Genomic DNA, 143,805 nt, shown 5'->3' on the forward strand with positions numbered 1-143,805 from the left:
AGGAGTTGAGGCGAAAGTGCAAAACCTTATTTATATGGGTGCATACGCTTTGTATATGTGCATAGTATGTACTTATCATTCATGGCATGTTTATCCTTCTTCTGTTTTACCTGCTTCACTGTGGATATTTTAATTTTATATTTGAAACATTTTGGGTGAGGTCAATCTTGATTTTTTTTTCCTTTTTACACTTGACCCCTACATGGTTTATCTTGTGAATCATTTTTCTTTCTTTTGGAATGCTTCGAAGAATCCATGGCAGCCTGCCTTTTTTAGGTTTTTACAGTGAGCTCAACATATCTTGATTACTTGCAGAAAGTATTTTATCCGTGTATTATGCACCAATGCAAGTATTAGTGCTGAATTCTGCCATATTTGATGGGTCAAGTTGCTTATACAAGGTAACTCTAGCTTTGACCCTTAATTGGGAATTGAAGTAACCAAGTTTGAAAATAAGTACCTCAGTACCAGACAACAAATTGTATTGGAAATCGGTCTTCCACATATTTATTTTGTGGCTTTGTGCAGTCACAAAATAGTGTGTGTCCTGCAAGAATGTTCGTACCAGCAACTAACTCTTTGGGATTCTTTGTCCACTCTGACTTATACGATGACGATGTCAAGTACTCAAATGTCCATCACACAATGTTTACTCCTGCAAGAATGTTTGATCAATGACGATGTCAAGTACTCAAGTGTCCATCACACAAAATGTCACAAGTTGAATGCATTTTCAAACTTGCATGTTTCTTTCCGAAGGTGTCTTGAAAATGTGTCACTTGTGTGTGAAATTCCTGAATTTCAGAACTTCAGAAAGACTCAAAAGATGAGACCAAACTGGTGACCCTGTTCATTTGACTAGATTAATTACAACAGATTGATTAACTATTAAAATATCTTCATATCTCACATTCAACACATTACCACAAATATCTTGCAAAATAAACTGCTATATGGTGAACTATGCTTTTATTTGTTCTACAATTTGAAAGAAAATTTGTTGTACAAAATTTCTAACTCAAGCTTCACAAAGGATTTAATAAACAAAAATAAAAATTAATCAAACCAAGTACCAAAAATGACTTGCAGTGTTCGTGTAATGCTGAGTTCTGGAAGATCTGATGGTAACGGAATAGCAATTACAAGAATGTCACGGACCAGCAATGCATTTTCTTTCTATGAACATGATAAAAAACAGGTGTTTAGCTATGATTTCAGCCTATACAGCATCAACTGAAGCAACTGATCTCATTGAATTGGACTTGGATGAACCCTCCTTTTCAAGAGAATATGAGATTAAATCCTTTACAACCTGTTGGTACTTTCTTCTGTAGGTTGGAATCATAGATATATTCCTTGTCATTCCTGTTAACCTGCCAGTGCATCAAACTTCAGCAAATAAGGGGAAAACTGAAATCCTAGATAAACTGCATACAAGGAGGTAGAAAAAGGCAGATTGTCTAAATATTGACCAACTAAAGTACTAAACTGATAAAGTTATGTAGAATATTCTTTTCCTTCAAAATGATTAATGGGTGCAATCGTTAGAGGTGGTCTGTACCTTCTGCTGATGCCTTGCATTTGAGCTGCCCTGATAGGATCCTGAGGAACCTCACAGCCGTTGTCCCAAGCCTCCATGCGTTTGGTATCACTACCACAGAGAACGACCTTCTCCAAGAACCTCATTTCACTTTCTCCCAGATTTATGGCCTTGATCTGCTCTTTTAGAACCATAATTGGTTGGAAGAACCAATCCAACAAACGGTCTTGAGGACGGTTTAAATGGTTGACTTCAACGCCATCGAACAGCAAGAACCCATCCGAACCAGCCCTAATGGAGTGAAAAAGTGTCCGCAAAAATGAATAAGCTGGCAGACCAATACCTATAATGGTAGTTTCACTGTTTCTCTTTTCCCTGGACCACTCGATGAGGTCCGCTGGCAATATCACTTTTGCATCCATCAAAAGCCTGCCCCTCATTTCGCATGATTTCATCATATGCTCCCACATCTGTTGATTTTTTTTAAGAGACATACAATTCTTAAAGTTGTTTTCAAGAGCAGAGGATGTGTTTTAAAACACAGAGTGGTTAACTAATATGAGCACCAATTCTTGATAGTGTTATCATTTCATATATGGGAAACACCTTCAAAGAAGTACTCTGCAATAGCTTCTTTGTAATAAGAGCCTTGTCGAACCAAAGTGGAACTGTTTCGGACTACCGGGGCTGTATGGAACTCCTGAACTCTGATGATATGTGAGAGATGGAAATCTACCTATGGATATTCTGGTGCATGCTACGCAGCAGTACTCCAGTGCATTTGACATGCTAGATTAAATATTATGTTACAATTCAATAACTGGAGAAGAGTAAGAGCTACTGGAGAAAGAAAGATGAAGAAACAAAACCGGAAAAGCTAATCAAGTGAGACAAAAATTGACATTGGTAGAAGGGATACTTTTCACACTTTCCTTAAACACATAAGAATCAACTGACTGAATAAACACCAGAAAGAAACTCCACCACTTTAATACGAACTCTGTTATATATAGGTGATAAATTTCCCTCTTAGCATTTTATCTCAATTCTCCTTTATTATGAAATGTAATTATTCCAACCCAAGCATAAACAGATACCTAAATATCCTTGTCAGAAAATTTAATCAGCTGCCTCATTTATCCTTGTACTTTAAAAAATGAGTTAAATTACAGAAGTTGCCTCAATGTTTGGATGTGCATTTGTTTTACTGAAACACCACATCCACACCAGAAGAGAGATCTCCGGAAGAATCTGCTATTGCAGGAGGAGCTCTCGCTCATCCGGCCAGGCCGACTCAGAGGCAGGACCTGGTACGGCCATAGGATTTCCTATATATGCGCGTATAGAAAGTGGAACCTTTCCAAAGCAGTGTAGCAGAGGAAGCCCTGCGAGTTTTGTAGGGCTTATTTTTGGAGTGGCATACCAGGAAGGATTGACTTTTGGGCAGAGGGAAATGCTCCTAAGATCCATTTATTCACCAAGCTTGGACCATGTCTCCTGAACAATCTAAGTACAAACGGCATAAGACGATTGCACATATCGAGGTCAGAATGGGATCAACCTCTAGTTTATAAGACCAATGAATATTCACTCAGCACCTACCCTTTCAATTAGGGGTCGCGGTATTGACACCCCACTTTATGGGATTGGCACCCCTTTGACCAATTCCAAAGTATTGGCACCCCTCCATTAATCACTTAAAAAACTACTCACAGCAAGAAGTTGCCGCGAGATCGCACAATCCACGGCATCGGGTTGCAGATTTATGGGAAGGTTGCTGTCGTGGGTCTTTTTTTGTTTTAAATTTTTTTTAATAGCCACCGTAAAAAAAATTAGTTGCTGCGAGATGGTTGTGTTCATTAAAATGGAGTCTTTGCTTGTGTTAATTATCAAAACTCTTCTTTATTAATTTGATCACAAGTTTTTCTTATAGCATATGAAAATATTTGCCGCGAGATAGCAAAATTATGCCTCGATTGTACATTTTTTTTTCATGGTTTTGGTGTTGTTCTTAGAGTATATAAAGAAGCTCTAAAGAAGAAAATGAGGTATCCATATGTTGTGCGTGTTCAATACACAAAATTTGAAGTGAAAAAAAAAAACAAAAAACACAAAAAAAAATCTTCCATGGCAACTCCCTGCCGTGCAATATGGGATTTCGCAACAACCCGATGCCATGGATTGTGCGATCTTGCGGCAACTGCCGACCGTGGAATATGGGATCTCGCGGCAACCCGATGCCGTAAAACTATAGGGCATATGGGGTGTAAAAGGACATATAAGGAATAACCATTATTGTTCTACTTTTTGCCAAAGGGATGCCAATCCCATAAAGTGGGGTGTCATACCGCGCCCCTTCAATTATAAACAAGATTGGTAAGCTAGGTTAAGTGTTGATGATGAATAACTCCCATGCCACCCAATAGTCTAACCAAGACTATCTTGACACAGACATGAATCTCCATGTTGTTCTCACCTAGTCATACTAATATATTCAGAAAGATATGTTCAAGATACCCATCATACTGGGGAAACTGAACAATGTTTTTTTTATGTAAACCAGTTAGAGGGCGAGCTTAAGCCGTCGATCTTCACAGCGTTTTCATCATTGTGATTGTTACTGTATTGAACGTTTCTGGTTTTATTTTTAACAATTCTCCCCTATCTAAGCAAGGAATTACTTGATAGGACTGAAAAAAAGAACAAGGTACGGCACTATAAGAGAAAATAGGGTTACAAATGAAAAAGGACAATGCAAAATCTTAGGAATGTAATATCCTAAGATTCTATACCCCACAAGACTCCTTACGTCAAGTTTTAATAGAATCAGCAATAGCCTTATATAGTTGCTCCCTTCTGTATATCCATGATTTCTGGTTTTTCTTCTAAAATACTAGTAAAGCAGATTTTTATCTTCTCCACAGCATCTAAGCATTAACTACTCCATGGTAAAGAGCAGTCCACAATTGTGATTTTGTGACTTCCCAGTGATCATTAGTGGAAAATACCCAAAAAAAAATGTTCTATATAATTATAGAAGCTTGTGCAGTATAAAACTTGTGCGGTGCAAAATTAAGATCCTCGTGAGCTAAAAGTTGAAACCAACCTGAACCACTTTAACTTCTTGTATCACCTCCCTAACAGATCTTGAAGGGGCTAATGCTGGCATAAGCATTGCAGGTGCTTCTGTAGAAGCAGCATTGAGCTTGCTCCCTGTAGAACGACTTCTTCTTACCGAAAACTCCATCGAATGAGAGAACATTTTCTTTCTGTAGCGGGGCCTGGCTGTGAGCAATTGGATTGGTACTGTTACAATGGAGGATCAAGAAAGAAAAAGCAACCACTTGATCTGACTACTTCAAAAATGAAAAGAAGGAATACTTTAAAAGAAAATTACTTTGGTAGTATAGACCCTTCTCTCAGATATAGCCAGTCATTCGTGTACTCATCAAATTCTGCAACCATGGCAACGACATAAGCTGCACCTCTTCGGAAAGATCTTTCCTGCAAGAAGAGTAAGAGACTAAACATAAGTTGGCAGCCAAGAAGATTCAAGTCTTAATGTAGGAAAGAAAGGTGAACTGGACCTGATATACAACAACTGCTCCATACAGCGCAACAAAGATGCTTGAGAAGATAGCAAATAAGATGCTTCCAACCACAACAAGTGGCCACAGAAGGATTGTTAAACCCGCAATTGGGATACAAGCTGTTTCAAGAAACGGGCCTTCACGGCTTATGAGATCATGTAGCAATCTGTACCATCCTATGAAAAGCAGGTATGGACTCTTCACTATGGCAATTATGGTGTAAAGTGGAATCTCTACAAGGAGTCCTATCAGCCCCACGGCAATACATGCAGGTATGTGCACAAACCTACAAAAAAAGAAACAAGGTCATGGTATAAAGTATAAACAACTCTTTGATTTTAATGCGCACAAGATATTCTTCACCATTCCTGGCACTGATATATAGTATCATTAAGAAAAATGGTGCTCAAGCAATTCATGGATTAGCTTCAAATGAAAAACCAACCAAAACAGAACACTTCGTTAATTGGAATTTTGCACCAGAACTCCAGATGTAAGACCAAGAGAAAACAATCCCTCTTAAAAACCTTGAAAATAAGGGCTTGAGCCCATCGATAAACTTCATTAATCACGAAATGGAGCTTGTTTGACTTATGAATTTCAGTACAGAAATGATAAAGCATACCTAAGAGTTCGAGTTTCATCTGAATCTTTGCGTAAGTCCTTTAAATAGAGTGGATAAGAATGGTTGCAGAAATCTGCGAAATCTCGAACTACAGTACAGCTTGTTTTGACTGTATCCCATGTCCCATCCTACCAATTTTTATAAAATAGTAAGAGACCCCAAGTTAGTTTTATGAACCTCAATTACGGAGCCAGTAATGAAAAGAATGACACAAATGAGAATTCGAACTGTACCACAATGCAGTGCCAAAACTTTCCTGATTCAGTGTCCTGTCTGAAGGCCTCAAATGTTGACACCCAAGGCGTGAAGAACCCGTATCCAGCACCTAAAAGAACACTACAGGCGATGCCGAGGCCCAACCATATGCCAAAAAACACTGGCAAAGCCAATAGGAGAGTGATTTTAAGTGGCACATCGAACCGATTAGTCCTACATGACAGAAACAATTAGCTGATCAGTATCAAGTAAGAAAAGAGATTGGAAGAATGTGTGGGTCGAATCAGATTCAGTGGCAGCGGTTTCGGCATTTGGGTCAGGCAAACTTCCATGGCAGATTAAGGATAGATGGAACAAATGTAAATCTGCAATGCACCAGCTCATGATCACATCAACTTGGAGGGAAGCGAACTTCTCGGCAGATCAAGCGGCAAAAAAAGCAACAACTATGTCTTATGAGTCCCATTTTCTGTATCATGGCAAGCCTCCATGGTTATATAAATGGGAGGCTTGTACAAGTACTTACTTTAGATTCGACTGAATGGGTGAGGTGCTTGAAGAAGTGTTGTATTGGAGGCCTACCTAGTAGGGTTGCAATTCACTCCCTCAAGTACTGCGATTCTGGTTTTCTTTTTTTCTTTTACACTTTCACTTTCTGTAATTTCCCTCCCCTTTTTCCTATACTTAATACAATTCTCAGCTCACTTAGCCAAAAAAAAAAAAAAAGAAATGATTATTACACCCAAACAATACAATTCAGATATGAAGTTCCATGGAAAATAGCTTAAAGACATTCAATTTGAAGGAAACAAAGGTTGAGGAATTTACATACTTGACAAGGGTATAAACAGTCCAAGCAACATGATAAGGAAAAAGGCCCAAAATCACTCCAACATTCCCAATTATGAGTACTAGAGCTGCAATAGGACCAAATATTACACCTGCAAATCCAAAACCCCGTCATCAAACAAACAGCTTTATAGTATGACAGAAGAAGAAAAACAGTCTCCACCATCATAAAATATCAGAAATAGCAGATACAAGTTGGGAGTAAGAAGAGAAGAAGTACCTTTGAGAGCACCAAGAAGAAGAGCAGAGATAAAGGCAAAGACCACATACAAGCAGTTTAGTGAACCTTTGATAGAGTTCAACATCTTGTTACCATGAACATCAACAAAACAGGTATCTTCTAAATGAACAGGTAGCTGGAGGAGAGAGAGAGTTGGATTATTTTAGTCCAAAGAAAGAAATACTAACGGTCAAAACTATCAAAGGTAGGAGAGAGAAAGAAAACTTGATAAGCAAGAAGTTGATGGAAGCCTGAAAAGAGTAATTTAAGGTCAACTCTAAACACATGATTATTAGCACAAGGCTGCTAGTATTATAAGGTACAAAACCAGAGAAAGAGTGATCAAAATCTTTCCTGTGGAGTCGTGAGGATTTGCTTTATTGAATTAATTTTTATTTATTAGCAATCATAGAGGATTTGTCATATATGAGTTGTATACGTAATTACATATGCCCGCTGTCCATGTGCTTGTGTGGCGCCCAGCCAAAACCAAATTCGTATGGTAGAATACTGGAGTACGTATCAGTGCCCCACTGCCAACATCATTTATCAATATGCTTGTCCTTATTTGATTAGCAATTAGCAAGTCAAAGAAGACTATCTTTACCTAAAAAAAAACCTAGCAAGTCAAAGAAGACTTATTTATGAAGTCGGGGATAGCCAGCCTCATGCCCCATTGTCATTTGTCATTGAATGTACTAGTATTAACTATTAAGAGCCTGCTACCTCTAGTCAGGGACGGATCACGGACCCAGTCATCCAGAAATCTAAATTTCAAACAAAAGGAACCATGGACTTAAAATCTTCTCCCATAAATTTGGAAGCCAACATATATTATATATATATATATATATATATATTAATGTTCTTCCATTCAGTTGGGAGTTTCATTCTTCCTTACCACGTTATGTAGGGAATAATTTAAGCTTTTAGAACTCCATTGCTGCCACGAAAACGTTTGTTTGCGTACTTCAACGAGATTTGTAGATCAACTGGAGAGCCTGTTATGTTATCAGCAATGGTGGCTAAAGAAATTACATTATAGACGAATATGCCAAAGTTTGTGTGGTACTGTGGTACGGGCAGAAAATTTCTTCCTGATGTTACAATATGTTTTTTTTTTTTTTGCGTGCAATTTTAGTTGTTTGGTGAACATCATCGTATAAAACTTGCTACTTGCTACTTGCTACACAGGAACGACAAGAATTAACTATGATTTTCATATGTAATTGACAATTTCACACTACCCCATTGGCCATTTGGTTAATGGCACTCGGTTGAAAAGTCAATAATTATGATGGTCATAATTGAAAAAAAAAAAACATTTCCAAATAAAGATGTTTTTCCATTCATTTGAACAGAAACTCGTATACAGGAGTGACTCTAGAGGACAAATCGGCTGAAAGAAAAACTCTAGAGGACATATTATTTTTGTAATCACTCACAAGGACCCGGTGGATGAAAGTTCAAGTTTACTCTTGTCGCGAAATAAGAACAACTCGGGTAGATGAAAGATCAAGTATACCCCTGAAGAAAAAAAATAAATGGCCCGACCCAACTGAAACAACCCGGTTATGAACATTGATTGTTCATACATATCCATGTATGAACAATAGCTATACATATCCATGTATGAACAATAGCTATGAACATTGATTGTTCATACCCCCAATTATAAACATTAGATATGAACAATGAGTGTTCATACCTATTTGAACTATGAACAAACATTGCTCATACTTATCCATGTATGAATATTGATCCAGTTATGAACATTGATTGTTCATACCCACAATAGGTATGAACATTGATTGTTCATACCTACCCATGTTGAACATCAGCTATGAACATTGATTGTAGCTATGAAAATATGAACCCAAAACAGATATGAACAATAATTGTTCATACCCCAAATTATGAACATTAACTATGAACAATAAGTATGAACAAAACAGATATAAACAATAAATGTTCACACCCAAAACAGATATGAACATTGATTGTTCATACCTTATCTGTGTTCATACCTAAAAAAAACATGAACCCAAAACAAATATGAACATTGATTGTTCATACCCAAAATATATATGAATAATAAATGTTCATACCCAAAACATATATGAACATTGATTGTTCATACCTACTTAAAAAAAACATGAACCAAAAACAGATATGAACATTGATTGTTCATACCCAAAACATATATGAAAAATATGTATTCATACCAACAAAAAAACATGAACCCAAAGCATATATGATCAATAAATGTTTATACCCAAAACAGATATAAACAATACGTGTTCATACTTAAAGTAGGTATGAACAATACGTGTTCAACAGTAAAAATGAACAATCATTGTTTGATTAACATTAAAATTTTAGAGGATCTTGGTGGAATCGAACCACCATCATCACCTTTGGATATCTCCAAAGTGCTCGCCTATTTGAGCTAAAGATCCACCAGGGTTTAAAAAAAATAATAAAAAATAAAAAATAAAATGATAATGGTGTGATACTTCATCTTCAATGTCTTTGATTTTTTGGATAATGGTTGTCATCTTTGTTCAACTTCTTTAAAATAACTAAAGTTTCGCACAACTTCGTCTATTTCTCGATTTTGGATTTAGGTTTTTTCTCTCGTAATTTCGTTTGATTAAAATAGGAAAGAGGTTTTGGGTTTTCTCTCTCGTAATTTTGTTTGATTAAAACAGATAAGGAATTCGATTTGTAGTTTGATGAGGTGCGTCATGAATCAAAAAGTCAGGTCAGTTGCAGAAGAAAGGGATTTTGGATTTTTTCACTCGTAATTTTGCTTATTAACAGGAAAGGATAAAAATGGTATTTAAGAAATATAAAATAAATCGGGCCAACTTATTTTGTCTTTAAAGGTTATTAAAATCAAAAAATTGGGTCCGTGAGTTATTTCATTGATGAAAATGGTTTTGTGAGTCATTATCACAAAACACTGTACTCGACAGTTGTTTTGAAATAGATGCTGTCCCCGCATATTCTTTTGGAATAGATGCTGAAACACTTTCAAGCACTTTTTTTCGTTTTTTTAGTAATAAATGTTTATCCACAATAAATAAATAAGATCCAAACACTCTTTTAATTTTTTAAATTTTTTTAACAAAGTTAAATGGAGAACGATAAATTTCAACCGTGGATATCATTTGTTTAGTTGTCAGTCCATGACGGCTTTACCAAATATATATAATTACTAAAATTGCTTTCACAAAGTCGGGCGGCTCCACCATACCACCAGCATAGTGAGACAGATGTGTATAAAATAAAACTATAAACTACTCTTGATAACGATTTTTTAACGCCTGCCTCAACTCACTAGGGTTTGTGATTCCTCATATTATATGAACTCCTTATAGCGACTCCAAAATGACTTTACCACTAAATACAAAATTAAAGCTAATATGGTTATATGAACTCCATATATCGATTCCAAAATATAATGAATTAACGAAAAACGACTACAAAGGGTATTAAACTTTAACACTTTTGACAGTTTGGGGACTAAATTTTTTTTCTTGATAGTGTGGGGACCAAACTGTTTGATTTTTGCAATTTAGAAATTTCTGTCAAATTTCTCTAACACTATTTTTAATTTGTATTAATTTTTTTTTCAAAAAATAAAAAACACTTCTCATGTGATAACAATAGGTCTCTCCAAATTAGAGTTTCGGTAATCGAAAAAACACCCTTTTTCAATTGGAATCGTGGGTATGAGCCTCGAAAATTTCAATCAAAAGAGATATCGGCTTAGACCATGAATGTTGAAGGAAGTGCAAGTGTAGCAACATTCGATGCATCATGGGTGATCTCCATAAGAATGAGACTCGAAAAGCAATCTCATCCTGCGCCTTGGAACAGTTGGAATAGAGTGCCTCCCTCCATTTATAGAGTCCCTAATGTCATTCACCAAGTCGATGTAGATGCGTATGAGCCAAAGGTACTGTCTATAGGTCCACTACATCGTGGCAACCCAAAGTTAGCAGCAATGGAAAAACACAAATGGAGATATCTTCATGATCTCCTCTCTTCAAATCCAGAATTTAGTTTGGAAAAGTGCTAGGTGGAGATGAAGCCCTGGGAAGAGGTGGCACGAAGTTTCTATTCATAAACTATAGAGCTTGATAGCAATGAATTTGTGGAAATGATGTTGCTTGATGGATGCTTCATTGTCGAATTTCTGATCAAGTTGAGGGAATCCTCACTCGAGTTCATTTTCACATCGAAGGAAGTGGAAGAGCCAATGTTCAACACAATTTGGATCTTAACCCCTACAGTGCATGACATCCTTTTACTTGAAAACCAACTTCCATTTTTCGTCCTTCAACGTTTATTTGATCTTGCTTTCATGTTAAATAGACAGAGGTTTGTGAATCATTCGCTCATGGAACTCACATTCTTTATGAAAAAGGGTGTTTTTTTCACCAAAACTTTAATTATCACGTCAGCATGTTTTTTAATTTTCGAAAAAAAATAATAATAATACAAATTAGAAACAGTGTTAGAGAAATTTGACAGAAGTTCCTAAATTGCAAAAATCAAACAGTTTGGTCCCCATCCCCAGTTTGTTAAGAAAAAAAGTTTGGTCCCCAAACTGTAACAGAAGGTGTAAAGTTTGATACCTTTTTAGTCGTTTTTCGATGAATTAAAAGCTGATTTTTTATAGAGATGTTCTCCATACAATAGAGATTATCCTCACAAAAAATCACTTCATTTGAAAATGTACAATCTCATAAAAAAATTGCTTAGAATGTTATAAAATTATCTAACGGTCTAGTTTTTTTTTAATTTCATAATAATTTTTGACAAGATTAAACATATTCAATTGAGCTAATTTTTTGTGAGGGTGTTTTTCATCATGTGATGTATATCTCCACAAAAAATTAGTCTTCATTCATCTTGTAAATCCACTTTTAGAAATGAAGTAATTTTGGAGTCATTATAAAATAGAGTTCATATAACCATCCCCATCAGTTAGATAAACGTTTCAATAATAAAAATTCACTCAGTAGCCGATTAGGTTCAAAATTTATGCAATACATTTCAATTCTCTAGATGTCAGCATACTGACTATAGTGACAGTCTAGTCGTAAATCCTCAAAGCCTAGTAACAGGCTGAACTAGGATGACGTAAATACAAAAAACAAGGAAGAAGAGGAAGTTTAGAACAAACTAGTTCAGCATTTTGGTCAGCAATGAGCTTAAAGTATTGGGGTTTGACTTCAGAACAATGATCACCTACTTGATAGTTGATATATCTCATCGAACTGTAGGATATAGTTTAGACTTTAGACAGCAAAAACACAGAAACTCAACATGATACCAACAAGCCCGTGTAATAAAAATAATGAGAAAGAAACAAATAAAATTTCAATAAATAAATCTAAGACTTTCTCTACATGGAGGGAAACCTATGACAAGACCACACGGACATCATCCCAGACCTTCTCTCCTCCAAAGCAAAATTTAGAATGGTTACATTTAAATAAAAATCAAGATTTACTAACACAATAAATTATAACCTAACCCATTAGCTAGCCTCTGAAGACTTTCGACAAAACATTCAGAAGGCCACAATATAACCATTACAGGGTACTCTTCCGTCTTTTGGCAACGAGCAGCAGCCATTACTCCATCTAATTGATGAACTCTTAAATGTCACTTTTTCTTCTATATAATGATGGTTGGGATAAATATCCTAACTACAAACCTATGCTTGTCTGTAGAAGAGAACATAGGCTTGGTCATGCAACACCTTGTTTACACCCACAGCAGTCACAGATGCATCATCATACCGCAGCCACTGGCCATCAGCATGGAAGCAATCTGCAGTATAATGCCCCTTTGAAGGTTCTCTCCCATGGTGAGTAACTGTTGCAACAAGCTCGTACTTACGACTCTGTGCAGCAAATCATGAGCAGTAGTTAGAAACAGGTCAAGCAACTGATCAAATTGTCAACATTTCCTTTGATGATTTAACGCATGAAATCGGTAACTAAAATCATGGAGGAGTTAATTAAAAGAGAACTAGCATAGGTGCACACGCAGTGCATGTGTGTTCCCCTAACAATGGTAGAATTCTTTGATAGACCCGAAGAAAGGTAGAAATTCTCAACCCGAATTTGCATTATCGAAAAAAAAAAAAAAAAAAAAAAAAAAAAAAAAAAACTTGACCTCCCTGTGAAAAAGGAAACAATTGATGAAACTATGACCTCAGATTAGGATATCCATCATTCTAAGTTTAATATAAACTTTCATTTGATGAAGACCTATAGCTAAAAAATATCATAATAATGGTAGCTCCATCTCCACAATTCCAATACTACAGGTTTGCTTAATTTTGCATATTATGTGATTGATCTAATTTACTGATGCATTTAAACTCTAACTAGGACAAAACTACGTACTGTGGGAACAGAGAGAATACAACTGTAAAAATGTGAGGAAGGAAGAGAATGGATAGAGCTTATTCGAAAAGACGACTGAACCAAGTTTTGCAGAGAGAGAACGATAGAAACATCAATGTATTGAGAGAGAGAGAGGAGGACGGTTATTCTATATATCTTTGCTTATTAGGTTCAAAACTGCTAAAGTAGCCTTCAAAAACAGTTTTGTTGGTAGCTTGGCAACATAAAACAAAAAATAGAGGGTGTGAAATAGCATTGCTGTTGGCAAGATTGTGGCTGGGAGCTATTTTTCTGGTTGAGGACCTGACAAAAGAGTGCGACTCATTCCATTAATTGCGTGAATGCAAGTGGCTTTTACTTTTTCTAGGCTGTGATCTTAAGGGGTCTGGGGAGTGATTTTAAGGAGTAATTTTCATAGTAGGAAAAATAGCAATTGAAAGAACTGATCTGCAGTCTTTACAAGAAGAGAGATGAGCAAAACTAACTCAATTTTTTGGATTTAGCCAGCCCGCGGGGCATAGGAGTAGTCTTAGTGGGCATTAAGTGGCCCATAACACTTGGAAAAAAATTCGTTAAGGAAAACATGCCAACAAATAAAAGGAATTTGAGTTACAGATTTAAGGCAACAACTAATCAATGAAAAAATAATTGTAGCTATAATCAACAATTAACGAGTATAACGTACAAATGTATGGATCACAGCAAAGACTCACCTCAGTAGAAGGAGAGACGAGTAACTCACGACCCAGAGTTAGTTCAAGAGGAAACCAAACTGATTTATGCAATTTTGTGCTCCCCTGGCTTCCATAGCCAAAACGCATCAAGTGCAATATCATTACCTTGGAAAGTGTCTGTATCTTGACAGACTTGCTAGCACTCACCACCCCAGCCTGAAAAGTAACCAGATTCAGATCATTGGCGTTTCACGTCTTGCAACAAATAAGAACATGGTATCACAAGTGATAAAATAGCTATAGATATTTGTAGAATGTAGACTTGCGTAATATTCAAGTACCAGATTATCTTTCTAGAACTTCCACACAATCCAAAGTCATATGAAACCTTATGATGTCCTCTATGCCCTTGTCATTTCTAGGCACCCTTAAGCCTTTCTAAGTGTCGATAACCCGTACTCTTGTCCATGTAAATTGAGTTGTCTAGTATTGGCATTTTGTAATATGATTCCACAAACATACTTTCAGACCAGTGTCGACAGATGCAAATTTTCCACATGGAAAATTAATGTGCCAATAAAATTCCAACAAAATAAACATCGACCCAAAATATTTTAATGTTTATAACAAGTATTTAAATGTCAATCCTGAAAATTAGTAGATATTAAAATATATCGCAATGTTTTACAGCATTTTTCTTTGTGTGGCACTACAAAAGACAGAATTGGTCATCACTTCCAAATGCAATTCATAGGTCTAGGCCCGCCTAATTTAGAGATAAATTGGCTTGAATGAGGTTCACCACTCTCAACTCCAAGGTTTTTATTGTTTTGGGTTCCACTGAAAGGAGTGAAAGGGTTTCCAACTTATCCATCAAGAAGCAACCAAAATAAAATACACAAAATACGAAAAATGTTCTACAAAAGCCAGATTACAAGTGCGAAGAAATACCTTCCCAGCTGCTGATGCTCGATACCCTTCAAGTGTTTCGGGGGCAGAAAACAGACGAAGTGCGTCTTCAATAGTACAGACAGCATCTGGAAAAATATCAAGGTGGAGCAAGAGGAAGGGCTGGACAGTCGCAGAAGCCTTGTTACCTGCATATAACAGAATAAGTGACTTGTAAACCCAATAAGTAAAAAATATCCTCACTTCTCAGCAAATCCACTGATATGCAATTTAAATTGTTAAAACAAACCAAAAAGTATTTCATAGCTTCATGTCATCATGTAGAAAAGTATAGTAGTTTGTTGTTTTTAATGATCAACACTCAACAAGTCATCTAAAATTCGAATTTTTTCACATCAAGACATTTTACAACAGTGAAATACGAATTTCACCAAGTTGCAGAGCTTCCGATACCATCATCGACATCAAGATTCTCCTGATACAGGGCAATCTAAAATTCGGACAATTGAAGTGAAATCCTCTGCATTGAAATTGTACGTAGTTTTGTTTGACAGTGCAGCTTGCACTAATGAAAATTGGCCAATCTTTACAATTTATATTATATACAAAAAAATTAATTTCCTTGAAAAGCCAAATAGAGTTGACTAGTATCTAGGATTATTATTATTTTTTTCTTATTATTACAATTTAAATAGTAAAGCCGATGCTTCGAATTGATTCCATCTTAACTTCAATTAGATCTTGAGATTCACGAGGCAAGAGGAGGCCGCCTACGACGCAACTGTGCACTTACAAAGGCGAAAGTCAAAATAAAATAAAAGCAATAAAATATGTGCAAGTATGCTGGGGAAATCTTTACTCTGAATTTTAACGTTAAGTTCTTGACTACTGCTATTATGTGCAAATATGCTGTCAACTTGATGATAAAATTTCAAAGTAGGCTATCCAATGCACCAACTAATTACCCAACCAATCAAATTGTAGAGAAGTCATATGCTACAAACGAAGTAATGGAAGCAGGAAATACAAAAACCTAATAATAGTGAAAAAAATAACCAAAAATAAATAATAGGGCAAATAAATGCAACCTTTGCCACCACACCATTGTGTCTTCACATGTCACAACTGAACTGGGGCAGTTACATAAAGTTCATAAGTTGGCCTACCTCTTGCCTTCACAACACTTCTCAATTGACCTCCAAATATCGCACTCAACTCTGATGGAACAAAGCTCTGTGTCCTTGTAACGGCAGATTTATTCTTTGGACCCACAATTTCCCACCCGTCATCTTCTGAAGAAGAAAGCAAGGATACATTGCTCCCACCTTTTGATAATTGGCCCTGAAGCTTGAGTAATTCATCATGCATTTGATCCATAACAAAACTCAGAAACTCCTGAGCATCTTCTTGGCTACATAATGAAGAGGAATGTTCAGAAGCCAAAATTTGCAAATGTAAGCAATAGGACATGTTCATTTTGATATTAACTAAGGAACAATCCTCCATTTGCAATATCTTCCTCTTCAACTTGAGCAATGCATAATTAGCTTTGAAGGAACAAACTTACACTTGTGAAGGCCAAAATTACACACGCAAGTATCTAGCATAATTACTAGTACAACTTTAATAAATGGTTTTCCTTTTTTACTTGGTGCAGCAGACTCTTAATATTCAGCCACAAAAAAATACTTTAGAAGGAATATGTAGCAGCTGATAAAATAACAAAATCATTGGCATTTTAACAGTTCATTCACATGGCAGGTCATTTTTCACAAGATGATTTGAAATGATAGATGGAGAAGAGAGGAGATAAACTAGTACAAAACATTAATATTAAATCACAAACCTTGGTCTGCCTGATATGCTGTTTGGCACGTCTGGAGTAAAGTGTTTAAGAATTGATTCAAACATAGCAGGCTTGAAAGGCCTCCCAGTCAGAAGGTTTGCCATTTCATTCTTCTTTAAGCTTGAGTCGGCAGGCATTTCAAAGTCGGATATAAATTCAACAAATGCATAGAGCGTAGGATAGCCAATCTAAAATGAAAACAAAATTTGTAATGAAGATCACACTCATAAAAGAGAAGATATCATTCACAAAGTTCCCTATGCAGTATACAACGGACTACATTTTTTTCTTGCACATTACATTTACCAAGATCATCAAGATCACATTGGTTATGCCTAATATCAGAAAAAAGTCTCAGGGTCAAACCTTTGGAATATTACGAATTCTCAATTCCTGCAAGAGCTGCACAAATGGTGAACAAGAGAGAAGAGCTTGCAATGTAGAATTGAGAAAGCATAGATTCCCTGAGTTGATTAATCCTCGTGGCAGTAGATTCTTAACAGCTCCAGCTAGCCCATTCAGTGCCTTTTGTTTATCCTCTTTGCAATCGATAACTCCAGATGAATTAGCAGCTATTTCACTAGGCAGGGAGTGGTTGATGGTTGGAACATTGTTATCAATTGATCTTCCACTCTCAAGCCCATTAGGTTTTGAGCTAACTAGCAGCTCCGGAGGAGAAGCTTTAGTTTTATATACAGGTGAAGCTGAGTTCACAATTGTTCCTTCATGTTCCCTACCCTCCTTATTGAGGGAAAGGAAATCTAGGGAAGTATGAGTACTTCCATTTTCTTTAACACCTTCAGACGCAACATGCAAAACATCATTTTGTGCCGCTGCATTCTTGAGTTCCTTGCCCTTTTTGTCCACCTCAGAAGGTTGGATACTTTTTGATCCTTCTAAAGAATCAACCTGTCCAGGTCTGACATTAAGATCACTTAAGGATTTTACAGTTGCAAAATCCACAGTACCAAACTGCAAGTCTTTCTTTTCCAAAGTCTTTCTTTCAACGGCTTTCCTAGGTGAGGGACTTTGTAGTGATTTGAGTTCATCTTCAGTGAATGACCCAAATAATAGTAACTGGATAAAACAAAAAAACCGATATAAGTAAGCAAAGCATCAGAACTGGATAAATCAAAGAAACCAATATAAATAATAAGTATGGCATCAAAACTGGTGTCATATGACAAATAGTTTCTGCAAAGTAATAAGATGCACTAATGACATAACCCCAAAGATAAAATCCGATTTAATATTTCCGCAAATGAATGGCACATCTGGACCTCGACTGCCGTCTTTATAAAAGCAAGTATTGGGTAAGGCGTAAGAGATCCATGACTGACTTATTATATTGAATTCATTAGAAAACCATAACAGTAAAACCATTTGACCTTGATTTACTTGAAGATGGTTCAGATGTAAATAATGGTTAAGTCTGATTTCCCCCTAATTGTTTCCTAAGACAACCGCAGATAAACCAAGCAGTGGTTCATCTTCCTGAGCCTACTAACGTTTTGTGGCTCTGAAATTCAGGTCCGCAAGAGATAGACCAACTAAGCATTGAATCAATCAGATATTGTCCACAGAGCAAGCTACAACGGAGCTCAAACTGGACCATGCCTTATGAGATTAAGCATAACATCTACACAATTTACAATTGGACAACATGAAAATCAACCCTAGGCAAAAAAAAACAACTGACGGGCTATCACAAAAGCCTACTTGGTTAAATTAAAGTAACAGACAAAGATGCACAGCTGTACTATGTGGCCTGATCATTACAAGATTCACTATTTCAGCTAATCATCCTTGTACTAATTTTATCTTAACTAAATTTTCAACTAAATTAAGCTATGGTTCACTACACAACCGCAATTTCAACTAATAAAACACACAAAAAACGATAACATAATGCAAAAAGATTGAATTTTTAACAAAATTTGTACCTTGTTGTCAGCACCGTTTTGAGACATGGGAACTTTTGTTGAAGTATTTGTTCCAAGTTATAACATTACTCGATAATAACTACTCCTCATTGCTAATGACATAAAACAAAAAAGTTTAATTTAGAATCAAATAATGCAAAATTCAGAAATTGGGAAACCCTAATTATAACAATAAATAAATAAAATATATGTACCTGGAAACGAAAGAGAAAAAGAAGAGGAGTGAAAATTTTAAAAAAAAAATAAAAAAAAAAAAAGTTTGATTATTTTTATATTATTTTGGTATTTATAGGTGGTGAAGAGAGAGAGAGGAAAAACTTAATAGACCCGTAACAACTAACAGCAACCAATAAAACGGGAGAGAGAGAGCACCTACTAGTCTCTGTGCCAAAATAAGAAAGGGGCGGGCTATGGATGTGAATGTACTAAACTACCCATAACCTCAATGTTTGGGTCCAACAATAGAGAAAATCTAGTGTGCGTAGGAGAGAGACCAAGGGCCTAAATTCATGCCTGAGCAGGAGTACTCTAGAACTATTACCAACAATTTTTTTTTTTATTGGCAAGCCTATTTTAAATGAAATCAGTAACTCTTTGATGCTGGCATCTAGTATTAGCATCCAAAAGTTTTACCAACTTTGCTAATCAGCACCTGCTGCTACCAACAATATACCTGTTGTGGATGGCTATTTTGCTATATAAAATGGAGTGCTACTACACTGACACAAAAAATTAACACATTTATGTGATACAGTGATATGGACGATGATACATGTCTTGCATTATCGTGCTATATTACTGTATCAGATAAAGGATTCGGCTTTCCAGTAACCGGTTATTGGGATCAAATCCCAACAACCGTTACAAGTCACCGTTGATTTAGATCCGAGATTTGTCTGTGTGTGCCGAGATCCGTAACTGAGACAATCCAACCGCAATTTGTAATGGTTGCTGGAATTTGATCCCAGTAACTGGTTACTGTGTAGCCGGACTATAAGATAAATATATCTTCTGCCACATCACTATATCAGATAAATGTGTCAATTTTCTGGGTCAAGACTGTCACTGTAGAATTATTGATATAGAATGAGTGGGTCCGTAAATGGCGACTAGTGTGCATTTGTGCCTTAAAAAACAGGGTTACGGTCCGCACTCCAACGTAAATTCCCGTTCCAGAAATTTGAATTTTGAGAATACATTTATAGATTACCGAGGTGTCAAACTTATACACACTACTACGATGATGGGTTTTAAACGGTCGACTTCCTCAAAACCCTTTCAACTTCTCAAAAACAGACACATACGCACTGATCAAAGCTCAAAACTTATTCTGTGTTCAAAAATGGCAAAAGAAGACAGCATCAGTAGTATTGATGTTTCTTCGTTGACTGATCTCATTCACTTTTCTCAGACGCCCAAGGTGCCTATTTTCATCTTCTTGTTGTATATTACTTCATTTTGCTTTTTGGTTGTGTTAGCGCAAATCTGCTTATAGACTCAACTATAACTTGTTTTATTTTGGTACTAAAACATTTTAACATCGGTTGTCTCTGCGCCTTATGCGCGAGCCCCATGTATCCCTGCATAATTAAACATAGTCTCAAAGAGTCCCAAGAGTTTCTCGCATAAGAATGTTTGTGTTTAACGCTACTTTTTTGGCTGAATAACTCGTTTTCCAATAGGTAGATGCTGATCAAACCAAAGAGATTATAAGGTCAGTTCATGTCTTGGCATCACCTTTTGTTCAGTACCACACTTTTATTTTGCATGAACCTAGCACAGTCTAAGTTGTGTTATCCGTATTCCGTAGGCACAAGAGGAAGCAACCTGAGAACAGTGTTAATGAAATCCGATCAAGTGCTCTGAAACGAGCGCAAGAAGTTCAAGTCAATCTAGATCCTCAGTTCCCTAACTTTGTGAAGAATATGCTCCATTCACATGTTTCTAGTTGCTTCTGGCTGGTAAGTGCGGAGAGAAACTATACTGAAAATTGTAGTCTTATTTGATTTCAAGACTATGTTCCAACTTGCTGAATGCTGATTGTTTTGACAGGGGATTCCTCTGAAGTTCTGCAAATCATACCTTCCACAGGAGGACGAGACGATTACTTTGGTAGCTGAGAATGGAGAACAGTACCCAGTCAAATTTCTTGCTAGAAAAACCGGGCTCAGTGGTGGATGGAGAGGTTTCTCATTGTTACACAATTTAGTTGAGGGAGATGTGTTGGTTTTCCAGTTAATAATGGCCACTAAATTCAAGGTGAATGTCAAAATTTTAGACCACTTAGATGCTATTTTTGTGGGAGGAAATCATCGTTTCTGAAATGATGGGAGTTCACGTTGGTACATTCTTTCTCGAATAGAGATCAATGCACATTTTCACTGATGAATGGCCATATCCATAATGTGTTATGACTATCATGCGTGAAGTTTCTCTTATGACTATATACCTGTCTGAGCTGCATTTTTGGTGAACATAAAGAATGGTAGTGCTTAAGAATCTTACTATATCCGTTCAGAGTTCTACGAATAGTTGCAAACATGAAACCGTAGTCATATTTTATCCTTCATCAGTACGTATCTTTTTCGGATTCGTGTTAGTCACTGCTATCAATCTTAGTTCTTCTAATCGTAAATGGTATTGTAATCAAATTATAATAAGATGATGGTTCCTACTTTCCTACTTGAATTTGACAGGTATACATAATCAGGGCCCATGACTTTGCTGACGTTGATGGCGCACTCGTCTTTCTAGATTTGGATGCTCGTGCAAAACAGAGCGATCTAGGTTTAACACTTCTTCTTCTTTTTCCCCTCTTTGGCTTCTATATGTTGTGTTCCATTATTTTCTTTCAAATGAGATTCTAGAAGGACCTTGCTTAGTGCTTCGAGATGGAAATGCAGGTAAGGACCCTGTCACTAGTAAGACATTTTCAAGAAAGCCCCCAAGATGTGTTCCATTGCCTATATGTAATAAAGGTAGTTCCAGAAGCTCCAGTCCTTCAGCGACTTGTTTGGATCTTGCCTTGCCCACAGATCAGACTGGAAATGTCAGTGAAGAGGTGGACTCAGGAGTCGGGGAACCCATCAAGTTGCTAGAATCCATTGTTGAACTCAAAGAATTAAAACATCTAGACAGTTTCACTATTGTCGTGAATGGTTTAGTTATGGATTCGGACATCAATAAGTACATTAAGGCTAAGTACTATGAGCTATGCTGCAGTCAGAATGCTTTTCTTCACGACCATCTCCCCAAGGTTATCGGCAGTAAGCTAGTTGCAGGAATCATTTCTGAAACTGTCAATATTGCAGATGCCATTGCAGCTGGCAAGCTTACCACTCCACACGAGGAGTTCTCCATATGGGATAGGAGTTTGATGGCATTTGAGCAGTTAGGCATGAATGTTGGCTTCCTACGTTCTCGTTTGCAGCGACTTGTCAGGCTTGCTTATGAATCAAAACAGGCAATTGATGCCAAGAGGTGTGACCAAGCTTTAATACGACAAACTCAACAACAAAGTCCAATATTTAATAGTTAAAGTGAAATATTACAAGGTTTTGGACGTATAGGGAAACTCTGAAGGTAAAGGCCAAGAGTTGTGAAGTGAAGTTTCACGTTGAAGCTATAGCAAACTGGTGGTTTTCTTGGCATGGTATGATGGTAACATGAGTTTTACAGTTTTTGCAAGCTTGACTGGAAGTGTATATGCTTTATAGTATGTCAAGTGCAGGAGACACTCCTAATATGGAGTCTTTCCCTTTTGTATGTAAACCTCTCACACACGAAGCGTAAGTGTAATATTGATAGGTAGTTGTCAGTGGGCTCTTTATCTTTGTTCATGTTCTCGGCTAAATCCTTCTTGCCTCTGTAATACATCAACCAGTTTGACTTGTTGTGAATATTCCATAACCCCATTAGCCTATTAGAGTCCATTTTTCCAGTTATGGTCTGAAGGTGGAAATCGAGTCAGTGCTGGGGAAAATGCCATGCAATGATAATTTCATGACCTTAGCCTCCAGTGGTTTTTAAAACGCGTCCTTTGATGCTTCAAGAATCCCAGTGAGTCAATCATCGGAGTGTATTTTAATTATACAAGTGTACAACCAGCCGAGACTCTCGAATGCAGCAAAGAAAGTCGCCTCTGTGTGGGTAGAACTCGCATATGTAGTGATAGACTGTCAGACGGACATAACACACCTTTTAGGCACACGAAGCAAAATTGAGGCAAGCACCAGGATTCATTAGAATTGGGTCAACCGTATTTCACACTTGCGCACACGGCACACGACATATTAAGATACCAGATTGTCTGGTATGGTATTCCACCTTTTCAATTATAGACATAAATATTGTTTGCGTCAAATATTCTTTTCATAAATACCATTTATAACAATTTTCGTAAATTTACACTGAATCATCATACATGAAAATTTTCATTATTGACGACCAAGTGGCTTATTACAAAAAACAGCTTCTTTGAACTTGTTATTTTTACTGCAAGAAATGTCAAAATGCAGTTCTTCGATATACTTAAAATCCTATAGTCATATTTTTGACATCTGGTGATTGAAGGTTGGATCAATGCAAACAACCACCTGCAAGAGTTTTAAACGGTTGGTAAGTTACTAGGGGCAAGCAAGGGTGCAAATGTAGAAATAACCTAACGTTGCAAAGGATCATGATGAGTATAAGAGAAAAACCTAAAAGTTCCTGTCCAGCAGGAGGAAAAAGTAAAAGAAAACAACAATTCGTACCTTGCCAACACTTTTACCAGAATGAAGATACTCAACCGCATCTGCAACGGACCCAAGACCAACAAATTTCTTTGGGTCCACATTAACCTATCACAAGGGCAGAAAAAAGTATGAAAGTGACTTGCAGGAAAAGTAAAAACTGTGTATAATTTTCATTCAATAGAATACGACTTGTTTTCCCTTATTTTTTCCTCCATTTTGTTGTGTTTTCCGCGACGTCCATGACGGGGGTTTAGGCAAGCCCCTACCTTTTATATGGGTAATAGCATACACCTCAAATCCCAGATTGGTTTTTGTTTATTTTTTTCTTCTTTGGTGGGAGGGGAGTTTTGGGTGTGGGTGTGGGACAACACATATGAAGCCTATTCCTCAAAAAGGTCTATAACAATGCCAAGAGCAAACGTTCTAAACCCTATTTCATGACATGACATGCATAACACTTTTTAAAAAAATTTATAAGAGCTTATCATGCTCATCCCAAGGTTTCTAATCCACGTATAGCAACAAAAGTCCGCAGGCCACAAAAGTAACGTATATCCAATATCAGTGTACTCGCCCATAATTAGGATATTCCTCTAATAGGTTCGTTATCTTGCACACAAAGGCTGGCAATGTCGTATACTATTTGATATAGACCTACATATTCTGCCAATATGCGTGGTCAGAACCTTCTTGACAATTGATTTACTTTTTATTGGCCTTCCTGTCACCCTATAAGAAGCATTCACTCACCTCAATGCAGTCACAGTTTCCGCCACTTAATTCTGTCAATTGCAATGTATTTTGTTTCATAACAATAGAAAATAGTGAACAAATAACACATATAGAGATACGTAAAGTACATGCTTTTAAGTCTCACATGTTACCTTGAGCTTTTTAGAGGAGTACAGCTGAAATAGCCTGTCCAAATGTTGTTGCCACAAGTAACTGTACTGGACCAGGAAAAAACCAGCCTGAATATAGCAAGATGTTCTTAGAACAGTTTATACACAAAGATAACCAAGATTGTTGTAAGATATGTTACATGCCTTCTAACAAACTAACATAATACACATGTATATACTAAAATAAAACTGGTGTACTGCATTCCTAAGCCTTATTTTATAAGGTGGAAGGGGTGGATGCCCTATACTGATTTTTTAGGCCTATTTGCCCTTTTGGAAGGGCTTAGAATGGGTTATTGAGTTGGACCAAGGTCCACATCAAAATGATTCTATCGGATTATCCAACTAAATCCTGATAATTCTTTCCGAAACCACATCAGAACCTATGGAATTCAAAACCAAGGTATTTCAAGAAAATAAAATATAGCAAATGATGTAAAAAACCAAGTGTAGATTCCATCTTGAAAAGCAATAAAATGATAATAATTCTTCGAGTCCACTGGCCTATACATACCACAGTTTGGCTTTTTGCTAAAATCTTTTCACACAGTCCAGTATAATTCAAAGGCTTCCATCCATGCTCTCCTTGATACTGTACCCAGACTGCAATAAATCAGTGCTAGGAATATGCAACTTGTTCCATAAATATTAAGGAGATCACATAATAAAAAAGGATGGTAACAAACATATTTAGATGCTTCCAGTTCCATGTAGATGTAATTAAGTGAAGTAAATAGGACAAACTATCACAAATCTCACTATTGAGTGCCCAGTAAGCACAAAATAGCTCAAGGTATGTTCAAATGCAACATGTAACAGAGGACCTTTTATTAAACAACATTGGGAGTGAGAGATGCAAACATTGTCTCCATTTTCAAGTTTCAACCAAATCTAGCAAAATTGGTTCACAAATTCACTTGAATCTTTACAACCATTCCAACCATTCAAAAGGCATAGATACTTCAAACATGTCTAGAAATTTCGAAAGCAGTGATACTTGAGACATTCTTTTAAACCTATGCAATATGTAAACACTGATTTGCACCAATGCTACCAGTGAAAAGTTGGGGATTTTTTTTTTTAATCATTATATCCGAATAAGAAATTCGCACAAACTATTAACACGATTGGACAAATAAAAATTACCTGAGAAATCATTCCAATTACAACGAAGCGCCCATAGACCGCTAGTGCATTGAAGCACAAATCAAACATCTCACCACCAACAGATTCATATACAATATCAACACCTTTAGGAAATTCCTTTCTTAGAACCTGGAAAAAATGAAAGACGTAAATAAACAAGATTGTGATATATCTACATTGTAAATAATTACAGACATGGGCATATATCTCTACTGTTATTCTTCATTTAATTTCTTCAATGGATTTCAAGAATAATATAGCTACAAGATTTCCTCAGCCTAAGTCAATGGTAGAGTGCAAGTCTGATTGAGTTTCTGCTCAGCACCAATGAATTCTGTATCTGACAGACTTACCAAGCTTAACTACCAAAAAAAGAAATAAATTTAAGATAGACTTACAGATTTAATATTTTCAGCTTTATAATCTATGACACGATCAACTCCCAGATCTTTCAGTAGTGAAGCCTTCTCCTCACCTCCACATGTTGCAACCACTTTATTTCCAGCTAACTTAGCAAGCTGTACAAGCAACAGCTTGGAGTTACAAACATTTCATCATAACGCTAACAAACAAAACTATTTGGCCCTCTAGACATCATCAGGAAATGTCTCGTAAATAAATAACTCTCACAAAGTAAGAGAAGAGCGAAAACTGTCTTTCACCATATATATAGTTTAAAAAAATAAGGGCAGTCTCCATCAAGATGACCAAGAGTGATAGCAAACGGCACTTTTGTCCTTCAGATCCCAGCAAGAGACCCTAGTTTTTGAGGTGCAATTAGTGCGGGATTTTCAATGTTCAGACAAATTTTCCCATGCCATTTGATGCTACCTTGCGATTTAGATCGACTGCCCTGCTATTCTATTCAATGCAATTCAAATCGTACAATTTTTCAACACTGTCAACCTAATTTTTTTCTTGCAATATGTTAAATTATAACCACTTCCAAATGAAATTGGGAGAGATGTAAGAGGAGAATTTGACCAACCCGCAAAAAACTACATACTCAGTGACATACCTGGACAGCAAATTGCCCAGTTCCCCCTGCAGCAGCAGTAACTAGAACTACCTTCCCAGATTGCATATGTGCTGCCTACAAGTTCAATAAGTAAATCTACATGATCAAAAGAATGTGATACTTAAAATAAAATGTGTTACCAGAAAGAGAGGAGGATGAAAAGAGACGAACTAGGAACGATAGGATACCACTCTGTATCCATGTCTAGGTGCAAACTTTTACTTTTAAAGAAGTTTTTGAAGGATGCTAAGGTTACAAACCTCTTCCAATGCGATTGACGCTGTAAGTCCTGAAGTAAGCATGGCCACTACCTCTGGTTCTGGTTTAGGGACAGGTAGAACATATTTTGAAGGAACCTAAAAAAAAACGTACAAGATGTTATATGAAAATGTATAATTCTACAAAATTGACACCAACTCGAAATTAGAAGCTATTAGATGGTAAACTACAACACAGCAGCTAAAGTGATTTATTCGTTAATTTTTCTAAAAACAAGTATGATATCCTTTTCATTGACCAGAAAAAAAAAGGGTGTACCATCATGAATTCGGAATAACTTCCAAAAGTCATAATCGCGGCAGGGATTCCTACTTTCAAGTCAGTAACTGAATCACCTAATGCAGCAATCAGTCCCACAGCCTGCAAAATGCATCATTTCAACTCATCAACTGAAGCACCTATTAAAACTAACAGAAGTGTGTAATACTCTAAAAAAAAACTTTCCTGAGTGTGTAATACTGAATGCAAAACCCTCAAGCTGTATATACAATGTTTTTTTTTTTTTTATAAGATAAATAAACAGAGTATGCACTTGAAGTTCTTGATTGCTTTCGTGGTTGTATTTGAGAACCAAGCTCACCAGTTCCATAAGACTAACCATTGGGTATCTAATATTATTGCTTTAGCTAGAAATACATGGTTTTAACACTATACAACACCTCAAAACCAGCATCAAATGGTAGACGCGAGGACAGTTCTTGGTCACTGCCACCAAAATAACGACCGGAGCTGAAATTTACCTACACATATTTATGTTAATAAGAAAAAGAATCATTTTAGAAGCCAAATACCTTAGAACGAAAACAAAAATTAAAATCATGGGCCAATGTCAATAAAGAATAATATGTACCATGAGGTAGGAATCAAGAAACTTACATCACTAGCATTTACACCAGCATAAATGACTTTGACAAGGACATGATGTGGTTCGATCGGTAATTTTAACGAAGTGCGCACAATGCTAGTTGCACTTCGAAAATTGTGGCTCAGAGTGTGAACAACCCTAACCAGCAAAACCAAAATAAGTCAACAATCAACCTTGCCGTAAATGGACTGAAGCCAAAAGTTGAAACGAAATATCAGTGGCATGAAGCAGATTCTAGACTAAAGTGCCATGCTTAACTAACCGATCATAATTAAGCCTCTACGGATAGTATGTCGCGAACAATATGATGAGACTTTAGAAAGAGAAAAGATAAAGTTGGACAAAGCAAACAAGGTTCAGTGGTTTTACTTACGTCTTCTCATAACTCTGAGGGATTTGAATATAAGATTTTTCTATGTTTGAGTATACTTTTCTTGCATTTGGCTGTTTAGTTCGGTACTTGGCTTCTTCTGTTGGTGTAGGCCAATACTCCATGCCTCTGCGGTTCGTGATCCATAAACATGCACCAGCTCTACGCTCATCTTGTATAAGCTCAAAAGCACCTAGACAAATTAGGAGCAAACGTATCCACAAATCCAGTTATCACCAATTCAACTCTTTTATAGAGATAGGGATGAAAATATTAAAATGGGTAATTAATATCGAACTCTGCACATGAGCATCACCCAGAAATTCTTTATGCAACTGTACTTTTTCCCAAATATAAGTAACACCAATTGTTAGATAGGAGGGTAACAGCCTGGTTAAGACCAACAGCGCTACATCTGCCTATGGTATCTGAGATTCTTCTCTTCTTTTTCCTCAGAATACCATGAATTACAGAAATACAAGCATCACCAAAATGTCAAGAGACCAAAGAAAAATGATTACAAACAGTACTCTCTGGAAACACATTTGGCTACTACCAGAGACAACAATGAAATGACTATAAAGGTCCTGAAAGAGCAGTTACAAGTCACGTCAGGAGCATGGATAAGATAAATAAGACGCCATTATGCGTCTGGTTTTATATTACACGGTATTAGGTACTATTGAGAAGATTTAATACTGAGTGAAGGTTGTCAGCTTATGCGTAGGAGAACTTCCACATAAAAAGGAAAAACCATACAAAAGCAACAGTAATGGAAAAGGTGTCAGTCTTAGTCCCACTGCACTGAGATATAACCATATAGCTGTTTGGAGCAATTTTTTGGATGAACAAAAATCAAATTAGTAGGACCACTCTGAAAAACATAGCTGTTTGGAGCAATTTAAGGATGAACAAAAATAAAATTAGTAGGACCACTCTGAAAGATTTTAATTAGTTATAGACTGTCATTTTTATACTCTGAAAAAAGAACTGTGCATACGACTAGGACTTTGGGTAGCAAATTCAGGTTAGACCAAAGTGAATTTACCTCCTTGATTGTCAATTAACTCTAGTTATTCAACTCTATGTGTTTATTGTACCACACAGCAGGAAAGCCCCTGTTCGAAGCCACCTGTTTGCAGCCACACACAAACTGATACCTTTATACAATGAATGAAAAATGCTTTCATAAAGACTGGCAGATTCAAACTAAAAACAATCTCGGATTAGCAGGGCTAGTATAACTATTCAATACCACCTCAATATAATAAGAAAGTCCCAGGTCAAATAGTTGGATATCTACCCAGCTTTTTTGCAGTAGTATGACATTCTTTTTGGATTCACTAACTAATGATCGGTAAACGGATGCTTTCTATCCACAATAGAGACGGATTACTGGGTAAGTATATAAGAAGTGGATACAACTGAAAGTTTCGTATACGCGTCTACCTTCTTTTCAAAATAGTAACTGCAAGCTAGTTAGTGTCGACACCTAGAATCAGTGAAAGGGCAATGACTTGGAGCAGATCACTTCAAAATGACTAAATTAGTTGGTGGAAAGAAATGTATTTCATGAGTTCAAAAAAAATCTTCCGAAGAACAAGACAGGAATATACTTTGAAAGATATTGAAAATTATGTTGAAGTGCATATATGTAATAGTACATACCATTAACAACCATTTCCATAGATATGTAGCCACCCATCATGTTGATAAATTTAGGATCCACCTTTTCTGCTAGGTCAGTCTGAACAAACTGCATTTTCCAATGGAAAATTAGTTTAGATCATTTATTATTCAACTTATAAAGATGATTTGGGAGGAGAAGGGGGATCAAAGTAGGGTAATAATTAATGCCTATCAAGACAAATGTGTAGCATAGCTCTAGTATGTAAAATCTGTTTGGTATGTATTTGAAAAGTAGATGAAAAAAATGAGAGCACATGCCACAACAATGTCATTATAGCATATGTAAACAATTGAAGTACGCATCTTGAGTTTCAGAAAAAGGTCATATGTAAACATTTCTGGTATCCAACAAAGAAAGATAACGACAGATGGAGTAATTAGATTGTGTGAAACTCAAACAATTACAAAACAGAGGCTCATTGCTAGCAACAGATAAGAAGCAGAAGAGATACTATTATTTACACAATAGCTTGCTGATTATACTGAACCAGAATTCAATTCCTATAAGTTGAATACAAATTTAAAATGAAAAGTGAAGGAGTTGACCAGAAACTGATTTCACTCGTAAAAAGGCATTTCTTAAGAACAAACATAACATCCTTTTCTCACTTTAAAATGTCAAAGGTTTTAGCATTTCTTTTACCTCAGGACAGAGCACATTGATACGGATTCCTTGACGTTTGTACAGAAGAAGTGATCTAGTAAATAACACCACACCACCTATGGTATTACCATACCAAGGAACAACGCATCAGGCAGCAGAAAAAGTACAAGTATGCATTCATAAGTGAATAGCAACTAAGCAAAATAAAAGAAAACACACCTTTGGAGCCAGAGTATATAGGGTCTGGAAGCATCGGATAAAGTCCCGAAGCAGACGCCATGTTTATAATCACACCCTGCTTCTTCCCCCCTAGCATGGCTTGTATCTGCACATGGAACAAAAATCGGAAAATGGCTTATATAATGTCTAATACATTGATAAATTTGTAATAAGAAAAACGGGACGCATACCGCACGCTGAGTGCAGTCAATAACAGCAACCAAGTTAACATTAACAGCATGTCTCCAAGAACTAGTACCATCAGTTTTATCATCATAAAATGATATAGGAGTACTTATACCAGCACAATTAATACATATATCCAATCCTCCATACGTTTCCAAATGCTTCTCAAAAGCAGCCGCCACTTCTCCTGTACCATTACCAATTATTACCTCATCTTATAATAAGTATAAATAAATTAAATAAACATTCTCTTACTTGTATTAGTGACGTCACATTTGACGAAAATAGCTGGTGGATGAAAATTTAAGTTGGTATTATGATGAAACTTGGCAATCTCTGAAGCAACTTCTTTCCCTCTCTCTTCGGAGAAATCCACGATTGTTATATATATTCCTTTTTTCGCTAGTGCTAAACTAATTGCTTTACCGATTCCTGATGCAGCACCAGTGATGAGTGCTGATAGTCCTGCTTTAAGTTCCATTTTTTTTTTTTTTTGATTGCCAAAAAGAAAATGTTTTTTTGAGTCCTGGTTGTTAGTGCTATATTTGTATCTGTGTGTCTACGGAAGAAAAGACTAACGCCGAATGCGGCATATTACACGTGTCATCCTTTTTGTTGAAATTGTCGATATCAAATCTCGGCATGTCATCCGGCCCTCAAACCCTTATCCCGCCCGCCCCGACCCGGCCCATGAGCCGAAAAAGCCCTCAAAATGAGGCCTTCATACATTCGTGGGCTGGGCCGACCCGGCCCTCAAGCCTTTGAGGGGAGGGTAAGGGCCTAGACTTCGAAACTTAAGCCCTCCCTTAAGCCCGGCCCTCATTAGGCCCTCAACATTTATTACATATATTTTAATAAAAAATTTTACAATATATTTCATTTAAACATTAATATGCTAAAAATCACTTAAAAAAATGTTTATCTATTAAGTTTGCCAACCTTATAATTTTATTATAATATTTTATGAAATGAATTTAATTGATCTTAATTGACTAATACAACTTTAACAAATTTTTTTTAGTAGTTTGAAGGTTTAATTGTGCAAGATTCGATTTTATCATTTTTAACTAATGTTTTAAATTTATTTTGTAAATCAAATGTATAACATAAGTATCCGCCCTCACGTTTGGCCCTCAAGCCCGCCTTTCAAGCCCCTCTCGAGAGAGTTGAGGGCGGGTAAAGGCTTAAAGATTTAAGCATTGGCCGGACCGACCCGGACCTCGAAGTAAATGAGGGTAGGTGGATGACCCTCAAAGCATGAGGGCTTCATTGTTTGAGGGCCGGGCCAGCCCGGCCCAGCCCATTTATTCCTACCTATATTAATATCCGTTTCTCCCAGGAGGCTCATAATGAGCCACATCAGCATAGTTTTTAAAATAGTCCCTATTTAAAAAATAATTACTTGACTTCTTACCAAACTAACCCTGAATTTGGCCTGCTCTCTAATTTAATATAAATTAAATTTGTCTTTTCATGTGTTATGTTAAAACAAAAAACAAAGCTACGCATTATTTCATTATTTCAAATGTACGCATGGGATGAAAAAAAAACAATAGATTAGTTAATTGATATGTATTAATTATCCTATATTAATATCCGTTTCTCCCAGTAGGCTCATAATGAGCCACATCAGCATAGTTTTTAAAATAGTCCATATTTAAAAAATAATTACTTGACTTCTTACCAAACTAACCCTGAATTTGGCCTGCTCTCTAATTTAATATAAATTAAAATTGTCTTTTCATGTGTTATGTTAAAACAAAAAACAAAGCTACGCATTATTTCATTATTTCAAATGTACGCATGGGATGAAAAAAAAACAAATTCTAAAAAACAATAGATTAGTTAATTGATATGTATTAATTATTGGATATGGATATATATTAGTTAATAGATATGGATATAGATTAGTTAATGGATCATGATATGTATTAGTTATTGGATATGGATATGTTAAAACAAAAAACAAAGCTACCCATTGAAAAAAAAACAAATTCTTCAAAACAATGGATAATAGTAAGCCTGGCCATAGGACTATCATCATAAAATGATATAGGAGTACTTATACCAGCACAATTAATACATATATCCAATCCTCCATACGTTTCCAAATGCTTCTCAAAAGCAGCCGCCACTTCTCCTGTACCATTACCAATTATTACCTCATCTTATAATAAGCATAAATAAATGAAATAAACATTCTCTTACTTGTATTAGTGACGTCACATTTGACGAAAATAGCTGGTGGATGAAAATTTAAGTTGGTATTATGATGAAACTTGGCAATCTCTGAAGCAACTTCTTTCCCTCTCTCTTCGGAGAAATCCACGATTGTTATATATATTCCTTTTTTCGCTAGTGCTAAACTAATTGCTTTACCGATTCACGATGCGGCACCGGTGATGAGTGCCGATAGTCCCGCTTTTAAGTTCCATTTTTTTTTTTTGATTGCCAAAAAGAAAATGTTTTTTTGAGTCCTCGTTGTTAGTGCTATATTTGTATCTGTGTGTCGACGTGTGTCGTTATCCGGAAGAAAAGACTAACGCCGAATGCGGCATATTACACGTGTCATCCTTTTTGTTGAAATTGTCGATATCAAATCTCGGCATGTCATCCTACCTATATTAATATCCGTTTCTCCCAGGAGGCTCATAATGAGCCACATCAGCATAGTTTTTAAAATAGTCCATATTTAAAAAATAATTACTTGACTTCTTACCAAACTAACCCTGAATTTGGCCTGCTCTCTAATTTAATATAAATTAAAATTGTTTTTTCATGTGTTATGTTAAAACAAAAAACAAAGCTACGCATTATTTCATTATTTCAAAATGTGCATGGGATGAAAAAAAAACAAATTCTAAAAAACAATAGATTAGTTAATTGATATGTATTAGTTATTGGATATGGATATATATTAGTTAATAGATATGGATATGGATTAGTTAATGGATCATGATATGTATTAGTTATTGGATATGGATATGTTAAAACAAAAAACAAAGCTACCCATTGAAAAAAAAAACAAATTCTTCAAAACAATGGATAATAGTAAGCCTGGCCATAGGACTATCATCATAAAATGATATAGGAGTACTTATACCAACACAATTAATACATATATCCAATCCTCCATACGTTTCCAAATGCTTCTCAAAAGCAGCCGCCACTTCTCTTGTACCATTACCAATTATTACCTCATCTTATAATAAGCATAAATAAATGAAATAAACATTCTCTTACTTGTATTAGTGACGTCACATTTGACGAAAATAGCTGGTGGATGAAAATTTAAGTTGGTATTATGATGAAACTTGGCAATCTCTGAAGCAACTTCTTTCCCTCTCTCTTCGGAGAAATCCACGATTGTTATATATATTCCTTTTTTCGCTAGTGCTAAACTAATTGCTTTACCGATTCTCGATGCAAAGACCGGTGATGAGTGCTGATAGTCCTGCTTTAAGTTCCATTTTTTTTTTTTTTGATTGCCAAAAAGAAAATGTTTTTTTGAGTCCTCGTTGTTAGTGCTATATTTGTATCTGTGTGTCGACGTGTGTCGTTATCCGGAAGAAAAGACTAACGCTTAATCGCGCATATTATTACCGCGTGTCATCCTTTTTGTTGAAATTGTCGATATCAAATCTCGGCATGTCATCCTACCTATATTAATATCCGTTTCTCCCAGGAGGCTCATAATGAGCCACATCAGCATAGTTTTTAAAATAGTCCATATTTAAAAAATAATTACTTGACTTCTTACCAAACTAACCCTGAATTTGGCCTGCTCTCTAATTTAATATAAATTAAAATTGTTTTTTCATGTGTTATGTTAAAACAAAAAACAAAGCTACGCATTATTTCATTATTTCAAATGTACGCATGGGATGAAAAAAAAACAAATTCTAAAAAACAATAGATTAGTTAATTGATATGTATTAGTTATTGGATATGGATATATATTAGTTAATAGATATGGATATGGATTAGTTAATGGATCATGATATGTATTAGTTATTGGATATGGATATGTTAAAACAAAAAACAAAGCTACCCATTGAAAAAAAAAAACAAATTCTTCAAAACAATGGATAATAGTAAGCCTGGCCATAGGACTATCATCATAAAATGATATAGGAGTACTTATACCAGCACAATTAATACATATATCCAATCCTCCATACGTTTCCAAATGCTTCTCAAAAGCAGCCGCCACTTCTCCTGTACCATTACCAATTATTACCTCATCTTATAATAAGCATAAATAAATGAAATAAACATTCTCTTACTTGTATTAGTGACGTCACATTTGACGAAAATAGCTAGTGGATGAAAATTTAAGTTGGTATTATGATGAAACTTGGCAATCTCTGAAGCAACTTCTTTCCCTCTCTCTTCGGAGAAATCCACGATTGTTATATATATTCCTTTTTTTGCTAGTGCTAAACTAATTGCTTTACCGATTCACGATGCGGCACCGGTGATGAGTGCTGATAGTCCTGCTTTAAGTTCCATTTTTTTTTTTTTTTTTTTTTGATTGCCAAAAAGAAAATGTTTTTTTGAGTCCTCGTTGTTAGTGCTATATTTGTATCTGTGTGTCGACGTGTGTCGTTATCCGGAAGAAAAGACTAACGCCGAATGCGGCATATTACACGTGTCATCCTTTTTGTTGAAATTGTCGATATCAAATCTCGGCATGTCATCCTACCTATATTAATATCCGTTTCTCCCAGGAGGCTCATAATGAGCCACATCAGCATAGTTTTTAAAATAGTCCCTATTTAAAAAATAATTCCTTGACTTCTTACCAAACTAACCCTGAATTTGGCCTGCTCTCTAATTTAATATAAATTAAAATTGTCTTTTCATGTGTTATGTTAAAACAAAAAACAAAGCTACGCATTATTTCATTATTTCAAATGTACGCATGGGATGAAAAAAAAACAAATTCTAAAAAACAATAGATTAGTTAATTGATATGTATTAATTATTGGATATGGATATATATTAGTTAATAGATATGGATATGGATTAGTTAATGGATCATGATATGTATTAGTTATTGGATATGGATATGTTAAAACAAAAAACAAAGCTACCCATTGAAAAAAAAACAAATTCTTCAAAACAATGGATAATAGTAAGCCTGGCCATAGGACTATCATCATAAAATGATATAGGAGTACTTATACCAACACAATTAATACATATATCCAATCCTCCATACGTTTCCAAATGCTTCTCAAAAGCACCCGCCACTTCTCTTGTACCATTACCAATTATTACCTCATCTTATAATAAGCATAAATAAATGAAATAAACATTCTCTTACTTGTATTAGTGACTTCACATTTGACGAAAATAGCTGGTGGATGAAAATTTAAGTTGGTATTATGATGAAACTTGGCAATCTCTGAAGCAACTTCTTTCCCTCTCTCTTGGAGAAATCCACGATTGTTATATATATTCCTTTTTTAAGCTAGTGCTAAACTAATTGCTTTACCGATTCACGATGCAAAGACACCGGTGATGAGTGCTGATAGTCCTGCTTTAAGTTCCATTTTTTTTTTTTTTTTTTGATTGCCAAAAAGAAAATGTTTTTTTGAGTCCTCGTTGTTAGTGCTATATTTGTATCTGTGTGTCGACGTGTGTCGTTATCCGGAAGAAAAGACTAATGCCGAATGCGGCATATTACACGTGTCATCCTTTTTGTTGAAATTGTCGACATCAAATCTCGGCATGTCATAAGCTATTCATACTTGACACTCAAGCTCGAAAATTTGGATGATCAGAAGACTAAAAATGGTAAAAGAAAAACAATGCAGAACTATTGGTAACTTTTACATACATACTATTAATTCTGTGAGATGGAAACTACTTTTCTTCATTTTCTAAAAGTATTATAATATCAGATTAGCAATAATTCAACTATAAATGTATAGAGGTTCCAACTAACTAATAACTTCATCTTCAAGTCCTATCTCCTCAAATATAATCTGAGGACTCTTTTGAGCCTATGGACAAGCAAGATGAGAGAGATGATATGGCTCTAGAAGAAGACTTATCATCTACCATAACATCACCCTCATCTTCTCCTTCTCGTGAATTTTCATTCACAATTTCTCTCCATCCATCATCGACAGGACCAAACATAACCAACTCTTTCGCAATTGATTTGTCCCCAGCCGACGAAATTTTCTTCCATGGACACCTCCTCCCACTCCATCTCATTTCTCCAAATAAACCTGTGTCTCCTCGTTTAGACAGTTTCAATCTTCTTATTAGAGATGTATCCCAAGATTGTAAAAACGAAGACGACATCAGTGCTAGTACGACTACCAACGACATCCATAGTAACGCGACAAAGGGAAGAATCAAAATGAAGTATATACCCTCTTTATGGTTTACAAAATGGCGGAAAGGATCTGAAGTGGGTGGAAGGAGAGAGGAGAAGAAGAACAGAGTGAGACTTGAATTATGTCAAACTCTTAAGAGGTATCTAAGGAAGATTCGACCAAAGTTGTTCTACGGAGAGAAGAGGGAAAATCACCAATTACGCAGCCGGTCGTGTTCATTCATAGATAATGCACGTTTCAAAGAGAAGCAACAATGCTTAGGAAGAAGAGGGGGGTTATCAGCACCTGCAACTATGCAGACTTCTCCAGCAAATACTGAATTTCTTACTATTGACAGTTTTATGACCTGTCAGACAAGTGAGAGTTCCATGGAAGAGTTGCAAACTGCAATCCAAGCTGCTATTGCACATTGCAAAAACTCTAGTGCTATTGAAAATGAGATACTCGGTAGCTAAGATTAGAATGAGGTGTTGGTGCGTGGATCAGAATTGGAAAATTTCTTCTTCTTATTAATGTTACTGTTAGGTCTACACTCTGTAGTCTATACTTGCTTATGTTTTCTGTTTATGGAACTACATACAGTGTTTAGCATGTAGAGCAAGAACAGATCACCTATACTAGGGAGGAGATATTTGGAACAGTCCTCCTCTATTTGTCGGTCACCCCATTTGAAATGTATTTGGGAGCCACCAATTAATTGTACAGGCCAGCGGCATGTATTTCATTGCACGAGGAGGGTCCAAACGCTTTACCCAGCAGGATCTGGTTCCCAACATGTATGTGAAGCTCCGTGAAGTTGAAATCGGGTTTGGCATGGCATGTAGTTTGATTTATCTACTTGTTTTCACATGAAGATGTGGGTTTGTATTTATTTCACAATTGTAATCTTTTCTACATTACAAACTTTTTGGAGCCTACAGAAAAATTCTGTCAGTTGTAGGGGCCTGCAGTTATGTTTGGAGATGTGCATAAATCAAAGAGAAATTAACAAAAATGTAAGCCAATAAGACCATATGGGCAATGGCAAAAAACAAACAGGTAATAACACAGCCAACGAAATTTTGTTGGCATACGCATAAACGTATCTGATTTCAATTGGTTTTGCCTTATGCACATCATATATACTTTTTTCCTCTAACAGAAACATCAAACTGAGGGATCAAAATGATACACAACAAATAACAATATATGATCTTACGTAAAACAATTCCACATCTGGTTATTAGAATGTGGAAAATAAGCGAGAATGATTCTATATGGCTATATCATTCCCTTTTTAAACAAGCAAATATCATTAAAGCCATTACTTTGATAGAGTGATAGTGATGCCATAGTTTGTCGAGAAAAAAAGGGATAGTGATGCCATATATACCTATAGCTATCTAGGCCCCGTGGGGGTCTAACCAGAAGTGTAGTCACCACTCGCCGCCACATCAGTGTTTTGTTATTGCAGTTTAGAAGAGACATTTAGTTTACCGATGGGCATGTCTATGTCGCCATCTAACTGTGTGCTGAGTGCTGACGTGTTTATTTACTATAAAGTGTGTTGGATCAAACCACATTTCACATTTGTATTCCCCGTGTCTGCTTAAAATCCAGAGCATTACCTAAATTGCATCAATAATTAACAAAGACTATCTTTACCAAAAAAAAAAAAAACTACCCTCTAGGGGTCCACGCCATCACATTCTTCCCTAGTTTAATTTTGAAATAGTACCGAAAAATAGAACTTATTAACCGGCCTTAAATTGCTCAAGTGAAACAGATTGCCTAAAAGCCTAAAACAAAGTAAATGACATACAATCACTAGTGAAAAGGTGATACAGAAAAAAGAGGCAAGAAATTCTATGTGGTAGTGAGTGCATGACTTTTACACAAAAGAAGGAATATGATATGATTCTATATGGTGGGTTTCATTATGTACCAAGTAGTCAAGTACTAACTCCACTAATAAAGTGTTAGGATATGGAATGAACTTCTTTGGGTATAGTTTGATATCTTAACAACTTGAATCATTAAGTTGCATGAATAAAGAGATGGTAATGATAGATTGGTGGAATGAGTAGCTCGTCACCCTCTTCAAAGGGAAAATCAAATTTAATTTATTGTTAGTTCTCTTAATCACAATTTCAAATAGGAATAAAACACTCCACAACAGAGAAGCATGACAGTGCCAGCTTCTCCAGTGTAAGATTATGTACTATGTGATGATGAGGCCGTGCACAACTTAGGTTTTAAGAAAGGTCCCCCGTTCAAACTACTTTAAATTCCCACACGTGGAAAGGTAGTTAGTGAAATAGTGAGTGAAGAATCAGTTGTCAGCTTCTTTACAGAAACAGTTAAAAAAAAAAATGATTCAATTTTATTGAACATCCATTTTCCTGAAGTACCTTTTTTTTTTGGTCATATCTTAATTCTCTCGTTGATCAGCAACAAAGTCCATTTCCTAATTGGGGCCAGAGTCCATCTACTAAATGGGGCTGAAGTCCATTTTTGGAATGGGCCCTCTGCGGCGGAGGCTACAACCTGTCAAACATTTTCTAGGTCTAGTGCGCAAAGTGAAATCCAAGTGCAAAAATGAGTCCAGCTGATTTATAATAGGCCCAAGAAGCCCAGCTGGTCAAACGGGTAAATCCCTAACCGTGGGGTCTTCTAAGAGCTGGGCCTTGGACTATTGGTTAAGAGATTTTGCCTCCTTTAGAGTTCAAACAATCAGACTTCAGAGTATTACTGTCACGGACCTAATAGACGACCTTGGGGAAGTAATGAAACATCACCTTAGATTTATCTTCAGGCGTTCAAGCTTATTTCTAGTACAACTACTAACAATGGAGACTTGACACAACTATGGCGGTCTTAAATTAACAATGAAGTGCACAAATAACCAATACAAAAAACAAGGAGCATTTTCACTAACACTGTGCAATGAACAGAAAATGAGAGTAACAGTAATCAGAATGTTTCAAATAGATAGGTACCTAGAGATCCCTCACTGAAAAGTGAAAGCAAGCCGGGCATTTTTCTTTTGTACATAAAACACTCATACTGTCAAACACTTTGGATTTTTTAAAAAAGGGTCAGATGAAATTAAACACCTACAGAAAAGATGGAATCAAAGTTAAACCTGAACCACAACAGAACATATCCTATCTATTCTCTCCTAAACGTTTATCCAAAATTAACACAAATTTACCCCAGATCCCCCAACAAAAATGGTAGTCTCTCTACAAATCCTTCATCATCAGCATTGTCTTTTATATCCCTTCTTCTGTTAACATTTCCTGCATAAAAAAAATCACTTAGACTAATTTTATGAAGCACTAAAAAAAAGTAATTAAATATGATGAAACTTATTACTTATCCATACCTGTGAACTCTTGCTCGTATGTGCTTCTTCTTCATGAACCATAGATCTCTTATCAGCTTTCTTAGACACAATGTGGTTGTTTCTCTTCAACCCCAAAAGCTCCTTCCATCTACTTGGACCCTTAGGTGGCTTCCCTGAAGATGACGAAGATGATGCCATTCGATCTTCTTCTTCATCATGAAGTAGTTCTTCTCTTAAAGTCATCTTTGGTTGGAACTGGTTAGTGCAATTATCTTTAAAAGGTAACAGCCTTCCTTTTGAAAAAAGTTCATCAGCAGCCATCATGTTGTAGTTAGAAACAGAGAACTCGAAGTCTGAAGAAGTGGAAGTGGTAGGGGTGCGTTTTTCATGGTTAATGATTTGTTGTTGGGTATCAGCAAAATCATTGGAGAAGGAGATTCTTGGAGCCAATCTTCCATTCTGATGCTCATTGTTGAACATGTCTAAACATGCCATGAGCAGTCCAAAACGCACATAATAATAATAAAATTCGAACCCTAAAGGCCTAAAATAGCCAAACTTATCTACTCTCCTATCTCCCTGTTACAACCCACATGTTTCTATTTATATATGCGAAGCTGTGTGGAAGCTTGTCTTTTTGTGTTAAAGAAGATTTAATAGTTAAGGAGTCTGTGATGTATCATGTATGTATATAGTATATACCCTTCCCCCTTCGTGACCTTGCTTTTATACCGCTATTATATCTCATGATCTCGTTCAACGCCAAAGGTCCAAGTGCTCGTAAAAGGCACTAACTGTAATGTTGTAAAGTTTGTAACTGACTAACTGTAAAACTAGTACGAGTTAGCTGTTGTGTCTTGAGCATGTAATGTATGCTGTGTGAAAATGATGTTCTTTTATTTTAACAAATGTCACCAATAGACTAATGAAGTAACAGTTCTCTACAATATTTTTGCTTAAAATATTTTCATAAATCAGTCCATAATTAAGTTGGGGATATACACTCGAATAGTTGACCAAGCAAGTACACGATCGATGTACGTACTAGTATGTCTTTCTGGTTCATCCACAAAGCCACTGTACTTAGGTGGGGTCTTAATCTATTGGGTAGTAACCGGCCAATTACGCTGGAATCATCATTAGCGAGTGGTGGTAGATATTGCTATTCTTATGCACACCCGTACTATTGCTCTTACATAGGAAAATGTGGGGGAAGATGATGTGGTGGTGGGGTGCCATCTTTATATTGCTGGCATGGAAAGCAACTGGAGTGCAAACATATTAAATGGTCGATGGTCATCTTGGTTTGAATATCTATTGTGAGCCCAAAGTTTGACCAGAGTAAAAAATGGCCCCAAAGCACAGTTTGACTATATTTTGTTTGTTTTATGCAAAGTGGGAGATGGATGAGAGATTCAAAGACAGGACAGTGTGGAAGAAGAGCAGTAAAGGAGAATGCAGAACACCTGGTTGACTGAGCTTTGACCTTTTTAATTACTAGTGTGATTAGCAGTGAATGAGCTGGCGATGCCGATAGATCAAAGGGGCCACGTGATGTGTCTTTCACCATCCTCATTCCTCACTTTCTTAATCTTTGTTAGCGTACCGGAGATCACACTAGTTATCTAAATTCTTGGAATCTCCACTACTTTTTCACAGTACTGAATCTGTAGTGATGTTGGCAAATGGCAAGTGCATGAAAAAAGGAGACAAACTATGAACTTTCGGTAATTAAAATTTTAACGTACCAGCACATGACTTCCAACTGTTCCAAGGTCCTCGTATGAATGATTCCCATGAAACTTTGGAGCCTTGACTAAGCCTAATATGACAAAAACTACAAGTCTACAAGAATTTCAATCCTCTCTGGTTTTGGAGAAATGGAGGGAAATTTTGGATATTTTTCACTGTGGGAGTGCTTGGAGAAAAGAGGCAATATATTTTATGTCGAAAATGTACGTGGAAGGTTGCTGTCTCTAAATCGGTCTCCTACACTGTTAGCAAGCTTATGTTCTTTCACTAAACTAACAACATCTGCAGCCGGCGTTCATTTTCTTTTCTATTCATGTCTCGTTCTTCAATGTTAGATCGCAAGAAAGAAACTAATTTTTTTCCCGTTAGCCTTGGCTAGTCTTACCCGCCTTTTTATGAACATTTTGTATTTGGCATCTTAAATCTGGACTGCGCGCATGCCATATCCCATAGTGCGTATTTCAAGTCAACTACAGATTGCTCCGTACGGATTCATTTGCAATGATCAGTCACCTTACCCCAATTCGAATGTTTTTATTTATCAGTTGTTATTTTCACGAGAACAAGTGGCATTTTTGTGGATTAATTATAGTTGCAATTTGGGTGGTTTAGAAGTTCCTTGCGAAGTTTATGAGGTCCTCTAATCATTCTTTTGGTCACCAGTCCGAAGAAAAATCGGCCGTTCGCTGTGGATATGTAGGCCTTGGCAGTTGGCACGTCTTAACTTCTCGTTTAACGAGCTACTAGAGTACTACTAGTACAAAGTTCATTAAGGATTGTAGGGGAGCGATATCCTCATAGGGCATCGCACTCGCGAGGAGCATAAGCGAACTGAAGATATCGACCTCCAAAGACGGACCGAGAAATTCTAGCTGATTACACTGTTGCGAAAGATAGATGAATCCAAGGCGACCTCAAGACCGACCTGAAAGCAAATTTCGGTAGGTGGTGCGAACGAAGATATCTCGATTTAACACTTCGCCAAATCTGAGCGGCGGATAGAAACCGTCCCATTGGGGTAATGATTGCCAAAATCTTAGTGGTAATCTCAACAGGAAATGGGGACTACCGTGATCTACCCCCAATCATAATGTGATCCAATTCAACACTCATCCGCGATCTCCACCCTACATTTGTACAAAGAATACCGCGTGTCGGAAGGATCTCCTCTCAAAACTCTATAAATACCACCCTCTTTTGGAACTTCGTCCGGACGATTCTTCTCTCCCGGAAAAAGGAAAAGCGAGAGAAGATACGTGATTAAGCTCCACCGGCGACCTCGGTCACATCAAATTCCAAACCCTTCCCGTTCTTCCTTATTGTAATTAGGAGAAACCAAAACGCCCTTTACATTGGCGCCCGTCGTGGTTTCGACATCGGAGAGCCACTTGAGATCATCTCTAATTCTCCGACCCACGAAGCATGGTTAGCATAGAAGCTCGAGTTGAACCTTGCTCACCGGTTAGGAGTAACGAATGAGAGCATTTCCTTGCTTTCGGGGAGGAAAATGCTACCTACGTGCTTTCGGTGGATAGTTACCATAACAAACAAGTTGGCAACGGAGCCGAACACAACATCAATGGCGTTAATCGGAAACTTAACGAGTTGTCCCAAAGGATTGGCGGACCTCTGCTGCGAAGAAGGACTCGACACGCATTGTACACAAGATGCTTAAGGCGTATCGGCGCATCTCCGTTCACCGCATGAGAGGTCCTCGGCAAATCCTCTCCACCGCGACTTTATCAAGCCACGCTTTCCATGTATGCGACGGCGAAGACTGCATCGGTCGAAGACGTATGTGGCTCGCTATATTCAAAGTCGGCACTTTACATTTCACCCGAAGTTCGATTATCTCCAGCTGGCAGATTATTTCAAAAAAATTTCCGAGGATGGCTCTCGATGGTTCTTTTCAATCGAGTCCGATTCTATCAACACCTCTCGAGCGACTTCATCGATTTGTTCGCCCGGCCGATGCCCAACTGGCGGTGAGGAAGAAGGCGGATCTTGATTTCTGTTTCAATTATCATTCAAGGAGGGCGAAACTATTCGAGAATTCCTAGGGCCGGTTCAAGGGCGAAGCTGGCGTGCATGGAAAGTGGCTTGAAAGAATCTTTTCGCCACAGCGGCCTTTTCTAATGCTTGCCGAGTCTGCGAAACGGTGACCTACCAGCTAGCTAGGTCGATGAAGGAACGCCAGAGACAACTTGTCAGAGCTCTCTTCGGCGTCGACAAATACATCAAGTTGCGAGGAAACCTTAAAACTCCATGGTTTAGCGAGAGCCACGAGGTCGCCGAAGTCTCGGATCGTTCCCGGGGGAAAGCAAAGCGCGCGCCGGTCGCTTGCACCGGCGGCTTCGTGCCGATCGGATAACAATAAGAGAGTTTTCTCGCTCGCTCCCCGATCACATCTTGGATAAGATCAAAAGCGGCTCATTTTTCGACCAAACATCGGTTGATCGACTGGCAAACCTTTTGTGCATTTCATAAAGCAAAGTGCCATGAAACCGATGCATCTTTGGGGGCTCAAGCATTATCTCAAGACTGGTGGAAGCTGGTTATATCAAACATTACACTAGCATTCGATGGCGACTGCGTCACAAGTTGATGGGCTCGTCGTTAATGCGTGAGTCGATCTCCACCTCCCCGTCACCACCCGAGTACGGGCTTTCGTCCTCCCGCGGTAGAGGGCGGCTCGTGATCGTTCTTCGTCACGAGAGAGAAGGCAACTTCGTCCGATCGTGACAATGCTCGCACTATTCATGTGATTACCTTTCGGACGATTTCGTGACCTCTTCCCGAGAAAAGGCGTCGGGTTGGGCTCTTCGGAAGTCTATCATTTTTTACTTCAAGGCAGACTCCGCCCGCGGTTCAGTCGCGGCCTTGGCGATATCACTTTCCGCGAGGCCGACTTAAGTAAAGTCCGCCTTCCTCATAATGACGCATTGGTCGTTCATGTCAAAATCGCGGCCCCGGGCCGATCAATGGCGTCTGATCGACCACTGGCGGTTCTGTGACATCTTATTTTACCACACCATGCAAGAGATGAACCTCCCCAAGTCCGTTTCGTTGATTAATCGCCCCCCTTTACGGGTTCAATGGCTCGAGGCCGACCCCATTGGTGACATTATCTTACCCGGTATCGGTGGGATCTCGAGAGGATAAGATTACTGTAATACTTTCGGTTCTGCGTTTGACAAAGTCGCCATACAATGCCATCCTCGGACATTGGATTCATCGGATCGCAGGCCGTACCATCTACTTTACATCAAGTTCTCCGTTTCCCGGGACCTCGAGGCATGATGGAGCTTGAAGCAATCAACTTGAAGGCGTACCAAGTCAAATCAAAATCGACCGCTCGTGAATTGCTTCCCACCATCTGGGATCCCTCGGCTACCACAATGGCACGTGACTTAGTCGCGAAGTCAACCCGAACGCCAAAGCGAGCGGCGGGGGCTCTTACAAGCGAAGTTCTCTCGATGCCGATACACCGCGCTCCCAGGAGTCCCCGATGTCCCGGAGACCTCGGACCTCCAGCATCGAACCAACGTCAGTACCTTTGTCAGTTAAAGTTTCAGAGATCGTCCCAGCTCATATCAAGCCGCCACAATTGTCCGCCGCAGCCGCTCCATCAATGTGCTTGCAGCCAGGGCCCCCTCCCCAGGTCGTGGAGACCCCTGGCAGCGTTGCCGAGAAGGTCGCTCCACATTCAGCGACCGGTCAGGTCGTCCCACCAGGTGTTCGGATCTCCTCCGATAGCGAGTCGCTAAGCGATTTTCGCCATCAATTTATCAAAAGCCTCCGGTGGCAGAAAAAAAGAGTGAATCTTGGCACCGAGAAGCGACCCCAAGTTTGTGTATGTAGGGGCTAACCTCGACCCTTTTCGGATCACAACTTGTAAATTTCTTATCTATGAATAAAGATGTTTTGCTTGGTGGTATATCGATGTGCCGGAATCGATTCTAACCTCGCTTGCCACAAATTAAATGTGAACCCCAATGCTAGACCCGGTCCGATAGCGACCCTCGTCGACTATCCCTGGCTTTCAAAAGCCATCAATGGCGAGGTCGAAAAACTCAAGCAAGTCGGTTTCATCGGAAAGGTAGACTACCCCGAGTGGATTGCCAATATTGTCGCCGTCCCAAAAAGAATGGTACGCGGTTAAACTTCGTCGATTTCACAAATGTCAACTGCGGGCCGCCCTAAAGATAGCTTTCCTTTGCCTCGAATTGACCGGTGGTCGAATAAACCTGTGGTCATGAACTCCTCTCCTTTATGGATGCGTCACGATTGGGTACAACCAAATCCCACTCGCCGAGGAAGATCAAGAGAAGACTTCGTTCATCACGGAACAAAGGGATCTATTGTTACAATGTCCTCCCGTTCGGTCGAAGAAGATTTGGAGACATACATACCAACGGTCAGTCGCGGACATGTTCCAAGACATGTTAGGCGACACCATGGAGGTCTACATTGGCGACATGGTGGTCAAAAGCAAAAGCGGTGATCACCTCACCCACCTCGAACAAAAGCGTTCTCGACTTCTCGCCCAGATGCGGGCATGAAGTGAACCAGAAAAATGCCTCTTTGGCGCCCTCCGCAAGTTTTAGGGTATCGGTGTCGCGGCGAGGGATCGAGGCAAATCGACCGGATCCGAAGCGTTCTTAGATATGCCCGATCCACGCACAAAGAAACAAATACAAAATTTGGGGAATGGTCTTTTTTCAACCGATTCATATCAAAGGGCCTCGGATAAGTGTAGACCCGTTCCTACTGACTCCTCAAAAAGGCGAGCCGTTCTCATGGAAGCGATCAATGTCATCATGCATTAAGCTACTCAAAAAGAGTATCTCACCACGCCTCCCGTCTTAGCCAAACCAGTACATGGAGAGACACTGGGGCTTTATCTGGCCGTATCCGATTTCGCCATCAGCTCAGTTCTCTTTAAAGAGGAGAACAATTCAGAGAAGCCGATCTACTTCACGAGTAAGACACTCACGCCAGCCGAAAAGAATTACTCCTTCCTGGAACGAGCCGTACTCGCTTTGTTGTATTCCGCACGGAAATTCAGACCGTACTTTCAAGCACATCAAATCAAAGTTCTCACCGACCTTCCATTGAAGAAAGTCCTTCATAAAGAAAACAAGACTACTCGAATGGCAGTTTGGGCCGAAGAACTCGGAGAACACCACATAGAGTTCGTCCCCGCACTTCGGAAAGGTCGGTCGTCATTGATTTCCTCATGATTTCGGTCGAGGACCTTAACTGGGAACAAGAAACCGAGCTCCCAAACACGCAAACGCGAGTCAAATCGCCCTGGTCTCTCTTTGTGGATGGTTCGAGTAACCTCGGTGGAAGCGGTATCGGAGTCGTCTTAGTTTCCCCCGACGGAAGTATGATTGAAAAGTCAGTCCGCATTGACTTTGCCACTTCCAACAATGAAGCGGAGTACGAAGCACTAATTAGGGGACTAAGGATGGTATTTGCGGCTTCGGTTGTCGAAGAGCTCCAAGTCTTTAGTGACTCGCAACTGGTCGTTCGCCAGGTTGCAAAAGAGTACACTACCCACGAAGGTAATCTTTCCAAGTATCTTCAGGTCGTTCATCAGTTATTGCCTTCCTTTAAGCAGGTACATATACATCATTTCTTGCGTGAGGAGAACCGCCACGCAGATAGTTTAGCTTATTTGGCTACCCGGACCCGAAGCTGCGTTCCCGACAAGTTCTCATTGAGGTAGTCGATCGACACGCATACCAAGTCGACCACACCTTGATGGTAAGCGACCTATTTCCTCTCTCCACCGGTCGGTTAGAGCCAAACATGGATGCAACCCATCATCGATTATATCCAGCACGGAACACTCCCTGAGGAGCGTACCAAGGCCCGGCAGGTCTCTTATCAAGCTCGGCGTTATTGTTTAGTCCAAAACAAGTTATTCAGGAAATCCGCTGGTGGCCCACACCTACGATGCATTACCCCAGAACAGGGTCAATTAATTTTTGCAGAAATCCACGAAGGAGAATGTGGAAATCACGCCGGGCGTGACGCTCGTTAGCTTCACAAGGCCATCTACCGAGGATATTTCGCCCCGGATGCGGTCGATGCTAAAGCATCGCCCTCAAATGTCTCAAATGCCAAGCGTTCGGCCCATGATATCATCCAACTCGCATGCGAACCGGACAAGATAGCGAGCGGTGGCCATTTCACATGTGGGGCATGGACATTATGGGACCATTCATCCCGAGGAAGAGTCGCGGCTTCCGCTTTGTCCTAGGCGCCACCGACTACTTCACCAAGTGGGTCGAGGCCATTTTCCTCAAGACACGTCAAAGAGTCCCATGTCCGCAACTTCATCTGGACTCACATTATCACCAGATTTGGGTTACCACATACACTGGTAATGGACAATGGGCCTCAATTCAAAGGCCGAACAGTCAAAGAGTTCCTAGCCAAGTGGAAGATCATTCATGCGTTCTCTACTCCAGCGATGATTTCGAGTAATGGTCAGCGAAGCCCGATAACAAAGCAATCTTGGAAAATTTGAAGAAAAGATTGAAAAGAATAAGAGCCAATGGCCAAATCGGTTGGAAAACATTCTATGGGCTCGCGCCAACAAATTTCGCTCGATACCGGCGAAGTCGCCATTCTCCTTATGTTATGGCGCGGAAGCCGTAATTCCCACCGAGCTGACCGTCACTACAACTCGATCAGAACTTGTCGAGTCGAAGGGCATAACGACTCCGTGTTATCACGAGACGTCGACCTGCTAGAAGAAAAGCGGGGCTTAGCTGCCGTCAGAGTCGCCTCTTATCAGCAAACTCTGAAGAACTCCTACAACAAGCGAGTTCATCCTAGGTCTTTTCAACCTGGCGACCTAGTGCTCAAAAAGACGCAGGACGACTCCAAGTTAGCACCCACATGGGAAGGCCCCTACATCGTAGAACGCGTCGTCGGCAATGGAGCATACTGGATACGAACCCAAGAGGGCAAGATGTTGCCTCGACCTTGGAATACTTATCTACTGAAATTTTTACCAATAGCGTCCTCCATGTTGTATACATTTTGGTTCACATTAATGTCAAACACGTTTCATGTGATATTTATTACAAGTTACTATCTTTATTTGTATTGGCAAGTCATCCCGTTTACACCGCATCGCCGCTCAACATGTTTTACTTGGCTCGCCACCCTCGGTCGGTGACATACTCGCGTCGCTGCTATAGCGGCTCTAAAGCGAGCACCGGCGACTCTACGGAGCTCAGGGCTACATAGCCTCTCCAATTCTTGTTACGTCGAGGACCTATATTTCTAGGATCGACTACGAGACGCTCTCGCTCTACCAGTGAGAGCACACCGGGCTAGCCTCTCCGATTCTCTACGGAGCTCAGGATGGCTACATAGCCTCTCCAATTCTTGTTACGTCGAGGACCTATATTTCTAGGATCGACTACACGAGAACGTTCTCAGTGAGCACACAGCTCTCCGGAGCTCACAGGCTACATAGCCTCTCCAATTCTTGTTACGTCGAGGACCTATATTTCTAGGATCGACTACACGCGAGAACGGCTCTCCAGCACACAGCGGCTCTCTCGGAGCTCAGCGGCTACATAGCCTCTCAATTCTTGTTACGTCGAGGACCTATATTTCTAGGATCGACTACACGAGAATATGGAAAGCACCACCACTCTGGAGCTCGGCTACATAGCCTCTCCAATTCTTGTTACGTCGAGGGACTATATTTCTAGGATCGACTACACGAGAACATTTCTCATGAGCACCGCGACTCTACGGAGCTCATGGCTACATAGCCTTTCCAAGTCTTGTTACGTCGCGTCCTACATTTTTAGGATCGACCCACACGAGCGCGCTCTCATCGGCAAGAGCGGCTCTCCGGCTCCACAGTAACCCGTAACCCATCCAGTTCCTGTCACATCAACGACCTATATTTCTAGGGTTGACTACTTAACAGGACGCATATTTATAAGATCAAGATGCTAGTTACACACAAATACACAGTAGCATGCATACACATCCAAAACAACGTTACATGACAGTACGTCATCACAACTACGCCCACCCGATCTCTTTGGGATTACCAGAAATCCGGATCGATGATCATTACAAAAATTCACCAAGTCTTGAGCGCCACTTTTCGTGGAAACCGGTTCGCCCGAATGAAGATGTCGAATCGCTTTCGGGCAGCCCGAAAACCGCCTCTATTGTTTTGCTCGTATAAGAGAGAGAAATGTAAAATACCCTCACAACTTCAACTTTAACAGAGTCCGGGGACGATCACCTTATCAATTTCGATAATGGCGTGCTTGTCTTCCGGGGCTGCGCTAGTCGAGGCGGTATGCCGAGTGACCTCGACATCACGCATATCGGGCTTCTCTTCCGGCCCGCAATCGTTCGTTCTCCTCGGTAGCGTCATACTTTTCGTCCAGGGTATGCATAGGCGATCTGAGGCTTCGATTATCGCCTTCTATGCCTTTTCGCCACCTTCTGACATTTCTTCGCATAAGCAGTCACAGCAGACAATTCCTTTTCCACCTCCGTCATATCCGTCACGAGTACAGCGTTCTCAGCAGTTACGTTCTGGTACTTGGTGGACATATCATCCAGTTTCTTCTTGTCCACCCCCCACGCAGCTCGCATCAACCCCAGCTCCACGTGCGGGTTACCACTAGTCTCAGAACGCTGCACAGCATCTTTCAGCTTATCATACCCTGCGAGAAACTGCATGAACATAGTTAGAACACCAGACTCCCCTGGAAGTCGGTACAACAGCTTAAGCTATCAAGAACTCACCAAACAAGCGGCCATATCCATCGTCCCCAGTAGTGTCCCCATGTCCTCGTCCTCAACTTCTGCTTTATCTCCATCTAGCACAATCCCCTTCAGAACGCTGGTCGCTATGGGGGCCGAGTGAAAGCTACAGTCCGAGCGTTTCACCATCCGCTTCTTCCCCGTCTTTCCCAGGTAGTAGAATTCGCTCCCCACATCCTTACATGGTGGGGCCGAACTCTCACTGGGCGACCTTGCCCCACTTCGTTATTTCGATCGGCGACCGATCATTTCGCCAGCTTGGGGCGACTACGAATACAATGCAACCGGGGCTATATCTCCTCGATTAAACTTATGACCCTTCGGTCCTCCATCAGCAACCTTTCTCTTCCCCCGATCGCCATGAACATGAGGCTCAAACTCCATTTCCTCCATTGATAGAGGGGACGTTTCTCTCACAAACGCACGGCATCTAGCCATACTACCCTAGCAGCAAAGTTACCACAGCAAAGTTAACGCTTATTCTAGGTATTTCTCAAACTGAATAACACACGTAGAGAAGAAGCCACATACCTGATGAACAAGCGTGGCACAGAAAAGCCGCGGTCTGAAGCGGAACAAAGATGAGGAAGGAAAGCTTAGGCAAAACAATGATGAGAACCTCTTGATGATATGTGAAGCGGTTTATATTCCTTAGGAAAGCGTCTTTTCCTAAGTGCCTCATTATCACCTTGAGGCGCTTAAGCGCCATCGCCCGCCATCATTATGTCCCATGAACCGCTTTCGTCTCCCTACCGTGTCGCTTACATAGCGGAACAACTGCGGTTGGCGGCGAATGAATACAGAGCAATTCGACGCATCTCGAGGCGGACTCGGTGATCGATGCTCCGCGTCGCGTCGTCGCGACCGCCAATCTAAAGCACTCCAACAACAGGACGCTCCCCTCATTTTACCAATCATAAGTAAGGAGGTCGTCACCACAATGGGCCTACCACGTTCCATCCTAAGTTGCATCATCCTACATAACTATGGTGAGCAACCGACTTCGGATATATACACACACAACACAACTATCTATCATCGCATGTAAACAAAGGAAGATCTGGTGTAATAGCTTTATCATACAGCTCAATGTTGAGCCAAGTTGCTGAGATTACTCAGGAAATCCAACCCGGCCCCACACGAGTTCGTCACATTCGGCTACCCCGAATCAGCAGGAGACACCCACTTGTTCCGGATTACGATTACACAAACATAAAAGGCGAACCGCCGGGTTACCCTGTGAAACCGGTTTATTGTATCACAAATATATAAGGCGATAAAAAGGCAAAGAACAAATTTTACAACTCGTCATCTCAAACCACATTAACTTCTCCTCCACGCCAAACGCTTCATCGACCTCGGCATCTCTCCCGGTCCACAATGATCGCTATGCCATCCAACTCTAAGCTCAAATCGGTGCAAAACCCATTTCGAGCCACCGCTGCTTCGCAGCTCCTCCGAGGTAATCGCCCTATGCCACGGCACCCCCTTGAACCTCCTCCACCGGGGGGGCCGGACGACCGGTGGGCGTGTTCCTCCTTCAAGCCATTGTAGTCGACCTCCGGTTCAACGAAGTCTGCGTCCGGCGTGTCATAGGCGATTAAGCGTCCCCGAGCAACCTTCTTGCGATTGCAAAGGCATAATCGTTGACCTCCGATTTCCACGGTAGGCTGCTTTCGACATTATCTTGACTTCTTCTAGCTTTTGCCTCGCTCTCTTCCGCTTCCAGTATCTTTCAACATCTTGGCGGATTCAACGCTTCACGAAGCTCTCTTCAAATCTTCCGGTTCCTCGCTCCATCTCATGGGGCGTCCCCGACATTTTTCAGCTCCTGAGAAGACCATTTCCCTATCGATTCTCAAGGAACCGGGCGATCTCTTTCAACTTCGGAATCCACTCACCGTTTGACGAACGAACATACGGGGTTAGCCACAACAACAATTTGCATAAGCAAGCAAGTACCTCGGATGTAGTTATAGACATACCAAGCGTTTGCGAATTTCCATTCGTCTCAAGTTGTTGACTAACCCCTTCTCATCTAGCTCTCTGCGGTTGCCATCGAGCTATTTGTTCTAGCAAACAACCCGCTTATCTTCTTTGGATCTGAAAATGCTAGCCGCCGTTTCCAAGTCAGGCCGCGCCCGCGCCATTCGTCCGGATAGACAAAATGTCCTTCGGATCGTCCCGCAGCCCGCCGCTTTTTCGGTCGCCTTACGTGGAGCCTTTGGCCTTTCTTCGGATGGGATCGCTGGCCCCGATTGACCCCAGCTCAAAGTGGCCAAGTCCATGACACCTTTCGGTCGGCCCCACTCACTGGCGAGATCCGTGGCCCCGGCCGCACCACCATCGATCCGCCCCGTGCTAGCACCATCTTTCACGAGCATGTCGAGCTACTTTTCGCAGCTTCGTCCGGTCTTCTCGCTTTCGGAGACATCGCGTGGCCTCCTCTCCGACCGCCCCAAGCACGCGCAATCAAAACCATCGGCTCCAACTCTACAGAGCCTCGATCGAACCCCATTCAGCCGACCGCGATCGATCCTCCGGCTCTGCGGTTCCCCCTAAACGGGCCGCTTTGCTCCCCCGCACCAGCTGCCTCTCCCTCTCGTGTTATCCGGATCACTTGTATGCGGCTTCTCCATCACCCTTCGGCCGTTCGACTTAGAGCCCGGCTCCTTTTGCACCTTCCTCTTCTCCCGGATCGCGGCCCCTCCCTTTTCCTCAAAGAAATGAGCAACCTCGGCAAACCGGCTTGTTTTTCAAAGACGAGTCGGTAGGCGAATCTTTCTATCTCCCCCGATCGGTTCGCGGCTTCCACGTAAAACTCTGCGGACCAAAGCAAAACAAAGACTGTTAGAAGCGGCTATCAAACGTTACGAAAAATAACAACGGAAAAGTGTTCCTACCCACCCGGATATGTTACAAATCCTAGTTCGCAAAGATACACCCGCTCACCACGCAGTAATTGCCAACTAGCAACAACGGTCTCTTAGTCGGGCCTCATTGCTTACTCCATCGATCGCGGCGTAACGCTGGCGTCGTCATGGTTTGCAAGCTAAAGTTCATGTTCCCCGATCGACGTATCACATAGTGCTCCACTATATCCGATACCCCCTATGTCATATTCCCACTTTCGCGTCAGCAGAAGGTCGAACACCTTAAATAATCGCGTGTGTGTTAATTTAACCGGCGGGGAGACTTCCAACAAAGCGCCAAGAAGTCGCATACCCGGTTCGAACGGTATGTGCATCTGCATCTCACGGCCCTCACAGATTATAACTCCACCGTTGGTACGGGTTATACTCCTCACTCTGAACATTTTCTTTCGATTCGTGGCTCATTATATCTCCGTGTCGGGGACATTAATCCCCGGCGCCCTCATTTCGGGGAAAGAGTTAGCGAAGACGACGGTTCACATTCAGGGGCACAAATTGATGCCGACCTCTCCCCTCGATGATCGGCCACGTCATCTCTCGACCGAGATCGGGCATTACCCCCGCCTATCCTATCTTCTTCTTCTAACTCAACCCCCGCGCCCGCCGCTTTCTTATCGATTCTTCATCCTCATTTTCTCCATAACTCAAAGATATCTCGGACCTCCTCCGGCCGAGTATCATCGAATCGGAACATTATAACAACCCTTTTCTATCAAATATTCAGTTCTAAACCCTATAGCCTTACAATAACCTACTTACTTAAAATAACGAGCGGATGAGAGAGGAAAGCAAATGGAAATGGGAAAGATAATAAAGAATAGAGCACTCACCGGGAAACCCTAGTCGGGCGTTTTTGGAAGAAGAAGAAAACACGAAATAACTTTTTCATTATTCCAAATCTGATTTTGTATAAACCGCCTGTTCGGTTACCAAGGAGTAATCATTACGACTTTACACGTATTATAGCCCGCTGCGTGTTCCAAGGCATCGTCTTTCATAGTTCCGCGATAACGCGGCGACCGTTTTCGCTTCAATCGCTACGATTAAATCGCGTGCACGTAAGATAAAACTACATTTTTCCGCCAATTCGGGCCACATCATTCAAAAGTGGGCTCTACCCGTCGGTTCATCCCTCTTTGTTCGCTTCACGCCCACTACGCCGTCGTCCGACTCTTTCTGAAGGTTTTCCACACCAACGCCCTCTCGAGAGGGTCGCGGTAGGGGAGCGATATCCTCATAGGGCATCGTGACTTTCGCGAGGAGCATAAGTTTAACCGAAGATATCGACCTCCAAGACGGACACGAAGCGGCCTTTAGCAGGACACGTGTCGCAGCGGCATAGATGAATCAAAGGCGACCTCAAGACCGACTGCGAAGATTTCGGTAGGTGGTGCGAACGAAGATATCTCAAGCATTGAACACTTCGCCAAATCTGAACGCCCGGATAGAAACCGCCCCCTGGGGTAATGATTGCCAAAATCTTAGTGGTAATCTCAACAGGAAATGGGGACTACCGCATCTACCCCAATCATAGCGGATCCAATTCAACACTCATCCGCGATCTCCACCCTACATTTGTACAAAAGAATACGTGTCGGAAGGATCTCCTCTCTCAAAAACTCTATAAATACCACCTTGGAACTACGTCGGACTGATTCTTCTCTCCCCAGAAAAAGGAAAAACGAGAGAAGATACGTAGGCAGTTCGCTCACAGCGACCTCGGTCACATCCAAATTCCAAACCCTTCCCGTTCTTCCTTATTGTAATTAGGAGAAAACCAAAACGCCCCTTTACAAGGATAGCTTCAAACCTTCGATTAGAGGACAATACCTGTGGTTTGCAAAATCATTGGATTCTCAGTGGTAATGTGGTATCCATAGTTTCTCACTATGCATGGTCGTCAGTCTTTGTTTCAAGTCCAATTACTATTTGTCTTTCGATTTTGACCATTATTTTGGCTTGAAATCGAATTTAATTTGTTTCACCTCACCCGTGAATATATTCGTGATGCTAAGAGAGACAAGATGAGACATGTGATGTGTTTTCCTGATTACTGATAGAATTAGTTTTTGGTGGTTCTTGAGGACAAGATCTCGGATCTTATCTGCTCCTGGATTTCATTTGGAGCATTGCGGGTACACTGCACTAGTGTGCCTTTTGAGCTTTTCTTCATGTCCCAACTCACAACGTCACTCACTGCTACACTGGGCACTGTACTTGAGTTGAGGTAGAAACGAATGTAAAACGTTGTCACTGCGAGTCTGGGTACGAATAAATCCCCAGAATTATGTATATTTTGCTTAACTTTTGGATTTTACGGATCATGTTGCCACTCGTGAGTAGAGGCTAACTCTTTTGAATGGAATTCATTTCTCTATATAAAAGATTGGTTTTGCAAGGTGGCTTTGCTAGGCGAGTATATTCACCTTGCTGCCAAAAGTAAAATAAAAATGCTTCCCAATACTAAGGAGAGTCTAGCATTCCAGATTGTTGCAGACTGCTTCTGTGGCATCTGTGCTTCTGTAACGTGAATACGTGATAATGAAATGAACGAGTGTTGAGTGTTGACTAGTTGGTCATGGCACTCATGGGATTATGAGATCAAGTCGTGGTGGTGGCTTAAAAAAAACAACGAACAAAAAAACAAAGGAATAAGGATGGCGTCACTCGTCACAGTTTTAATATGTCTGGGCGGCTGGCTCCGGCTTCATTTTTTCAATCGAAGAGTAATCCAACTTTTGGATCTCGGCCCAGATAATAACCCAATTATGATTTATGAACGTGAAGTCGGGCCAGGTCTAATCTTCTTGCACATCACAGTATCACACACAAGGGGCGGGGTCACACGTTTTTCGTTGGGCCGGGTAAAGGCATTTAAGAACAATTAGGCCTCGGCAATAGCCATAACATTTTCAAAAGCTTATTTGGGCTTTTTAACCGGGGTTAGCCCTCTCCTACGGCCACCCAACTATGGCGTGCGTCTTGTTAATTTTTGACGTTTTCGTTAGGTTGTAATAGGGGGGTGCATGGTACCCAATTATCCGAATCCGAACCAAAATTGAAACCGTTTATAGTGGTTCTGGTCCTAAAATGTTAGACCCATTTAAAGTGGATATTTTAGAACCGAACCGATAAAGATTCGAAACCGTTAAAATCAAATAGTAAAAAATCGATAGGTGCCCGAATCGAAATCGGAATCGATTAGTATGATTTTGATATATAAAATTTAGTATTATATTACACTAAATAAAGGCAAACCCAAATATTATTATTATATATAGTCTATATTTGTTAGGTGTAAAATTATACTAAATATATATTACATTTAATATAATAGTAAATGTGTGTTATTAAATACATATTTTATAATATTACATTAAATATGTGTATTATAAATGTTAATAATAATGTCTACGTGTCTACGTCTACACGTATACTATGAATTAACTAATGCATTGTCTATATTAATGAATGTATGAACGTGTACGTGTTTGATATATTCCATGTGTATATATAAGATAACAAATACAACGAATACGTGCAATGCTAACTAAGTAACTAACAATTGTGGTACATGTGTAAATATTCTATATATGACGCATTACGTATAATATAATGTATACATATTCGATTTAAAATATATACATACGTGTATAATGTATGAGAATGTATTTAAAGTTTTTAGATAACTTTCAAATACTATTATTGAATTTATGACTATTATTTCTTATGAGAGGACACAAATATTAATGACAAGTGTTATAGTTGCCGTAAACCAACTTTTATATCGGTTATATAATTAAAAAATAATAATTTTAGTAATAAAAATATATAACCCGAGAAAAAACCGAAACCCGAACGAAACCGACTTAATTAATGGGTATGAGTCTGGGTTTTAAATATAAGAAAAAAATCGAAAAAACCAAACCCGATAGGAACCGCTAAAAATAGACCCAAAACTGAAATCAGTAAAAACTGACCCGGAACCGACCCATGAACACCCCTAGGTTGTATGAAAATGATCTTGGACTTGGTTGGAGACTTGCATTGGCTCCACAAGCACTAAGGGCATTTCCAATAGAGGGTGTGAAATTACACCTCCACAAAGACTCCATCTAGGTGTCATTAAGATTTTACAACTCCAATTGTATACTATTGTTGTATGGCCTATAAATATCCACACTCTATAGTTCTCAATGGAGAAGTATAAAAGAAAATTTGGATTTTAAACTCATATGCATGTCACTTAAAGTGATGCATCTCTTTAATTTAAACTAGTAACGTCCAAGTTAAAAAATTACAAATTATGACTTTAAAACTAGAAAGAGACATGACTTAAAGTGATGTCCCAAAAAAATTAACCAATCAAAAAAAAAAAATATCCACATTTTTTTTGTTCAGACGTTGGTTAAAGTGTCGTCCGAACTATTTATCAACTAATAGTGAGATGAGAAATTCTCCACCTAATCTATCAACTAATAGTCTATTACTTATGGTATAGTGGTATACCACTCTCCATTGGAAAGAGTTTTTTGATATTTGGAGTGTAAGTTTTTTGATATTTGGAGTGTAAACTTTACATTTTATACGGTTTACATTCTCATTAGAGATTAGGGGTGCAAATGGATAGGTTCGGCCGTTCGGATACAGATAAGGCTATATCCGAATCCGAAAATTTATACCGATATTCGAATCGGATATCGGATAATATAACACCCCGTGTTTTTCTTTTACTTTTCATATTACCATAATAATAATAATACTAATACTAATAATAGATAAAACAAAATATATGATATATATTAGTAAGGATAGGAAACCCAGTAGGGTTAAGAGATAAACTTCCATTCCTTGTTTTTAGGGGAGTTTGAAAACACATGAGTTTATATGAAGAGTTTTAAACAGGGGGAGAGAGAGAGAGTTTTACACATAGTGGAAAAATGAGATAATGACAAAAGTTATTATGATTGTTTTATGACGATTGTTACGTGGCGTTTTTCGTTCTTAAGTTTTTATTTCTTCATGTCGCTCGTAAACACAACATAGGTGAGTAGTAATATTTTTAAATCTATTTCACCGAAACTATGGTTACTGTCAGAACTTTGTTCCCGTTCAATATATTTATGTTATGCTTACTGTCGATACCTTTTCATCCTGTCGAATTTGTTAAATGAGTTAGAGGTCATTTATATTAATTTGCTTAATTAGTAAAAACTCTGGAAGTTTATTTGTGAAACTGTTGGAACTGTTCGACCTTTGGAGGTTGTTAATGGCGGCTAAAGCCCCAAAGGAAAGAATCGTCCTATAAATTATGTTTGAACTTGTATATATATAGTTTTGATTTGGTTGATGTCGGGGCTGTTGGAGCTTTGGAAGGGCGTTAATGGCAGCCAGAGAAATCGCCCAGTAACTTAGATTATTTGAACTTTGTTGTTGTGGTTTTGGTTGAGTACGAGAATGGATTGTTGGTGATGGGGTAGTGTAGTGTGTGTGTGAGGGTTGTTAATGGTGATGTTGAAACTTGAATGTCCATTAATGGCATCAAAACGCGATTTTGGAGGAGTGATAAAATTTAAATTGGATGGTATCGGCATACTGGGTTTTTAGAGAGGAGTCAAACCGCTGGGATGTGGGGCGGTATAGAGGAGTTGGTGGTGACCGGAATTTGCGGAGGAGAGCTGCTGATGTGCGTGAGGAAGAAGAAGAGATCATGTTCCTCTTAGGTGGGCTTGGGCCGAAAACCATAGGTCTATTTTGTTAGGGCCATAATTAACTTAGAATGTTTGGGTTGGGCCAATTCTCTTTTTCTTGTGTTGGGCCGAAACCTATTAGTTTTTGGGCTTGAGATCTTACTTTTCTTTAGGCCGAATCATTTAATTGTTTTGGGCTAGGTCATTTTCTTTTGCTGTTGGGCCGAATCTATTTAGTTCTTTGGGCCGAAACTAAGTTGTGATTTCTTTTGCCAGTTTCTAATATTGTTTTGGGCCAATCCATATGACTTAAGAATATATCCAAATTTTAAATATTTAGACTTTTGGACTTTGGTTTGGACCTTGATTGTGAACTATTGACTGTTTAATTGTACTGCGTTTATGTTGTAAATTGTATGGACAAATCAAATGCTAAAATGTTGCGGAAGCATGTATAATTGGTTTGTCATTTTCTAAAAGAGATTTGACGTTGATATTATCAAATTTTAGACACGTAACGAGATTTAAATTTTAAGAGACATAGACATAAAGACCTTTGACTTGGCTATGATTAGGTCTATTGGGATAGGTCTAGTGCTATAAGCGTGCTTGGCTTTGGGCTAAGACTTTATATATATGTACGTGTGTACGTGTATTAACTACTATGTGATATTTTAGTCTTTTATGATATACGACGCTATGACACTTAGACATCGATATATTAATAACACGTAAACAATAATACAATAAACAAGATACTCTTCCGTTCTTTGAAATAATATATACAATAAAGTTCAAGAGTGTTCTCAACAATTTACCACACCCTTTTTGAATCTCTCTACGCCTCAAGTTTTGGAAATGAGATTTTATGACTTAATATGTCATGTGATAGGTGGGCATTTATTGAATGTGCCATAAATGACCCGTTAACGTTATAACTGGGTATTCATTGAATGTGGCGGGAATGATCTGAAGTACATAGGTACTAAAGGGTGAGTGTATAAGAAAAGTAATTAATTAATTAATAAGAGAAATTGATTTGATGGTGCAAGTGTGCTTGGACTTGCATTTGAATACTTACAGGATATCTACACATGTTATATAAAATTTATAGCTTTCGTTTGCAGGAGGATAGAACTTAATAATATTTTGTGCAGGGACGTGGTCCTATCCTTATACAGAAGTGGATATCGGTAAGTTTTAATTCAATTATTTAGTTATTAAAACGAGTTATTATAATGAGTTAATATAATGGAAGTTTTGCTTGGGAAGAAACTATGCCGGTTGAAATGATGGAACTACCTGTCTTCCAAGCTGAGAATGATTCAGTTATGATATATTTAAAGTGTTAGTTTGATAAGTAAATACTGAAAATGTTTATATGTTGTTAGTCTACTCATACCAGCAAATTCCATTTTGCTGACCCATATTTGCTTTGTTTTGGCAACGTGAATGTGTTCTTGGAAACATAGGTGGAAGACAGTGGAACCACGGCGTTTGATTTGGATTTGTTTCTGGAGCAGTCCGGGAGTTTATGTTATTAAGTATGATCTTTTTGGAAGTATGTAATAATGTAGTTTCATATTCATATGACACGAGAATACGATGTTGAGGACCTATTAATCTTAGAGTTTTATATTGATGATTTTTTTTACGGAAGATAGTCTTTTAATAAAGTGATGGTTGAGAAATTCTGAAGATATTTTGTTGTTAAGTTGATTATTTTATGATGTGGGTTTTCGATTTTGGCATGAGTTGTATCCACCCCGTCATAGTCTGGGTTTTTAGACAATTGGACATAGTGATGTTTGAGATATTTATATTTCAAATATTCACTTTGTAATTGTTTAGAAATTCGGGCTGTGACAGATAATATCCGATCCGATCCGAAAATTAAAATTGATTAAAAATTTATTTGTTTTAAATAATTCATTTTCCCACTATAAAAACTAGTATATATATATTTATATCATTCATTATTATTATTTTGTTATTGTATAATTTTATATTATTAGTTTATGATTTTATATAATATTTTATACAATAAAAAATAAATAAATTATATATAATAACTATTAATTTTTTTAAATCGGATCGGATATTATCGGATGCGGATATGGCAATATCCGAATCTGTATCCGAAACCAATCCGAATCCAGTTCGGACATAAAAAAAATAGGCCGGATCTTCTCTCCCGGGTGGAAAAGGCTGACTTTTACACCTTACAAAATAATTTGGATAACACCATAATAAATGAAACTAACATAGTGAGATAAACACAAAAAAAGAAATCACTACAAATTAGGAAAAATTCCGTGTGTGATTATCTCCACAATCGTAGTTCCCAATTGTTAAGTAACTGTAAGTTTAGCCATTTTTGTTTTAGATTCATTTTTAAGTACTATAATGTAAGTGGCAGGTTATATTTATCCAAAATACCATCGGAAATTCATGAACATAAGTTACATCAGAACAGTATAACTACTTAATAATTCAAGAACACAAGAGTTAGAGTGAAAACACTATATATGTTTACAAGTTCACTGAATTTAAGTAAGTACGTGTAGGTTTTCTCATTTAAATGCAAATCAAGTCTTTCTACTTAAATGAAAGACAAAGCAAACACCAAGTTACTTATTTTTTGGAGTAATAATAAGATGGTTTTTTTGTTGAAATATATGAGAGTAGGACTGTAGGAGAAGAGGGCGAGATTGTGGACATTTTGTTTTCCATATTTCACGCATAGAATATTTTATATTTTTTGCGATTTGTTTTGATTTTATTTTTTGAGCAATAGTTAAATGGTAGGTTGGGGGGTTACATATGTGGACACATGTCCAAATTATTTTGTAAGGTGTAAAAGTCAGTCTTTTTCACCCAGGTGGAAAAGATCCGGCCTCTAAAAAAAATATCCGAATCCGAATCCAAAATTTTCAAATAATATCCAATTTTTCAAATACGAATTTGAATATTTAGATATCATCCCTATTAAAAATACCCTAATGTGCTTAGACTATTATAAAATGAGCAAGCTAAAACCAAACTCCAAGAAGAACTGATCGTAAAAAGAAAAGAAATAAAAACTTGATGACCAGCCCTACACACTAGGGGTGGGAATTTGGCCCTAACGACCCTAACCCGGACCTGACCGATCCGACCCTAAGCCCTATAAAGCCCTCACAACTAAAGTTTAGAGTTTAGGGCGGTGGCCGACCCTAATGCCTTCTAGAGGGCTATTGGGCTAAGATTCTAAAACATAGGCCCGACCCTAACCAAGCCCTAACCGCCCCCGTTTCACATTTTCACTATAAATACACATACCATAATTGTCCAACTATTTGTTAAATATTTTCAATTAAAATAACATTGTCTTTGTAATTTATCACTTTACACCCAAGTGGTACTTCCAATAACTTGTCTTTTATATAACAAAAACTTGTCAACTTAATGTACCTATGAAGTTAACAATGAGCACTAGCTAAATTTTAATAAAAAATAAGACTTTATTCCTTTGATCATCAAGTCAAAGTCCATAACTTATTATTCTCAATTTCTTTTCTCACTTATTTCTTATAAATTATATTTTTATTCACATCAAAGCCAAGTCTAAAACTAAAGATTTCCTTCCACACCATTAAAGCAAAATACTGAAAGATACATTTGTAACATAGAAACCAAAAACAACATTTGTCGGAAAAATGACATTTGTAATCTCAAACCTTTCTCCATCACTTGTTCAAAAGCCAATATTTTCATTTCCATATACAAAGCTTGAATCACTTTTAAATTAGAAGAAAGGTAATATTATATTTGTTTGAATCTATTATAGAAATAATTTATGATATTACAAATAGTTTAACAACTTCCATGACCTTTTAACCAAAACTATTATGTTTATTCTTTATATATATTACTTCTTCATTTAAAATGATAATATAATTATTTGTCTATGTATTTCAATTTAAAATGTAATTTTAGTTTTGAGTCTGAGGAATAACAAATTCAACTCTCGATGTCTTGTCTTGATTCATTAGATTGTGGATGCACATTTTAAATTTTGGACTTATACAAAATTATTACTAGATTGGTTGGACTTTGAGTTTTAGATTATTATACATTTTGTAATATAAATGAGTTTTAAAAAGTAAAAAGAAGAAAATATATAGGCGACTTAAAGCCTTTTAAAGATTAGAGTAGGATAAGGGCTTGAGGTTTAGACTTGTGACCTACCGATTTGGACTTGACTTTAGAGTCGGGCCGACCCGGTCCTAATATTTGATCAAGCTTTAAATGTTTAGGGCCGGGCTAAAGACGCCCATTCTACACATATGGACAGAGAAAATTCAGAAAATTGGGTATAGGTAAAATTTCTTATGTTGAAGGAAATAGCAAACTTTTTTTGTTTTTCCTCTATAAAACCGAAATTTGACATCTGCCTCAAATTTGAGGTCGATTTTTACAATTTTGACCTCTTTTATTAGTCCCAACTAAAAAGAAGCCAACTACCAACAAAAAAAACTACTTAACTAAATCGGTAGTGGGTTAATCAAAATAACTAAAATTCATCCAAAATCTACAAATTTCCAATTAAAAGTGAGATAAATTTCTAGAGAGACCAAAACAATGTGGAAAACATCAACTTCAAAACGGAAAAAATGTATGTTGATTACAACTAATTTCAATCTGACCTTTAACAATTTAAAATGCATCCGATAATTTTGAATATCATGTTTAAGCTTTGTTTGATGTAATTCAAATTGTGAAATTGTGAAAGGACAAATGGGTTTTTTTTTATAAGACAATTGTATTATTTAAAGACATCTTGGAGCAATACAACCATTGCTTTGATGAGTGGCCTCGATTGACACACACATACATTTAGCCCATTAGATTGATTATTTATTTATTTGTGGAAGAAATTGATTCTGATACAAATGAAAGGGTAAAAGTAAAAAAATAAAAAGTTTTAAAAGCAGTTAATACACCCAAAAGTGACATGTTGTTAAAATTGGAGTAGAATCAAAAGATAATATTGGTCTTTCTCTAGACAAAAAGACACTAAAGAAAGTGTCTGGACCAGAAAAGCCAGAAAATTACTCTTAACTGCTCCAAATTACTCCACAGTGAAATTCATAAGTGCGCATCGAGCATTTGTTATTTGAACAATTTCTACAATATTTTCACGTCACTTTTGTACTATGGTTGAAAGTTGAAATATATTTCATTCACTGATGGCTGATACCTCGTGGGCATGGCTCTGTCAATTGGACGTAAACAACAAATCGAAAAAAAAAACCCAACAAACTAACTAACTAACTAACTAACGATAGAAACGGTCGTTTTCGTAACCGTGTAAAACTCTGCAGTCTTGAAATCCTCCCACGTACTACAAACAACTTAACATCAACTCAGTCACATCTCAAAGAAGAAGAAATCCAACGGTTTTAAAATAAAGAAACACGGTACACCTGAAGAGCACAAAAATCACCTCATAAAAACCTTAGTAAAAGCAAACACAAAAAAATCTTTACGCTGTTCAAGAAAAAAGAGCGGCCAGCAAACAGACAGACACACCTAACTCAATTATATTCGCCGACTTTGCTTACGTGGACCCCTTAGATCTTTAACACTGCAAATACAAAAATAAAAACATAAATAAAATTGATCTTATAATTTAAAAAGGATTTGTATTTTGTTGGGAATTTAATTTATTTAATAACAATAACATTCCACTGTGTCAACATATATAATTATGCGAATATGCTCTGGACTTACTTGTGAACAATGGGAGGTCTCGTTTTGGTAAGAAATTGGTGGGGTTAGGCTAGATTATTATTGTTTCAATAATTTAGTATTGTTATTGATATATGTATATATAAGGTGAAAAGTTTAGAGGTCTGGGGGGGCGAAGATGTATGCGGTGGGGCGGTTAAGTAGCTACATCTCGCAAGGAGTGTATACGGTATCTGCCCCTTTTCATCCATTTGGAGGAGCTGTTGATATAATTGTAGTTGAACAACCTGATGGTAGTTTTAAATCGTCGCCTTGGTATGTTAAGTTTGGGAAATTTCAAGGGGTTTTGAAGACGAAAGAGAAGATTGTGAGTTTAAGTGTTAATGGAATTGACGCGGATTTTCATATGTATTTGGATCATAAAGGGGAAGCTTATTTTCTTAGAGAGGTGGATGGAGAGGAAATCGATGAAAGTATTTTGTCTCCTCCGTCTTCTGGGGATGATGAGACGGAGGAGAAGTCTTCGCGTAATGGAAGGATGGAAGGGTTGGAGAATTGTGCTTATAATGGGAGTCAGTTGAAGTTGGATGCTCAGATTGAATTGGATAGTGGGAAGATTTTGGTGAGAACTAATTCTCGTCGGGCTAGAATTTTTGGAATGATGTTTGGAAGGAAATCTATCAAGGAGAAAAAGAAGCTTGAGGCAGAAGGTGATGTTGCTATGGAGAGGACTACTTCATTGGAACGCGCTGAGATTGCAGCGGATCTCTTGGAAGTAAAGTGGTCTACCAATCTTCCAACTGATAGACTAAGAAGGGATAACTTATCAAGAATGTCTGCAAGTGTCTTGGTGCAGAACTCCTCTGATCTTTCTGTTGTACAAGATGCAATGGGTCCCTGCAATGGGCAAGTGAGCAGCAGGTCTGAGGAGCACATTAAAGATCTATCCACACGGGGTACAGTTGGATCAGAGGAGAAGTCTAAGGTAATATCTCAAACATCCACAAGGATAATCAATTTTGATTTGGGAAATGCTACTATAGAGAATAGAGGGAAAAATTCGGAATTTGTGATCAATGTTCCTGTTGTGCAGAATTCACGTGTGGGCGTAACATGAAGTAGGGTCTGATTTGCCTTACAATGTAGAAAGCGTATCTGATGAAAGGATGTACCTCCAAAGTGTCGGTGTTCCTTACGAAGAAAGTGAGAACTTGTTCTTGCACCATGAAACATCAGAGTCAGGAGTTGCTGTGAATTCTAGTGAACAAGGACTCGAGACTCTGAAATTTTCTGAAGGAGAATGCGAGGAAAGCCGAGTTTATGCTGGAACTCAATCCGAGACAGCAAAGCTGGCATCTGAGGAAAACACACAACCAGAATATGCTGCACTCATGAGTAAACATAAACCAACTACAGAAGAATTACGAAGTGACGATGAGTTTCAGATTACCAATGCAATTCTTCAATGTGGGGAAATTTCTGCCAGTTCAGATACAAAGGATGGTGTAATTGAATCCCATTCTTCACTTGGTAAACACTCGGTAGCTTCTCAGTATGGTGATGCTGGGATACTGGAACTTGCTCACCAGGAAACAATAACGGAGAGGCCAAGTGAAGGGAGGTGCTTGCAGACCGGGCCAGTTGAAACTGTTGCGGAGCGTTCTCAAGCAAATGGCTTCTCCAAACCTTGTGTATCTAGAAGTACTGAAGTGAGCCTTGGAGAGCCTTCTACATTATCTGGATCCTCTGATCTAATATTGGGTGCTAATAATGTAGCTCATTTTGATGAAGAAGCAGAGTCACAAGGGGTGTGCGTTTCTTCTTGTGGTAGCAACTCAGTTAGTCTAGTCAAAGAAGAGGTACATTTGGGGGAAGAAGATGAGGTGAGTAGCTTATATAACACATTAGACTTTGTTGGTGACCCTCAGGGATCAAACACTGAATATATAAGGGCAACGCACTCGAGCAATCTACTGTTAGAGAATTTAGGGGAAGCTCAATTTATTTTCAGTGACATCGATAATCACGAAACCAGTGGGATTCAATGCAAGGATTCAGTTTTTCCTGATTCCGAGGAAATAGATGAAAATCCCTTGATGAGGAATGACGTTGAAGACTGGAATGATAAAACAAATAGGGAACACTGGTCACAATTGTCTTCAATTAAGCTCATCGAGGAGTGTTCCCCAGATGATATTGAACCTCTACTTGAAGACTTAATGAAGAAATCCAGCCCGATGAAAATCCCTAGAAATCGAAAATGTGCAGAAGAAGAGGTTGAGTGGATGATAGAATCTTTACCCAATTTTCGGTCTCACATAGACAATTTGGAGATGTCTGATGTAATTCATCCGCTGAGCCAGTCTCTAGATTTACATTCTGAAAGTTTGAGGCAGGAGTTTCTGAGGAAAGATGTTTCAGGCTCTTCATTATCTAATTTAGACACTGAGTGTAAGCTTGCAGGCGAACATCGTAGAGCCGAGGACACACGGATTTGGGAGGAAATAAAAAACATGTCAAACAGCAGTTTAGTTGGTAAGAGGGCTTTGGTTCTGCACTTCTTTATACTCCTTTAATCACTAAAAGAACTGAAAAGATAAGAATGGGAATCTTATTTATTTTGTCTGTTTTGTTCAGAGATATCTCTATGCAAACGCTTGCTTTATGAAGGTATGGGAGCTGATGCAGCTTCTCAAGTATTTGATGCTGGGAAAGTAGATTTGGAAAATTTTACTTCTCTGGATCCCCAACTCATGAAGAATAATGATATTATTGTTAGAATTGGGGGCCGCTATTTCCCATGGGATGCTGCTGCATCTATTATATCAAAGATGCTCTCACTAGGCCATGACCAAAGCATTGTGCCAGAAGGAATGATAGATGTGGACCAAATTGAGAAGACTGTTGAAGGGCAACTAACAAGAACCAATGTCCCATCTGGTGGAAGCTGGAGTCTCTGGCCTTTCAACTTCAGAAGATCAAGATCTGTGAGTCCTATTCTACCACCTCCAGACGGCACCACTAACTCTGATTGTATGAATGCTTCAGTTAGAACTAGTGATGCTACAGGCAATAAAAGTGTGCAGATAGTGAAAGTTGCTAAAAAGAAGGTGAAATCACTTGTTCCAACATCTGAGCAACTGGCAACCTTGAATCTGAAGGAAGGTCGGAATGTTATAACCTTCACATTTTCAACTGCTATGTTGGGCAAGCAGCAGGTTTGTAGTTACTGTTTTTATTATCATCATGGTCTCTACTGCATCTTAGCTTGGACTTTTCAGTTCTTTTGTAGACTTGACTTATTAATGATTACTCAAAATAAAATATATGTTTATGTTTATTTATTTATTTCTTTTTCAGGTGGATGCTAGAATTTATTTATGGAAATGGGACACTCGTATAGTTGTTTCTGATGTTGATGGGACAATTACCAGGTGATTTTTTTTTAATCCTTTTTCCATTTTAGGTAAAGTCTGCTGATTTATATGTTTCAGCTTCCACTAATGATTCAGAGTGAAATTATGTTACGTGGTTTTATTTATTTGCATCTATTGTAGTGATTTTTAGTAGGCTACTGAGCATACATATTTGAAAATGGGTGTGTCTGATAATATTGGCCATTTGATTTATGCTATGAGGAAATTGTATTTTCAAGACTATATTGTCGTGTAGATGGTGCGGTTGACATCAGGTGTCACACACATGGAAAAACTTAATAATGTGTATTTATCTGGTTTAAGAGTTCACTCTACACCGCCAATTTCTCTGTTGCTTAGCTTCTAGCATTTGAAAAGAATTCTCTATCAATGTTTAAAAGAGGTGTACTGCACCTCTTTTAAACCCAACAACCCCAAAAAGTAAATAAAGTGAAAACCCAAAGTGTAGTCTGTCTTATTCCAGTTTTTGTAAAGGTGTGACAGACCTTATTAGTCTCCTTTTTATGTGGTAAGAGTGCTTTCCCCACTGAAGGGTGTGTTTTCAAAGTTTTCCCATTCTGTCATTGTTGACAACATTCCGTTCAGCTAGTTTTCGTGTCACTGGATACAGTCATATTATACTTGTCCGTATAAGTTGATGTTGCGCAATCATCTTGGAGGTAAATGTCCAATATGTTTTCCGGGCGGCTAAATAGATCGGTTATGAGCTCTAAATTAGTTTTAATTTAGTTGTCTGGTCCCGATACTTTGAAATTTATTGGCATTTAGTTTCTTTAGTTGAAGGCATGCTGGGTGCATTGATACTTCTTTTGACGTGTATTGCTTCAATTTATTTGTATTGATATTTCTTTGTGAGCTGATTCATGATTTTCATTTTTTTTGGCTCTTTTATTATGGTTGACCTTTTCTGATTTTTCTTGTTTGCACCTTATTAAAGATCGGATGTTCTTGGGCAGTTCATGCCTTTGGTTGGAAAAGACTGGTCACAAACAGGTGTTGCCCATCTGTTTTCAGCAATTAAGGTTTGTTTCATATTTCAGAAAATATTGTGCTTGAGTTTTCAGTACTTTTTGTCCACAGAAGACAGTATTCATCTAATGTCCAGTGTAGCAGTTCATTATTTCTTAATACATTGTTGGTTATTTGTCCAATACATCCCTCAACATATTGATAGGAGATACCTTGGAGGCTTGGAGTTCTTTGAGAAAAGTAACTCCTTCGGAGAAAGAGGAGTTTATTACTCTTTCAGTGTGTACTTTCACTAGATGGTTAAAGGAGATGATTACTAGAAATGAAGACTTCTTTTATATTACCTAATTGGTTAATATAGGACATTATATTTGCTGAACCTGTATCCCTTCTTGGGTTGCAGGAAAATGGTTATCAGTTGCTTTTCCTAAGTGCACGTGCTATTTCTCAAGCTTATCTCACTAGGCAGTTCCTTTTCAACCTTAAGCAGGTGATCCTTAGAGATATTTGCTCATTCAAGTTTCAAATCTAGACATTCAAGTCCTTGAGTGATTCAAATTTGAAATTCTCCATTACTTAGTGTTTAAAGAAAATTACTATTTGCATATGCAGGATGGAAAGGCATTGCCTGATGGGCCGGTTGTCATTTCTCCTGATGGGCTTTTTCCTTCTCTATTCCGAGAAGGCAAGTGTTCTGTATCTGTGTGTGATAGTTCATAGTTCTGTAGCTGCTTTATATCTTGTTATTATTCGAGATATAATTTCCTGAGAAAAGACTCTGTCAGTTTAAAGGGTTTGTTGCTAAGTTCACGATATGGACTGTGCAAGTGGAAAAACATAGGAGAAGAATGTTTTGCCGTTCTTTTGCACTGGGCCCTTTTGAATCCAAAAGGAGTCTCTACTTTCTTCAGTCATGAGATAAATTATCTTTTCCTTGATCTAATAAAAGAGTTGTGAGAGCACTGTGGTTAAATGAGGTCATTAAATTCATTTAACCGACTTTAGCTTTCATCTCGAGGTGTAATTTATATTTCAGGCGCATCAGTGTGTTTTGAGAAACTCTAGTTAGTTTGTACTGGTGACGCTAAGCTTCTGCAAAGATAAATTCCTTTGTCTTGACCTTGGAAAAGTTCGAGATCAAACAGGCACAATAGGTCTTTTAAGTGAAAGTCGGAATGCTAAGGTGTTGATTTTAAGGGTAATCTGGAAGGGAAGGAATCTTCAACGCTAAGGTCTAAGAGATTCTGTTTCCTCTTATTTTGCAGTTATCAGAAGAGCTCCTCATGAATTTAAAATAGCTTGCCTGCAGGTAGTTATTTCTTTTACTTTTCTTTGAATCCGTAAATTAAAATTTAAGGAAACATTGGTTTTCCTTTTTTCAGCATGAGTTTAGTTATTTGTATGCGTAAGCAAAGTAGTTTCGTGAGAGATGGATATGATAATTTTGATATTTCTTGGGAAAGTGGTTTTTCTGAGGGTGATTCAATTTCCAGGATATCAGGGCGTTATTTCCTCCTGACTGCAACCCATTTTATGCTGGTTTTGGGAACAGAGTCACTGACGAAATTAGCTATCTTAAGCTCGGAATTCCAAAAGGAAAAATTTTCACCATTAACGCTAAGGTAATCTTTTGTTCATTATGGTAGTTATTGCAAAGTAAGCTTTAGAGCAGTTCTAGCAATGGTTCTGCTTTCAACATTTTAAACGTTGAGATTGCAGGGTGAGGTTGCTGTAAACCGCCGGTTCGACAGAAAATCCTATACTACCCTTCACGCACTCGTGGATGGCATGTTTCCTTCCACATCTTTGGCTGAGCAGGTTTCTTCTTCAGCTTAAAAATAAAGTTTGGATAAAAATGCTGTCAGATTTTCATTTTCCCTGATACCCAAACTAAATTTAAAGTAAAATATTCATGTTTGTCATATAAACAGAGATTCTAATCCTTATTTACTAGTAAGAACAACAATCCCATCTCCATTGACTTTTATGAATTTTCATCTGATTTTTTTGTTCCAGGAGGACTTCAACTCATGGAATTACTGGAAAATGCCTCTTCCAGATATTAATTCATAAAGATGCCAGAGAAATATTAGGACCTAATTTTTTTGGATGGAGGATGGAAGGATCTTGACATGCACACTCTAGATCAACTAGGTAGACTCCTGCTAGATCCGATTTCTTACAATTTATATTTGGCGTTTTATTTTTAATTATTCTCAAAACATTTCAATGTTTGGATGGCCAAGTTAATTTTTTTTTAATAGTGTATAGAAACCCATCAGTTTATAGCCCCTTTCTTGCTTTTTAACTTATAGGCCCTTTCTTGCTGAAAAAGATCAATGTTTAAAGAACTATGTATATATATTTTGTTTGTTCTTTCTGAGACCTCGATCAGCTAAACTTTTATTAATATGGCGAGGTTTAGTTGAAAAGTTCTCTCTGAAATCACCAATTAGATAAGGTTCAAAATTACTGTAAAATTGTGGTAATGTACTAACACTTCCTTAAATTGTAGAACAAGCATGATAAAAACAATAGAAGACTCATAGATCAATGAATTTGGGGTAGCATTTTAGGCAATAGATGGAAAGATATACAACTGGTGAAAGGATGAAAAATCAGGTTGCAAAGCTCTGTATTATTATTCAGAAAGGTTTGAATCATTATTAGAAACTTTCTTTAAGACATTTGGATAGTCCTACAAATAGTCAAATACCATATGGTGAGCTGGGAAAGAGTGTATGTCTAGGCAAGTTGATGGTATCTGTTTGCTTAGAAGTAATATTTGGTTGCATTAGGTGAGAGGAGTCTGAATTATATTTCTGGGAGGACACTGGATGGTAGACTTTCTGTGTGGAATTGGCAGATCACAGATTATACGCCTTCTCTGATTTTCAGAACTGCTCATGGTAATTAAAATTAGTCTGTTGTTTTGGGAACCCGGATACCACAGTGGCAATAATGACTGGGAGTTTTGGGAGCTAGGCGGACTTTCTTTAGATACTTCTGTACTCTGTTTTTCTCTTGGGTTTGTAACTTTGTATCCCTAATCATTCTGAACCTGTTCCTGTTTTTCTAAGCTTATTCTGTTGGGTTTAACCCGTCGGGAAGATTCTGACCGTGGGTATCTTATACCTTCTGAAGAGAGAACTTGTGAATAGTTACCCCCTTTGTAAGTCTTCAGGTGAGTTCGTGATTCCCCTCACTGTTCTTTCTTGTGGTAGGTCATAGGAGTGGGCTTTGTTCAACTCTTCTCCTAAGTTAGTTTTGGGGTTGCCTGGCTCTGTGAAGGATCTTATTTCATCATGGAAAGTAAATGTGTCTCCGTTAAAGGTTTTAACTGGATGTGGTCCCTGGTGTCGTTCCCAATCTTATGTGGGATCTGGCTTGAGACAGGTAAGATACATTTTGAGGGTGTGGTTTCTGATTTTGATTATGGTCAGTGTCGATCAAGGGAATGAAGGGATTCTTGTACGTAGTAGGTTGAAGATCTGATCAATTTAGGAAGATTCCTTTTGTGCATTTTGTTTCCAGATGCGATTCTCTAATGTTCGGGGTTGACTAGTGTTTATAATTGAAGGAAGATATTGTTGTTATTATCCTATACAGTAAATTACAGGTTGGCCCAACCTACGACCACTTTCCTCTTAACTTGACAGTTGACATAATATGATTTTTAGGAAAAGCTTTCTATCCCAAAGTACCTTTACTCCAGTAAGAAGTTGTTTGTCAACGATTAGTTTGATTAAAAACATAGATGTGCTTTTCTAGGGTGGACACTTGTGTTTCCATAGATTTTCTTCTTAAACCGGAAGAAAACAGATGATTCTTTTGTCCATACTAGAAATCTTGAGATCTAATGTACTGATCTCCAACGCATCCTTAAAAAGTTCAAAGACATTCATGATAAAAAGGAATAATAATTCATAAAAATTTCCAACTTAATTACTAACTAAGTTGCAATACCAAATTCCTTCTTTGTGCGATTAATAAATCTGTAACAAAGAATTAAGTGCTTCATTTTAAAAGTGGGTTGTAGATATAAGATATTGTAATTTTATTTCAAATTTCCTAACTTCTTTCTTCTAAAATTTGAAGTAAATATTTCACAATGATTAAGAATATCACTAATATCTAGAGATTGAGATAAATATAGTTTGAATTGCAGTAACCAAACCCTTCTGACGAAGTCTATTGTATCAGGAATATGAATTATTGATCATCACATAACAGAAAGGTACCTTTTATGCAATTTTATAATCCAAATCTGTAGTTTGGATATGTTTTTTAGATATTAACTTTTATGCAATTTTATAATCCAAATCAGTAGTTTGGATATGTTTTTTAGATATTAACGACAACTTGTTAAAAGGCGTTATGTACCTCTACTCTCTAGTTCAAGTGTTTGTAAATTTAAAGCAAGTATTCTTGTATCTTCATGCAACTACTTTTAATATCTTCATTCTTGCATCAACAATGGTACGTGCTATTATGTGCAGAGAAGCTGTCCACAGATGGTGCGGTCGTGAACCATACATGCTGGTCTTTTCATCTGGTTGAACAATTCATTAACAAGCCAAATTGATGTACAGATGAGTTACACAGTCTTCAATCAAAATTAGTTTTAGTTTAAAAAGCTGCAATGTAGTATTTTGTTGTTCATGACTCATGAGAGATACCATTATTGGAGTAATAAAGCTATGTAAAGTGTTGATACAAGGAGAAGGGAGTGGGAATATGGAGAATATATATATATCATTGTCTACATAATAAAGATTCAGTTACAGAATATACAGTGTAAGATACAAAAGTGTAAGATACAAAAAGAAAAACATTGGAAGGGGGAAACAAAAAAGGAAACAGGAGGAAGGAACAGAATCAGCTTTTTTTTTAACCACGAAGAAATGAAAAAATAAAAAATAAAAAAATACAAAGAAGCCCAGGAATCAATGGAGCAAATAATGACCATTCATGCAACTTTCAGCGCTTCTGACTGCGAATCTGGACTCTTCCTATTCTTCTCTAGCCGTTCAGTATAAATCGGCAGGTGAATAATTTCTGCGACTTCATTCATCAGTGTATTCTCTGTGATTTTACTTTCAACGCTCCTCGCTTTTCGCAATGTAGTAGTGCTACTTGGTATTACCTTGTCACTTCTGACGCGCTCAAATTTCCAAAGGCAAACGTTCCAAACGTTCGTTTGATTATCATCCAGCAAAGAGCACTCAATAATCTTACCTGAGAACTCTGAAGGATCTGATTTAGTTTGAAACACAACCTGGTGTCTAATCATGAGCTTTTTTTCTCCTCGATCTAAAAGAAAGAGCTGACGGTGACCTTGTTTGTCAACCTCAAAAAGAAAATCCACATTGTGCGTATATTTCCACTGTAATAGGCCTTCATGGTTTTTTGGAACATATGGGTCGTCCCGACCTTGAAAAATAAGGCCATCTGCTGCATGTGAAAGCTTCGGAATAAAACCGTTTAAAATCTTCTGAGCGCCACTTAGCATCCAAAAGTCCTTCCTCCTTACTCTGAAAGGTTCCATATCATATCTGTAATTTTTATTTCCACTCTGATGGATAAACTGCTTTTCGAGATTCCGAGGTTCTATGACTTGTTTCTCGACCATCTTCCACCTTTCTTGGAAGGGCAGGTGGAACACAGAAACATTGTTGATTGCCATTACATCACTGACCAGATATCTTCTTTCCTGATTCTGTGTATCAGGCAGTGCGTCAATGACCATCTCCCCATCGAGTAGTGTAAAGTTGTGAAACTCTTTAAGATGACCTGCATTCGTTTGTTTTAGAGGAAATCGCATCTGCACTCTTCGAAAGTGAAATTTTTTATCAATCAAGTAGCAACCCTCCCATGTTATGAGCATCATGTATCTTGTTCCAACAGCCTTCCATGTAGCATAGAAATAACGTTCTCTTAACAGTTTCAAACTGGTTTTCGAGAGGGTGATTGGGTATGCTCCTGGAAATTTTGGGTTTTCTTTTGCCATTGGCTCTAGTTTGAGTAACCGATAGCAGATCCCTTGAAGCCTAAATTGGTAGTCTTCAGTTATTGTATCTCCAAGCACATCATCAATACTCATTAAATGATTTCCCTCACTCTGAGGTACTAGAGTACCATTATTTTTGTCATCTCCGTTCTCCACCTGATTATTATCAGCCATTGGTTCGGCATTGAGATCAAGCGGATACGGACAACTTTTCCACTCTGGTGATGGAGGGCAAACAACCGTTTCAGGCCTTGTTTCATGATAGAAAGTGTATAACGCATCAATATACTTATTCCTAAAGATTCCAGGTGGACGTGCCTTGGCAAATACTTGCAGTGCTTCAGTGACAGATATAGCTTGTGCACGGACAATATAGTGAACGATCATGTAACCTGTGCGGTTGTAACCGTGAGTAGAGTGAACGAGAATGTACTTCTTGGGTCGTTCAAGATCTTTGTACTGGTTAGCCAAGAACTGAAAGACCTCGTACACAAAATGATTAACAGATTCATTATCAGGTATTGAATCTTTTCCTTTGCATTGAATCTTTAGATGCTTGACGCCTTCTAACGGTTGATAGTATCCACTCTTGCTAGTCAGATCTACTACTAATCCGATTTTCTTGACGCTAGTTCCTTGAGTAATCTCCTTCGGCAAGTGGTATCTTTTATAAGGATCCACCAAGTCATCGTACGATTCGCCAAGAGGTACTTTCGATGGGACAATGTTATCTATGCTCTGACCATATGCAGGGCAATTCCACCAATAAGGAGGCAGTTGTCTGCTTATTTGGTCACACCTCGGCTTTTTAACTACTCTTTTGGGCAGCGACTTGTTGTTCGGTGAAGGGCACACTCTTTTGAATCTGTTGTGCGTCACTTGCTTGTGGTGCGATCTATTAAAAGGTGTAGGTGGTACTTGTGGCTTGGGGCGCTGTCTAAAGAAGAAGGGTGGTGCTTGTTGCTTGCGCTCTGTATAATGTGGTGCTATATGTATAGAATTGCTATACATATTCATTGAAAAAAAATACAAGAATATGTACACGATTATGTTTCGAGTGGGGGAGGGGAGAAGCTACTCCCACGTAGAAAAGAGGAGAGACCTGTATGATTACAAGTTTCGGTGCCGGTTAGATTAGATTAGATTGGGTCCTTATTTATAGACGGACTTTGAAGATAGTTTTGGCAATAGCGGCCAAAAAGAGTCCGATTTCAATTAGGATTCCATTTCAAGTCCGAAATCAACTAGGATTTGGTGTGACATTAATTATCCTTTCCGTTAATATAGAATCACAGCTCAACCGACTCACACACTCTTAAGTCTTAATAGCTAAGATTCGGGAAAGGCTGGTTGACCTTAAGAGGTTGACATAAAAAGGAAAATGTGACAAATAAAAGTGAAAATTAAAATTAAACATTTTTCTTCCGCCGCAATTTGTAGCGTGTTTGTCTTGATCCCATATATAATTTAATGTCACGAATAAAGTTTCTACTTATTAATAGAAAAACTCAAATGAAAAAAGAAAAAGGGAAGGGAAAAAGGAAGGCCCCGGCTTCCCTTGCCTCAATTAGTTCTTGGTTTCCAATTCTAGTGAGAAATGAGTTTCCAATTGTGTCTCCAACCAAGGTAGAAAATTTGAACTAATTAGGAAGTACATATCTTACTTTTATGAGAAGTAAGAATAATGAACTAATTAGTAGGGTTGGAAATGGTGGGTTTCAATCCGAATCCGACCATATCCGAATTCATTTTACCGGATATGGTTTATATGTTTGTGATTAGAATCCGACCCGAATCCAAACTATTTTAACATGATTCATGTTTTGATGCCTAAAAGATTAATTTATATCGTATATTCATTAAAATGGTGTATTTTTTGGTGTTTTTTTTTTAATAAATATGGATATTCGAAATCCGACCCGAATCCGGATGAATCCTAATATAGTAAAGAATTTTGAGTGAGAATCCGATCCGAACCAGCTCCATTTCCATCCCTACTAATTAGGAGCTCTATTAAATACACAAAATTAGGTGGAAAACACTAAGGCCCTGTTTGGCAGTGTGGACAAGGAGTCCCTATCCATGAATAGGTGACGTGGTATACAGATTTTAGTTGTCTAGTGTTTGGTTGGTAACAAATTTGAATACCGTATATAATCCGGTGGATTTCGCGAACACAAAAGCGGGTATATAGGAATCAAAGGGGATATGAGAGATACGACTAATCTTATTTCCTTAACTAGGAGAGAGAAAGTAAAAAAAAAAAAAAAAAAAAATACGAAAGGTTTTTGCTGGAAAGTGGAAACCTTGCCTCTAGTTGTCTTCTCCACACTTCCAACTAGCTGCTCATCATTTGCAACTCTATCCTATAAGATAAACCTTTGTTTCTATACTCTCTATTTTTATTTTCTTTACTACTTTCTTCATCTTTTGTTCTTGTCTATAAAACGCCAAACATGCTATGTGTGATTCTAGGAGTGTGCAAAAAGAGACTTCTTTTGTATGTTTTCAGGCTGAATGAAGTATAGGTAAATAGGCTAGGACGTCCACTTTCGGAATGAGGGACGAATTGAGTCTTCTTCAGTTCATTCATCACTGCAATATCATTTACTTGTTAGTAAACTACGCATACTCGGAAGATAGGGTCTATAGAACTACTGAGAAAAATTTGCTTTTCATCTTGAAAGTTTAGAGAAGAAGAGGAATCAAGTCAAGTCAAATTCAAATTTTACTTAACAAAAAAAAAAAAATATTATGCATTAAAAGTTTAGAGAAAAATATTACTTGGTTTATCAAATGTAAATCAATCAATGAGTAGTATAGTAGTAGTCACAACCGAAGTTGGTGCAAAGACTAGATATGCAATATGTTAGCAAGGATTTCACTGCCCGACCATAGTGATAGATCCAAGTATTGGTAGTGCTTGAGTGCACCAAGAATCAACCACCTAACTCGGTAGACAACCGTACAAGGATGATTGCTTAGGTGCTCATTCAATTGCACTATCCGGGTGTAAATAGCACAGTCCTTTGTTGGAGACTTGAAGGTCACTTAGGATTCTTAATAATCTTCATCCCTATGTGTCAAAGCCAGCCCAACCAAGGCACTTAAGGCACCAAGTTTAGTGAAAACTTTTGTCGCTTGTTGTCAAGGCGCCGCAGCAAATGTGTAGTCTAAAGCCTAGCTCCTCACCGACCATTCTGGTGAGCTTATACCGCTTTGTAGGTAGGGAGTGAATTGTATGTATATCAAGATATGCTAGATTGAAGTGTCTAAATATCACAATTAATGGTAATAATAATAATAAAAGTATTATTATAACAATAGTAATAAGATAATAAAACAAGTAAAGTAAAATAAATAATAAAAAACTTCGGTCCTTAATAGTAGAGTCACAAGTAATTGATGGTGAAGAAGATCTAATTCTTCCATCTAACTTTTGGTCAGACACAGAATGTTGTGACCGCTAAGGTATTCAATGTAGTGAATATAAATGTGTCAGTCAGATTAAAATAATCGATCAAAGTATTATTTGGAAACTTCAGGTTTCACATTAAATCCTTGCTGATTTGAAACATTTGATGTTCCGGGAAATGAGGGATTAGAAAAACTAAGTGTCTGTTGTGACAGATTTTGACCAGCCCTTAGAGTAGTTCAGGTCTTGCAAGATTTTTCTTCAAATTTAAAACATTGTTTGTAAGATCAAAATTGTTGTTATGTTCTAGCACCTGTATAGCATGTTTATTGTCATAACTTACAAATGTGTGGATACAGGGAAAGTCATATCGGATTCAGACGAAGAGGATATCATAATAGCAACTGCAGGTGCTACTGCCACATTCGCGTCTCAGTATTATCTATACCATATAAGTAAAACTTCTTGTCATGATTCAGCACTTAGTGGTGCAACATATGTGGATGAAGTGCTTAATGGTCACGATAAGCGTTGTCAAGAGAACTTTCGCATGGAAAAACATGTCTTCTTGCGGTTATGTGGTATTCTATATATGAAAAGTCTACTTACCGACACTGATGGGGTAAGGCTTGAAGAACAACTAGCAATGTTTATGCTTACAGTTGGTCATAACGAAAGGAATCAAATCATTCAAGAACGTTTTCAACATTCTAGGGAAACAATTAGTCGCCACTTCAACAATGTTTTGGATGCAATTGTGGCATTATCTGGAGATTTTTTTCCAACTTGCTGGGTCCAGTACACCTCTTGAAATTCTTGAAGATGATAGGTTTTATCCATATTTTAAGGTATTATTTATGTACGATTGTTTTATTATTTAAATTGGTCGAGTCTGAATAAAGTCTAACAATAGCTCAAATTTTTTTCACTAGGATTGTGTTGGAGCCATTGATGGAGCACATATCCCCGCATTGGTTGGTTCAAAGGAGAGAGGTCCTTTTATAAATAGGAAAGACATTGTTACACAAAATGTTTTGGTGGCATGTTCATTTGACTTGCAGTTTCAGTATGTACTTGCTGGTTGGGAAGGTAGTTATATTACACTTATATTTGTTTATCATTGAATCTAAATTTTCTTTCAAAGCTAACAAATAGTTTTTTTGCTTTTCTAATTAATGTAGGTAAATATTATGTTGTGGACGCCGGGTATGCCAATACACCAAGTTTTATTGCTCCATTTTGTGGCACTCGCTATCACTTGAAAGAATATGGTGTCTTGAAACCTACAAATAGCAAAGAATTGTTCAATCTGCGACATTCATCGTTGATGAATGCTGTTGAGTGTATCATTGGTATCTTAAAGAAACGTTTTCCTATTTTGACCATTGCTCCTCCATATCCATTTGAAACACAAGTGAAGATAGTGATAGCATGTTGCATTCTACACAATCACATACGAAGAGAGAAAATGTATGATTTAATTTTTAACTTGGAAGATTTTGAAGGCCAACAAGAATATGAAGTAGTGCATAACAATGGGGGTGTGGAAAATATTAGTAGAGAAAGAATGCGGAAAATGGCAGCAGAGTTTAGAAAATCAATTGCTGATGCAATGTGGAGTGATTATGAAAGTTCAAAATGATGTAGTACTTATAGAGTTTTATTTTAATTTGTTTGTTTAATATATATAAAGAATGTAATAGCGATACTTATTTTGAATGACTTATACCAAGTGCTTTTGCTTGTTTAGATTTATATTTATTTGGACTTTTCTTATCCTGTGCATTTCATTTCATATTTATTTGAAGTATCACGTAAAGTGAAGAAATAATAACTTACTGCTAATATGTTGTTCATGATAAACAAATTACAATGTTAACCAAACACAGGACAAGTTAAAACTGTGACAGAATAATTGAGGACCAAATAACTTCCAGATTAATCATCTTTATGTAGAGCCTAAAAAGGTAGAACTAAGAATTAAAGGATATCTACATTGATTGTGTTGCTCATAATTCAAACAAACACCGCGATGGATCAAGCTATATGCGTATGTTTAAAGTTCATAGTTTATACTTAATATTCGGCAAGCTGCATGCAGCTGGTCTTCTGTGTGCGTGCAACCAAGAAAGAAGCAAAGCAAATTGAGATTAGTGTAGACTAGTAGCTAAAACATACGATACTACACTATTTTGGGTCAGTTTGTATTTTGGCCTGTCCAATGCAAACTAACCAACTGTCAAGCGGCACAACATTGTGGGCTTTTCAAAACTCTATTGACATATGAGTATATTACACCGTTTAAGGCCTTACTCCTTATCTTTATATATATATAATAGCAGTCCCTTTTAGAGCGCAGTGAAGGTGTCCACGTCGACAGGGGGATTACGAGAAAGGGGGAGAAAAAAACTGCGAAACTAAAGAGTCCCACAAAATTTAACCCCACCGAAACTATATTTTGGGTTTACACCCTCTCTTCCCTTTCGTCTCCAAACCCTTATGTTCGTCCGACAATTCGTCAAAGATATATACAAGATATAAAACCCCACAAAACCCCATGAATTCTCCCTCTCTCAAGGCCTCGACTATGCTATCTTCACTATCTCTTTCAAGGTAACTTTAACGCACTACATCGACTTGCCGAATTGACATCTCTACATTTGTGCAAAGCAAAATCTAAGCAACTCTTATGGTTTTCAATGTCTCATATATTCCCTTTGAAAGCCTCATCCCACAAACTCCAACTCTTGAAGTTTTCGGACGATTCTTACTCTCATAATTTGAAACTGTGTCCCTCTTCCTTCGAGTCCGTCAAAGTCCACAAAGCTCTCAATATGGACAATTGTTTTGATTGCGTGTCAGCCGCATTGTTACCTTTTATTGTCATGATTGCTTTCCTTTGTTATTTTAGGAAAATCAATGTTCTTCGTATGATGGAGAGGATGTATAAGGTTAGGATGTATGTCTTTCAATTTCATATTTTAGATATTAAGAGCAGAAAACTCAATGCAGAAGTATGTGGAAATCGTTGTGCATCTTGAATCATATTTTCTTTTTACACTTTTCAAGCTACCTTTGTGACTAGAAGTGTTTTGAGCTTTCAAAATTTAGAATTCCATATGGCATTTGAGGTCATTCCTAGGTGTCACAAGAAATTGCTTTCTGAGCGAAAAGAATTTGGAATAACCGGCTACCTAAACACAAAATTTATAAGCTTCATATGTGAATTCAAAACTTGCCCCTCGAATCCAAGGGCCAAGATCCATTTGGTTCGTACTCTCCAACAATAATTTTATTCATTTGCGTGGATGCTCTAAGGCATCCGACAACTAGGACTTATTCAACATCTTGAATTGACTGAGATTTGTTGCAGATGAAGAAAAAGTGCAAAATGCGACGAAAAGAGGCTCTGATCCTGAAAGAATGGTAGAGTTAGAGTTCTTTAACAAAGAGAGACCGATGTTTGACCTAGACGATCTATTAAGGGCTTCAGCAGAAATGATGGGGAAAGGAAAGATGGGAAGCACATACAAAGTTACAATAGACTCGGGTCCCATTGTCGTAGTTAAAAGGTTCAAGGAGATGAGTGACTTGGACAAGAAGGAATTCGTTAAGTATTTTCTATTTCCTTTTGTTGTGCATTACTTGCTTAATATGTCATTTCTGTACTTGGTAATTTAATTAATTAAATGTGTCTTTGAAGCCTGATTCAAAGTTATTTTGAATTGATGTTATTTGGTTAGGAATTCATGAATTGAAGATGCTATGCTATATGCTTCCCCATAACTTACATATGTGAATAGAGATTAGAACTGACTTTGGAAGTAAAACACAATTAAGGTTTGTCCATCATCATTGAAATTGTATCTACGGTTAGTTGATTAAGTTGCATTGTAGATCTCAAGTTGTCATGTTAGGCTTTAAGTGGTGGTGCTCCCTGAATCCCCATGGAGCAAGTATATGCCTTTATTTGATTGTAATTGGTTTCTTCTCGCTTCATTGGTTTTATTCATTGTAATTGGGTGTATGCTAGAACAAAACCAATTACCTCTATTTTATGATGTACATTCTAGGAACCAAATCGTGTGGGCAAGTAAAGAGCACACTGGATGTGGCTCACTTTCTAGATGGGCTCTTGGCCCTCAATTATACAAATATGGTAATTTCCTTTGACCTTTTGGAACGCTGAAGTTAACTTAAGTGCAACCAAGTAACTGCAGGCGATCTTAACGAGTCTATCTGAAGGAAGGCGGCCGAGTGGAGCTCTCGGTCTGTTATTGTTTATGATTTGTCTACTTCCTTTCACTTTGTGTAATATCTTTTTATTATATGTCATTTCTGTACATCTTTGGTAAATTATTTTTGTGTTTGAATCTGATTCAAGTTATTTTTGGATTGCGTTGTGTGGTTAGGAATCTGTAAACTAAACATGCTATGCTATATCCTTCCCCATAACTTAGATACCAGACCGGGACTAACCCAATGCATTGTGAATAGAGATTAGACTATTGACATGTAAGTAGAAGGGTCTGAAATTATTGAACATTCAAGCACTAAACTCGATCCTTTTTAATCTACATTTTGTCCATCTTTCCATGTGCTTAAACTTTATGGTTTTATCTGTTCTTTGAAGTCAAGAAACTTATGTTATAGTGCATGCAGCCAAACACTCTTTGGAAGTAACATTATTGTTGTAACACTGGTTGATTTTTTCTATGTTTCATTGGTTTTTTATTGTTGATTGTTTTTTAAGAAGCAACCAAACACTGAAAATATTGAAATCAAATTGAGGATGAGCTCATGTTCTTAGATTTATGAAGGAGGCTGAAGATCCCTGTGTTCATGTATGTGTGGTGGTTTGACCAAGAAGAGAAGGTAAGGAAAGGTTTGTATAATTCCATTGTAACATATGTTTCTGCTATAGTATAATATAAGGTTAATCAAACACATAAATGCTTAATAACGTTTTCACAGATTCCACTGTACCCAACAAAGTTTTCTTAGACTTTCTTATATACCGAGCACAAAACCGGTTGCAAGTTGGTTGAATTGAATCTTAATTTTGACTTTTCGTGGAGGCGAGACAAAAGCTTCTGTTATCCCCTGTTGTCAAAGACCCTCCGATTGTACGGTCTGTCCTTCCCCAATTTATTATATATCTAGATCCCTAAGAGTTGTGTTATTAGATGTTTTCAAGGTTTCTTTTGGGTTTATCCACGACGTATTGGTCCAATTGATGCATCATCGGAGATGTTCAATTAAGCAAGCCGCATGATTTTGACATTATTTAATCGGAGTTATAATACTTTCGTCTATTGTGCCAAATTGTGTCTACACCCCCTGCTGCATTAGAAAGTCTATCGTTGCAGTTTCTTAACTTGAGGTACATAAAATTGAACACATAGCTCTCCGAGATTGCATCCCCCGAATAAAGATGCATGTCTCCTAATGTGGAAACTCTTGCTGAAGAAGTAAATAAGGTAAAGCCCAAACACTTTAGTATTAGTATGTTGTATGATTTTTGGACCTATAGTTTGCAGTTCAGTTGTCTAACCAACATATCTTAACCCGTGCTCATTTTACCTAGAAATGTACCTTTACGTGGCGTCATATTTACTCACATTACGTAATCATCTAACACTGCAAGTTTTTATGCAATTTGACATTTAAAATTTATTAAAGCTGTGTTTAAAACAAGTTGTGAATAGTTGCATCTCCTTGGTAGTTTTCTTTTGTTTATATTCACTTTGCTCTGTCCTAAGGTCCTATCAAAATGTCCTCCAAACTCCATGTTCATGAAGGTTGAAACTCTCCTTCATTCCATTGAGAAATCTCAACTCCTAAAAACACGTGGTCAGGGCGGACTCCGGTATGTAGAGGATGCAGACTGGGTGATATTAAATATGTAGTAAGATTCTCAAAGTAATATTAACTCTAAGTCATTGGTTGCAAATGTAGGTTAAGAGACTTGGAAGGCATTAGAATTGCGAAGTTATAACTGTTTATTCTTATTTCCCCTTTGTTTTTGACTAATATTATCTAGGAAATGCCAATGCTCAATTCGGACAAGATAGAAGAGTACCAGGATACAAAGTTAGCGTTACAGACCATGCATCCCCTGAAGGTGATTGAGGCTCAAGGTGTCCTTGAAAGCATAAATGGACTAAAACTATTCGAAATTTTACTCAAGAATGTTGTGGTCTTGGAAGAAAATTCATGTTTTTACACGCCCAAGGAAAATTTACCCAGTGGAGAGAGGAGACTGATGAAGCATAGTGACAAATTACTGGAACTTCCCCGAGCAGTCTCTATGTAGGTATTGCTGTCCATTTTATCATATGTTATTAGAGACTTTTAGAGCTATCTATGCTAGGTATATAGTTCTAATAGATAATGGGGAGCGAACTCTGAAGATTGGATCCTTTTTTGATAAGAAAGACCATACATCCATTTTCCAAACAATCATATTTCAAGCATAAGGTTGTAATATTTGGTAAATTGAGTTCACCCATCAAATATCACAACATAAACTGGAGACTATGTATTTATAAAATGATGGAACAAACATGTCAGGTTTCTTAAAAAGTTACATAATAACTTTGGAAAAAAAAACTGTGAATAATTTACATAGGATATTAATGGTCGGCTATGCCATCAAAACTATTAAGAATGAGTTCTGAGAACTCTACAAGTCTAGAGAGAAAGCTGGTCACATAAAGTCCACATCTTCCTTCTGTTGCTCCAAAACAATAATGGTGGCAAAGGGCAAGCCTATAGGCTGCAGATCTCAAATTTCTTTACCAACACAAATATTTTCACAGTTCCTTTGCTTCCCATGCTTCCCTCCCATTGTTCTCTCCCCAACCGAAGCGGCAAAGTGTAGACTCACAAAAAGCCTCTCAGAAGTTGGTCAAGATAGTGCTACAAATCAAAACCATCAAAACCATTTGACACAATAAAATAATTTATCTGCCTACACTTTTTGCGATATTACGATAATATTGGTGGCGTAACAGTCACTATTTTACTCACCTTCTCCTGAAAAATCCGGTGGTGACAAAACCTATAGGCCACCGGTAAGACTCCTGTGTCATTGGGGTCTTTGGGTTTCGAAGCTCCCACTTTCCAGAAGATTGCGGTGTATGGTATGAGCCAAGCAAGGACTGTGGAATTTGAAGTCGTTCTTCCTGTACATCGATGCATATTTTACATAGAGTATTCATTAATCAAGCACAGAAGGCACATTCTAAGATCAACAATGCCTCACCATAAACCACAAGAAATTTATCTACCCACCAAAGTCCATCTTCCTAGAAAAATAAATAAACAAGGGGCTATATTTTAGTTGACTTTTGCTTAGGTGTGTTTGTTTGTTTTGGATAGTACATATCAAAATCTTTTTTAGGCGTGTTTGTTTATTTTGGCGCAAAGCAATATTCAATCCACTTGATTAATTTTAGTTGACTTTTGCTTAGTTAGAAACTAATACTTATATCTAAGAAAAAGAAAATACAGAGACGACCCGAGTAGTATATTTGACATGATAAAGTGTCCAACTGTAGTATATTACTATATTTAAATGCCAAAGTATTCATAAGAGAAACACCCAATATTCTACACGACTTTTGGATTAGTTTGTTGTTTCTAAATCAGTTTGCAGTGGTAGTGGGTATGTTTTTTGCATTTGATGAATTTGATTTTTTTTTCACTTGAATCCAAGCCGCAAAGATATGATATTACAAACCATATAGGAGACGCAAAAATACATAAAAGCTTAACCCTTTATTTCTAGCTTGGCAATTGAAGAAACTCTAGGCCATAATCTATAGTAGAATATGCTATTTCATTAATATACCGTAGGCAAGTTATGTTTAATCATGTATTATTAATCTTTTGCTCTTTCAAATTATTAAGAAATTTACATATTTGTTAGTAGATAATAGTGATCTCTATGATGCAGGTTGTTCAGCGGATCCACTATGGATTTGGCTATGGAAAGTGTGGTCACTGTAATGAGCAAATGGTCATTCAAGTGTGTTGGATTTCAAGATGTTTAGATTGTTACCTTTTCTACTAAATGTATCAACTATCAAGTAGTGCAGCATTCCAGCCAAGAGATCGAGAAAATCTAATTTGCAAGCAGGCAACTCCAAGTACTAATTATTTAGGTACACTATTTTTATCTCAAATTTTTGTTACCATGTACCTTTCACAATGATCTTATTTTCTGTTTCTCATGGTTCTTCTACAACTTGAAATTATCGAAAGATTATGTAATAGCTAATACCAGATGAGTAGTCGATGATTAGCCTATAACATGGATGATATTTAGAAGGACTTCATCCATAGAGGGGATAGTCTCTCGGTGAGGATGTTTATATTGGATAGTACCAAAGGGGATTTTTTTTAAGGGTTATTTCAGTGTCTTATGTTGTTGGGTCTCCTAATTAATTATAGGATCATACTTAGAGAAGAAGTCACCGTTCGAAGCTTTTTGACAATTCTTCTGGGAAATTAAACTGTTTCTACTTGGTTTATTGGAAAGATTGTTGATAGTGACCCTGATGACTAAACATTTGTGTACTATGCTGATTATGGTGGTCATGGAGTGCTTGGTTAGTATTAAAATAAAATCTTTGATAAAACAGGTGGGAAAGAATAGGTGAATGGTCTTGACCACGTAAAATGAATTGACTTGGATCCAGTTTTCCTACTCTTTTACGGCTGGTGATTTCCTATTTCAGTCGCGTTGAGCCGTTCTATTTTTAAACTTGAAACTACTAACTAAATGATTAAATGGTGTAAACCAATTTAAATTGTTTTAAAGTATTGTTTTACTAATAGAATAAAAGATAAAATGGTGTAAATATGACTTCTCTATGGGTTTGGATTTAATTTGTAGAAGGGATTATTTCTTAGTATGCAGTTGGGAATTTGTTGTAACAAAATACCAGGAAAGCTTGGAAATATTTCTATTAGAAGATGATGTCACGCGAGGTAGAAGAGTAAGAACACAAGTTAATACTGATCATGAAACTATATCAAATGGATTAAAGCGCATCAAAATTTTTGCTTGACAATATGCAACGATGCACATGATCTGCCAAGGTGCTCAAAACTGACACCTAATAAAGATACAGAGAGTGTGAGACTTTCTGTAGGACCTCTATTTAAGCATAGTCTAAGTATAAAATGCAGTTATAGAGAAGCTATGATAGAAGAACATATATGTGATGAATTGGCTACATCTTTTTTTTTTTTTTTTTTAAATTTTAGCATCCAGTACAATATGATTCTTCTTATTGGTGACCAAGCTTAATTACTTATATATTTGAGTTGACTTCATTATTGTTGATTGTTATATACTAAAAGAAAAAACCTCCTTCAACATTCCTACTTATAGGGCCTCACAACTTCCCAAATAGCGGACAGGGGCATGCGTCCAATGAACCCTTCCAAGGATCCTTCAAACCAAAAGAATTTTTCTTTTGTTCCAGTCCAAAGATGGGTTGGACTAACCTTCAACCTCCCCACTGGAGTTCACGTACTACTTCAACTTCTTGCGGGTTTTTGTTTTCCGCTTCTGATTTTTCTCGCATGTGTTAATCCATCTTAATCCGTTCAGTAATTATCTTTTCCGTCATAGTTGTGCATGACATTGCTCCTATTTCTACTTATGTATTACTCATTGCAGGTTATTCATTTGTCTCTATGAGAAGGTGTTGCTGCATTTGGACCCATGAGAGGAAGAATTCAATGAGAAGAATTCCACGAAAGTAGTCAAGCTCCTCTAACTAAAATAAATCACCTTCAACGACTTCACCTTTGTCTTCTCTTAACACATTGCTACCTATTCGAATTAGTTTACTATACACTTAGCAAGAATATAGTAGGATCACTTATTTTACTTTTGTGAGTTTTTTCTCATAAGCTGTGCAACTCCTAAGCACTATGTAATTAACTCCTAATCTCTTCACTCTTTCATATGATGATTTAATTTGGAGCATCTATCTCAAATGAGTACGTGGGCCAGTTACATATCCATCAATTACCATTAACTGTGCAACTCCTAAGCACTATGTAATTAACTCCTAATCTCTTCACTCTTTCATATGATGATTTAATTTGGAGCATCTATCTCAAATGAGAGTACGTGGGCCGAGTTACATATCCATCAATTCCATTAACGGCCTCTCTATACCTGTAAGTGTACATGTGTAAGTGTAACTGTATTAACTTATAGAGTTTCATGTACTCCTCGAGATGATGGAAAATGGTTCTTAAGAGTTAAGAGGTTTACTTCCAACTGCTTTGTATTTGACGTATCTATCACTTAACACTCCCCATCCGACGTCTTGGATTCACATTCTCTGTTAGAGAAATCCAACAGGTAAGCATTCTCCTTGCTTTTGCTTCCCTTAGCTTAATTGGATAGCCCTACACACCTGTCCAGCCATGTTCTTTTTGGTGCATGTGCGTATTTGTGTCATGGCTATTTTTCAGTTGCTAACTTCCATGCACAGGGCATAACATTGGATGCCATGCACACTCCAAAGCATATAGACACTTTGTAATAGCATAAATGGCGGACTGATGTTCTTGAGAAAATTTCAAAACTTTTGCAATTGTTATTAAGAACTCTGTATGGTAAGGGTAGTGGTATCCTAAAATTGTTGCTATACCATTCGGATCATGAATTGCTTTTGGCAGCTTCAAATGCTCTTTGGGGGCTAAAGGCTAAAAAAATGTGTGCGCATATTGGTAGGCAAATTCATACCATTCACGGGCGTAAAACCTGACATATTCACATAAACTAATTATTGATTATTATTTAACATTTAAAATGGTCAATTGTCTTGCATATTATGCTTCCGAAAGTGTCCTAGAGTGGATTTTTAGCTCAATGGAAGAGCATTTGAGTGTGTATATACATCTCAAGAGATGGTGGTTCAAATCCACCAAGGTCCTATCCATAATTATTTTTTTTTTTAATGAAATTAGGACTTTCCTTGCTTTAGAGTTGACTCCACTATTTTACTATGTTATTATTTTGAGTTGCATTCTAATGTAAACTCATGCTCCCCGTGATCTGTCTCAATTGGTCTAGATTTTACACGAAACTTACAAAATTCATCATTGCTATTTGGTGGATTTATTATCTAACTTTGATGAAAAGATGCAACTATGTATATTGTAAAAATTATCCAGTTTAACCATTAAAAAAATGTAATACCGTTAATTTTTAGTTATATTCTTAGCATTTAATTACAATTTTTTTTAATATAAAAATGCAGTTAGAAATCTTTGATGATCCCACGTAGTGAATTATGTATAATTTTATTTTATTTTATTTATGCCATGTTTGTAAAGACACTACAGAAGGATTAATAGAAGTTAGATAATTAACGGAAAATCAAAAACTCGATGTAAATGTCTTGAGCTAATCTCAAAGAATAATTAATTGGAAATCGGAAACTAGATACAAATGTATTGAACTAACCCCAAAGAATAAGTAACCGAAAATTGGAAACGGGATGCAAATGCATCGAACTAACCTCAAAGAATAATTAACATTAAATCAGAAACTGAAGCAACCGTATTGAATTAACATCAAAGAATAATTAACGGGAAATCGGAAACTAGATTCAAATGCATTGAACGAATATCAAAAAATAATTAACGAAAAATCAGGAAGTGGATGCAAATGCATTGAACTAACATCAAAAAATAATTAATAAGGAATCGGAAACTGGATGCAACTACATTGAACTAACCTTAAAAAATAATAAACATAAAATCTGAAACTAAACTAACCTTAAATAATAACTAACGGAAATCAGGGAAGTGGATGCAAATGCATTGAACTAACCATGAAAGAATAATTAATAGGAAATCAAAACTCAAATGCATCAAATTAACCTAAAAACAATTAACAAAAATAACCTCACCGTAAAACTCAAATGCATAGAACTAACCTTAAAGAATAATTAACGGGAAATCGAAAACGTACTGGATGCAAATGCATTGAACGAACCTCAAAGAATAATTAACGGGAAATTAGAAACTGGATGCAAATGCATTGAACTAACCTAATATAATTTATTAACAGGAACTCGGAAACTGGATGCAACTGTATTGAACTAATCTCAAAATATAATTAACGGACAATCGGAAACTAAATGCCAATATATCAAACTATAAACTCAAAGAATAACTAACGAAAAATAGGAAACTGGATGCAACCACATTGAAGTAACCTCAAAGAATAATAAATGGAAACTAACCTTAAAGAATAATTTATGAGAAATCGAACATTGGATGCAAATGCATTGAACTAATTAAAAAGAACAATTAATGAGAAATCAGAAACAAAATGCAAATGCATAAAACTAATCTCAAAGAATAATTAATGAGAAAATTGAAAATTGTGTGCAAATGCAACGAAATAACCTTAAGGAATAATAAACAGAAAATCAGAAACTAAAACCTCAAAGAATTAATTAACGTCACGATTTTGAATTTATCATTTTGCATTCACAGATATACTTACAAGCTCTATCAGCTCACTTAGCAATTTGCATATCATACTTTATATTTCCACCAGACCCTTAAGTCAGGTCGAAATAATCTAATGCTTTTATATCACGCGCACCCGTTCGTTGGACGGGTTCGAAAACTTGTTATATATAACTCTCTTCCCTTGCAAAAAGAAAATTTGGTTGAGTTCAAAAGTATGCTTTACCAAAAAACTTTAGTTAGTTGTTACACGTGAGTTCTTTGCATCATGTTGTGTGACTTGTGTCAAACACTTTCAGGCCTTTAGCTAATAGCTAATATATATTAAATCCCAAATAACAAACTGCAATAATACTTCATCTTTTGCTGAATGTCACTTGACTGATATTCTTGTGCATACAAGCTGGGGATACAAAGAGATAACGTAGTCGATGTAGCTACTAGCTAATACATTACAATCTTCACACCAAAGCGCTTTTCTGCAAAGGAGACGAGATGCTTCATCTCACTGTCATCTATAAATCCATTACCATTTGCATCAGCTGATTTTACACCACGCCAGCTCTTCCATGTGGTGAACCACCCTCCAACGCTTTTCAGGGCGTCTCTGAGTTCATCTTTGCTTATACGCCCATCTCCATCATGGTCAAATTGCTTTAACCACTGCTTAAATTCCTCAATAGTCATCTCACTCTTGCAGTTATTTGTGGAGATGCTACGTGTGTAACAATTGTTCTTGAAGGCCATCACAGATAACACTCAATACTCACAACTGATTACAAGTAGTACTGCTACTGAAAAACAACCAAGCAAACTCTCTATTTTCCTGTACTCTAATTAAGACTTGGAGGTACACCTTATATATCGTGCGATCACTTCTCCTGTTGTTCTTCATGGCCTACTTCTTTCTTTCTTTATTTCCTCACTTCACTTTATTTGTTCCCTCTTATCAAGAAAGAATCAAGTTCAAAGTGATCCTCACGAGTTTCACGTACTAGTAGAGTGGATCGATATTTTGTTGCTAAGACTTTTAAAAATAAGTTGAACAAATCAATAATTTTTTTTTTCTTCGATAAATCACCTTTGTATTCATAAATTGGTCTGAAGAATATTACAACAAGAACAATTCAACCGAGAGAAAATACATGATTTAAAGCAAATAAATAACAATATTATACACTTGTGAGGGACATATATTTTCATCGATATATTTGCGGCACATGTCAATATTATTGATCATATCTTGAGACTAACTTAATAGATCATTACAATAGGTCATTTCAAGAGACATGAGTTACCAAATGGTTATAAAATGAACATTAATACGTGCATCAATGCAATGCTAAATGTCATTAGCTAATGGAGTACCAAAAGAGGGAGAAAATTCTATATATTTTTTTTCCACCCTCAAACAAGATAAGAGAATTCGATGCTTTTTCTCCCCTCTCCATCTTCTCCATTCGCCATCGATCATTCGATCACAAAATTCTAATACGAACTACGAACTGACTTGATTCAAGTTCTTCGGAGAACTGGATAGGGAGTTCAATCATTCAATTCAGTCAACAACATCATTCTCTAAATTCCCTACACATGTAAGGTACGTCCAATTATTATCTTTACATTGGCGCCGTCTGTAGGTCGAATTACTTGGAAATTCATCTACTCAAAGTTCTATTGCTCTAATCAATATTTCTATAAATTTCAATTTCCAAGACCACGAAGCGTGGTGATTGGTGTTCGGAATGAAATCGTCGATGATCAATCAATCAGAAAAGTTAGCTCGCCATGGAGTAATACCGTACATGAAAGATGAGTTTTTATTTTATTTTTTATTGTTATTGTTCGAAGAAATTTAATTCTCTTCCATACAATTACCACTACCGTTCCATATATTGTTCATTGGATTCTTCACGGTAGGTTCACACCTCACAATATTCATGCGCATGCATAAATTGTAGTTTGTGGTCATTCAAACAATTCACCTACTAATCTATATTGTAAACACCTCATCAGACTTGCATGTTTACAATGACTATGAGTTTCAAGATTGGCCAATGGCCAATTGGTTAGAAGTCAACATCACATGCATTCTTTGTTAGTTCGATAAAAGTCCGACCTCCATATGTTCATCACATGAAAGTTATTGGATTCCTTGCTTTTAGTTAGGACATAATAGATACAATGACATAAGGTCTCATGGCTTTGAGCATTTGAGCGACCTTATTTCTTACTCGATCCTCATTCCTTACTCGACCTCATTCCTTGAATGAACACAATGGGTTTTCATGTTCGTTCCCTTACTGCTGGCTGTCTGCGATGTTCTGAACAATTGGGAATCGTTACTAATCTTTCGCAGGAATTGAAGGAGCATTCCATGACGTTATCAGTTATATACTTTGGAGTTATTGCATAGTTATTTATGACATGCATGCCAAAATTTATACATCCTCTATGTGATTAACCTTAGACGTTACAATAAATTGAAGGCAAATCCTTTCAATTTACTTCTCATGACTGTTGGAACATAGCTATTACAATTAATTTCTTACAGTCAAGCTTGCTCGATCAAAAACTGTTGCCATCATTCCCATCAAGTTTGTATACAGGTACTGGACCAAGACGTCCTACTTGCTTCAGACACACACTGATCGACCGGTTTCGATTTCTTGTTTCAACGAACTGTAATATATGATGTCTTACAGCAGGGATAAGAGCAAAAGTTGCTTGTGGTATATGGGCAGGTCATTTGAACTTCAAAAACTTGCAAAGGATGCGATTGATGAATCAGCTAATTGAATATGTTTAAGGGGCTCAAATATAACGGCAAGTTACAGTAAGGGAACCACCAGCTCCAAAAGAGCACCCATTCGCGTGTTACTTACCCCGTACTATGCAAAGTCCAATCGATGTCTAATTTTAAGAGTTCAGTTAAATTATCGACCTTGATTCGATTGTACTACTAAATTCTATGTGTACAGCTCGATCTATAATAGATCGATTACACTCCGTGCCGGGTTAGCTACAACCATCTTTGCATATACAACCCAACCTTTAATTTGAGCTCAAGGCTCGATTTTTTTTGAAATTATTATTTAGTTTGTTCTAATTTCCTTTTGGCATTAGTTCGATCTAGTGCAGATCAATCAAGCTGGGGGCTAGCCATAGCCATCTCCGAACTGGGGCTAGTTATTGCCATATAAACAGGTCAATCAAGCTCCAAAATTGGGGCTAGTTACAATCACGCCAATTCAAGGCTAGCTATCAACTGCGATCTCCAAATCAGGACGCTCACTAGACAGACTCACTCGGGTCATGCGTCCACCTGGGTATAACGCTCACTCGAGCTCAAATGCTACATAGCGTCACCACTTCTCACTAGTTGGGGACCTATACTTCTAGGACTAACTTAGTGTAGAACGCTTACTTAAGCATGAAAGGTCCTTTGACCTACGCTCACTCGAGTAGAACGCTTCCATAAGCGCTAAAATGTCCCTTGATCTACTGGAGCAGATCGCTTACATAAGCGATAAAAGGTCCCTTGACCTACGCTCACTCGAGCAGAACGCTTCCATAAGCGCTAAAAGTCTTTTGACCTACTGGAGCAGATCGCCTACATAAGCGATAAAAGGTCTCTTGACCTACGCTCACTCGAGCAGAACGCTTCCATAAGCGCTAAAAGGTCCCTTGACCTACTGGAGTAGATCGCTTACATAAGCGATAAAAGGTCGTTTGACCTACGCTCACTCGAGCTGAACGCTTCCATAAGCGCTAAAAGGTCCCTTGACCTACTGGAGCAAAACGCTTACATAAGCGATAAAAGGTCCCTTGACCTATGCTCACTCGAGCAGAACGCTTCCATAAGCGCTAAAAGGTCCCTTGACCTACTGGAGCAGAACGCTTACATAAGCGATAAAAGGTCCCTTGACCTACACTCACTCGAGCAGAACGCTTCTATAAGCACTAAAATGTCTCTTGATCTACTGGAGTAGAACGCTTACATAACGATAAAAGGTCCCTCGACCTACACTCACTCGAGTAAAACGCTTACATAAACGCTAAGTGGTCCCTCGACCTATGCTCACTCGAGTAGAACGCTCTCATGAGCTCAAAAATGCTCTCTCGAGCTAAACTTTTCACTAAGTTGAGGACTTATACTTCTAGGACCAACTAAGTGTGAAATACTCACTAGAGTAGAACGCTCACACGAGCTCCAATGCTCTCTCGAGCTACAATCCATTTGGACATTTCCAAGAGACAAGACAAATATAAAACCAGAACACAACTGTTCCACTTGGACATGTGTCAAACTATTTCTCTCGTCAGATCGTTCTTATGAAAGCATGACATAACAAGAGGGGGCTGTGTGAGGGACATATATTGTCATCAATATATTTGCGACACGTGTCAATACCATTGATAATATTTTGAGACTAACTTAGTGGATCGTTACAATTGGTCATCTAAAGAGTCATGAGTTACCAAATGGTTACAAAATAAATATTAATACGTGCATCAATGCAATACTAAATGCCATTAACCAATGGAGCACCAAAGGGGGGAGAGAATTCTATATATTTCATTTCCACTCTCAAACAAGAGAAGAGGATTCGATGCTTCTTCTCCACTCTCCATCTTCTCCATTCGCCATCGATCATTCGATCACCAAATTCTAATACGAACTACGAACTGACTTGATTTCAATTTTCCGGAGAACTGGATACGTAGGCAGTTCGATCATTCGAACTCAGTCACAAGATCATTCTCCCTAAAATTTCTACACATGTAAAGTACGCCCAATTATTATGTTTACAATACTCATGTTTCATGTGAACAAACCCCAACAGCTTCTCCTCCTGTCAACCACCCGCAAATCAATAACTTAAAAAAGGTGATTCCATTGGGCACTCATCAAATTGGATTGGGCAACCCCTCAAAAAAAAAGAAAATTTACAAATTTGCCATATTACAAATTTGCCATAAAGCCCAAGCCCAAAGAACCAATTCAACCGGTATTGCCAAAACGAACCCTCGGGTCGTTTTACGTTTCAAATTTCAAACGACGACCGTGCCGATGCGAGTGTACACTCAAACGACTTGGCGAAGTCGTTTGGTTTACACTCAAACGACATGGTTGTGTCGTTTTAAGTGTAAACGAAACGATTATGACCATGTCGTTTCGGTGAAAACGAAACGACTCGCCAAGTCGTTTGAGTGTACTTTCGGGCGACATGACCAAGTCGTTTGAGTGTTACTCACACTAACACTGAAACTACTGGCGGCCATGTAGTTTGAGTGTACACTCAAACTACGCGGCCATGTAGTTTGAGTGTACACTGAAACTACGGCGGCCATGTCGTTTGAGTGTGCACTCAAACTACATGACCAAGTCGTTTGAGTGTACACTCAAACTACATGGCCGCGTAGTTTCAGTGTTACTCACACTAACACTCAAACTACGCGGCCATGTCGTTTGAGTGTACACTCAAACTACGCGGCCATGTAGTTTGAGTGTACACTGAAACTACGCGGCCATGTCGTTTGAGTGTGCACTCAAACTACATGACCAAGTCGTTTGAGTGTACACTCAAACTACATGGCCGCGTAGTTTCAATGTTACTCATACTAACACTCAAACTACGCGGCCATGCCGTTTGAGTGTACACTCAAACTACACGGTCATGTCGTTTGAGTGTACACTCAAACTACATGACCGCGTAGTTTGAGTGTACACTCAAACGGCATGGCCGCGTAGTTTGAGTGTTAGTATGAGTAACATTGAAACTACTGTGACCGCCATGTCGTTTGAGTGTGCACTCAAACTACATGACCAAGTCGTTTGAGTGTACACTCAAACTACATGGCCGCGTAGTTTCAATGTTACTCATACTAACACTCAAACTACGCGGCCATGCCGTTTGAGTGTACACTCAAACTACACGGTCATGTCGTTTGAGTGTACACTCAAACTACATGACCGCGTAGTTTGAGTGTACACTCAAACTACATGACCGGCGTAGTTTGAGTGTACACTCAAACTACATGGCCGCGTAGTTTCAGTGTTAGTGTGAGTAACACTCAAACGACTTGTCCATATCGTTTGAGTATACACTCAAACGACTTGGCCATCTAGTTTGAGTGTAACTCAAACTCAAAGTAACACTCAAACGACATGGTCATGTCGCCCCGTGTACACTCAAACGACTTGGTCGCGTGTTTGAGTGTACACTCTCAACGGCGATGGACACGCACTCAAAGCGATTCCAAATGCACTCAAAGCGATTCCAAATGCACTCAAAGCGATTTCAATTGAATTAGAAAAATTGAAATCCGATTTAAAAAATTGGGTTAGAAACAACACAATTACATCAATAAAACTACATGCACTCTACACTCTTTATCTGTTATGACATAGTATCTTTATAACCAAGTTAAAACATGTAATCAAACATGCTATAAAATCTAAAATAATAATTTGTTTTATATCTAAACTTGTTATTATTATTATTTTTTCAATTGTGAATCATAAACTAGTTTGGGGTTTAGAGTTCAGAGTTCAAGGTTTAGAAATTTCGTACCAACATATTTCACTTAATTATTTTAAATAATAATATGTTTTATATCTAAATTTGTTATTTTTTATTTTATTTTTAAAATTGTGAATCATACACTAGGTTGAGATTTAGGGTTTAGGGTTTAGAGTTGTTTACAAATTTCGTGCTAACAAATTTTACTTAATTATTCAAAATAATAATTTGTTTTATTTATAAACTTATTATTTATTATTTTCTTTTTCAAATTTTGAATCATAATCTAGTTTGGGGGTTTGGGGTTTGGGGTTTGGGTTTAGGGTTTAGGGTTTACAAATTTAAATAAATAAAAAAAAAAAAAAATTTAATTTCAAACATATTTCACTAAATTATCGAAATCTAAAATAATAATCTGTTTTATATCTAAACTTGTTATTTTCCATTTTTTTTATTCAATTGTAAATAATAAACTAGTTTGGGGGGTTTACAAATATATTTCACTCAATTATTGAAATATATCAAAATTTCAAATATATATAGAATACTTCATTCACTTTCGGTTTAGAGTTTAGGGTTTACATAGAATCTTTCAAGTTTTCTACATACTCAAGTTTTCTACATCTTTCAAGTTTCTCTACACACTCAACTTTCTCTAAATGGAACATGAAGATGAAGAAGAAGTATTTGAGGTAATGTTTGATGTCAACAACAAATTAGAGAAGAACAACAAATTAGAGAAGGAGAAAATAGAAGATATGTTGAAAGTGAAGAAGTGGAACAAAATGTTGAAGGTCAAGGTGAAGAATTTGAAGATGCGACAAGTCGAGCAAATGAAATTCCGAGAAATCGTCGACGACAAAATGCAAACCTAAATAATGAGGTAACACTTGATTAAAATGAATACAAAACACTTGATTGATTGAATGAATGAATGAATGGATGCAAAATGAATGAATGCAAAACCGAGCCCCAAACGACATGGCTGGGTCGTTTGGGAACACTATCAAACGACATGGGCCTGTAGTTTGAGAACACTACGGAACGACATGGCGGTGTAGTTTGAGAACACTACGGAACGACATGGCGGTGTAGTTTGAGAACACTACGGAACGACATGGCTGGGTCGTTTCATTACACTATAGAACTACATGGCCAGGTCGTTTCATTACACTATAGAACTACATGGCCGGGTCGTTTGGACTCTTGATGAAACTACATGGCTGGGTCGTTTGAAACTAAATGCATTGTTTGAGACTCTTGTTTTATTCTTCTATATGTAGAATTCTTTGCCGCTATCCGGGAACCGATCTTACGCAAACTTCGAATGATGTGGATTGTCAACCGATTTTAAGTGATACAAAGAAATTTTTACTCTGAAGAGGTATGAGTAGGCATTGATTTTTTTTTTTTTTTTTAAATTTTCTAAATATATTTTTATTAGTGTATTAATAATAGTTGTTGTTTTTATGTGTTTAGGTCTTTCATACACGTGGCGAGGCAATCGATTGGGCAACCGCTAGAGGAAGACAAGTTAATGTTGTTGTGGTCATTGCAAAGTCGAGTGTGCCAAAGGAAACGAAAGTAGCAAGATTGAATTTGGCTTTGCGAGTGCTTTCGGTGTGTATCGGTCACACAAGAAGGAAGGCGAAGAGAAGGCTAATAAGAGAAGGTCGGGAACCAAGAAATCGGGATGTCCATTTAAGTTAAAAGGTATTTTCAACGCGGCCTTGTCGATAGTTGGAAAATTGTGGATTCTTAATGGTGTTCACAACCATCCATTGGCGAAGACCCTTGAAGGACATGCATTTGCTACTCGACTAACCGTTCGAGTTAAAGTATTTGTCGAGATGAGTAAGTGTGGAATAAAACCTAAACAAATATTGGATTCCATCAAGAATAGGTATCATGATAACATCTCTAGTATATCCAAGTCTACACCAAAGGTGAGGAAATGGATATGAGCGGTCTCACACAATTACGAGAGATTGCGTGAGTTGTTAGCAAAAGAACATTATTTTGAGGAGTTGAGACAGGATGAGAATACCGAGGAGATAACGGGATTGTTATGGGCCCATCCAGAAGGTGTTAAGTTGGCTCGGACTTTTCCAACAGTTTTCATGTTAGACGCTACCTACAAAACTAACAGGTATCGGTGGCCTTTAAATACGGTTTGTAGGGGGTGACTTGGCGTGGAAATCTTTCACCCGCGGTGTCAGTCTTTGCTTGATCACCGAGACAACAGTCGACTATGAGTGGGCCCTGCATCATTTTAGTGGTTTGCTTGGTGACATAAGCCCATCTGTAATCGTGTCTGACAGGGACTTAGCCCTGATGAGTGCCGCTGACAGAGTTTTTCCTAACGCACACAAGCATCTATGTAGATGGCATATCGCCACGTCGTCCTTTCAAAATGTTACGATATTTTTCCAACTCTGAGAACTTGTAGAGAAGGCCCGGTTTTCGTGGAACAACGTAGTCAAATCGAAGAGCGAGGTTATTTTCAGTAGATGGGATGCTTTGGAAAAATATTACAGGGTTGAGTACTCCAATTTTGTTTGTTATTTGCGAGATACTTGGTTTCCTCACAGGGATCGATTCGTATGTTGTTGGACTGACCAACACATTCACTTTGGGAGTACAACGACCAATAGAGTTGAAGGGTCTCATGCTCAGGTGAAGCGTGTACTAGGAAATGCAAACTGTCATGATTTTTTGAGTATGTTTAGCTTAATCCACCCGATTCTAGAGATCCAGATGTCCGAGATTAGAGCTACCTTCGAGAGAAGTATGATTGTAACTTCGGCACCACCACCGGATTCCTTTGTTTTCGTGAACTTCGGAGGCCTTGTCTCCATGCAAGTGTTTAGACTTGTTATTTGAAGAAATAGATACCAGCGTAAAAGCGTGTTAAAGATGGAGAGATAATGTGTTGGTGCTATTTGCGCACGAGTCATGGACGCCATGTGCTCATGAATTAATTGAGTTTGAAGAGCAAAGAGCGGTCCATCCCTTTGTCCGCTATCGACCCCTTTTGGAAAACATTGTCCGCTTCTCCCAATGTGTCGGTGGGTGTTGGTCCCGATGTTGCACCTTCGATGGACTTGTTCATGAATAGGTTTGCAATGGTTTCGAAGAAGCGAGAGGGTTATGATTAGGAAGCTTATGGAGATTGCCGTATTGCGAAAGTACATGGCTAGTACCGCCTTTGTGAGGAAGCAAAACCAAAGGTCGGCCGAAGGTAGGCTGCAGTGAAAAGCTTGGCTGGAGATGATAACTCTTCAAAGCGAGATCCATCTCATTTTGAACATTCTCAACGTGACCATGAAGAGTGGGTCTCGTCACAACCAAACACTCACGCCCATCCAAAACACCCACACTACACCAAGAAAGAAGTCTTCTCCAAAACTACCAACCCAAAACATCCACACCACACCAACAAATAAGCCTTCTCCAAAACACCAAAACAACCACACCAAGAAATAAACCTTCTCCCAAAAAACACCAAAACAACCACACCCATTTAAATAAGCCTTCTCCAGCGGTCCACACCACCGAAATGTGAGAGATGGCTTAGACTTTGGAAAGACGAAAGGTCCTAAGGATTACGGGTTGGATATTCACGAAGAAATGCATAAATACATTGTTAGAGTCCATGACCACGTTGGCGATGGCAAGCTGCGGGTTATAGAGCTTTCTGCATTGCATTAGGAAGAAGTCAAGAAGAATGGCCACGGATGAGAAGGGAGTTTATGCGAAGAGCTTCGACAACCTCCCCTTTATTGTACTTTGTACAATCAAAGTGAGGTTTTTATTCGATGAAGGAAATCCTACATGAAGAAGGTTACGCACCCTTAAATAAGTGGATGAGCATGCCTTTTCTTTGGATACTTATTTGCTTCAAGATTTAATGTTGTCCTTATGCATTTAGGAGCTCGTCGGTGCTTCCTTCTCATGCCGAGAACCCAAGCAAAATCGAGAGAGTGACCCAAGTGTTGGGTAGCGCACATGTTGGTGGAAATCATTTTGTCAATGTTGAACTTGTTGAAGATTGTCCGGTTCCTCGATGAATGCGCCAATGGCTTAGAGCTTCGATATGATATTATTTGAAAGTTGGAATTTGGCCTTGACGGTAAAGGCAATTGCAATTTATGGCATTGAACATTCCCAATTTAATATGGGAAAATGAGCTCGTTGAAGACCCAACAGTACATGTTATCGACTAAGTTGTTTGTATGTTGTCGATATGATATTTTGATGTAATTTGTATTTTGATGTAATTTGGAACAAGTGTAATTTGATTTGATTTTTATGTTATCAATGTTAGGGCTTTTATTTGATTTGATTTGGAAATCGAGTAATCGACTAAGTTGATTCGGACGGCAAATTTTGAAATCGAGCGATCGACTAAGTGATATATTGATGTAATTTGATATTTTGATGTAATTTGGAACAAATGTAATTTTATTTTATTTTTTTGTTATTTGGAAATAATGTTAGGGCTTTTATTTGATTTGATTTGGAAATCAAGTGATCGATTAAGTTGATTCGGACGGCAATCGAAAGTGATTTGGAAATAAGCGATCGACTAAGATGATTCGGACGTCAATCGAAAGTGATTTTGAAATCGAATGATCGACTAAGTTGATTCGGATGGCAATCAGTGATGATCGACTAGTTGATTCGGACCGTAATCGAATGATTTGAAATAACGTTAGGTATGTCGACAAATAATGACCGAAACTACACGGTGAAGTCGTTTGGCTTTAATACAAAACGACCCAGCCATGTCGTTTGGCCTTTAGACCAAACGATGTGGCCATGTCGTTGGCCTTTATACCAAACGATGTGGCCATGTCGTTTGGCCTTTAGACCAAACGACATGACCACATCGTTTGGTATAAAGGCCAAACGACATGGCTGGGTCGTTGACATTTAAAGAGAACGATCTGCCGTGGTCGTTTGATATGAAGGCCAAACGATCTGCTGAGGTCGTTTGGCCTTTATGCCAAACGATGTGGGTCGTCGTTTGGAAGAAAAAATTTCAAAATTCGTTTTGTTTTACAACACTTTCATATTCATCAAATTCCACTTTTCATCAGATATCAAACATTCAAACATTAAACCATACATCAATACATAAAATTCCATATATCAAATTCCATATTCATCGGATATCAAACATTCATCCATACATAAAATTCCATTCATACATTAAACCCTAAAATTTGGAAACAAATTACATTCAAACATTAAACCCTAAACCCTAAACATTAAATTCCATTCAAACATTCATGCAAACATCATATCCATCAATGTATGAATTACATCCATCAAACTAAACTACAAAGTTACAAACACATTCTACCAAACCCTAAACCGAAACAAATCAACTATAAGCCCACCAATGTACTTGCACCTAGTCAAGTTTATGCGCTGTTGAAGGAGGACCTTGCTTCCTCCGGCATATCATTCCCGACCAATTGCGACCTCTCTCTAGCAAGCAACCGGTTTCATCGATGGCGCCGTTCGTGAAAAAAGAAAAATCAAGATAAGTTACCAATCGAATGCAAAAGTCGGTTAGAGAAAACTCAATTAAAATCACAATACTTACAATCGGTGAGCGGTTAGGCGGTGTCTCGGGGAGGGATGAATCGGAAGAAGCTCGGGGTTCACCAAAACTACATGAGAATTTCTCGCATACCAAGTCATGTAGTTTTGATGACACTCCCATGGATAAGATGAAATAGGTCCTCGGTTTGCGAGTTGGATCGCGTGATTACGCCACGACTCGATAAAGTGGCCCAATATTGGTCCGGCTCACCTCATACCCGTCGCCGCGAGTCCTTGTTCTCAATTTGGCATTGGAGGATCTTTAGGTACAAGTTGCGCGTGACCTTAACCCCGACGCACCACCCTTGCGGCGGTAAAGCTCGACAATGTTGAAAAACATAGCAATCCCTCAAAAATGCAATGTCATCGATCGGGTTTGTATATCTCGATATTTTTGTAGGGATGCCAAACAACTGAAACAAAATCAAATGTGTCATTAACAACTCTAATGATCAATTACTAAAAATAAATATAAAGAAACTTAAATACCAAATTGTCATTGAATTTAATACTTACATTGAACTCATTCAAATCATCAATTATCATTTCGATAAAAGCTGCAATGCATCGTTGTGTCGTAATAGTGTGGAGCGACTGGGATGTGTCTATGAGCACGCCGGTGAGGCGCGAGATATAGTTGAAGTTTGGGATGTCGCGAATACGGGGAAAATACTCATAGATCCATGCCTAGATATACACAAATAGTTAACATATTGATAGAGTAATAAAATTAACATTAAAAAAAATAAACTCTAAAATACTCAAGTTTTACGTAGAAGTCAGTCATATAGCTGTAACTCCTTTCACCCACATGTGGCGGCCCGAGACCTCTATATAAAAGCGCCAAAATTGCGCGCACCCCATGCATACTCTTTCTATCTTTGAATTTCAACAACGGCCTCGGATAACATATAGGCACTCCGGTCGGACTTGTCGGTAAAAGCGGCACATCAAAGAAAAAGCAGAATAAAAGCTCTAACGGTCCGTTGAACATCCACGAAACTTCGAGGCCTTCTCTACCACATTCAGGCGTCACATATAGGGCTATCATGAATCTTGTTAGCAAAATGCTTAGGATGAATTCTAGCCTTACTTTTGAAGTGAACACGCTAGCTTCCATCTCCGCCCTAATCAAATCAATAGGAAGCCCGGACCAAGATGTAAAGAGATTTATCGATTTTTGATGCGTTCATTTCCTTTGTCCCCTTGCACGCTCTTCTTCCTCTAATGTGACTCCACGATTTGGACAACATCGTCCAAAGTCGATCATCTCCCCAATGGCATATGGAAGGTGTTGGTCTCCGGATGCCATCTCTCCACAAACGCCGAGAGATCAATGGTGGATCCATATGCTCGTGATAACCTTCCACGAGATCAAACAACCCGATCCTTCTCAACTGCCGCGGCAAATCTCGGAGACCTTTCACATTCATTTTTGAAATTCCATTGGGATAACTTTGCTAAGTGTGAAACACACTTCAACGCGCTCGCGATCCTCCCGAAACAACCGAGCACGCATTAGATATATATGAGCGAAACAAAAGATTTTATAAAAAGAAAATCAAAGTACACAAGAAAAACAAAATATTACCCTTCTCTCCCAAACATCGCGAGCGACATGCACCGCATAGTCATACAACAACTCGACTCATACGGGCCTCCCCATACACACCTCTTTGAAACTCCAAATCATCATTGGATTTTCTTACGAAATCCATCTGGAGGTGCTTCTTCCACGGGTGGTGCGTCTTCTACCACATATTCTTCAACATCATCATCCCCGCTTCATCCTCCTCCTCACTCTCCTCCTCACTCTCCTCCTCACTCTCACTCTCCTCTTCTACTATACTCTTCCCTTTGTCTAAACCTACATCTAAACCTACATCTAAACCTACATCTAAACCTACATCTAAACCTACATTAGTATCACTATCTACACTATCTACACTATCTTCACTAAACGAATCAACCTCAGGAACCTCAAGAACCTCCTTTTCCAAATGGTCCCCTCTACGCGATCTTGGTTAAGCCGTCACGCCCTATGTCTTTTTCTTCCAACTGCATCACCGCTAGAGGAACCGCCACCAAACAATTTCTTAACACCCTTTAATGTAGTTTTCGCTACATTCTTCACATTCTTTGATCGAGGACCCATCGCTACAAAGAAAAATAAAACAAGTATTAGTAAACCATATTTAAATAAACAATGTACAAAGAAAACCACTAGAAAAAGAGATCATCCGATTCAGTAAAACTAATAGACTTATAAGCTTGCTATGATAACTCCAAGTATATATGAAGAAATAGAATGAGGTGTTATTTATCCAAATTCTATAGAATTTTTGGGCAGAGTTTCCTTTGTTTGGTCAACATTTCAGTATACTTAAACTGTGTATAACACGGAAATCAATAATAACATCCTTCCAACAACCATATGTACATATAACCTAACTTTTACACGACGATTGCAAAATGTATATATATACAAGGCTGTTTTTTACGTATGAACCGTCATTTATGTACATCAAGTATTACAACAAAATAACTGGACTCTCTCTACAACAAAATGAACTTGACTCTGTCCCTCGTCAAGCATAGGGGAAACCACCCAAAAAAACCACCTTGATAACATACATTCAGTAAGTTTGAAAACCAAAGAAAGCTTCTCACCTATAATGCTTTACGCCGGTTTGTTCCCCTGTATCCAGACCTTAAGCAAGTACTCGTAAAAGCTGCATGTGATCAAGGTCATTACTCATTAGTCAAGACTCAAGAACATAAGCAGTATGAAAGGTGAGTAAAAGAATGTACAGAAACACTAATAGTCATTCTTTCTTTTTGGATGTACAGAAACACTAATTAAGAATGTACAGAAACACTAATACTCATAGTCATTCTTTCTTTTTGGATCAATAAAATACAAAATGTTCAATCCATAATAACATGTTACAAATTACATATAATGATCTTAATTAGCAAGCAGTTTCCCTTTATCCATTAACAGCCTTAAACCTATCAATTCCTACACAATACAGATTGTTCAAACAACCTGGACTTGTTTGAGAGCTAGACTACGTCTATCCTCTTTCTAGGTTTATACCAAGTAAGGACAGGTTAGGATAGAATGTATTTCCTTCTTTTAGTTTAGGACTTACATTAACTTCCTTAACTAGCTTGCAGTTCTCTAAAGGTAGTGCTCTTCTCTACGCCCACCCTGATCGCCCACCCTTACTCTGGAGGGGAAGAGATAAAAGTTAGCTTCCCGGACTAGGACTAGTCTGATGTTAGCAGCTCTTCTGTGTTATCTAAACCTATATTTATTCAGTAAGCCTCTCCCATCTCATCTGCGATATCATATAAAACAGAGGTAGCCTCTTCAACTGAATAACACTCCTATATGTGACCTTCGGGTAAGAAGTCCTGTTCTCTCTCGTCAGCTCCCATCGGATCATCGGAGTTGTTCGGTTACATCCTTCATTCAATAACCAGTGTTTGAAGGTTGATTCGCAACAAGAGCAACCAGTTCAATAAGATGTAAGTTATCGGAGCTAAAGGAAGACTCACATAGATTAAGTTTCTTTTCAAGCTCGTAAGACTGATACTGTTTGCTGTGGTTTCCCCAACTAGTTCAACCACGTCCTGACTCAATAACCGAAGCTAACTATCTCTATCTATTTATAGGTTGGTTAGCTCACCGTAACCTTGCTAACTCAAGCAGCTTCTCTGGCCGCTCCTTCTTCTACTACTTCTGGTTCCATTGAAGAGGCTATAGTTGTTTCATGAGGGTATGGGTAATACTTCTGTAACCCTATCCATCCCATTGAAAATCTAATTAAGCAGCTAGAGACTTACTCTGACTGGCTTTATCTCTTGCTTCTGAACGAACCTCGTAAACTACTATGTATTTCCTTGCGTAACTCCATCCCTTCTTCTATCCTCTTCCTTAATCCAAAGGAATGAAGCTAACCCCTCATCAGGTCACATATCGGTGTTAGAGTCAGAACTGCGGATCTAAGAAAAATAGAGTCTTAGTTCGCATCTCTAGCCCATTTCTCCTTAGTTTCAGAAGCTTCAATTGTTTTATATGCTCTGCCCCTATCAATGTAAAGTAAAGGGGAAAGAGTTTGTTTTTGTTTGTTAAATCCATGGTTTAGCAACATGGGAGTCTTAAGCATATTAAAACGACAAAAGAGCCCCAATCCCTTTTGCTTTAGATGCAAGTCTTATAACAACTGCTAGGGCCGAACCGCTTAAGGGAAGGGCTAAAAGCAAACATTGACTTTTTCTCTCTATGGTGGGAAGGGAAGTCCTAGAGTTTAAGCGGATATGCTATACTGGACCGGAGGTAGGACTAGCTATTGTTAAGCACGAGGGTTAAACCATACATGATGGATTATTTCCGGTGCTAGTGTTGAAGCGGATAGAGTGGGAAGGCTAGAGTTAATGCCTACCTTTCAATAAAACTACAGTTTACCTTTCCTAATCCTAAAGCAAGAAGGCATAGAGTTGATCTACCTATGACGCTTGTCAATGGATTTGCTTACATGATAGTGATGCTAATGGAAGACTTTTTTTAGTGGTTTAGGGGGGTAACACCCCTGTCGACTGATTGGTTACCTAGAGCATTCCCCTCATCTAACTTCACTCGGCGAAAAAGAGGTCTTCACTCTAATAAGGCATTCATGAGCTTACGTGGCTGGACTAAGCTCGCTTTCCCCTAACTCTACGGGATGACTTCTTGCTTCTTGCATGCTCTATTTAAAAGCGGATTAGCCGACTTTTCTAGGCTTGAAGCCCTCTCTTCTCGCTCATTCCCGACTAATGGCAACCTTCACTAGTCCGGTATTATAGCTTTTTTGAACCAACTTCAATTTCAACCCTCATCAAATCCAGATACCAATCCAATGAGTTCGATGATCTTTCCTAGAGCTAGAGCAGAGTTAGGAAGGGATTGGTCTGAACTCTCGTTCGGATGTAAGACTCCGGCCCGACCGGATGTCCCATGCCCGCGTTCGCGTGAACAGCTATGCCCGAGAATTAATTAATTGTGATATAGCGCCGAATAAGCCACTGCTCTATTCCCGACTCGAAATCCATAAAGGGCTTTAAGGGAGAGAAAAGAAGACGTTGCGCTCCTCCCTCTAGCAAGGAGGGACATCGCTGCACTCACCTTACTCAACTGCAAGTGCATTAAGGAGAAGTTCAAGGGAAGTCATAAAGGTAAGCTGCGAGTTCGAAGCTTCGTTTAGGAGACTAGCTTTTCGCCTACGGATCTCTTTAAAGTAAAAGTACAATATCGACTTGAATGAAACTATAGCCTGAGAGGAATGCTAGCGGCTCATATGCAAAACGGAGCTCGGACTCTTGTTGTAGTTCGAGCCTTAGAAGGAAGCAAGCGAAGGGATAGGAAAGCAAGGCATCCTATAAGCCTGAGGTAATAGGCGGTGCAGTTAATCGATTTCAGTATTCAAGATATCTCCGCCCTTTCATACTTACGTAATAGGCTTTCTCCTACGGTACTTGCCTAGGAGCGAGAACTCCAGTTCAAACGTTTGGTGTGTAGCAGGAGGAAAGGTAGCGATTTGTTGTTGACTTTCTAGTATAGAAGCAAAGGGTAATGCAATTAAGATCGAGTCAAGCCGGGGAAGCAAGAAAGCCTTATAAGACAATGACTAGTAGTAAAGTCTTTGCAAGCCGTTGGTTTAGGGCTAGTAAACTCTCCTAAAGAACGTAGCGGCAAGATGGCATCGGTCGATAGTCAAGCTACCTCGATTAGAATATGCGAGAAAAGGTGCTCACCCGGGCTAGAAGGTAAAGGCAGACCCGGTCGGTGATCAGGTTGAGATGAGCGAGGGGCGAAACCAAATCAAAGATAAGACTAGTACGGTTCACCAAGAAAGAAGAAAAGGAGATCGCCCGACGTCGAAGAGGCGTTACACTTCAAACCGAAATAAAGAGTCCAAGGTGTGAAACTGCTTGACCATAGGGAAAGGGCGACTTCAAAGCGCGAGACTTGGAGAAAGGATAATGAAACAACCAAATCAAATCTAGTTCCACTTCACGAAGAAAGGAGTACTTAAGAAAAAACTGATAGCACAATCAAACCAAGGCAATCGCACGCTTTGGTTCGAAACTACGCATGTAAACAAAGGGTACGCACTTTCAACCCAAGACTTCTGCGAGGGACGGAAATTAACAAATAGAGGAGTAACCGAAGTCTAGGTCTTGTCGAGCCTACAAGGCGGCGAAAAGGAAAGGAGGCAATACCGATTAAAGCCTAGGTGATTTCCATGTTCTAATTATGAGAGAAAGAAAAGTGATTTCCATCCATCTTCCACCAATGCCATGAAAGTTGAAACATACTTAGATTCACAGAGACAGCTCTGTCGATAAAAATGATAAAAATGATCATCCATGGCTGCTAATAAACGATAAAAATGTATACAAAGATCATCCATGGCTGCTAATAGATTCACAGAGACAGCAAAATCGGTGTTTACCATTGTTACTTAATTCATACATCATGGACTCTTGATCGAATTGTGAGAAACAACTCCATTATTTCCGTTATTTGGTTATTATACCATAAGAAAGATATCATCGAGCAAGTCGATCAACTACTATCGAGGATTATGGTATCTTTTAAAAACACATTCGTTAAAACACAATATTCGATCACTGCGCATTCGTTAAAAGTAAAAACACAATATTCGATCCTTTTAAAAACAAAAAAAAACACAATATTTGATTTGTATCTTTAATATCATGCTAAATCGAGAAGAAGATACCTGAATCGGGGATGAAGAAGATTGAAACGCAAATCAAGGGCAAGCTGTTGGCGATAAACTTGAGTTTGATGAAGGGGAAGCTGTTGGCGATAAACACGGCTTTCTTTGCTGTTGGCGATAAACACGGCTTCAATTGGATTGCTTGGATTTTGATTTTTTTTGGTTAGGTTTTGGCGATAATTTGCGAAGGGTTTTGGCAGAGAGATGACCGAGAGAGATGACCGAAAACACAGGTTTTTCCGGTTTGCGATTTGGTGGGGGTGTCTTGGGCTTTCTTGCTTGGACTTTGTTGTTTGGGTGGGCTGGAGGCTGCCCGATCTAATCTCAGTGGCTCCCAATACAGCACCCTTGTAAAATTGCCACGCCGCAAAAAGCCTTATTAATGTCATTGAAAATCCAAATGAGTCAGTTTCAATTAGGGGCGATTTCGGATCGGATCGGATTAACCTCCTTCGGAATTTTTTCAAATTTTTTTTGGAACCTAATATGCTATCCAAATCCGATCCAATTTTTTTTTGGATTCAAAATATATTTCCAATTTCGGAACTTTTGGAAATTTTGGAATAACTTGGAAATTTCGGAATACTTGGTAAATTTTCAAAGATCTCTTTACTTTCAATTATTTTTGGAATATCATACGCCAATGTTCATTGTAGGGTCATTGTAGGGAGAGAAAACCATGTCCACAACACCAATGTACCAACAACAATACCCACTTGTTTACTGAGAAAACTCATTTTCATTCAAATAAGTGATCCAAGAAAAAACGAGAAAAAGAACCTGCAGCCACCAATAGCAAGCATTGCATTCTGTTGAGGTCTGGGTATTTGTAATGTTTCAATCTTTTTCGTGTGTGTGGAAATTGAAGCGTGAGGTGTCCTGATAAATAATGGATTATGGTCTTGAACTCTAAGTAGCTTTACATAATATTCTATCTATTGGAATTTGGCTTTTGGATTGGTCCGGAAGTCATTGTATGATTTCAATGACATTTTTTTCATATCATTGTTGTTATGGCAGACGGTGTAATGACAAAGAGAGTGGTCCAATTCAAGTGGGGAAGTAGCTTGACTAGGTTATGTTTTGTTTTGTTTTGGAAGTAAAAAACTAGAAAATGAATTAACGGTCGAGATCTAATCAAGTGGATAGTGAGAGAAGTATATATTTTCGGAATAAATTGGCAATAATATCGGAAATTTCGGATCGGATCGGATTTTAGAATTATATCCAAATCAGATCCAATTTTTTTTCGGAATTTTCGGAAATCGGAAAATCGACCCATGAAAACTACACCCAGAGCCAGACTAATTTCGGGTCGGATTTCGGAAAAATCGGAAATTCGACAAAAAGAGACACCCCTAGTTTCAATCTAAAGAATCAGTCTTATTCAAAACTGTTGGGATGGGCCTAATCGGACTTGATATTTTGGCAACCATTTGCCGAAATAAATTTATTGAAATTTAAGCTACATTTCAAAACAAAATTAGGATTTAAAAGAGAGAAGTGTGATACAAAATTGGTTGTTAGGGTTTGGGATTTGGTGCCTCTTTTGAGAGAGCTTTGGAAGAAGAAATACTTTGCCTTTTCTTCATTTGTTTATGCTCAAACTCTTTGGTAATTGTCTACACCATAGTACAAAATATCTCGATATATCGTGATATTTGGGGATATCTATCTATATTTCAGAAAAAGATATTTAAATATTACGATTTGTTTAGAGATATATACGACTGCAAATATCAGTTATATTTCAATAATATTTGCGATATTTAGGATATTTAGGGATATTTTGTGATATTTGGCGATATTTTGTATATATAGCAATTTTATTTAATATTTAACATTATATTTCAAATAAATATATTTAATGTATCATGATATATCAAGAAATATCCATAATATCCATGATATTTGTCGATATTTTGGATATATCCACGATATTTGCATGTGGAACAATGTCAAATATCCCCAAAAAGGAGATATATCCACGATACATATCCAGAAATTGAATATCGATAAATACCCATATCCTGATATTTTGTACTATGGTCTACACTATTGAAAATTGTAGAGTTGAGAGAATATTGTTGTGATGAGATAAAAAGAGAGATTTGTGAGTTTCTTCTTGGGAAACTTTGAAAATTCTTTGGAATCAAAATGAGAGCTTATTGTACTATTTTGAATATTCTCTCTATTGAAAATTTCTCTATTTGGTTATGGATTAGGCGCAAGCTAAACCACGTAAATCTTTATCTCTCTTCTCTTGGTTGTTTGTTTGAATTGGTAAGTAGTTTACATTGTTTATGAGTTATTCAGTTGATTTCACACACCATAGTTGTGAGTTGTTGTTTCTACCGCGTTTGATATTAGTTGTTTGCTTTTGTTACATTGGGTTGGTGTGCTCTATAGTTTTTGGGGCACAACAAAAACTTGATTGATTGGTTTTTTTTCTTCTTCTGATGTTTACAAAATTACATAAAGCTAATTATGAATTTTTCATCTGAAATAGACACATAAATTTTCATCCTCCAAAACAAAATGTCTTTTACATAATGAAGCTGTAATTTGCACACAACAAAGTTTGTACCATGTTGTTTTAATTTGAATTGGGGTACCATGGAAGGGGGCTTAAATTGTTAATCTTCAGAAGGTCAAAGATGGGGGTAATAATAATGAAAACTAAAGTAGAAGAAAATTTACCCTCGATTATTCGAGTTTAATTTAATTGTTGTTTGTTTGTTGGTTTGTCCTCTCTTATTTGAAAGCTAAATTTCAGATAGCTTGCAAAGCCTTAACTACTTGAAGATGGGAGAAACTGGAGGACAGTCAGCCGGACAGCCCATGCACATTAATGTAGGACACATTATTTATTTATTTATATATATATTTTTTTCTGCTGTGTATGATTATTCAAGATGGGGGTTGGTGGAAGGAGGAAGACCAAGGCTCTCGATATTAGAGTCTCACTTCTCCAGTTTACAAACTCGTCTTTTTTTTCTCGTCCAATTTTTTCTTTTTGGGATTATCCAACTGTTTGATTGACTCATTTTGGGCATTAGAGCATCTCTAGGTGGTGGTAATATTATCTATATGTTTGAGGTTGAAATTTGAGGCAAGTATCTGTAAATTTTGACCAATTCTAGGTGGAGGCAAATAACAACTTCAAATTGGAGTATGACCTACCACCCGCAACATTTGTGATGTCACCCCAAGTTGAAACAACCTACGCGAGATTTCCACTGTCGTACGTAACAAATAGAAAAAGTTAAAAAAAAATCCACACGACAATAGCAATGGCGCGCAACACTACCACTATCATGCCACGCATTCAAAACTGCAAATTTACATCTACGGATGCAGCTATCACCACATTTGCCTCCACTAGAGATGATTTTTCGCATAATTCCGAATAGTATAGGCAAATATACAAGTGATATCTCCACCTAGAGATGCTCTTAGCACTGAAACATGGTGTAAGATTTCTGCAATCCCAAAATGGTTGGAAATTTTAACTTGGATTATTTTGATCTTTTCTTTAAAAATGGCCTTCATCGAAGTAGACTGCGGACCTGGGTTAGACAGTGTTCGTGATTTCGACCAAAACTCCAAAAGAAGCTTGTACATTTCGACAAATAAGTCGGTATTCCCCATGAAATTCTGGTTTTTTAACCTCTTGGAATTCCGTCGAATTCACATGAGTCGGAATTTCAGAATAACCCTGTTTCGAAAGTTAAATATCGAAATATTCTTTGGAATACCGACATTGTTTCGAAATCAACCAGTGATATCGGAATTTCGACAAAGAAGATACGGTATTCCAAATAAAATTCCGGAAGTTTCGACAAAATTACGGCATTCCGGACGAAATTTCTGACACAGTCGAAAAATCGATAAAAAAAAAACGGAATATTCATTCGAAACCAAGTGGGTGTTGTCGGAAATTCGGAATATGAACAAACAAGGTCCGTATTCTTGTTTGTGAATTGAATCGGTGCATAAAATCGAGACTGATTTGAAAGAGCAGATATCATCAGTTGGAGAGATGAGTGACACTTCCTTACCACTCTCAACAACAATGGACTTCCCCAAAAAACCCTCCAGCTCAAACCCACTTCTATCCCTCACCTCATTCCTCCACCACCACTTCCACCAATTCACAACCGAAATCTCATCTCGTATCGAACACGGAAAACAAAATTTCATTAACACATTCCCACAACCCAATCCTTCTTCTCTTTTCGCTTCCGTAACACAAAACTCATCATCATCATCCTACCAACCGAAACACGTGTTCGACATCGCTTTGAGTAGTGATTACGTGGCGAAAACACTTGCTGGAACTGCAGTGTATACAGTTAGTAATTCTAATAATGAGTTTGTTCTTATATCCGATCCTAATAATGTTAAGTCTCTCGGCTTACTCTGTTTTCGACAAGAAGATGCCGAAACACTTCTTGCCCAGGTTCTGTTTCTTTCTTCATTCTTTTAGTTGATTCTCTTTTGTTTTTTTTTGAGTATTCAACTATTGAATGTTCAGGTTCAATTGAGGCAACCTGCTTTGGGGAGAGGAGCTAAGGTTGTGCCCATTACACTTGACCAAGTATGTTATGTGCTTCTTTCAATTTATATAATGTGCTTAATACATAGGACTTGTCACTTCAGTCTATGTTGTTTGTACCAAGTAAGTTTCTAGGATTTGTATTGTTGAGATTACTTTAATCCTACATTTTTAACATGCTAATCTATTATTGATTAAAAAGTAATTAAAAGAAAAATGTACTTTCAAACCGTAATTAGAGATTGACAATAAAGAAAAACTTTCCGGAAACTGAATCCAAAAAAAATTAGTCTTAGTGCTCACCACAAAACACTTTTGCTTTTCTCCTACTTTTAGTTGTACTTTTTTCTTGGAAAGACTAATGGTCCCTTTCACCAAAAAGTCATTATCTTATATAGAGAAACTTTGAGAATAAGTAAATGACTAAATGTGTGTAGTGGAATCCACTTAGGATTCCAAGTCTTATCTTAAGAGAATAAGTCCTTGTAGTACTTGTACTTATATACTAAAACACTTTTAATATATATCTCTTTAATATGGAAAGTGCCTATTAACAAATCCATATTTATAATAAGGCCCCTGGAACTTTCAAGAAAGTCCTTTTCTATTATTAATTATATCTAAGTCCCTCCACCTCACTTGTATTCACAATTAGACCATTGGAAATATGTTCTTCACTGTCACACCAATTTCTAATTGACTCAATGTGACATTCAACATAAATTGAGCATTAAGAAACTATTTCTTATACCGGCCGGGTTTGAGCTCAATTAATTATGTCACAATTTTCTAATACATAACTCCGTAGAGTGGTGGATCATTTATTAGAATTCGTGATTCAAGACGTCCTATATTCATTATCCAAAACGTCAAGTCTAGTCTATGAATAAACATTATTTTTTAACGTCTTACAGTAATAAATTTGAGACACAATGAATTTTTACAATTCCTCAAGTCTATGGATTAATTGGTAGAATGAGATTTGCATACTAACCTTAACAGCGAATTTATAGTGTGTTCTCACTTTGATTCCCTCAGTGTCAATCATGTGACTACACCAATATACAAACTTAGAGTCATACTCAAATGATTGAGATATCATCATCCTCTCATATAGCAGTTATGTATATTACAGTCTTATAAGTGAAGCGTCTGACTTCACCCCCAGCTGTGAGCATTCTAGGTAAATAGATACAATCAAATCTTCTCGCATTATGACTCTTCATATGCTTTATTGTTCTAATTTTATTACCTATGGAACTTATGGTTTTATCATATGATATTAGTTCACCCATATGCATAATAATAAGATTCGTATATTTAATTAAACATCATCATGTATAATCAATAAATGTTTATTGGCTTTGTAAAGGCCAAATATCCCAACATTGTATATATCGTTCCTCAGTATGTTTGATTATGAATCTTCTTCTTTAAACACATGGAGGTTTACATGTTGAAGGTCGAGGGAATTGCCTTTCGGTTTTTACCTGACCCTGCACAAATAAGGAATGCATTAGAGGTTAGTTGCTAAGCCTTTTGTTTTTTTTCCCAATTGTAATTCATACACGTTTTTGTTAATATTTGATAGTTTGATAGTTCACAGTTGCAATCTCTAATTGGAGAAATGTTGATATGCATGATGAAATAAGAGTTTTCAGATGAAAATAAGCAAAACAGAAAACTTTTTCAACGTGTACCATTCAACTATATTTAGACTTCTTTTTTTCTGAATGTTTGCCGCGAAGTAGTTTCATACTATATCATAAAGGTTTTCATGGAGTTGATAGTTTCGTAAAAAAGGTTCCATGCAACCGTATGCATACTTGTTTTCCATAGCATTGTGGAATCCCAAAGCAGAAAAAAATAAATATTCCTTGAAAGCAGATTTCCAAGGCCCTTCAAACTCTGTATGTTTTTATATTCTACAATATCTCTTCAGGTAGTTTTGTATTCTTTGGACTGCACATCTTCACGTAAATGTAGAATGCTTACTATTTCTTTGGTCTCTTGAACTCTTTGTTTCGTGGTTGACGTACAAATAGCTTTGCTTACAAAAGCTAAATCCTAGATGTTTTCTTGCTTTGTAGTTGAAAGCTGCAGATTTCAAGGGTGGTTTCGATGGAGTACCTGTATTCCAAGTAAGTTGACCATGTGTCCTTTTATTGACAATAATGATAGCTGTAAGCTTACTTGTAAGCTTATTTATAATAAGCATTGATCTTTAGTTAGTGGATATATAGAAGAAAAAGTTGAGATAGTTGTAAAGTGTAAACTCATCCATAAGCTTAATAACACTATTGAGAATCGGGATGGTTGCTGAATGTTGCCATGTCAAAATGTGCTTAAGACTTGGTACACAGGCCTTAAGTACTTTTTAAATTAAAAATAAAAGTAGTTTAGGTGATGATATCTATGTTATCTTGTACTCGGCCTCTGGCTGAAGATTGATGATTAGTTTTTCTGCAGTCAGACCTTTTGGTTGTGAAGAAGAAAAACAAACGCTATTGCCCAATATATTTCCAAAAGGTTTGTCCAAACTGGTTGATTTTCCTATATTTCCTGTTTGTAATGAGTGAAGATGGGTTTCATTGATTGGTAATTTTGTTTCTCATGCAGGAAGACATAGAAAAAGAGCTGTCGAAGGTCTCTAGGACATCTAGAGGGTTAAGCATTTCTCAACATATCATGGTACCATTTGACACTCACACGTAGTTTTCTGAATGTAATTATTAAAATAAAGCTTAATCTTTTACCCAAAAATATTGACTGAATCTTTGAAAGAAATTTTTTTGGCCATCTTTGTAATAATTGATGTTGAAATTCCTTCAGAATGAATTACAGAAAAATGAAAAAAAGTCAGCTTTGGGAAGTCTTGCTGAAATAATAATTCTTGGGGGCGGCTATTTTCTATTGTATGTTTACAGAGTTTGGAAGTTCATGTTGTCTTTTACTGTGTTCTACAGGTAGGAAGTTTGGAAGATGTTCTGAAAAAAATGGAGGTAAAATTCATGACTATTTGATTGTGATTTATTCGTTTACTTGAGATTTGGTTCCCAGTTTTGCAACATTTTCTTCTATGCAGATGAGTGATAAGAACTCAGGCTGGGAGGATCTTATTTTCATTCCACCTGGTAAAAGCTACTCTCAGCACATTCAGGAAGTGGCAATGGCGTGATAAATTGGTTTCAGAACTCCTTTGCAGTCCGTTCAAATGATCCAAAATCATGCAATCTTGTTACATCTACAGAGGTTCCTTGTGAAAGCAGGTCAGCTACCACATAACCTCAAATTATGAAATTTGAATTTTTTAAGCCTGCGCTGATTCAGAATCTCCGACCTCAGTTTTTTGGGCTAGGGAAATTAATTGTAGACAAAGAGTAGCCAAAAAGATAAGTGCTAATATACTTTTGAGGGTTGCAAATGCGTAGTTATTTCATGTAGAAAAGGTCAATTAAGATGCAAACCCATGGAACTTTAGTTAGTCTGGTCCAGGCAAAGTGGTATGGTATCTGCACTCAGAGAGCAATTGATTGTTTGGTCATTGTAATGTTGCATTTTAATGACATTTTCCTTCCAACTCCTCCCCCACTTTCCATCATCTTATCAGGAAACGGCTCATTAATTAATAAAATCTGAGAGAGATTATGACGGAAGGATCTTGTTTTTGTTTACATGTTTTATCAGTTGTTTCTGTCTGCTCATTTCTTTTGTACATGACAGTTTATCCTTTTCCAACTGTATAAGGTTCCTTGAGGAGGTTTGCCATTTCATGATATTAAAAATGCTGTAGATGCACCCTTTGTAGGGTTTGGAAAGAGTCCGTGAAGCATACTTTCTTGATGTGGCCAATCACCTCTAAAATTTGGTTGTATCTTCACGCCCAGCCTTTCTTAGCAACCCATATACTTCATCTGAAATCACCTTGACCAAGGAGTCTCAGACTCTCAGTGTCAAGATATAGGCCAAGCTTTCCTATGTGATTTGTTTGGTCAGTTGGAATGCTAGAGGTGATAATTTGTAGGATTGGAAGTTCACTTAGCATTGATTAAGATGGTCACAATTTCGATCAGGAGCGCAATGCTGAAAAATTAGTATTAATTTTGTTTTTTCAATTTTTCATTTTTAGTGTACTTTCTATTTATCTCTATGTTTTACAGAATTTTCCAAGATGTCAGTCAAATTTGATTCTTCTGTCAATGGATTGTCGACGAATATTGAATTGTTAACAAACAGGAGTGCATAATTAAACAGCAATAAGTAAAGTTTACTAGTCTTTATATAAGATGGGATATCTATGTTTACACATACGTATTACGTGATAAGTTATGATCAAATTTAAACTCAAGCGGGAAAAGAAAACTGATTAGTGGGTTCTGAGCTTTCTTCCTTCATAAATCATCTCTCCCCTGAGAGCCAGTTGCAATTTTAACAACTTGCTCATTCTCTCTTCTCTGATGATGGTTTGCGTATTTTGTCTTCACTATTATGAATTGTTAGGTTTAAAGGTTTCATGAAAGATCACCATTGTCTCAATTCTTGAAGGCAATATAGATATATTGTTCTTCTTCTACTCGTTCAAGCACTCATTCCTTCTCCGCAATGCCATTTCCATGGGAATACCTAGATCAGAAGAATCAACTGTTAAAAGCCTGAAATTTTTCAAAAGAGAAGCCATCCTTCAATATAGTCCCTTGCTTGTTTTAGTTCATGGCGCTGGTCCATAATTATGGTAAATCAGGTCTTTTGTGTGTGTGTTGTGTGTTTTGCTTTTCTAATACCTCGCTTACCGCTCCCATCAAAGTTGAACTTCACCCACATGGAGAATCGACCAACATGATGAATACATGATTAAGAGTGAATGATGATATTTCGGGTTTATTCTGCTGAAAGTATAGTCCACTTCTATTCTTGAGTTTATCTGGAGTTTTATACTTACTGAAGATCAAGACCATTTCTTTTCTCCAACATTATCAGGAATGGCCCCTCCAAGTTGTTGTTTTGGAGATATCTGTCACAAAAAATTTCTTTGCTTAAGAATACTAATGTTGAAAACAATGAATGATACAACCTGAAAGAGCACCAGTCTTATTGACAACATTATGAACTTACAGCTCTCGTAGGCTACTCAGTTTTCCAAATGAGGCAGGAACGGTGCCATTGAGCTGATTGTTCTCCAAATGCCTTGATTGGAGATATAAAGCAAATCAGACGATTAGAGGAGGCATTACAAGGTAAGAGAAATCAAAATGTGGTATGGTAGATTGAATACGAAACTTACAGAGAAGCCAAGGCAAGTAAACGAGTTAAGTTTGGGATGGGACCGGAGAGTTTGTTCCCTCCAAGCCAACTGGATTCATCAACAGAACAACCAAAGTTTAATTTTTCAAGTACTTGCCAAGGGAAATAAATTGAATCATAAGCTCATAACTTCAATGACCACAGATGGAATTCCAAATTTTCCAGTTTCATCGAATCTATTTCTGTTGTCAACTAGAAACTCTCAATATGTTAAGCAGCAGAATATGGCTTGCAGAGTTCTTGGCATCAGGGTTAATAGGTAAGTCTCTGACTATGCAGTTAGGTTACTTACAGGCTTGTGAGTGCAGTTAATTTGTCAATGCTTGGTGACATTGATCCAGACAAACCAAGGCCAGTCAGGTTCCTGCGCCAAATTTAATAAGTCAGAACTCTAACTGAGCTTCAGCAGGGATAATTTCACCTACCTTCTATATCTTCTCTATCTAGTTTCACATTGCAGAACTCACACAGCTGAGACTCTGACATTTTTCCTTGAGAGCAAGTAATTCCTGTCCATGCATTCTCTGTTGGCAGACATGGATCTCCTCTCCAGTCTACCGGTGGATTGTCCAAACGTTTCGCAATCTCTTCCATTGCCACCACTATTGTATGTTAAAGACATTATTAAAAGGCATTATTAATAGACTTCCCTCAATGTACTGAGAAATTTAATAAAATTCAATAAGAGAAAAAATTGCTACCATCTCTGGTGACAGTTCTCTTGCCATTAGGAACTATTTCCAAGATTTCTCCCGCATTGATGATGGGTCCGACAGACTGCAAATTGGCAGGGAGTAAAGAGATCACAGTCTTGCCAGAGAGAGGCCATTGTTTTGAGAAAACTGTTACACCTGAGGTCGAAACATTAAGGGCTTTGTAGAAGATATTCTTATTTACATAGACGTCGAATATTCTCCAGCTACGATCGCTTGGGCTCCGGTTGTCTTGGAAGTAGAGTGCAATATAGTAGTTGCTACTATGTAACGATACTGCGGGCCATTGTACATCAAGTGTCTTATTACGGCTGGTATCTATTCCAGTCTCAAATACCTTTGCTGGTGGAAGATTCCAAAACTTTGATGAAGTTACGTTGGATTTGCTGGTGACGTTGGGATTTGCATCTGCGAACGGTTGCCAATACCGATTGAATTGATCATCTGGAAAGCTAGTTCCAAGATTCAAATGTTGTTGTTAGCTCAAGTGTATTTTTGTGTTTTCACTATCCGTAAAGTTTTTTCCTCAGTTTAAGAAGTGCAGGCAGGATTCTTCATGTGATTTATGACCCTGCCCTGCTTGATATACTGCAAAAAGATTGCGGATTGCCGAATGTGAGAGTTGTTATATATATGTTGACTATACGCGGTTGCAAAATTTCTTGCATCCACCGAGTTTGTTTAACTCTGTCGAAGCCTTTCTGCCTATGCCCCGAGTTCAAAAGACCTCTTACAACATAATTGTCTAACATAACCAACTCTAATCTGCATCCGCTTTCTTTTATCGTATACCAGTTAGGACCAGAAAATAAAATGAAAAATAAAAGAAGAAGAAGAAGAAGCTGTACATACCGAAGGAGCTCGCCAGTGTAGCCGAAGCAATGTCTAGCCACAGTACTAAGTGAATGCTTATTGAAATCTGTGGAGGTGTACATCGAGTCCTCCAAGTAAACTATTTCAAGTGTAGATATGAATGGGTGAGACACTGTATACTTGTTTCTCGCAAGACAAACACTTAGCCTGTTCCTCTTAGCGACGACAATGATTTCATAATAGGAAGTATGGCCATTGAGGTAATCTTCAGTGGTATTAACTGTGCCCCATTTAGTCCCCTCTATGATTTGATCGAACACCGGAGGCTCTTTTCCTCCATCAAAACCTCCATAGTAATATGTCGTTCGCACCATATACTTCCCTCCTTTATTCGCTGGTACCTCATAGCAATACTTGTTCGCAATCTCTGGGAAGTACCTTAATGTAGCCAAGATGGGAATCAAATCTGGTGTGCCAATGGTGGTTTTGTTCCCGACATTGATGAAACCTTCATCAGTGAGCCATTTGAGGTTGTCCACCGTTGTCTCCTTTGATGCACCACAATTTATGTAATAACCTACCATTTAGGTACACCATGCACGAGCAAAACATAAGATCATTGATGGTAATGTAAAAAAATAAAAACAAAAAGTAGATAAAAAGGGTGAGCATTAGTGGATACCTCTTTGGTCAGGAAGTGCATGGATGGAGAAGGGCATCGTAACAAGCCATAAGAGTAAGAGAGAAAGAGACATTGCAATAAAGAATTCGCGATGAAGTATGCAATGTCATCAAAATAGAGGAGGAAAAGAGAAGGGGAAATGGAATCAGAAAGCAAGCTTTTTCCTTGGTTTGGTTTCAGAATAGACAACTGGAAGGCTATGCTTAAAGAAAGGATTAGCAAGACATATTTTATCTTTTTTGTTTTCTTTTTCTTCGTTGCCTACTGTTGTATAATTATAGTACTTGGCTACTTGCAATGTGGATCCTAAGTTATATATCAAGTTTATGGAAACAGGTTTGATGATCCAGGAAGCAGTAACTATATATTATAATTATTAGGTATAATCCATGCCTTCGGCACGATTTTTTTTATATTTCTTGATGCACATTGTTGTTAGGAAAAAGAAAGAAAACATATATAATTAAATAAATTTACTCAATATCATTTGTTTAGTGTTTAAAAAAAAAAACATATATTCCCAAGACACGTCAATTTTAACATGGGCAGTTTATTTCTTAATTGAATTATTTTTAATTATATTACTCTGAGTTCTTGTGGTTGACACATTTTTATTTAGATAAGAAGAGCACCTTTTAAAGACTATATATATATATATATATGTGACAAATAACAGATATTGTAATCCATATTGTATTATGCTTCAATTTTATACACAATTCCGCTGTCATTCTAATTCTAGATACTAAATTTATTCCCAAATTAAAGCACTATACGTCTTTTTTTTTGGCTAAGTAAAGCACTACACGTCTACACCCACTAACCACCAGTTGCTCTACTATTACAAAATTGTAGCAAATTATTACAGAATCTTTATTGCATTGGTTCAATATTCACCTTCAAGTTTTATTTTACATTTGCAAATGACTTTTGGTGAGTAAATAGATTAAGTATATATTAGATGAAACATAAGAAAAAAAAGTAAAAATGGAAAATAAACGAAAAAGTTCATTGTTAACTAAATTAATTATTTATTTTTTTTTTAAAAATGGTCAAAGGTTTTGGCAGACCCTAACCTACATAAAATTAAACTCTCAAGTACATAGTATATACCTCATAAGTCCTCCACAATTCATTTTAAAACCCAGTAGATGTACAATTACAATACACTACTGACTACTCTAAGACATAAATAATTTAGATATATAAAGTGAATTTTGAAAGAAAGCACAACATTTACATGGTGTATCTAGTTGATGTATAATCTGCTACCATATTATTATATAATACCATTGTGGCTTGTCCATCTTGTTGTAAGTATTAACCACTCTTTAGGAGTCGATTATGACCATAATGTCATACACCCATAGGAGATACTTGTTGCTATTCCTAGAACACAACTGACTAATTGCTAGAGTTGTCAGCATACGCATGAAGTGTTTGTCCTGAGTTCGTGATGATACCTCTATATCCACAGCCATTGATCAACATTGTTCCATCTGTGTTTGGCACATAACCCCCAGGTTCTAGTCAAATCCATTATCACCATTGAGCTGATTTTATATTGTAATTGAGATGACTTAGCTAGAACCTTGCCTTAATAAAGTTCATATGTTTATTCAATGTCTTGAATGAACTGTTGCAAGTCTTCATTGCCCAAATTATAATGTTGGATAGTTGTTGAGGATTAATTCTTATGTATTTCATTTTCCTTTTGATTCTTTTTAGACTGTATTTCTTGCACGGTTGCACACAAAAAAAGATTTCCATAACATTGATGGCACCAATGACAAACCAAAAGGGAAAAAACAGGACTACCAAGGGAAAAGAGTATTTTGGGACAATGACATAGTAGTGTTCATGGTGCCAATGACAAACCAAAAGGGAAAAATAAAACACATATGAATCAACAAAAACTTATAGCATATAACAATATAATTTTATAAATCTGCAAGAGAATTTATTTAATCGTAATTAATGAACAACTAATGACAATAATTGTAAAAGGATACTGATTTCAATTCACCTCACTACCTCTTTTATTTATTTACTAGGATATGCCTGTGCCTACGGCCTGCGAGACCTCAACGCGCCTGCCGCGTTATCCCGCCAACTTGTCGCGCCTTCAGCGCAAGGCGTACGCGTGCCAAAACGCGTGCCTTCGGCATGAAACAACACGTCGCGCCTTTGGCACGAAACAACTCGTCACGCCTTCGGCGCAAGGCGTATGTGCGCCTTTGGTGCAAAACAACTCATCGCGGCGTAAGGCCAGTCCAATTGCCCATTATCCATAAGCCCAATAGCATCAATTGGGTTGACTAATGTGTAGTACCATGTCAAATTTGGAGGCCCGGCGGTTTATAAGCCCGGCCGCCAATTGTTGACTTTTTGGGCGATCTTTGGATAAACTTAACAAAATTACACAAACCCACTAAACACTTGGATCTAGTCATATTTTGGTGAAAATGATTACCTACCATTGGATAGGGCATTTTGGGCCCCCACACTTTCCTATTATGTTAGTTAATATAGGGTATGCCCGCCTTACGACCCTCAAGGCCCCCTTACTACTCCTATTATCATTTTTTTAATTGAGCCCATGCTCATGGTTCCAAGCCCATAAAAGATTCAACCCATAAAAATTTTGTCAATGTTGACTTTTTGTGTAGGGGTGGGTGGGTGACCCCAAAGCAAATGAAGGTTTTGAGTAATTAATATGGAGGGGGGTGTGTCGATGGATCCAAACAAACCATCTCAAAAGCTGGAATTTATCCTCACTCCCTGTTTTGTTAGATACTAAAACCTCGGTTGGGCGACATTGAATAAAATGACAACAACGTGGCTCATTTAACTTAGCAAGCACCCCATTTTTAATGTAAAATACAAGACCCGGTGGTTTTCAATTTATAAAATGAGTTTTGAGATTTTTCAAAAATAGTTAAAGGTTTTTTAATTTAGAAAAATTTTTTAGTGCCCACAATTGACTAAAAACTACTTCAAGCTATATGGAGCAATTTATGGGGGATAACAAAATGTGTTGTCCATTGTTATTTTTGGTTGATTTTTGGATACACAAATAGTCAATGGGCGCCCTCACCTTATGACGTGGAATTGGATAGGATATTTAGTTTTTTCAATGGGCTCCACACCATCCCTTTTTTTGTTAGATAAGATTTCACTTTTTTGTTTGTCAATGATTATCTCCTTACTTCATAGGACCACAAACAGTGCTTCAAAGCAAAAAAATAGAAATAATTATTGAGTTTACAATTCAATAATATGAACAAACCATTTTAATTGACACCCTACAAACTTTTTAAAATTAAATAAGTAAATGAGTCTCACTTGGTTTCCACATTCTAACAAATACTTGACTATAAATGTGGATGGCAACAAAGTTTGAACAACCATCTCTATATGCAAAAATTGAATTGATGTATAGATACTTAAAAATAACTTAAGTCCTAAGCTAAGAATTTCTCAAAGCAAATGCACGCATATCCACTGTTTGTTGTTTGTGGATATTAAATCTGCCAAATAACCACAATAGTTTGAATACAACGACATCAAATAATATCAAAGAAAGTCTATTATACGTCAATGAAATCTTAGGTCACTCTTTAACACTTGTTAATAGCCATGAGTACTTTTACTGCACTCATGAAATTTTTGTAGAAATGTTTATGAAGTACCTCAAACTCAAACAAACCCATAATGAGGAGAAACTCCATAGAAGACCTGTGCCAAGTGATCAAAACAATTATTGTTCAAAGTATTTTAGAAGGAATGTGCCTACAAAAGTTTTTTGCCCCATCGACTTTCATCCAAACATATCTAATGTAATTTGTGCTCATTAAAAACTCCAAGCTAGATTAGTTAGATTACAATGTAGTCCAATCTATGCCTTTTCTTTATTGCAATGCTCAACATTCACAAAAAAAAAAAATCTCACAAATAATTTAACAACAAAATCTAGCTACAAAGCAAATTAGGAGAAAAGTCGATTGTAATTAATTTTTGGTGTCGGGTATAATACATATAGATTAATGCAATCAGTGGATCCAAAACAAACCATCAGCTCATTACTCGAAAAAGTTCATAACGTGAAAGCAATTAAATTATGATAATTTTGCATTAGAACAAATAAAAAGCTTTGTATAAGCAACATTTACATTGTCTATATGCCAACTGAATGAAGAATAATATCAAGAAGGATATGACAGTATATAAGTTTTAGAACGGCTCATGCAACCAGGAAAATCTTTCTGAAATCTATCTACACTTGAATAAAATCCTCATTAGACACTTTTCTGAACTCCTCAATTAACAACTTAGCAAGCACCCCATGATAAATCCACTACAGCTAACATTCTAGGCCCAATGTTGTATAGCACCTTGACCAAATTTATATTAATAGATGGTGGACTGAAAGGCCCCAGTGTTGGTTTGATTAGCCTATAGACCCTTACATTTTCATATATTTTACTATGCGCTAAACATTCCGAACTCATCACAGGACTCCCATAATTAACCATGACTCAACAAAAAAGATAGCCAAATAATCCAATGACTGAACAACAAAACTTGACAAAATGAAATTGGGCAAATAATAAAGGAGAGTACCGCAAAGATGGCACAATGGATGAAATGATCGAATCGAAGAAATTGTTTAGGTATAAAAGTTACCAATTTCTATGACAACCCATTCCCAGCGAATTGCTACAAGATTTGAACCCCTCGATTTAGCATAAATTTATGCTCCAGCGTTGAACTTTATTGCAGGTCAATTTGCAAAGTTCAAGAATATAAATATAAGCTAAGCTAAACTATGACACACTCCACATAATAAAATTGGGCAAATAGTAAAAGTATAACAAATGGAAAAGGATAATCATGGTTTGTAATGAAATAATGGCATCAAGCAGTATCTCAAGCATTTTTCTAATGGTACCATGAGTTCTAGAATGGAAGAAAGAAACTTCTCAAGAATTCTATAAGTTGCATTTTTCAATTCTAAATACGTAGTAATGTTATGATCAACCTACTCAGGGCTTATGAGACATATTGGTCAATCTAGTGAAGACTTCACACAGTATCCTATGGTATAATAACTACAATAGTTATAAACATGATAATTCTTTTGGCAGGCATTTAGCTAATATATTGTTGGGGGAATTACTATTGAACGTAAGCATTCTTACAATGTCCACCATCATTTAAAGAAATCCAAAACCTAACAAATCCTTTAAAGAATGATACGGACCTCTAAGCAAACTGAAAATTAAAGGTGAACCAAATGAAATCAAATAGAGAATAAAGTAAAGAAAGTTCAATTACTGCAAGCTTTGGATCAATGAAGAATGGGAGGTAGTGTTGAAGAAGAAACTTCCTTAAAGAGAGCTTGGAATTAAGAAAAGAAGCAAGTGTATAATTGCGCTTAGAAATTAGTAAGTTCCAAAGAACTAACCTTCCATAATAGTCAATTCAAATTAACTTGCTTTCATCAATCTAAGTCTCCAAAGCACTATTAATTTTGCCATTTGGCTATCTAAGCCACTTGATGCAGAGACTTAGATTCATAGGGTCGAGGGTTTCATTAAAAAAAAGAAGATGAAGCGTCTTCACACATCAGAATTTGTTTTATCTTGTCCTCTCTTTCTGGATTGCATAGGGTCGTGGACTCGTGGGTTTCATTAAGCAAAGAAAATGAAGCGTTCTGTGCATTTTTCGAGGGGATTTAATTAGTGGTTTTAAAGCTCAAACATTATGAAAACGCACTCGTTCTTGCTCTCTCTCACTAATAATAGTCTAATACTAACCCCAAATGTAATGTACACATTATCATCGGCCCACTTCTAGGCCTCAAATAAATGTGTGAAGACTTTATCTTGACCATTGATTTTGTTTTATCTTGTCCTCACTCTATTGCAATCCTAACAGTAGAGTATCCGACCACTATAATTACCTAACCAAAATACATTTATGACTTTAATTATTCTAAGATAAACAATGACTTAAGAAAACATATCAACTATTAAATCATATCATGTGTTAGATGTGTACCAAGCATATTATCAATTTTTTTTTAAAAAAAAAATAGGTTAAAAAAATATCATACCTCCCTTTGAGCAAACTGCAAGAGAATAAGAAATACGCAAATGCAATGCTCACGCCAATTACAATTCTTTTCTATGAAAGTTCATCTACAGAAAAGTAAAAAATAAATAACTATAACACTTGTGTTTATATTAATTACACAAATTCTGAAGAAACATTTAGTGAGGACGATAAGGAAAAGGGACAGAGCTATTGAATATGTATCAGTTGAGAGGATATCTTCTATGTAATTAGTGTTCCAGGCTAGGCTTCCAACACATTGTTACGGAAGTGAGTACTCAATCCAAACAATACAAACACAGTAGATTTCCTCCATACAATAGCTCCAAGTTACAGTAGCCATTGATATCTTTAATTTATGTCCTACAGATATATTCAATAACAAAGGCTCTTGAAACACAAACGACATAGAATATATAAGGCCAAAAGAGAAATTGTCTGGGCATGCTATCTTAGCATCAAACTTTTGATTGGATTTTTTAAGTAGATCCAATGCAAAAATTTGAAGTGCCATTATAAGAAACTATTCACATACTTACAATGCCACATTAGTCAAATTGAGAACCCAATGAATACCATAAACAACTTCCAAGCCCAAGGTCAATTCAAGATATTCTCTTGCGCGCTTTTAGCACCCTAGCTTTCTCCAAAGTCAACTTGACCAACTATAGCACTATAGCAGTTTCGACCATTTGAATTGTGCATTGTTCATTAAATAAAGCATGCCTAGAGTCTATTCATAACATAAGGATAATACTAACAAATGTATTCCAAAAACTTAACAACAAAACTGTAAAATCAGTTGGTCGCACATGAACACCATCTAACTTGCATTATATAAATGGAATAGACAGGAAAATAGAAGCAACTTCGTATTAGTGAGTTATGGGAAGATCTTTGCAAATGATATCGATATATGTTGCTCACGTACTGAAATAGAAATATGGAAATGTATAACAAAATGAAAAGATATAAAACGAATCAATACTAAAAAAAAAAAAAAAAAATAGAAGACTCACCAGAACTTCTTGATATCATGTTTGTCTCTTTTTTGTTTAGGCAGAATCATTTATGAAGGGAAAAGTCAAATCCGATATATCGCACAACTGAAAATTCAATATGATAGTTCTTAGCACATTATGTCGCGTTGGCGGTATATGTTAGAGACTGATGCTTCCACTTTTCTTAGCCCATTCACCAATAAACCCAGGAGATTAGTAGAATAAATTAAGACTTAGAATTTTAGAGAGCATGAGAGAGGAGGGGATTACCTGAGGGCTTCACTTGGTTTGAGTCCTTTAAAATTCTTGCACAATGAAAATATTAAAATTATATGAAGAAAAGAGGGAAGAATAGACATAACCTGATACGCCAAGAGAGAGAACAGAGGTGAGGAGAAAGATACTGATAAATTAGAGAGAGATAGAGAGATTGATTTGAGAGAATATTTACTTGATTGATTTCTATAGCGATTACAAGTTCCTAAAATAGAAACTAAAATAACAAAGATCTAAAAACTGTACAAACACAAGCGGTGCGAGTATAGCAAACAAGAATCGAGGCGCGGGCGCGCTCAAGAGAGTGCGCGGGTGCGCTCTGCACTCGACTTGGGAATCAACTTCTAATACTCCCCCTCAAGTTGGAGAGTGAATGTCAAGAACTCCCAACTTGCGAATTAATCTCAGAAAGGTGTCCTTGCCAAGAGGTTTAGTGAAGGCATTAGTCACCTGATCTGAGGATGGAACGAACATAGGTGATGGTAACTTGGCCAGTGTCTTGTCGCGTAAGAAATGACAGTCCAATTCGATGTGCATACTTCGTTTGTTCTTGAAAAATTGGATTTTGAGAGAAATGGAGGGCGACCTGATTGTCGCAGAACATGTTCATCGGAGAAGGATGAGAGATGCCTAAGTCATGCAGAAGATACTTCAACCATTGAAGTTCACACGCAAGGGTAGCCATGGAACGATATTCGGCTTCAGCAGAAGAACGAGATACAATGCTTTATTTCTTTGTTTTCTAGGATATAGAGCTAGAACCAAGAAAAGTGCAATAACCACTAGTAGAACAACGAGTGACAAAAGGCTGACCCAATCGAGTCACGTAAACCGAGAGATGTGTAAAGAACTATTAGCTGATAAGAGAATCCCTTTGTTGATCGAACCTTTAAGGTAGCAGAGTATACGATGAGCATCTAGATGTGGAGTCCATGGGGACTACATGAAACAGCTGAGATAATTAACAGAATAAGTGATATTTGGACGTGTAACTGTGAGATATAAGACGCCCAATCAAGCGACGATAGACAATAGGATCTTAAAGTAACGTGCCATCATCGATATGGAGGTTGATGTTTTGTTCCATAGGAAACTCAGAAAAACGACCACCAGTGGTACCACAATCAGACAGAATGTCCAAAAAACATTTGCGTTGTGTAAAAAATAATCCTTCTTTGGAACGAGCCACCTCAATACCCAAGAAATATTTTAGATGTCCCAAGTCCTTGATATAAAACTTTGCTTCTAAAAAATGCTTCAAGTTCTGAATGAGAGATGGATTGTTGCCTCTGATCAAAATGTTGTCCACATAAGCAATGACAAATGTAGAATTAGAACCACAAATATTAGTGAATAGTGAATAATCAGACTTAGATTAAGTGAAGCCGACAGTAATAAGAGTGGTAGATAGTTTGGCAAACCATTGCTTGGCCTGTTTGAGTCCATATAAGGACTTATTGAGGCGACAGATCCTGTGCTCCCCCTGTTTGGAATAATCTAGGAGGTAAGGTCATATAGACAGTTTCATCCAAATCGCCTTGGAGAAATGCATTGTGGACATCCAATTTGTTAAAGGACCAATGTTTGATAACAAAGAATGGAGAGAAGTAATCTAATAGTGACTAATTTAGCAACAAAAGTGCAAAAGTGTCATAATAGTCTTGGCCTTCAATCTGATTATAACCTTTGGCAACAAGACGAGCTTTGTAACGTTCAATAGAATCATCTGAATGATATTTAATCTTGAAAACCCATTTACAACCAATAGGCTTATGATGAGAGGATGACGAAACAAGAGTCCATGAGTTATTTTGTTCCAAAGCTGCAATTTCAGTAGCCATAGCAGCTCTCAATTTTGGAATTTTGACAGCTTGAGAAAAGGATGTAGGAACAACTGAATAAGGCACTTTAGACAAAAAAGCTTTATGACAAGTAGAAAAGTTAGTGTTAGAAACATAGAAAGCCATAGGATATATAGTGGAAGACTGCGTGTTACCTTAGAGTTCGATTGGATGAGGTTGGCCTTTAACGAGGGATGTAGGTGCCTTGGTGAGAGTAGGGCAATGATAATCTTTGATGAGAAGTGGTGGGGGTTTAGCGACTCTAGTAGATCAAGGTGAGATAGGAGGGTTGGGGTGTGGTGGTGAGGGAGTTCCAAAATTGTAGGTGACGGCCGAACCGAGTTGGATGATTGTCGGGGGAGGAGCCAGGCGTGCTCATTTTACTAGATCGAGGGCGACACGCCTCTTCACCGGAGTTCTGAGGGAGGGCGATGGGCGTGGGCGCTTCGATTTATCTGGCCGGATCGCCGTCGCGGCGCTTTCACCGGAATTACATGAGAGGATTGAATGTCGAAAGTTTTATTATCCGGGATGGGTAAGGGATAAACTGGCAGATGTGATGGTGGGGAAGATAAATGTTGATAGGGGAAGGCATTCTCATGGAAAATCATGTCACGAGAAGTATACATTTTCTTTGAAGATAAATCATAAATGCGATAACCTTTCTAAGCATAAGGATAACCAATGAAGATGTCAGGTTTTCCACGGTGATTAAACTTATTTTTAATAGAAGTGTTGTGACCAAAACATAAACAACCAAAAACACGAAGATGGACAAGAGTGGGAGGTGTTGTAAACAAAAGCTCATGAGGTGATTTGCCCTTTAACAAGGTGCTAGGAATTTTGTTAATGAGATAGCCTGTGGTGAGAATGCATTCACCCTAGAAGGATAACGGGAGATGAGCTTGAAAACGTAATGCTCGTGCAACGTTGAGTAAATGATGATGTTTTCTTTCAACAATAGTGTTTTTTTGGGGAGTAGCAACACAACTATGTTGGTGGATAACCCCATGTTTGGAAAAAAATTATTGCATGTTATGGGATATAAATTCGGATCCATTGTCGGATCGAAGGACTTGTATTTCATGAAAATGGTCATCAATATTGCTATGGCCAGATATGAGCGAATGTATTGTAAAATGAAATTGAGTATGAACCATGCAAAAAATGATTGTAAATGTATGGCAGTTTCAGATTTGACAGTTATAAGATAAATTCATATAGCACGACTAAAATCATCGATAATAGTTAAGAAAAAATGAGCATTGGAATAGGAAGGTAAATGAAAAGGACCCCAAATGTTACAATGAATCATTTGAAAGGGTCTAATAGTTTTTATTGAACTATGATAAAAAGATAAACGTATTTGTTTAGCTTGTGAACATACAGTACAAGTAGCATTATTGGAACTAGAAATGAAAGAAAACTGCTTAGCTAAAATCTGCAAAGGCGTGGAAGAGAGATGTCCTAAGCGATAATGCCATAAATTATTGGTGGTGGAGTTGTGGGATGAGCAAACGGAAGCTAGTTGGAGATGGTAGAGTCCCCCATTAAGCCGTCCCAATCCAATCGTCTTCTTCGATAACTGGTCCTGAAAAAGGCAAAAATCATTAGTGAACGTGACAGAGATAGGGTGAGACTTGATTAGTTCACTAATGGAAAGCAAGTTAAAATGAAAAGTGAGAACAAACAGAACATTGTCAAGATGCAATAGAGGAGAAAGAATAACACTACCAACATGAGTAATTAAATGGTTTGTTCCATCTGGAAGTTTAAGAGTAGAATGTGTTAAACAAGAATGATAACGAGAAAACAGATGTAATGATGAACATACATGATTGGTAGTACCAGAGTCAATGATCCATATGGATTTAGAAAAACACGAGAGAGAAATACCTGTCAGGTTTGCTTGTGAACTTGTGTTACCTAAATCAAGCAAACTGATAAGTTGGTTGTACTGTTCTATGGAGAAAACAGGAGAATTGAGTCCCAGAGCAACCAAATTGGCTTGAGCGGGGGGGATAACCGTGTAGTTTGTAACATATACCAATATGATGTCCAACCTTGATTTCTGATGATTCGCAGAATGGATGAGAGCGGGCACTCTACGCTTGCCTTGTATCGAGAGGGCACACGCCGAGGTCGTTCGGAACCCGGTGTTGTGTTGCGGAGGTTTAGACGAGCCTAATTTCTAAGAAGAAGCCCAGTTGGTTTTTTGAAAGTTGGTACTTAGGGCAACAACATCTAGAGCAAAAGGAAGAGAGAGTGCATGAATCTCTTGTTGCTTCTCTTCTTGTCGGATTAAAGAATAAATCTTGGACATACGAGAAAAAGGATCCATTAAGAGAATTTGACTGTGAATAAATTGAAAACGATCATCTAGGCCTTGCATGAATTTCATAGAACGACCGTCTTCAACCTCTTTGGCAAAAATAGATGCATGACCACAAGTACAAGCAGGCATAGTAGACAAAGAACTCATTCATCCCATAAAGATTGAAACAGAGTGAAGTAAATAGATACCGGACGATTGTCTTGTTTGAGGAGAGTGACAGAATCCTTCAGTTGAAAGACCTTGGGTGCATTAGTTTGTGAAAAACGATCACCTAGATTTTTCCAGATTTCAGATGCAGAGTCGGCATAGAGGATGCTTGGAGTAACAAAATTGAGAATCTATGAAGCAACGAGGTCATCACATCGCGACCACTTGGATTTTTCTTTGGGAGTACTGAGAGGTGTGACAGAGTCATCGACAAAACCAAACTTATTCTTTGCTCGAAGGGCTCTAGAGATAAATTGTAACCAAGTTGATAATTGTCATCGGATAACAAAGGAGATACAAGAATAGCTGTGGGGCAATCTGAGTGGTGTACAAAGAAAGTACCATCAGAACCTGGAGGAGAGTCATTATTGGTGTTTGAGGCGTCATCCATTGAGAATGGAGAGGAGGCGGAAGCTTAGAGCGGTTAAGGTTAGGGTTTGGATCGAAATTAGGCTGATACCATGATAAATTAGAAAGAGAGAGAGATTGATTTGAGAGAATATTTACTTGATTTATTTCTATAGAGATTACAATGGTTTATATAGAGATTACAAGTTCCTAAAATATAAACTAAAATAACAAAGATCTAAAAACTGTACAAACACAAGCGGTGAGAGTATAGCAAACAAGACTCGAGGCGCGGGCGCGCTTGAGAGAGTGCGGGAAGAGAGCACGAGTGCGCTCTACACTCTGACTTGCGAATCAACTTCTAATAGATACCAAGTCCTTCTGTTACAATTAGTGGGCTATTAATTCACGTGACTTCAAAAAGCCCTTTCCGTTTTACTTTGTATTAAATTGTATTAAATGCAATTTGCTATTTTGAAGCTTTGGACTTTCATGGTAACTCTATTGAAACATTTCTTGATTAAAGCCCATTACATTTGTATTAAATTTGATTTAAAGTTCAAAAGAGCCAAATAGGAAAGAAGAGCAATTTGATTTATGCCTATTATTTTTTTATTAATTGAAAAATTGATTATATTAGGAATCCAATGTACAACCAATGCATGCATTGAATTTGTATCAAATTTGTATTAAAAAATTCTCTCATTAATAAGGGCTACACAAATCCCCATGCACATCTAACTCAGATCCCCACGAAATCCCATCCACCCTTTGTCTTCCTATTTTATTTTGTTATAATAGACTAGTTAATGCCTGTGCCTTCGGCATGGATGTCTTTATTAAATTGTTTCGATTTAATATATACATGTATATATGAAACTCATTTATTTAAGAACTGCTGTTAGAATTTGGACACAATGAAATTAAGTATCCAATATTACAACTAATTTTGAACTATGTGATAATTTTTAGGACAGAAGGCGACGTCGTTGTGCTAAGTTTACACATATAAATCAATTACTTTTACTATGACGACACAGATGTCTTTATTAAATTGTTTTGATTTAAGATATACATGTATATATGCAATTCCTTTATTTAAGAACGGCCGTTTGAAATTTTGGACACAACGAAATTAAGTATCAAATATTGCAACTAATTTGAACCATGCGATAATTTTTAGGACAGAAGGCAACGTCATTGTGCTAATTAAGTTTACACATCTACTATAGATCAATTACTTTTACTATGACGAAGTTTTGTTACAATTTCAAGAAGTGACAGTTAAAAACTTTATACAGTGTCATGTCTAGAATTGAAGATGCTTTTACTGCATCTAGGTCTTACTAATTCCATGGAAAATGAAAAAAGAAAAGTTCCTAGTGTTTCCATCAAATAACTTTGTCAAAATATTGAATCGACACATTCATTAGCGTTGACTTTGAAATACATTTATTACATAAAGCTTCTAGAAGAGTTATAAACACAGTTTGCAGGTTCCATCTTATAAGTTGAACTTCTATGTTATACGGATATATTAGTCAATCAGAAAAATGAGATTGGAGCAATACTCTTCGGCTCCAAGATTTAACTTGCAACCTCTCAGATAAATTGAAGTTTAAAATTGACACCACCAATCCAATCAGATATTCTATTTGAATTACTTATCCCACTACTACCACCTTGCAATGTTTCTGAAAAAAGAAAAGCAAAAAAGAAAAAGAATCATTGTAACAACCAAATCCAATCAAATATCAAAGTAAATGGGGCGACATCCCCATTAGCATAAATGCATATCACTTATGCAAGATGGTGATCAATACAACTATTTTCAAATGGTCTAAACAATCTATTAGCTCATAACCATAAAAAGCTCATGACATAGCTCATGACTTGTGGAAGCTAAGGAAAGACTATATATTCAAATAAAGCAAATCAGAAATTTAGAAAAAAAAAATAACATTACCATGTTATATGGTCTCTTGGATGATTTCAAGCAGGATACCAACAAATGTTCCAAGAGATATTTTTCAAGTTTTCGAACCTAACCTTCTATTGAAATATCCTATTAGGCAGGATACCTATTTTTCTAGCGCGATGAGTTTCTACATCCGTTTGTTGTTCCATGATGCCTATCAATGTAAGGCTTTTTTAATTGAAATGTTAAGTCAAGGAAAAGTTGAATAGCTTTAGATAAACAAAGAGTAAAACAACCAGTTTTATCAAAATCACTAAATAAATTTGATCACTATTCATTTCTCTTCAAAAAATCAACAAAGAGATAAACAAAAATGAAAAGATGTAGACCAACGGATAGAAAAGGAGAAGAAACAGTTACTCTATTACAAAAATCACCATCCCTTGGAATCAAAGAAAGTGATAGTAAGCAAGATTTAATACCAATGGGTTGGATTGATTCAAATAAACTATGTCACATGTACAATTACAAGAAGGTGCAAAAAACATTCTTCCATTCAAGATCATCAAATAGTGAATCCAATAACCATCAAACATACAAAAACATTATTCAAGCTTCTGACATGTAAGTAAAAATATGATATAGAATGATAGACTCGATAATAATATTAGCAATATCTAGAATATGATGGTATCTACTACTTAACAATTAGATTCAAACAGAAGAAAAACCTCATTGACTGTGTAAACAATTGATTAAAACAAAGGAAATAAATAGTAAATTTTCTAGAAGAGTCGTTGATCTAATCCTATTCTCTTGTCTCCTTTTCGCCTTCTTACAATGGCCATATAAACATAAAGAACCAAAGTTTAAATGAATTTGGGCTTTTATGCGAGCACAAACAAAAGGCAGTAAAATATTACCACTCGCAAACCCCCACCCAACACTTGTTTCCACATAGAGGGAGAGGTTCCTGTACTCAACCCACTTCTCTTTGTTTCTTGGGCCAACTTAGTTTGAAGAATTGCACTTTAAGCAATATATATTTTTGTTCACCCAGATAGATACAACATTTTTAGTTCTACTTTATGGAGCAGCTAATTAACCTTTGATGACAAAACTTAATTACATATCAATCAAAAGCTTGAGTTCAATTAAGTACGCGTCTTAGTGCTACTTTCTGCATAGGCATTATAGCCGGTTTACTTGCTAATCATTCCACATGGAGCCATTTTAAGGACTCACGGACTCATTTAATGCTACTTGAGCAGTCCATACAATTAGCAGCTGGCAAGCTCTACTTCAAATGTTATTTTCATCAAACGCGAAAAGTTGAATCTCCTCAAGAATTAACAATGTGACCAAACTTACATTACAATGACTTTGGTCTTTCCCTTATAGAGTATATAATGTGATGTACTTACATGCTTGAGGTAAATTGCATCAATTTTGCTAATAGGTCAGGTAGTATGTAGATAAAAATTAGTAGTGAAGTTCGCATTCTTCGATGGTTGTTTAACAAAGTCAATGGAAACGAAGCTACGGGATGCAATTGCCTCATGAGGTTGAGAGGATTTTTTTTTTACTAAAGATGCTAATTAAAGAGGTAGTCCCTGTAATATATATTACTAATGGGAAAATGCAATTCAAAGTTCAAGCCCTTTTTAAAATTCATGATTGACTACTCTAGGAATAAACTCACCAATACCACCATAACATGTCAATCCTGAGTTTGAGTAGGTCCACACCTAAGAAAAGTTTCTTGTCTGCTTCATGCCCACAAAGGTGAAATTCAGTAGTGCAAACTAAACTCTTTTTTCAGTTACATACAGACAAAAAGAACTACTTATAAGAAAAAACAAAAATAAAATGAATGAGTCAAACTGGTTACCTTTGATTTGCCTGGGTGTGTAGTATCTTGGGACGTACTTATTTTTCTAATAGCTTTCAAAGGATCTCTATTTAAGAATTACTAATTTGGTTGCATAACATTAATATGATTCATATAGTATATGATCTTACTCTATCTAGCTTGAAAGGGCAGTGAAGACATCCATTGTGCAACATGGGATTCCAAATAATTTGCTTGAAGTAATTTGTCAATTCTCTTCAAATTATGATGGTGGGTAAAAATAGTATTAAATAAATCACACTATTAACTAACCTTAGTTTGAAGTTAGCAAAGTTGCATAACGATTCATGCCATACCGCAATGGAAATGTTACTCTGGTTTCGTTTCTGCATTCAAACAACAAAAAGAAAGAAAAATATTCAATGATTTGAATAACAAAGGTCCACTGAATAAGATGTATATACACTAATATCAGATAACACTAATATCAAATAAACTAATATCCCGAAGTACACTTCTTTTGCTATGCATTAAATTTGATAGCACTCAATATTATGCATTAAGATCAAGGTTGCTTTGTTATTTGCTCATAGATTCATAAAACAGTTGGGATTCAAAATAGTAGTTTGTTATTTGCTCATAGATTATAAGCAACTAAACTTAACTTTATGCATTAAGATTGTCAAACCTAAGTGCATTGTTTGGATTTCTAAATTGCAAAATAAATTTGGATAGCAGGAGCTTTACTTTTCCACGAAGACGACAAAATACACATGATTAAAAGGGAAATAATTCGGCATGGCAAAATTCACATGTGTGCATGTCTGTTATCTCGAACCATTGAAAGTTTGGCGTGTAGACAAAATCTCTTGCACAATTATGAGATGATTTACATTTAGTTGAAATCCTCCTTGTTCGATTGGATTGATAGGTCCCGTATAACTCCCATCTCCTTGGCCTAGTGACATAATTTGCAATATTTGTTTTGTAATATAGTAAGCATATTATAAGCAGAAGACAAATATATATCCACGTCAAATAACGTGAAATAGGGATCATACCTCCTTCAACGTCATTCATATAGCCAATGTTAGTATCGCATGGAATACAATTGTCATACCCATCAATGCCATTCCTGAGAGGCACACCTGTAGCTGCTATGTTGTTGGAGTTTCCTGAAAGGAAAATATTATATATTAAATTTCAATGCACAACACAACGATCAGAAAAATATGTCAAAGTAGATTACCAATGCTAATGTTGAGGTTTTTTCATCCTAAATTCAGAGCAACATGTAAAGATCCCTCAATAAGTTTGTCCACTTCCGATTGCACGTGATTTTGAATTATGCTATATATATATTTGATATGTAGATGGAGCGGGATATATGATTCAATGTTAATATGCCACTATACAAACAAAAAACTGTACCATAGTCGTAATCATACCTAAATGAACACCATGCCTGGGAGACTCACTGCCAACATCAGCAATCTCTAATGTACCTCTACGGCGATGATAATACCTTCATTGTCGTGCTCTCTCTCTCTCTCTCTCTCTCTCTCTCTCTCTCTCTCTCTCTCTCTCTCTCGTAATCTCTGTTCCTTGGTCATTTCTCGTCGACATTGTCTATCTCGAAGGTGACGACGCTAGCTCTCGCTCAATTGCCATCTTTGATGATACATACGTGCCTTCTCAGTTCTACACAAATTATTAGGCTGGCTATGAAGATCACTTGGCCTTAGAATGGTAGACATATTCTTAGACTCTTAGTGATCTTGTTAACAACTGACATTTAAAGTAGACAGAATCATATAACAACACACAACCACTTAATAAGTTCATGATATTCGTCTATCTCAAAAGTACTTAACATAGGACAAATTATAAATTCAATACCCAAAAAGATGGGTACTTACAAAAGAATTGACTGTTCACAAATTACGAATTCAATACCCACAAGGCGGGGTTGGGGGTTGTTTCCAATTCGTTGATTGTGAAGATCGAAAGATTTTCTCTTTGTTCGGTTTCCATAATTAAGAGTGGTAATTAATATCTAATCCAACCGGCTGGGGAGAAGTAGCGAAAGTGAGAACCAAGGGTTTGCACTACGAAGGGTTTTCACACTTAAGACCTTTAATTAATTCTAATCCACATGGCGGAATGGTGGCCCTCGATTTATACCCCTTGAAATTGAATCCCATACGCGATTCAGGAAACCGAGCTGTTTTGTTAAGTAGATATGTTAAGGTACTGTCCATCTTGGCAACGCATGTATGATTGAATTCGACCATTACACGTGGTTTTGCAGTAGGCAATTCTTCAAAGGGTTTCTCAAAGTCGTACCGATTCAATGCTTATTATGCTACATTTTTTTTTTTGCTTGAATGTTAGTGCTACATTTGTTTTGAATGACACATTCTGAAGGCATGAAAATGTAATGTTTGTGATATATACAACTGTCTATGAGCTGTAAGACTTATAAATTTGTCTTGTTCTTTTCCAAAATGTTTTCCTCACTAAATTACCGATACTATTCATCCCATAAATGGTTTGTTTCAAACAAAATTGTATGATATGTTGGAGGAAACTGAAGTATATATCAAAAAACTAAAGAAACAAGCTGAAATGAGTCCCCTCATTTTTTGAAATTAAATTCTCTTTTTTTGTATTTTGTGTAGAACATATAGAAAGTTTTATGCTTTTTTGGTAAATTCGACCATAGAAAGCTTTTATGTATAATAGAGAGAGATATATTTACAATTTGGATTTTTTTTTTAAGAAATATACTCATATGGTCTTAGTTTCATAACTTTATATAGTTTCTTTCCAACTTTCCAACTTTCCAACTAAAATTCATATTCATAATTTAACATGTCCTTGAACGATTATCTTGGAAAAACCTTGATAGCGGTTCAAATGAAAATGAGATAGTTTACCGTTAAAAGGGCTGTCACAACTTTTAGTATTGTCTAGTTAATGAAGAAGAAAGAGATTAAGAGAAGTGAAGATCTTGATTATTGTAGAAGTAAAGAATAAGGGAGATTAGACGAATTAGAATAATAAGTAAGAAGATGATGAAGATTTAGAGTGCAATATTGATGATGATAGGAAAGATTGATCAATCAAATAAATAAGATTCAATTCAATTGATAAATAATCATAATGGGTTGGTTTTACAAAATACTATAGAAACCATATTTATAGATATAATCGATTTCTTAGACTCGAAAGCAATGCAAAATAAAATTTACTTCTAATTCTAATTTGACTTGGCGAAATTAAGAAATAACTTAACTCCTAATAATATTCATCTATAACCAACTTAGCTATGTATCATATCATATTTTATATCGCTAGTAATCTTGTCTAATGAGAATGGTTATAATTATAAGGATCCGATTCCTCGGACTCAAGTTCTTTTACTCAAGTTTTACTCAATTTCTTGCCCGTGAGATTGAATCTATCTAATGGTTAGAATTAAAGACCAAAAACTATTATTTGATTTCTCTCACTATGCATGACATAACATATAGGACCCATTTCATTTTATTTGGCATTTTTTGATTTTCTTGACCTATTTTCTCCTCGAGTCTCTCTTACAATTTTATTTGTAGAAGTGCAATGAACAAAAATCCTTGACTACCTCATCTCCTCTTTCTATCCCATTGTTATTTCAAAATCTTAGGAAAAATAATTGTTGCAAACTTTTTTGAGTGTTTGTGAACAAAACTGTTATATTCATTAAATTCTTAGCAAAACTTGTCACCTTGAAGAAGAAAGAGATTAAGAGAAGTGAAGATCTTGATTATTGTAGAAGTAAAGAAGAAGGGAGATTAGACGAATTAGAATAATAAGTAAGAAGATGATGAAGATTTAGAGTGCAATATTGATGATGATAGGAAAGATTGATCAATCAAATAAATAAGATTCAATTCAATTGATAAATAATCATAATGGGTTGGTTTTACAAAATACTATAGAAGCCATATTTATAGATATGATCGATTTCTTAGACTCGAAAGCAATGCAAAATAAAATTTACTTCTAATTCTAATTTGACTTATTTAAATTAAGAAATAACTTAACTCCTAATAATATTCATCTATAACCAACTTAGCTATGTATCATATCATATTTTATATCACTAGTACTGTCTAATGAGAATGGTTATAATTATAAGGATCCGATTCCTCGGACTCAAGTTCTTTTTACTCAAGTTTTACTCAATTTCTTGCCCATGAGATTGAATCTATCTAATGGTTAGAATTAAAGACCAAAAACTATTATTTGATTTCTCTCACTATGCATGACATAATATAGGACCTATTTCATTTTATTTGGCATTTTTTGATTTTCTTCGACCTATTTTCTCCTGAGTCTCTCTTACAATTTTATTTGTAGAAGTGCAATGAACAAAAAATCTACCTGACTACCTCATCTCCTCTTTCTATCCCATTGTTATTTCAAAATCTTAGGAAAAATAATTGTTGCAAACTTTTTTGAGTGTTTGTGAACAAAATTGTTATATTCATTAAATTCTTAGCAAAACTTGTCACCTTGAAGTGGGATGAATTTGTCTAGCTAATTTAGATTTTAGACCACCATTAAAAAGACAATCTCAAATTATTAATTCATCATGCAAACACCATGATTAAATTCCCAACTTATATATGTACTGCTAGTGTAGTTATGTGGATTGTCGTTTGAATCGCGCTACGCAACTGCTAGTGATATTAGTGACGTTTTTGGGTAGAGTTTCGAACAAAAAAAAAACCGATACTACTGTAAGAATCATTCTCAATCACCACAAGTCCACAAGCAACCAATATATACGAATCAAATACAATTGTTTGAAAAACTCGATTGCCCTCCACCTTTTGTCTAAGCTTTTTAGTATTAATTATAATATTTATTTTTATTTGCTTTAATCTGCTCTAAGCCAATGTGAAAGTGGAGAAGAATAAGAGATTGGTTTAATGAATCCTCACATAATAATAGAAGTGAAGACGATGGAGGAGAAGGAAAAAAAGAGGGAGGGGGGGGGGGGAGAAGAAAAAAATGGGTCCTACATTACTACATGACATCCTCATTAAAGA

General features: G+C 37.4%; 11 protein-coding genes and 1 long non-coding RNA gene across 21 annotated transcripts; 6 read left to right on the forward strand and 6 right to left on the reverse strand.

The window, feature by feature from the left end:
• Positions 1 to 954: 954 nt before the first annotated feature.
• On the reverse strand, positions 955 to 7,414 carry LOC147519556 (putative membrane protein At3g27390). Its single transcript, XM_086591137.1, has 9 exons — positions 7,041 to 7,414; positions 6,804 to 6,912; positions 5,989 to 6,184; positions 5,756 to 5,883; positions 5,128 to 5,416; positions 4,938 to 5,044; positions 4,647 to 4,821; positions 1,562 to 2,010; positions 955 to 1,373 (listed from the first exon to the last, which is right to left on the reverse strand). Exons 1-9 carry the CDS (start codon positions 7,123 to 7,125, stop codon positions 1,220 to 1,222), a joined length of 1,692 nt encoding a protein of 563 aa, XP_086447263.1. The 5' UTR covers positions 7,126 to 7,414; the 3' UTR covers positions 955 to 1,219.
• A 4,967-nt stretch (positions 7,415 to 12,381) lies between these two features.
• Positions 12,382 to 19,229, reverse strand: UBP24 (ubiquitin-specific protease 24). Its single transcript, XM_086591138.1, has 8 exons — positions 19,038 to 19,229; positions 18,844 to 18,935; positions 17,267 to 17,977; positions 16,901 to 17,088; positions 16,221 to 16,465; positions 15,097 to 15,242; positions 14,185 to 14,361; positions 12,382 to 12,963 (listed from the first exon to the last, which is right to left on the reverse strand). The coding sequence occupies exons 2-8, from the start codon at positions 18,868 to 18,870 to the stop codon at positions 12,775 to 12,777; spliced, it is 1,683 nt and encodes a 560-aa protein (XP_086447264.1). The 5' UTR covers positions 18,871 to 18,935; positions 19,038 to 19,229; the 3' UTR covers positions 12,382 to 12,774.
• A 683-nt stretch (positions 19,230 to 19,912) lies between these two features.
• LOC147519558 (B3 domain-containing protein Os01g0234100-like) lies at positions 19,913 to 22,733 on the forward strand. The gene is made up of 6 exons (XM_086591140.1): positions 19,913 to 20,263; positions 20,526 to 20,557; positions 20,654 to 20,804; positions 20,896 to 21,102; positions 21,540 to 21,630; positions 21,747 to 22,733. Exons 1-6 carry the CDS (start codon positions 19,946 to 19,948, stop codon positions 22,379 to 22,381), a joined length of 1,434 nt encoding a protein of 477 aa, XP_086447266.1. The 5' UTR covers positions 19,913 to 19,945; the 3' UTR covers positions 22,382 to 22,733.
• A 459-nt stretch (positions 22,734 to 23,192) lies between these two features.
• Positions 23,193 to 31,443, reverse strand: LOC147519559 (ARP protein (REF)). The gene is made up of 17 exons (XM_086591139.1): positions 31,113 to 31,443; positions 30,863 to 31,044; positions 30,672 to 30,777; positions 30,492 to 30,568; positions 29,828 to 29,915; positions 28,163 to 28,352; positions 27,801 to 27,927; positions 27,584 to 27,664; positions 27,183 to 27,284; positions 26,906 to 27,001; positions 26,646 to 26,720; positions 26,026 to 26,145; positions 25,628 to 25,756; positions 24,996 to 25,073; positions 24,464 to 24,550; positions 23,598 to 23,684; positions 23,193 to 23,438 (listed from the first exon to the last, which is right to left on the reverse strand). The coding sequence occupies exons 1-17, from the start codon at positions 31,336 to 31,338 to the stop codon at positions 23,388 to 23,390; spliced, it is 1,902 nt and encodes a 633-aa protein (XP_086447265.1). The 5' UTR covers positions 31,339 to 31,443; the 3' UTR covers positions 23,193 to 23,387.
• A 3,709-nt stretch (positions 31,444 to 35,152) lies between these two features.
• On the forward strand, positions 35,153 to 38,204 carry LOC147519560 (BRI1 kinase inhibitor 1-like). Its single transcript, XM_086591141.1, has one exon. It carries the CDS (start codon positions 36,871 to 36,873, stop codon positions 37,663 to 37,665), a length of 795 nt encoding a protein of 264 aa, XP_086447267.1. The 5' UTR covers positions 35,153 to 36,870; the 3' UTR covers positions 37,666 to 38,204.
• A 1,912-nt stretch (positions 38,205 to 40,116) lies between these two features.
• On the reverse strand, positions 40,117 to 41,209 carry LOC147519561 (uncharacterized). Its single transcript, XM_086594869.1, has 2 exons — positions 40,578 to 41,209; positions 40,117 to 40,491 (listed from the first exon to the last, which is right to left on the reverse strand). Exons 1-2 carry the CDS (start codon positions 41,031 to 41,033, stop codon positions 40,465 to 40,467), a joined length of 483 nt encoding a protein of 160 aa, XP_086450995.1. The 5' UTR covers positions 41,034 to 41,209; the 3' UTR covers positions 40,117 to 40,464.
• Positions 41,210 to 65,429: 24,220 nt separating this feature from the next.
• Positions 65,430 to 74,631, forward strand: LOC147519562 (phosphatidate phosphatase PAH2-like). The gene is given in 12 exon segments (XM_086591144.1): positions 65,430 to 66,578; positions 66,580 to 68,004; positions 68,107 to 68,687; positions 68,830 to 68,903; positions 69,844 to 69,928; positions 70,279 to 70,365; positions 70,488 to 70,560; positions 71,141 to 71,184; positions 71,369 to 71,497; positions 71,595 to 71,693; positions 71,892 to 72,029; positions 74,375 to 74,631. Coding segments are annotated over 11 exon segments (3,585 nt in total). The 5' UTR covers positions 65,430 to 65,647; the 3' UTR covers positions 71,949 to 72,029; positions 74,375 to 74,631.
• LOC147519563 (uncharacterized) lies at positions 74,615 to 77,008 on the reverse strand. Its single transcript, XM_086591143.1, has one exon. The coding sequence runs from the start codon at positions 76,900 to 76,902 to the stop codon at positions 74,845 to 74,847; it is 2,058 nt and encodes a 685-aa protein (XP_086447269.1). The 5' UTR covers positions 76,903 to 77,008; the 3' UTR covers positions 74,615 to 74,844.
• A 4,966-nt stretch (positions 77,009 to 81,974) lies between these two features.
• LOC147519564 (uncharacterized) lies at positions 81,975 to 89,342 on the forward strand. 7 transcript variants are annotated; one of them, XM_086591145.1, is made up of 11 exons: positions 81,975 to 82,251; positions 82,674 to 82,909; positions 83,044 to 83,140; positions 83,374 to 83,459; positions 84,111 to 84,175; positions 84,379 to 84,426; positions 84,706 to 84,780; positions 85,344 to 85,612; positions 87,261 to 87,468; positions 88,704 to 88,844; positions 88,995 to 89,342. In XM_086591145.1, the coding sequence occupies exons 7-9, from the start codon at positions 84,739 to 84,741 to the stop codon at positions 87,355 to 87,357; spliced, it is 408 nt and encodes a 135-aa protein (XP_086447271.1). In that variant the 5' UTR covers positions 81,975 to 82,251; positions 82,674 to 82,909; positions 83,044 to 83,140; positions 83,374 to 83,459; positions 84,111 to 84,175; positions 84,379 to 84,426; positions 84,706 to 84,738; the 3' UTR covers positions 87,358 to 87,468; positions 88,704 to 88,844; positions 88,995 to 89,342. The 7 variants fall into 7 exon arrangements, 4 of the variants coding, with proteins under 4 accessions (XP_086447271.1, XP_086447272.1, XP_086447274.1 ...); XR_015212272.1 differs by lacking the exons at positions 84,379 to 84,426; positions 84,706 to 84,780 and having other exon boundaries at positions 82,674 to 83,140; positions 84,111 to 84,185; XM_086591146.1 differs by lacking the exons at positions 84,379 to 84,426; positions 84,706 to 84,780 and having other exon boundaries at positions 82,674 to 83,140.
• A 3,816-nt stretch (positions 89,343 to 93,158) lies between these two features.
• Positions 93,159 to 94,927, forward strand: LOC147519565 (uncharacterized). Its single transcript, XR_015212275.1, has 2 exons — positions 93,159 to 93,416; positions 93,533 to 94,927. It is a non-coding gene; the product is annotated as an uncharacterized LOC147519565 (long non-coding RNA).
• Positions 94,928 to 114,691: 19,764 nt separating this feature from the next.
• Positions 114,692 to 118,958, forward strand: TIC22-IV (Tic22-like family protein). Of its 3 annotated transcripts, none has more exons than XM_086591152.1 (8): positions 114,692 to 115,206; positions 115,282 to 115,344; positions 116,750 to 116,824; positions 117,393 to 117,443; positions 117,772 to 117,831; positions 117,922 to 117,993; positions 118,269 to 118,304; positions 118,388 to 118,958. In XM_086591152.1, exons 1-8 carry the CDS (start codon positions 114,787 to 114,789, stop codon positions 118,478 to 118,480), a joined length of 870 nt encoding a protein of 289 aa, XP_086447278.1. In that variant the 5' UTR covers positions 114,692 to 114,786; the 3' UTR covers positions 118,481 to 118,958. The 3 variants fall into 3 exon arrangements, with proteins under 3 accessions (XP_086447278.1, XP_086447280.1, XP_086447277.1); XM_086591151.1 differs by having other exon boundaries at positions 114,701 to 115,206; positions 116,765 to 116,824; XM_086591154.1 differs by lacking the exon at positions 116,750 to 116,824 and having other exon boundaries at positions 114,700 to 115,206.
• Positions 118,959 to 119,562: 604 nt separating this feature from the next.
• On the reverse strand, positions 119,563 to 123,018 carry LOC147519567 (Leucine-rich repeat (LRR) family protein). Of its 2 annotated transcripts, XM_086591150.1 has the most exons (9): positions 122,812 to 123,018; positions 122,169 to 122,706; positions 121,305 to 121,768; positions 121,073 to 121,205; positions 120,896 to 120,967; positions 120,584 to 120,652; positions 120,415 to 120,486; positions 120,242 to 120,313; positions 119,563 to 119,925 (listed from the first exon to the last, which is right to left on the reverse strand). In XM_086591150.1, the coding sequence occupies exons 1-9, from the start codon at positions 122,882 to 122,884 to the stop codon at positions 119,889 to 119,891; spliced, it is 1,530 nt and encodes a 509-aa protein (XP_086447276.1). In that variant the 5' UTR covers positions 122,885 to 123,018; the 3' UTR covers positions 119,563 to 119,888. The 2 variants fall into 2 exon arrangements, 1 of the variants encoding a protein (XP_086447276.1); XR_015212276.1 differs by lacking the exons at positions 119,563 to 119,925; positions 120,242 to 120,313; positions 120,415 to 120,486 and having other exon boundaries at positions 120,625 to 120,652; positions 121,029 to 121,205.
• Between the last annotated feature and the right edge of the window lie 20,787 nt (positions 123,019 to 143,805).

This window comes from Coptis chinensis, chromosome 2 (genome assembly GCF_015680905.1).
Source record: "Coptis chinensis isolate HL-2020 chromosome 2, ASM1568090v1, whole genome shotgun sequence".
NCBI classification, from domain to species: Eukaryota; Viridiplantae; Streptophyta; class Magnoliopsida; order Ranunculales; family Ranunculaceae; genus Coptis; species Coptis chinensis.

Excerpts from the sequence above, each read along its gene's own strand:
- LOC147519563 (XM_086591143.1), bottom strand. The coding sequence starts at position 76,902 with ATGAATATGTATAGCAATTCTATACATATAGCACCACATTATACAGAG.
- LOC147519556 (XM_086591137.1), bottom strand. The coding sequence starts at position 7,125 with ATGTTGAACTCTATCAAAGGTTCACTAAACTGCTTGTATGTGGTCTTT. Across the intron at positions 5,045-5,127 it reads GAGCAGTTGTTGTATATCAG|GAAAGATCTTTCCGAAGAGG; the intron begins GTCCAGTTCACC and ends CTCTTCTTGCAG. Across the intron at positions 2,011-4,646 it reads AAGAAGTTAAAGTGGTTCAG|ATGTGGGAGCATATGATGAA; the intron begins GTTGGTTTCAAC and ends AAAAATCAACAG.
- LOC147519564 (XM_086591145.1), top strand. The coding sequence starts at position 84,739 with ATGTCTCCTAATGTGGAAACTCTTGCTGAAGAAGTAAATAAG. Across the intron at positions 84,781-85,343 it reads TTGCTGAAGAAGTAAATAAG|GAAATGCCAATGCTCAATTC; the intron begins GTAAAGCCCAAA and ends AATATTATCTAG. Across the intron at positions 85,613-87,260 it reads CTTCCCCGAGCAGTCTCTAT|GTTGTTCAGCGGATCCACTA; the intron begins GTAGGTATTGCT and ends TCTATGATGCAG.
- TIC22-IV (XM_086591152.1), top strand. The coding sequence starts at position 114,787 with ATGAGTGACACTTCCTTACCACTCTCAACAACAATGGACTTCCCCAAA. Across the intron at positions 117,444-117,771 it reads ATGGAGTACCTGTATTCCAA|TCAGACCTTTTGGTTGTGAA; the intron begins GTAAGTTGACCA and ends GTTTTTCTGCAG. Across the intron at positions 117,832-117,921 it reads GCCCAATATATTTCCAAAAG|GAAGACATAGAAAAAGAGCT; the intron begins GTTTGTCCAAAC and ends TTTCTCATGCAG.
- LOC147519561 (XM_086594869.1), bottom strand. The coding sequence starts at position 41,033 with ATGGCATGTTTAGACATGTTCAACAATGAGCATCAGAATGGAAGATTG. Across the intron at positions 40,492-40,577 it reads ATACGAGCAAGAGTTCACAG|GAAATGTTAACAGAAGAAGG; the intron begins GTATGGATAAGT and ends TTTTTTATGCAG.
- UBP24 (XM_086591138.1), bottom strand. The coding sequence starts at position 18,870 with ATGTCTCAAAACGGTGCTGACAACAAG. Across the intron at positions 17,089-17,266 it reads GAATTCGTAATATTCCAAAG|ATTGGCTATCCTACGCTCTA; the intron begins GTTTGACCCTGA and ends TTTTCATTTTAG. Across the intron at positions 15,243-16,220 it reads AAGTGTTGTGAAGGCAAGAG|GTAACAAGGCTTCTGCGACT; the intron begins GTAGGCCAACTT and ends TGTTATATGCAG.
- LOC147519567 (XM_086591150.1), bottom strand. The coding sequence starts at position 122,884 with ATGTCTCTTTCTCTCTTACTCTTATGGCTTGTTACGATGCCCTTCTCC. Across the intron at positions 121,206-121,304 it reads GAGAACTGTCACCAGAGATG|TGGTGGCAATGGAAGAGATT; the intron begins GTAGCAATTTTT and ends AACATACAATAG. Across the intron at positions 119,926-120,241 it reads AGAAATGGTCTTGATCTTCA|GTATTCCCATGGAAATGGCA; the intron begins GTAAGTATAAAA and ends CTTCTGATCTAG.
- LOC147519558 (XM_086591140.1), top strand. The coding sequence starts at position 19,946 with ATGGCGACTAGTGTGCATTTGTGCCTTAAAAAACAGGGTTACGGTCCG. Across the intron at positions 20,558-20,653 it reads CAAACCAAAGAGATTATAAG|GCACAAGAGGAAGCAACCTG; the intron begins GTCAGTTCATGT and ends CGTATTCCGTAG. Across the intron at positions 21,103-21,539 it reads TAATGGCCACTAAATTCAAG|GTATACATAATCAGGGCCCA; the intron begins GTGAATGTCAAA and ends TGAATTTGACAG.
- LOC147519560 (XM_086591141.1), top strand. The coding sequence starts at position 36,871 with ATGGACAAGCAAGATGAGAGAGATGATATGGCTCTAGAAGAAGACTTA.
- LOC147519559 (XM_086591139.1), bottom strand. The coding sequence starts at position 31,338 with ATGGAACTTAAAGCAGGACTATCAGCACTCATCACTGGTGCTGCATCA. Across the intron at positions 30,569-30,671 it reads TATATACTCTGGCTCCAAAG|GTGGTGTGGTGTTATTTACT; the intron begins GTGTGTTTTCTT and ends GTAATACCATAG. Across the intron at positions 23,685-24,463 it reads ACTCCTCTAAAAAGCTCAAG|GTTAATGTGGACCCAAAGAA; the intron begins GTAACATGTGAG and ends CCCTTGTGATAG.